Source organism: Salmo trutta, chromosome 3 (genome assembly GCF_901001165.1).
Source record: "Salmo trutta chromosome 3, fSalTru1.1, whole genome shotgun sequence".
NCBI lineage: Eukaryota > Metazoa > Chordata > Actinopteri > Salmoniformes > Salmonidae > Salmo > Salmo trutta.
In genome coordinates, this window is record NC_042959.1 from 56,928,405 (window position 1) to 57,069,444 (window position 141,040).

The 141,040-nt window shown below is 44.0% G+C and overlaps 3 protein-coding genes across 6 annotated transcripts in view; 1 reads left to right on the forward strand and 2 right to left on the reverse strand.

The window, feature by feature from the left end:
- Nucleotides 1–10,897, reverse strand: part of LOC115180323 (ubiquitin carboxyl-terminal hydrolase MINDY-3) — a 49,092-nt gene extending 38,195 nt beyond the window's left edge. The window contains exons 1-10 of the mRNA XM_029742334.1: nt 10,034–10,897; nt 9,815–9,894; nt 9,405–9,465; nt 7,332–7,517; nt 7,050–7,101; nt 6,392–6,506; nt 6,229–6,302; nt 6,058–6,137; nt 5,477–5,547; nt 4,881–4,961 (exon numbers count right to left, since the gene is read on the reverse strand). Coding sequence (XP_029598194.1) covers nt 4,881–4,961; nt 5,477–5,547; nt 6,058–6,137; nt 6,229–6,302; nt 6,392–6,506; nt 7,050–7,101; nt 7,332–7,517; nt 9,405–9,465; nt 9,815–9,894; nt 10,034–10,127 — 894 coding nt within the window. The 5' untranslated portion in view covers nt 10,128–10,897. The remainder of the gene's footprint in view (nt 1–4,880; nt 4,962–5,476; nt 5,548–6,057; nt 6,138–6,228; nt 6,303–6,391; nt 6,507–7,049; nt 7,102–7,331; nt 7,518–9,404; nt 9,466–9,814; nt 9,895–10,033) is intronic.
- A 122-nt stretch (nt 10,898–11,019) lies between these two features.
- LOC115180332 (probable assembly chaperone of rpl4) lies at nt 11,020–38,981 on the forward strand. Of its 4 annotated transcripts, XM_029742354.1 has the most exons (10): nt 11,027–11,487; nt 13,687–13,796; nt 13,931–14,285; nt 14,499–14,614; nt 14,705–14,828; nt 15,459–15,566; nt 15,626–15,694; nt 25,354–25,473; nt 33,264–33,454; nt 38,065–38,981. In XM_029742354.1, the coding sequence occupies exons 3-9, from the start codon at nt 14,259–14,261 to the stop codon at nt 33,411–33,413; spliced, it is 714 nt and encodes a 237-aa protein (XP_029598214.1). In that variant the 5' UTR covers nt 11,027–11,487; nt 13,687–13,796; nt 13,931–14,258; the 3' UTR covers nt 33,414–33,454; nt 38,065–38,981. The 4 variants fall into 4 exon arrangements, with proteins under 4 accessions (XP_029598230.1, XP_029598221.1, XP_029598214.1 ...); XM_029742370.1 differs by lacking the exons at nt 33,264–33,454; nt 38,065–38,981 and adding an exon at nt 32,100–32,264 and having other exon boundaries at nt 11,020–11,487; XM_029742361.1 differs by lacking the exon at nt 38,065–38,981 and having other exon boundaries at nt 11,026–11,487; nt 15,462–15,566; nt 33,264–35,082.
- Nucleotides 38,982–58,633: 19,652 nt separating this feature from the next.
- Nucleotides 58,634–121,294, reverse strand: LOC115165642 (G patch domain-containing protein 8-like). Its single transcript, XM_029718902.1, has 5 exons — nt 121,168–121,294; nt 71,918–72,055; nt 59,911–60,041; nt 59,185–59,614; nt 58,634–58,714 (listed from the first exon to the last, which is right to left on the reverse strand). Exons 1-5 carry the CDS (start codon nt 121,288–121,290, stop codon nt 58,634–58,636), a joined length of 903 nt encoding a protein of 300 aa, XP_029574762.1. The 5' UTR covers nt 121,291–121,294.
- Nucleotides 121,295–141,040: the final 19,746 nt, after the last annotated feature.

The following is a 141,040-nucleotide window of genomic DNA, read 5'->3' on the forward strand; positions in this document are numbered from 1 at the left end:
TTTGATGTAAACATTGCGTGCTAGGAATATGGGACCAAATACTAAACTGTTGACTACTTCAATACACATACAGTACCAGTCAAAAGTTTGAACACCTACTCATTCCATGGTTTTTCTTTATTTTTATATTATAGAATAATAGTGAATACATAAACTATGAAATAACACATATGGGATCATGTAGTAACCAAAAAAAGTGTTAAGTCAAAATACACTACTCAAAAAAATAAAGGGAACACTAAAATAACACATCCTAGATCTGAATGAATGAAATAATCTTATTAAATATTTGTTTATTTACATAGTTGAATGTGCTGACAACAACAACAACAAAAAATCACAAAAATAATCAATGGAAATCCAATTTATCAACCCATGGAGGTCTGGATTTGGAGTCACACTCAAAATTAAAGTGGAAAACCACACTACAGGCTGATCCAACTTTGATGTAATGTCCTTAAAACAAGTAAAAATGAGGCTCAGTAGTGTGTGTGGCCTCCACGTGCCTGTATGACCTCCCTACAATGCCTGGGCATGCTCCTGATGAGGTGGCGGATGGTCTCCTGAGGGATCTCCTCCCAGACTTGGACTAAAGCATCCGCCAACTCCTGGACAGTCTGTGGTGCAAATTCCTCATTGTACACTCCTGGACAGTCTGTGGCGTTGGTGGATGGAGCGAGACATGATGTCCCAGATGTGCTCAATTGGATTCAGGTCTGGGGAACAGGCGGGCCAGTCCATAGCATCAATGCCTTCCTCTTGCAGGAACTGCTGACACACTCCAGCCACATGAGGTCTAGCATTGTCTTGCATTAGGAGGAACCCAGGGCCAACCGCACCAGCATATGGTCTCACAAGGGGTCTGAGGATCTCATCTCGGTACCTAATGGCAGTCAGGCTACCTCTGGCGAGCACATGGAGGGCTGTGCGGCCCCCCAAAGAAATGCCACCCCACACCATGACTGACCCACCGCCAAACCGATCATGCTGGAGGATGTTGCAGGCAGCAGAACGTTCTCCACGGCGTCTCCAAACTCTGTCACGTCTGTCACATGTGCTCAGTGTGAACCTGCTTTCATCTGTGAAGAGCACAGGGCGCCAGTGGCGAATTTGCCAATCTTGGTGTCCTCTGGCAAATGCCAAACGTCCTGCACGGTGTTGGGCTGTAAGCACAACCCCCACCTGTGGATGTCGGCCCTCATACCACCCTCATGGAGTCTGTTTCTGACCGTTTGAGCAGACACATGCACATTTGTGGCCTGCTGGAGGTCATTTTGCAGGGCTCTGGCAGTGCTCCTCCTGCTCCTCCTTGCACAAAGGCGGAGGTAGCGGTCCTGCTGCTGGGTTGTTGCCCTCCTACGGCCTCCTCCACGTCTCCTGATGTACTGGCCTGTCTCCTGGTAGCGCCTCCATGCTCTGGACACTACGCTGACAGACACAGCAAACCTTCTTGCCACAGCTCGCATTGATGTGCCATCCTGGATGAGCTGCACTACCTGAGCCACTTGTGTGGGTTTTAGACTCCGTCTCATGCTACCACTAGAGTGAAAGCACCGCCAGCATTCAAAAGTGACCAAAACATCAGCCAGGAAGCATAGGAACTGAGAAGTGGTCTGTGGTCACCACCTGCAGAACTACTCCTTTATTTTATTGGGGGTGTCTTGCTAATTGCCTATAATTTCCACCTGTTGTCTATTCCATTTGCACAACAGCATGTGAAATGTATTGTCAATCAGTGTTGCTTCCTAAGTGGACAGTTTGATTTCACAGAAGTGTGATTGACTTAGAGTTACATTGTGTTGTTTAAGTGTTCCCTTTATTTTTTATATGAGATTCTTCAAAGTAGCCACCCTTTGCCTTGATGACCACTCGGGGAGCTCCCGACGAGTGGCACAGCGGTCTAAGGCACTGCATCGCCGTGCTAGAAGCGTCACTATAGACCCTGGTTCGATTCCAGGCTATATCCCAACCACAATTGGCCCAACGTCATCCGGGTTAGGGTTTGGCCGAGTTAGGCCATCATTGTAAATAAGAATTTGTTCATAACTGACTTGCCTAGTTAAATAAAAGGTTAAATAAACAGGTGTGCCTTGTTAAAAGTTAATTTGTGGAATTTCTTTCCTTCTTAATGCGCTTGAGCCAATCAGTTGTGTTGTGACAAGGTAAGGTTGGTAGCCCTATTTGGTAAAAGACCAAGTCCATTATATGGCAAGTACAGCTCAAATAAGCAAAGAAACGACAGTCCATCATTACTTTAAGACATGAAGGTCAGTCTCAAAAACCATCAAGCACTGATGAAGAAACTGGCTCATGAGGACCGCCACTGGAAAGGAAGACCCAGAGTAACCTCTGCTGCAGAGGATAAGTTCATTAGAGTTATCAGTCTCATAAATTCCAGGCCAAATAAACACTTCAGAGTTCAAGTAAAAGACACATCTCAATCAACTGTTCAGAGGAGACAGCGTGAATCAGGCCTTCACGGTCGCATCGCTGCAAAGAAACCACTACTAAAGGACACCAATGAGAAGAGACTTGCTTGGGCCAAGAAACACAAGCAATAAACATTAGACCGGTGGAAATCTGTCCTTTGGGCTGATGAGTCCAAATTTGAGATTTTTGGTTCCAACTGCCTTGTCTTTGTGAGATACAGAGTAGGTGAACGGATGATCTCTGCATGTGTAGTTCCCACCGTGAAGCATGGAGGAGTAGTGATGGTGCTTTGCTCGTGACACTGTCTGATTTATTTAGAAATAAAGCGATACGCCATCCCATCTGGTGTGCGCTTAGTGGGACCATCATTTGTTTTTCAACAGGTAAATGACCGAACACACCCCCAGGCCGTGTAAGGGCTATTTGACCAAGATGGAGAGTGGCGAGGTGCTGAATCAGATGACCTGGCCCCCACAATCACCTGACCTGAACCCAATTGAGTTTGTTTGGGATGAGTTGGACTGCAGAGTGAAAGGAAAAACAGCCAACAAGTGCTCAGCATATGTGGGAACTCCTTCAAGACTGTTGGAAAAGCATTCCAGGTGAAGCCAGGTGAGAGAACACCGAGTGTGCAAAGCTGTCAAGGCAAAGGATGACTACTTTGAAGAATCTCAAATATATATATATATTTTGATTTATTTAACACTTTTTTGGTTACTACATGATTCCATGTGTTATTTCATAGTTTTGATGTCTTCACTATTATTCTACAATGCAGAAAATAGTAAAAATAAAGAAAAACCCAAACTTTTGACTGGTACTGTAAGTGAATGTGGCAATACTTTTGGTCCCCTAAAATGGTGGGGTGGGGTACAAACAGTGCTGTAATTTCTGAACAGTTCACCCGAAAATACTCTCAAATGTAAGCAGACAGTGTGCACTTTAACCTCAGTCGTATCAAATCCAAAGTGCTGGAATAAAAAGAACTAAAACAAAAGAAATGTGTCACTGTCCCAATACTTTGAGCTCACTGTATATGGCTAGTTAACAAGCTAACTTTCAGGGGATAAACTAGATGGCTATATCCAAATAGTTTAATTTGCTTGCCATCTATTATAGTGGTGATTACAGTAGTGTGACTGACAACTTTACCAGGACGAGGACTTGCCAATGTCAAGCTCTTTCCAAAAGCCTAAATCTCTGATGAAGCAAGCTAAATGACACGTCTGCTTAGCTAGCCAGCTACATGCCAAATGGATAGGCTACCCTGAAGTACATGATCAATTGATGTTTACGGAAAGCATGCAGTAAAACTACCAGAGCTAAATGTGGAATAATCTGAACTGTGTAGTTCTGACTATGCTCTTCAAGGAGGTGATGATATTAAAACCTTGTCTTGCTAATTGCCTATAATTTCCACCTGTTGTCTATTCCATTTGCACAACAGCATGTGAAATGTATTGTCAATCAGTGTTGCTTCCTAAGTGGACAGTTTGATTTCACAGAAGTGTGATTGACTTGGAGTTACATTGTGTTGTTTAAGTGTTCCCTTTATTTTTTTGAGCAGTGTAGTTATATTGACTACGTCCGTCCGAGCTCGCTCATTAATGTCTTAATCGAAATTACAGATTGCCTCTTATCCGCTTGTCGTCCCCTTATGTCATAGTTTATATGCCTTGTAAATGAAGTTGAATGAACTGTTTCGCTGCCAGACAAGGCTCCACTGATAGCCAGTTGTATCAGTGGTAAGATGTTGGGACTGCTGTTGGGACAGCTTTATGTAGGCACTAACAGTTTGTGGGCACCGTTAGTGCAATTCATGTATTTGTTTAGTGTAGTGGCTTTGATGGCATGCATCCCACTTGTTTCTGCCCCACCAAGATTTACATGCTAAAATCGCCACTGCATATTGTGCACTGCTATCGTGCGTGCACCAACGACTGAGGGGGGGAAAAAAACGGTGTTTTTGTTGTTGTAATATTGCAAACAGACGGGGAAGTTTCACCATTAAGGAGTCCAGCTTTAAGAGTCCATTTGTAACAATTAATAAATGTTGTGAACATGCTGTCATTTCTCAACCCCCACATCAGCTGTGTTACACGAACACTGTTTCGCCCAAAACACTGGTGTGTGTGTGTTTTGTGCTGCTTGGCATGTCAGATATTTTACAAGCTGATTTTCCCAGTTGCAGCTGACCACAAGGTTTCAAGACAACGCCAAAAAAACAGCAGAAAATAGCCATATAAGACCATACTACTGCCGTCCTATCTTTTCTAATACCGCCTCTCACTCTTCCCGTCTCTCTCTCTCTGATGTGAACTGTGCAGTATTAAATCTGTAAAAGCACACATTCCTGTTTCTGCTTTTTCTGACCTACTGCTGAAAGAGAGACTGGCTTATATTACACACAGACACACAGGGCCCAGGTTGAGTGTGTGTGTGATTCTTACCTTGGCGAAGAACACTGAGAGATGAGTCTCACTGCCAAGGATCCATATAGGGAACTTAGGAGACTTCAGGAACGCACCCACCTGAAACACGCATACATACCAAAACTAGAGCAAAGCAGTTCTGATTCATATTCCAGACTGACTTAACTGTCTGGTCCCAGACCAAGTTAGCCTTTATTCTGTAAAACTTTCTGATGCCATTTCAACTAACAGAAGGAATGATCAGGGAATACAATCTGATGTTGTAATAGAATATGTACAGTAATAGAGAAGACTGTCATATTGTTGCTAATACAATGGTTGTTCAATGAGCAGGTTTATAGCATGAACATACCAATGTACCCAGACTTACTCAGCTATTCTAGTAATCTACTGTAGTTCCTAATATACTATAGTCAGTCACAGACAAGAAGTGGCAGTATGTGTGAGAGACGGAGTGTGTATGACAACGTGTTTATTTGTGGTGCTGATTCTCTCACAGAATGTTTGAATCTCTCCCCCCGCAATCATTCGTGACTGGTGAACAAGAACAAACTCACCACTATGCTTTGGACATAACAAGCCTGAAGGAATGTTGTCTGTGTGTGTTTTCGTACCTTGCAGTAGCGTAGTGACTCCATGAGAGTGAGGAAGCCCACTGATGCCTGGTTGTGGATTCCATGGAGCTCTGAGGGAGGGAGGGAGGGAAAGAGAGAGGAAACGAGAGAAAGAGGCCTAGCTTAGACCAACAAAAAAAAACTCTTAAATGAAACAGCTTCTTTGGTCTTTCTGCGTGTATGTTGACCCAGTGAAAGTGTGACTGATCACTGCCATCTAGTGTTCAGCTGTGAGATCACAGTCACCAGGAAACTGGACAACGTCTTCGAAACACCTTTAGTAAACTGAGCAATAAATAGTCGCCTAACGCTCATTGAAGAAAAGTTTCAAATTAAATCACGCTGACAGAAAATGAGGCTTATTGCACAACACCTTTCACTAAGATAATGTAATCCGCTGTGTGTGTGTGTATCCCGTTTGGGAGAGCATGGCGCTTGCAATGCCAGGGTTGTGGGTTCGATTCCCACAAGGGACCAGTATGAAAATAAAGTATAAAAATGTATGCACTCAATACTGTAAATCGCTCTGGATTAGATCGTCTGCTAAATGACCAAAAAAGTCTTAAAAAATGTGTACTTACTCATGCCAGAGCACTCCCTGTCTCCGTCCCACACATTAGAGACAGCATGGCCCGTCACTAACAGGTTAACCAGACTCTGACTGCAGAGAGAAAGAAAAGTAATGGCTTAAGCTTTTTAGAACATCACTTCGCTCAAGTCGTCAAAAGAAAGTGAGGGATCAGGGGTCATACCTGCCGTGGCCATAGACTGGATCTACGAGAGGCTCTGTAGTATCTTCAATCTCATTCCTGATGTTAACTATCCCCTGTAGAGATAGAAAGAGAAAAGTGGTTACATGCATGCACACAGAGTGCAGAGGAACACGCATGCATACAAACACACGCAGAGCCTTACCTTGGTGAGGATGACAGAGTAGAGGAAGAGCAGGACTCCACAGCGCCCTTTCCAGGTTTCGTAGAGAGACACCACTTCCTCTCTAAGCTCTGATAATGACTTCACAATACGCTTCCTGTAGAGATTAGAGGTCAAAGGTCAGGGGCTAGAAGTCAGTGAGAGCACCTCTAATGACATTGCACTCATTTGGGGGGGGGGGGGGGGGGGGGGGGGGGGGGGGGGAATTCAGGTTAATCTAGGTATAATAACCATACAACTACTGAACAGTTACTGAAACGTTAATGTATAGCAGTCATTTACCGTCACACTGCTATGACTGTGCAGTAGTTCATGCTGACAGTGCAGTAGTTCATGCTGACAGTGTTGTATTATTACGCAATGGGCCAGATGGCAATCTGATGCTCCTCTAGGCAGAAAATCAAAGATTGTGTGTGTGTGTGTGTCTCCTTAAGGAATCAGTGAGGAGTGTGTGTGCCGAGTCAGCAGGTTGTAAATCATTATCGAGAAACTCCAGTCACACACACAGGCTTAGCCAATCCCAGACAGACGGAGACACACACACTAGCGTTCCTGATTTTCCTGCAATGCAGTGTTCCTTTCATCTCCATGGAAGTCATGGCCAATAGAGAGACGAGTCACAGTCAGTAGAGTTACTTACTGGAGGATGCTGTGAAACCGCTCAAAGCCAAGATCCTCATCAGCCAAAGCCGCTACACACAATAGACACACAGAGATGCAAACACATACACGTTCTAGTGAAACAACTTAGGTAACGTTGACAGAACACAACACGTCATTATTCTAGATTAACAGTGACTGCAATACTACTCACTATGTGGTCTACCCACTATCATATGCGATGATTAATACCATCTCACTACAGCAATGCAGTTATTTATATTACATGGGTATTAGTGGATTGATGAGTAGTGGGACTCACTGGGTTGCTGGTCTTGCGGGGTCTGGCTGGTCTCTGGACCCCCTGTGAGGGGTGTATGAGTGGTAGTGTGGGGGCACCGTCCTTTGGCCCAGGTCACCAGGGAGTAGAAGGTAGTGGAGGAAGTAGAGCAGGCTTGTTCCAGGATCTCAGCCAGAGTAGAACACAGGGCCGCTTTCTGCTCCTCCTCTACAAGGAACACATACAATCAGAATAATTAATTGCCATGGTGCTGTCTGAAGATATAGGCTACGATTACATATAAATATATAAACTCAAGGACGTTTCTTTTTTTTGCTTTTTCAGGACCCTGTCTTTCAAAGATAATTCATAAAAATCCAAATAACTTCACAGATCTTCATTGTAAAGAGTTTAAACACGGTTTCCCATGCTTGTTCAATGAACCATAAACAATGAATGAACATGCACCTGTGGAACGGTCGTTAAGACACTTACAGCTTACAGACGGTAGGCAATTAAGGACACAGTTATGAACACTTAGGATACTAAAGAGGCCTTTCTACTGACTCTGAAAATCACCAAAAGAAAGATGCCCAGGGTCCCTGCTCATCTGCGTGAACGTGCCTCAGGCATGCTGCAAGGAGGCATGAGGACCGCAGATGTGGCCAGGGGAATAAATTGAAATGTCTGTACTGTGAGACGCCTAAGACAGGAGGGACAGCTGATCATCCTCGCAGTGGCAGACCATGTGTAACAACACCTGCACAGGATCGGTACATCCAAACATCACACCTGCAGGACAGGTACAGGATGGCAACAACAACTGCCCGAGTTACACCAGGAACGCACAATCCCTCCATCAGTGCTCAGACTGTCCGCAATAGGTTGAGAAAGGCTGGACTGAGGGTTTGTAGGCCTGTTGTAAGGCAGGTCCTCACCAGACATCACCGGCAACAACGTTGCCTATGGGCACACACCCACCATCGCTGGACAAGACAGGACTGGCAAAAAGTGCGCTTCACTGACGAGTTGCTGCTTTGTCTCACCAGGGGTGATGGTCGGATTCGCGTTTATCGTCGAAGGAATGAGCGTTACACCGAGGCCTGTACTCTGGAGCGGGATCGATTTGGAGGTGGAGGGTCCATCATGGTCTGGGGCGGTTTGTCACAGCATCATCAGACTGAGCTTGTTGTCATTTCAGGCAATCTCAATGCTGTGCGTTACAGGGAAGACATCCTCCTCCCTCATGTGGTACCCTTCCTGCAGGCTCATCCTGACATGACCCTCCAGCATGACAATGCCACCAGCCATACTGCTCGTTCTGTGAGTGATTTCCTGCAAGACAAGAATGTCAGTGTTTTGCCATGGCCAGCGAAGAGCCCGGATCTCAATCCCATTGAGCACGTCCGGGACCTGTTGGATCGGAGGGTGAGGTCTAGGGCCATTCCCCCCCAGAAATGTCCGGGAACATGCAGGCGCCTCGGTGGAAGAGTGGGGTAACATCTCACAGCAAGAACTGTTAAAACTGGTGCAGTCCATGAGGAGATGCACTGCAGTACTTAATGCAGCTGGTGGCCACACCAGATACTGACTTGCTTTTGACCCCCCCTTTGTTCAGGGACACATTATTATTATTATTCCATTTCAGTTAGCCACATGTCTGTGGAACTTGTTCAATTTATGTCTCAGTTGGTGAATCTTATGTTCATACAAATATTTACACATGTTAAGTTTGCTGAAAATAAACGCAGTTGACAGTGAGAGGACATTTATTTTTTTGCTGAGTTTATATATAAACCCAGTTATGATGCGTCTCCATTTGGAGCGCTCTCTGTTTAATGGGTCAGAAGTTAGGGTTACCTCCAGTTACAACTTTTTCAGTTAAACAGGGTCAGGGCTAGGTTTCCCAAACTCAGTCCTTGGTACCCCAAGGGGTGCATGTTCTGTTTTTTTTCCCGAACACTACACAGCCGATTCAAATAATCAACTAATCATCAAGCTTTAATCATTTGAATCAGCTGTGTAGTGTCAGACCAAAAAACAAAATGTACACCCCTTAGGGTCCCGAGGACTGAGTTCGGGAAACGCTGGGTTAGGGATAGAGGTCAGGGTTACCTGTGATGTGTCTCCAGTTAGAACTCTCTCTGTTAAACAAGATGTTCTTCAGAAGGAAGGCCTGCAGGAAACACACAATCAGGAAATATTCTACAAGCTGTAACCCATTTCTATAAGATCAAAAACGCAACCTGCCATCCTCATCAACCCTATCCACTGTCTAAGAACAGATGTTTACAAAAACACTCTGAAAGCACCATATAGTACTATCATAAACAGTAGTAGAGAAGGCTTCTCAGCTGAGTGCCAGTCAGGTGACTTCCGGAAAGTACTATCTAAGATGTGTGCCTGTCCTGATATCATCATTCTGGTAACAGACACCAACACCCTCTACCTGCTCATAGGCTGGGCCACCTAACTCATGTTTGTGTGTAAGGTTATGCACTGTCTGGTCTGGGACTGGTCCATACCTGTACAGGAGCAATGACAGCACAGGGTCCTCCTTCAAACTGCTCCAGTGCTGTGTGTTCTGTCTCACTGAAGACCAACCCTGAAACACAGCAATCACATCAGAGCCACTTATTTTGCCCCACCACTACCTGCTTCAACACTGACAATGTCTTGGATTGTGTTCAGGTTAGAGGGGGGTGCGCCAGAATGGCGCGAAGCATAGGTGAGAGGTAGCTTACCTTGGGTCCATCTCCTGAAGAGTGAAGCAGACACCCCGTTGCTGCCTGGTCTTTTCCAAACTAGGTCCACAACCTCTTTATTTAACTCCCCCATCCCTCTATAACACTGGTCCAACAGCCCTGGCAAACGGTTAGCTGGCTAGCTAACTACAATCAAATACAGAGCTGTCACTGCGCACACAGCCACGGTCCCGTTCGGGTTGGAGTAGGATAGCTAACCTTAGCTAGCGTTGTGGTTTACTCTTCGACTTTCCAGGAACTGGTGCCTTGCTTCCCTCTGCAAACGGGGCCGGTGGCATCGGCCACAACGAAGTTCCGTGACAGGTCAATCTCCCCGGTCTGACGAGCGGACAGGCAGGGATAGCTAACTAACGTTGATGCGCCTACCTAGCTAATGTTAAGTGGGCGCGTCTGCCCGGCTATCTTTGCGTGGGCCGACTTCTCCAGCAAAGCAGCGGGCGTAAACTAGTTAGCTGCCTGGTCAGCTGTCCAGATTGATAACAATAAGTTAGGGAGCGAGACTGTTAGCTAACTGCTCAATTCCCCTTGGTCCAAGTCGTAACGTTACCTTGCTACTAGTAGCCTGCTAACGTTAACTCGATAGTAACAATTTGCTACGTTAGCTAGCTAACGTTAAATGCATCACGTTTTGATGTTCCAAAGAGCGCTGGGGCGGTGGGAGTTTAAATTCAGGTCTGAATGCCGGTAACTTTCGCTTAGTCAATTGTTAGGAGGCAAACGCCTGTAATGGATATCGAAAGTAGTAAAATCTGGAAAAAAGATATGCTTGTTGCCGGTATCAAAGACTAGCTAGCAGTATGTCATTCGTGTATTTACAACAGCTGTTTGGAAATGTGTATTGAGTGACGAAAACGCTCGTAGCTGTGGATTGGTCCAAATCCAGAATGTTCTTGAGGTGTGGGCTCCAACTTGGTAGCCCATTGGTGAGTTCAGACTGTCAATTATCTACGTCATATCTTTCCCGCCTATTTTCTGTCTACGTTACCTCCGTGACGTTTGGTTCAATACTTTATCAATGGCATTTGATGAAAGACTCAACTAATTCAGGTTGTATATAATAAATGAGGCACAAGGAAACGTAACATCAAATATTTTGATCAAAGACTCAACTAATTAAGGTTGTATATAACAAATGAGACGCAACATCAAATCGATTGCCTTTGGCATTCTCAAACAGCGACTTCTTACTGTCATTCATTGGGACTGGAACTGTTTGTCCACTATCATGCTCCGTAGCTGCTGGGTTAACAGTACTGAGCATGAGCACTTACACCCTACGCGTGGACTCATTTATCTCCATATTATTTTTTTTTACAGTGATTCTAACATAAATGATAGAAGTTGATTACAAATCGTTCTTGTTGTAATGGGAGGCCAACCCAAGGGCAAAAAGAAGAGCAAAGCCAAGAGGAAAGAGCCGTACTCTAACGGAGGTATGTGACGTGTCTAACGCGTTAGCTAGATCGCTATAAAGGACAACTAGTGTTGTCCCTGTGTGATAGCTACAGTGCCTTCAGAAAGTATTCATACCGGTTGATATATTTCATATTTTGTTGTCTTACAGCCGGAATTCAAAATGGATAAAATATTTTATTTTTCCTTACCCATCTAAACACAATACCAAATCAAATGTATTTAAAGCCCATTTTACATCAGCAGATGTCTCTAAGTGCTTATACTAAAACCCCAAACAGCAAACAATGCAGATGTAGAAGCACGGTGGCTAGGAAAAACTCCCTAGAAAGGCAGGAACCTAGGAAGAAACCTGAGAGAGGAACCAGGCTCTGAGGGGTGGCCAGTCCTCTTCTGGCTGTGCCGGGTGGAGATTATTAGAGTACTTGGCCAGGTCAAATAATAATCACAGTGGTTGTAGACCACAGGTCAGTACCTCAGGAATAAATGTCAGTTGGCTTTTCGTAGCCGAACATTCAGAGGTTGAGACAGCAGGTGTGGTAGAGAGAGTCGAAAACAGCAGGTCCGGGACAAGGTAGAGTAGCACGTCCGGTGAACAGGTCAGGGCTCCATAGCCACAGGCAGAACAGTTGAAACTGGAGCAGCAGCACGACCATGTGGACTGGGGACAGCCAGGAGTCATCAGGCCAGGTAGTCCTGAGGCATGGTCCTAAGGCTCGGGTACTCTGGAGGGGAGGGAGAGAGAGCGAGAATTAGAGGGAGCATACTTAAATTCACACAGGACACCAGATAAGACAGGAGAATTACACCAGATATAACAGACTGACCCTAGCCCCCAGCACATAGACTATTGCAGCATAGATCCTGGAGGCTGAGACAGCGGGGGGGTCAGGGGACACTGTGGCCCCTTCCGACGATACCACCGGACAAGGCCAACCAGGCAGGATATAACTCCACCGACTTTGCCAAAGCACAGCCCCCACACCACTAGAGGGATGTCAACAGACCAACTTACTACCCAGAGATACCCCATATTGACAAAGTGAAAACATTTGTCAGTGATTACAGCTGTGAGTCTTTCTGGGTAAGTCTAAGTGCTTTCCACACCTGGATTGTGCAACATTTGCCCATTATTCTTTAAAAAAATATTAATGTTCTGCCGAAATGGTTGTTCATCTTTGCTAGACAACCATTTGCAGGTCTTGCCATAGATTTTCATGTAGATTTAAGTCAAAACTGTAACTTGGCCACTGTCTTCTTGGTAAGCAACCCCAGTGTAGATTTGTCCTTATGTTTTGGGTTATTGTCCTGCTGAAAGGGGAATTCATCTCCCGGTGTCTGGTGGATAGCATTCTGAACCAGGTTTTCCCCTAGGACTTTGCCTGTGCTTAGCTCCTTTGTTTCTTTTTTATCCTGAAAAACTCCCCAGTCCTTAACAACTACAAGCATACCCATAACATGATGCAGCCACCACTATTAAACCAAGTAAAACCGTTTTAAAGCCTCCATTGGCCTCAAGCGGTTTCCTTCCTCTACAGCAACTGAGTTAGGAAGGACGCCTGTATCGTTGTAGTGACTGGGTGTATCGATACACCATCCAAAGTGTAATTAATAACTTCACCATGCTCAAAGGGATATTCAATGTCTGCTTTTTGTTTTACCTTTCTTTGTGAGGCATTGGAAAACCTCCCTAGTCTTTGTGGTTGAATCTGTGTTTGATTTTCACTGCTCGACTAAATGACCTTACAGATAATTGTAGGTGTGGGGCACAGGGATGAGGTAGTCATTCAAAAATCATTTTAAACACTATTATTGGTCACAGAGTGAATCCATGCAACTATTTATGTGACTTGTTAAGGACATTTTTACTCCTGAACTTTAGGCCTGTCATAACAAAGGGGTTGAATACTTATTGACTCAAGACTTTTCAGATTTTCATTTTATATTTTGAAAAATATCATTCCACTTTGACATTATGGGGGTATTGTGTGTAGGCCAATGACCAAAAAATTGCAATTTAATCAATTTTCTATTCCGGCTGTAACACAACAAAATGTGGAAAAAGTCGAGGGGTGTGAATACTTTCTGAAGGCACTGTAGCTCTCTAGTCCGCTCTGGAAAGAACAACCTACCTAGCGATCTAACTTGCTAGCTAGCTACAGTAACTGTAGCCAGACTTATGTAGGCTATTGTTGACAATAGGGACTGTGTTGCAACAGGCTCTGGACTGGCAGGTCTGTCACCTCAAGACGGAATGAAGCTGAAGATGCAGGAGAAAGCTAAGAAAAAAACGGCTGAGAAATATACTGTAGAACAACTATTGGAGAAGGTAGAACACAGACACACAAACACTCCAGACATACTCTCTCTTTATCCTGTTTCAGATGGAGTAAGGAGTGTGCGGAAAGTTTGGAGTTTGCCACACACGCTTCCCACTAACATCTGTCCTGTGTTGTGTTTCAGACTGAGGAGTGTATGGACAGTTTGGAGTTTGAGATGGCGGGGAGGTTCTGTCAGCGAGCACTAGAGGTGGAGCCTGACAACCTCCTTACCCTGGACCTGCTAGGACACATCCACTCTGAACTGGGAGACACACAGAGGGCCAAGGAAATATCCTTCACTGTGTGCGTGCACATGCGTGTGTGTTCCTTAACCCCAGCTCTAAGTGTTTCTGCGTGCGGTGCAGTTGAGTCCTAATGAAGGTCATAGTAAATACATGTCTCTAGGGTAGATACACACTGGCCAGGAGGCTGTGCAATACTACACCAAAGGAATACAGATACTACTGTGTATGCTGGAGAAACACGCACAAGCCACAGTGAGTGTGTACACACACACACACACACACACACACACATATTATGGATCTTGTTGAATGCATGTCTAACACAGAGCACTAGGAGGAGCTGTTGCTTCAGTCTGAACACTTCTACTGACTGTCACAAACTGACTGTATCATAAACTGACAGTCACAAACTGGCAGCCACAGATGCTGACAACTTCTACCTCAACCATTCCCCTGTCACCCCAGGCAGGAGCTGAGGCAGGAGCCTCCCCACTCCAGGACTCGGGGTCAGAGATCCTGACAGCCAGAGACGTGTGTGTGGCCTACTGTTCTGTGGCAGAGATCTACTTCACTGACCTCAGGTAACACAAAAATCATATATACATTTTTGTTACCTGAAAGGCCTGTTGTGTATTGAATTCACAGATTTGTGTGTGTGCGTTTTTGTGTAGTATGGAGGACAGGGCAGGAGATCAGTGTCGAGAGGCCATAGAGAGAGTGTTGACCTATCACCCTGACAACCCAGAGGCTCTACAGCTGATGGCCAGCTACCTGTTCAATACAGAGAAGAACCAGGTCAGTATACACACACACACACTGTATGACTATAAATCAGAGGCCGGTACGTCTCCCGCTAAGTTATCATCTTGTTAAAGCAGTGATCAGAGTTAATTAATGTGAGAAAATGTAATCATATGCCATTAATCTGCTGAGCTAGACATACACACATTAATCAGCTTATGACAGATATTAATGCAGAATTAGTTATGAAGCAGATACATTTGGGCACAGGGATCACATCTGACAAAGAGGAGGAGGAAAGATGGGGAGAGAGCGAGCAAAAGAAAGTGATAAGGGGAGAGAGAAAAATGGTCTATAACTGAACAATCAGAGCATTTGCCATACAATTTTACGATAATCTGCTAGTCCTAGCACTGCAATGAGACAGGCCTCCAATTCTTTGGCAAGCCTTAATCTTTAGGGAGCAACAATAATAGCTAGCTAGGGACTTACTCCTAAATGACTAACATTTCAAAGAGGGGACGAGTTTTGGAATACTGCAGGTGTTCTCAAGGTTACTTTTGATATCTCCTCCAGCCACCAGATGGCACTGTGGGTCTAACCAGATGGAGTTGATTTGACAGTTCAGGGGAGCAGATGTCTGATTTTGTGTGTGTGTGTGTGTGTGTGTGTGTGTGTGTGTAGGAGGAGGAGAGGGAGTACCTGAGGAGGAGTGTGGATGCGTGGCTACCTGCCCTGAAACAGAGTGACGCTCCACCCAGCAGAGAGGACATAGAGGAGGAACACACACAGGTGAGAGACACACACACACTCACTCACAGAATCTCTAACTGGTGTTGTTCCCCTTCCAGAGTGACATCCCACCGTATGAATCCCGCATCACCACGGCCAAACTCCTCATAGAGGCAGAAGAGTACGAGGTAGGAGTATGTGTGTGTAGGATGAGCTTTCTCTGTGAAAAGGCCAGTGCTCTGTATTCTTTATCTTTGCCAGAGATCATCTTCAATAATAGAGGAGTGGTCTTTACCCAGAGAGCGAGGTAAACGGAGGGAGGAACGGAGATGAGAGGATAGAGGGCTTTAGAAATGATCTGGAGGGAGAGGGGTGGAAAGGTGTGTGTGTGTGTCTGACACATTGTTTGTCTTCATCATCCTGCATGTGTCAGCAAGCCACACACACACACTACAGGCTCAGTGCATCTATTGAAGAATCAGATACAATTGAGGAGATGAGGATGAAGATGGCTGTGAGCTTAGAAACATTCACCACGATAACAACAATATGGAAGCAGCAGATGACTGGAGATGCAGGACAAGATAACTCAGAGCTAGAATAACAGACTATTTTAGTCTTCTATTGTTAAAAAAAAGTTTCAACACAGCAGTGGTAAAACCCAGAGGCAAGTCATTAACATCGCAGTTTTCAAACAACAACAACACACATCAGAATCGAATAGGGAATCCGTTGTTAAACAACGGACAAGAAGCATTTGACCCAAGTAGAGCAGAGAGGGAACAAGGGAGAGGAAGACCGTGGTTACAACCAGGGTCAAATATAATTGGCTACGAATACGGATTTCTCACCCCTGTCCCATCCCTCTGTAAACTTCTTTCTCGTAACTATGTTCTGCACGTGTTATTTTACACATTCAAGTTTTTCTATTTACTCTATGCTTTACTCACCCTTTTCTGAACCCTCAACCAATTTGATATTTCTGAACAGCTGAAATAAAAACTCAGTTGTGATTTGAACGAACATTCCAAAAATACACTATATATACAAAGGTATGTGGACCTCAAATTAGTGGATTCGGCTTTTTCAGCCACACACGTTGCTGACAGGTGTATAAAATCGAACACACATCCATGCAATCTCCATAGACAAACATTGGCAGTACAATGGCCTTACTGAAGAGCTCAGTGACACGTGGCACCGTCATAGGATGCTACCTTTCCAACAAGTTCATAAAATGTCTGCCCTGCTAGAGCTGCCCTGGTCAACTGTAAGTCAATCAATCAAACAAATGTATTTATAAAGCCCTTCTTACATCAGCTGATGTCACAAAGTGCTGTACAGAAACCCAGCCTAAAACCCCAAACAGCAAGCAATGCAGGTGTAGAAGCACGTAAGTGCTGTTATTGTGAAGTAGAACGAACAACAACTGCTCAGCCGCAAAGTGGTAGGCCACACAAGCTCAAAGAACGGGACCATCGAGTGCTGAAGTGCATAGTGCATAAAAATTGCCTGTCCTCGGTTGCAACACTCACTACCGAGTTCCAAACCGCCTCTGGAAGCAACGTCAGCACAATAACTGTTCGTTGGGAGCTTCATGAAATGGGTTTCCATAAAGCTCGCTGCCATTCGGCTCTGGAGCAGTGGAAACGCGTTCTCTCACGCTCCACCATCTGGCAGTCCGTCTGACAAATCTGGGTTTGGCTGATGCCAAGAGAACGCTACCTGCCCGAATTCATAGTGCCAACTGTAAAGTTTGGAGGAGGAATAATGGTCTGGGGCTGTTTTTCATGGTTCGGGCTAGGCCCCTTAGTTCCATTGAAGGGAAATGTTAATGCTACAGCATACAATGACATTCTAGACGATTCTGTACTTCCAAATTTGTCTTCAGCACGACAGTGCCCCTGTGCAGAAAGCGAGGTCCATACAGAAATGGTTTGTCGAGATCGGTGTGAAAGAATTTGACTGGCCTGCACAGAGCCCTGACCTTGACTGGCCTGCACAGAGCCCGGACCTCAACCCCATCTAACACCATTGAGATGAATTGGAACTCAGACTGCGATCCAGGCCTAATCGCCAACATCAGTGCCCAACCTCAGTAATGCTCTTGTGGTTAAATGGAAGCAAGTCCCTGTAGCAATGTTCCAACATCTAGTGGTAAGCCTTCCCAGAAGAGTGGAGTTATCTGGAAATACCTCTGGTGGACATTCCTGCAGTCAGCATGACAATTGCAAGTTCTGTGGCATTGTGTTGCGTGACAAAACAGCACATTTTAGAGTGACCTTTTATTGTCCCCAGCACAAGGTGCACCTGTGTTATAATCATGCTGTTTAATCAGCTACTTGATATGCCACACCTGCCAGGTTGATGGATTATCTTGAGAAAGGAGAAAAGGCTCACAAGAAGGATGTAAACAAATTTGTGCACAAAATTTGAGAGAAATAAGCTTTTTGTGTTATTTCCATCACTACATGTTGCGCTGTTATTTTTGTTCAGTGTATATGAAGGCTAGGCCTGTTTGTTTTATTGTATATCACCATAGCACATGTTTATTGTATATCACCATTTGCATGTTTATGGCCCGCCTGTTAGCTTGCACGATTCTTGCCATTCTCGACCTCTCATCAATGAGCTGTTCGTACGTGAAAAGCCCAGGAGGCTGGCCGTTTCTGAGATCCTGGAACCGGTGCGCCTGGCGCTGACGATCAAACCACACTCAATCACTTACGTCACTCATTTTGCCCATTCTAACGTTCAATCGAACAGTATCTAAATGCCTCAATGCCTGTCTGCGTGCTTTATATAGCAAACCACAGCCACGTGACTCACTGTCTGTAGGAGTGAACCATTTTACAATTCTTTTGTGAACAGGGTGCACCTAATAATCTGTCCACTAAGTGTATTTCCACACTGAGGTTGGAATAATACCGTGAAAATTATCGTAATGCCCTTTTAGTGTAAGAGCTGTTTGAATAGGCCGCCTAAAACATCAGCCTGTTTTGGTGGGATGCAGTTTTGGCCTACCTGGTGACATCACCAGGAGGTAAATGAGTTAATAGACCAGTAAGAGTTCCAAACCTCACTGCCAATAACAGAGTTTTCAGTTTTCCCCTCCCCACTCAGACCAGTCCCAGACAGTCCTAGCTAAATTCTTGCTTGAAACTTTGCTATTTTCTAAGAAGCTATTTCAGTTTGTTTTCAATTAAAATGGTTAAAAATAATCACAGTAAGGTACTTAATTGTTACCCAGAAATGATTTGATATTGAGATTAAAAAAAATAAATTAAAATGCTACATTGGACCTTTTTAGGTAAATTCCAAGTGTCAAATTAATCACTTTGTTTTTCACTCATATGACAGGAGGTTACAAAGGTACGGGAGTCTGACTGAATAGACACTAATAAAGACACTACAAACACACACAAGCTTGCTCACGGCTACACATAGACACATAGAGTTATAAATGAGCTACTCCCAGGAGGGTGGTTTCTAACTGGTCCTGAAGCAAAGGGGACGACACGTTTCGTGTGTATATTTGTTGTTGCTGTTGAGTAATCTGCAGGCAACGTTGCTGAACAGCACCATTTTATGTGAGTGCAGCGCATGGATAGGGACAAGACAAATGACTACAATAGTCAGGAGAGCTGTCACACACACACACACACACACACACACACACACACACACACACACACACACACACACACACACACACACACACACACTGTTTCAGAGACAGAGATGCAGGAAAACCAAAGCAACTGTGAATGACAATCACTGTATTTCAACTAAGTGAATAATGCAGGAGGTACATCTATATAAAGACCATATAAACAGGTAAAGGTACTCAGCAGTTCACACAGGAATAATATTTTGTCCTTACAAGAGGTAGTGTCATGACAACCAATCTTAGAGTTGAGTTGTTGTTGTTGTCGTCATCATGGGTTGTTGTCAGGGGAATGTCTGTCTGTCGTGAGTTGATGTCTGTTTTCTAGTAAGCTGTTACTCAGTGGTTGGCTCCTTGGAGGTCTGGAACTAACACAGATAGTTCAGTGTTTAACTACATCGGCTAAATAGTTTATTGATCAACATCCGCTCTAATACAAAACATGTACTCTGTAGACCATCAGGAATGAGATGTTGATTTCCCTCTAATCAGAATGTGTTAATTAATCAAACTTAATAATATCCTCTTGGAATGCTCGTCCCGCATGCGGTATCAACATCCAGCAAAAAATCATATCGCCATATTCATAACAAAATGTAATAATTTTTTTCTTCTCAAATATAGGACTATTTTATATCGTTTTATAGATACACCTCTCCTGAATCGAACCACGTTGTCCGATTTCAAAAAGACTTTACAGCAAAAGCAAAACATTAGATTATGTTAGAGGAGTATATCGTAAAAGTAGCCACATAGCCATTTTCCGACCAACCACATGCATCACAAATAACCAAAAAACAGCTAAAAGCAGCACTAACCTTTGACAATCTTCATCAGATGACACTCCTAGGACATCATGTTACACAATACATGCATTCTGTTGTTCGATAAAGTTCATATTTATATATAAAAACGGCATTTTACATCGGCGCGTGACGTTGAGAAACTATTTTCCCTCAAATGCATCCGGTGAATCAGCACTACAATTTACTAAATTACTATTCGAAAACATTTTTAAAATTTAATATTGTCATTCAAAGAATTATAGATTAACATCTCGTGAAAGCATTGCCAGATTTAAAAATAACTTTACTGGGAAATCACACTTTGCAATAAAAGGGGATGCTATACTCAGAAAAATAGGCTAGGGATACAGGTCGGTGCCATCTTGGAACAATCAAATATCAAATCTAATCTTGTATACTATTGTAAATATTCCCTTACCTTTGATTATCTTCATCAGAAGGCACTTCCAGGAATCCCAGGTCCACAACAAATCTAGTTTTGTTCGAAAAAGTTAATAATTTATGTCCCAATAGCTTATTCTTGTTAGCGCATTCTGAAGGCTACTCCAAATGTACCGTCGTCCGCGGGACTTCTCATCACGAAAGTGCAAAAAAAATAATATTTAAGTTCGTTCAAACATGTCAAACGTTGTATAACATAAATCTTTAGGGCCTTTTTCAACCAGAGCTTCAATAATATTCAAGGGGGACGGTTGCATTGTCTTTCAAAACGTTTCGAAAGGGGAGGGTAGCCAGGGGTGCCCGCGTCATAATGGTAATGTGACCAAGATCAACAGCCTCTCTTTCGGTCAGTTTGTACTGTAGAAGACTCAAACCACTTTGTAAAGACTGGGGACATCTAGTGGAAGCCATAGGAAGTGCTCAATGAACCATAACTCACGGTGTGATTTATAGGCAAAGTGCTGAAGTTGAGTCCGCAAATCAGATTTCCACATCCTGTTAGAAACTGTCTCGGGGTTTTGACTGCCATATGAGTTCTGTTATACTCAGACACCATTCAAACAGTTTTAGAAACTTTCGGGTGTTTTCTATCCATATCTACTAATTATATGCATATCCTAGCTTCTGAGTTTGAGTAGGAGGCCGTTTAAAATGGGGACGTGTTTTTTTCAGAAATCGCTGTAGCGCCCCCTATCCTTGGCGTGCGTCAAGAGTTAATACCTCTCAGCAGGTAATCAGCGCCACAATTAATTAACACACACACGCACACACTTCGTCTCTCGCATACACAAGTGATGATAAAAAGTGCAAGAGGGAAGAAGAAAATGGGACAGGTAACTCTTTGAAGAGATGCGTGCGATCGTAGGAGGAGCAAGGTGAACTAGTCTGGAATCATCAGGACAGGAGGGCGTGGACTGGTGATCAGGTCCAGTGATAAGGACTATAACTATTGACCATGACCAGTTCTGTATTGGTTGTTGAGGTCAAGGAGTATTGGAAAGGAGCGATATTGACTGATTATTGATAGTAATCATGAGATTAGCTTCGTTGTGTATTGATGACTGTGTAAGCTGTCTTGTTGCTATTGACGACCGTGTCAACGGATCACTGGGTTCTGAGAGTCTAATCAGACTCGCTGATCACATCCGTTGATTAGGGCAGCAGAAAGAGCGAGATGTGTGTGTGACAGGAAACACCTCGCTCTCTCTGCCTCCACACACACAGCCACTCAGGCTAGGAGCAGGATGTGCTTGATGTATAATGAACAACAGAAATTATGGTTTGTGTGTGTTTTTTTTTTTAATGACAGCAGAAGATGTGTTGGAGGGTCTACTAGAGGAAGATGACGAGGTGGTGCAGGTGAGTCATGATGTCAGTTTTTTTATTTTTTACAATACAAAACATCCACATACAAATGACAGCATACAGACGCACACAAACATCAACAACATCACCCCTGCCCAGGCCCACCTGCTCACACCCCCATCTCCAGTACCCGCGTCACTCTCTCTGCCACATGGCCTCAACTGCACCATTTTGTTTCTCTCCGTCGCCCACATACTTTCAACATTTAGACAATAAAGCATTTTACCTTTTCCATTGTGTTAACGAGGGATTGGTTGATTTCCAGTTTTAAGTGTAAGTTTTTTCAAGATGATTGATGAGAAAAGTATTGTCCAACCCATTGGGTATCTCACTGCACCCTCATATGCCAAGTCTTGAAATACAGTATGCAGACAGACTGATTAAAAGTTAATTTACATGAATACTTCTGACAGCCAACTTTCTAACTCTCCCCATAACTTTTGGACTTCCCCATTCCCAGAAGGCATGGGTTATTGAGTCATTATTAGTTTTACTCTTAAGACATGACTCTGCCGTTGTGATGTAGAATTTATACATTTTGTCTCTTGTATAATACATTCTATACTTTAGTTTATACTGGGTTAAGCGTACATTTTCGTGCACTGTAATTCTGTTAGTTATGTTCCAACATTCCGGCCATCTTGTGCCAATATCAGTTATTTTTAAGTCTTCCAATAGTTTTTTTTTCTTTTTTCTAAGAGATTGTCAGTTGGATATGCTCTCTGCAAGGTTTTGTATACATTATTTTTTGTTTTTTTTGGTATACTTTACCTATCATATGAATTTTCTTTTTTGACTCAAATGGGATTCCCTCAAGATTGCTCTGATGTCCAAAATATTTTAAATAAACATTTCTTGATATAAAACTTTTAAGGTACATGCATTTGAAAATATCTACATTGGTCAGTTTAAAATTGCTTTTTAATTCTGTCGTGGAAATACATTTATTTCCTATTACCGTCATTTACAGTTTCTATGCCTTTAGTTTTCAATGTGGACCATTTTATCTGTGAATTCTGAAAAGCTATCCAAGGATTGTTCCATAGGGTTGTGTTTTTAGGGAGTGATATTGGTTCTTGTAGAATATGTTGCATTTTCTTCCATTGTTATAGTGTTCTTAACTATGAAGTTGTTCATGTTTTTACCTTTATCCTTTGAAAATAGACATGTGGAAAGATTCTGGGGCAGTTTTGTGTGTGTGAAGTGAGCAGGACCCACACCTGCAGAATCTGTTCAGTTCTCTCTGCTCCAGAGCCATATTGGTATTCCTGCAAGAGGTGTGTGTGACAACCTAACTGCAGTGTGCTCATTCTTTCTCACCCTTCCTCCTACACACCTCAGCTGACAGATTGAGAGCAGTCACTTGCTGAACCTTTGAACTCATTCAGGAGACACCTGCTCTAAGCAGAAACACTTACATATATATATACACACGCACACAGTTTGAACTCCTGTGAATATACAGTAAAGCGTATGTTTTGTCAGTAGTGTTCTCGAGCACCATCAGAATAACCTGTATAACACAACTCAACATGACGATGACACAACCTACTCTAAACCCTCTATCCACAGCTCAAACTGTATTTATGCTAACCATTCTTTTTGATAAGTCACTCACCTCGGTAACTCATGCATTGTTAATGGACGCAAACAGCTGCCAGGAGTCAAGGTGGTGGTACCTAACTCGCTGTACAAAGTAGTACTTTGGCAACATTTTTGGCAACAGTAGAATTCTGACTTAGACGTCTTTACATAGACCTTGTTAAAACTACAAATACTCTCTAGAACCAAATGGTATCCATGACTGTTGTTTCGTCCAAGAGGACTGATTGACACCTACCGTAAAATCCGGACTATAAGCCGCAACTTTTTTCCCAGGCTTTGAACCTCGCGGCTTAAATAATGACGCGGCTAATATATGGATTTTTCCCGCTTTCAAATTTTTTTTCTCCAAAAAAACACATTCTGTGACGTGCTCAGTTTTTTGGCGGCATGAAGCTTTCATTAGACCAATAAAATTGCCGAACGGGTTAAGGTCAAACAACTTTTTTGTTTACTGTTTAGATTAAATCGAGCGCTCTCAAACTTCCCATCATTCTGATTACGGTAGTTATTTTGTCACCATCATCATGGCAAAGACACGGAGAAATGCATATGATGCAGCTTTCAAGTTGAAGGCGATTGATCTGGCTGTTGGAAAAGGAAATAGAGCTGCTGCACAGGAGCTTGGTCTTAATGAGTCGATGATAAGACGTTGGAAACAGCAGAGTGAGGAATTGACTCAGTGCAAAAAGACAACTAAAGCTTACTGCTAATTTTTTATTTTTTGTTACAAGCCGTGTTTCGTTAAAGCCTGTGTAAAGTTAATTTGTTTCAATGTACCGGTAGGCACCTGCGGCTTATAGACATGTGCGGCTTATTTATGTTCAAAATAAAAAAATTTTTTTAATTCAGTGGGTGCGGCTTATATTCAGGTGCGCTTAATAGTCCGGAAATTACAGTACTTACTGTAGACTTATCATTAAGAGAGTAACGTGTGGGTGTTGAGTGGATTCTCTGATGTTCTTAATTAGCTGGCTCGTTCATTTGCTGAGACGAGTGGTGTGTGTGTGTGTGTGCTTAGTTTAATACAACCATAAATACAAGCAAAACAGACCATATTTCATAAACACTTTCAAAGAGACTTATTCTAATGAAGGTTCTTTGAGGAAGCAAAGACATTCTGATTGAAGTAATTACCCAGATCTAGACACACACACACAGGTCAGTATTCAAAAGTTCTGAAACCGCTATGCTCAACTTCAGTTACGGAGTTGTAGATCAGGTCATGAAGAGGATGCTTCTAATAATTGTATAATCATTCAAAAGGCATAAAGTTATGTTCAGCCTTCAAGCCTCTTGTCTTCATGAGTGCGTGCGTGCATGCATGTAATGGGTCTGCTGATAGAGGTGGAGGTCGCTGTTGTTTTCTGTTGTAAAATGAATAGTAAACGAGGGGAATGTTAATGTCCTGCTTCTGCAGGAAGTGTAGGTGGCTGATCCTTGTCCTCAGATGAGATACACACATGTTTCTGAAGTACAAGTGTGCTGTGTGTTGTAGGTGGAAGGGTGAGGGTAAACTATGTAGGGTGTGTTTAATGTGGGTGTGTACACTATTGGTATGAGGGAGAGAGAATACAACCGGTAGTGTAGGTGAGAAGGAATGCAATGTGTGTAGCTGTGTTTTGTCCTTTAGTCTGTTGGTGTGTGTGTGTGTGACAGCGCTGTCAGATTGACGGATGGAGACGAAAGTTCGAAGACAAACTGCAGCGGCACAGGCCCAGCTCGTTACCATAGTGGCAGCTCATGAGGATGCCGTGAGCATTTCAATAAGTGCCTCCGGTGTGTGTGTGTGTGTGTGTGTGTGTATGTGTGTGTGTGCGTGCGTGTGTAAAGCCTGTTTGTCACAGTTCCAGGTACAGATTTCATGCAGACTAGACCGTTAAATGTGTTTCCCCTGTCACAGCTGAGCTCACTTAATAAAATCCACCTTTCTTACTCACTCACTCACTCACTCACTCACTCACAGGTGTGGTATCTCTCAGGCTGGGTGTGTTACCTGCAGATGGAGAGAACAAGGGAGGAGAGCGATGAGGAGCGTGAAGCGTTGAAGGAGGCAGCCAGATCTTACCTGACCAAAGCCAAGAAGGTACACACACTGATGAGGCCATGTATTGATGTCAGTCTGTTTGGTCAATATTGTACTGTCAGCTTGTACAGTCAGTAATACACATGTATGATACAGAGCTTCACTGCTGGCAGTGATTCTGAAATGTTAACCCTACCTTAATTTAGAATTTTGTTACACTCTATATGGAGAGTCCTATGAAGTGTGTGTGTGTGTGTGTGTGTGTGTGTGTGTGTGTGTGTGTGTGTCGATGAATAGTAAACAAACAAAAGGTTTAGGGTTAAGGTTAGAATTACTTTTAGGAGCTAGGGTTAATCTTTAAGGTTAAGGTTCGGTTTTGGGGTTAAGGTTAGGGGAAATAGGATTTTGAATGGGACTGAATTGTGTGTCCCCACAAGGTTAGTTAGACAAGACTCCGTGTTTGTGTTTTAGTTATGCGCAGGTCAGCTGTTTGTTCAACCCCACCGCAATTGCTAATAAGCCATCCGCAACCACCAAACTATGTGATAAAGTGGAAATCTAAAGCTCGCATCTGACCGCTAATATAGAAAATGTCCTGTACAGTCAGAGATGCTGGAACCATTTTTTTAACTGGGGGTGCAGGATTTATTTTTAGATGGGCATATGTTTCTGCTTTCCAACATTTTGTTAAGCTATTTGTTACTCAACTTGTCTATAATTAGATACATGCAGCTTTTGTAATTTACTTGTTGCCTTAGAAAACAAAATAAACCCTTGCTCAACAGAAAATATGTATGTATACATCGATAGAATGAATGCTTCAATCTAGCTGACATCGGTAAAGTTCTCTTTCATCTCTGTTTCTCTGCGCAGAAATAACCCTAAAAAATGGGAACGATTTTCTGTGCAAAATGTCCAAATTACCAACATTTTACAGTGGGCCCACGGTTCGGTATGTATCACCGTTTGTGGGGTACGGTTTCGGCATCTTTATATTTAAGAAAAGTGTGCGCTTGTATGACTCATAAAGGGGACGAGTTGGCAACACGTAGCTCTTCATCTCCCAATCCAGTACATAGTGAACCGTCAGTGAGGTAGCTTCCAGTACATAGTGAACCGTCACAGTGAGGTAGCTTCCAGTACATAGTGAACCGTCACAGTGAGGTAGCTTCCAGTACATAGTGAACCGTCACAGTGAGGTAGCTTCCAGTACATAGTGAACCGTCACAGTGAGGTAGCTTCCAGTACATAGTGAACCGTCACAGTGAGGTAGCTTCCAGTACATAGTGAACCGTCACAGTGAGGTAGCTTCCAGTACATAGTGAACCGTCACAGTGAGGTAGCTTCCAGTACATAGTGAACCGTCACAGTGAGGTAGCTTCCAGTACATAGTGAACCGTCACAGTGAGGTAGCTTCCAGTACATAGTGAACCGTCACAGTGAGGTAGCTTCCAGTACATAGTGAACCGTCAGTGAGGTAGCTTCCAGTACATAGTGAACCGTCAGTGAGGTAGCTTCCAGTACATAGTGAACCGTCACAGTGAGGTAGCTTCCAGTACATAGTGAACCGTCACAGTGAGGTAGCTTCCAGTACATAGTGAACCGTCACAGTGAGGTAGCTTCCAGTACATAGTGAACCGTCACAGTGAGGTAGCTTCCAGTACATAGTGAACTGTCACAGTGAGGTAGCTTCCAGTACATAGTGAACCGTCACAGTGAGGTAGCTTCCAGTACCTAGTGAACCGTCACAGTGAGGTAGCTTCCAGTACATAGTGAACCGTCACAGTGAGGCAGCTTCCAGTACATAGTGAACCGTCACAGTGAGGTAGCTTCCAGTACATAGTGAACTGTCACAGTGAGGTAGCTTCCAGTACATAGTGAACCGTCACAGTGAGGTAGCTTCCAGTACATAGTGAACCGTCACAGTGAGGTAGCTTCCAGTACATAGTGAACCGTCACAGTGAGGTAGCTTTGAGTTGCTCTGGAGGTCCAACTATCAGTGGAGAGGGTGTCTGTGTCAATTCCTTTTCAATTTCTCTCTGTGATGTTTCATAGAGTTTGGGAATTACTTCGCTGCTGAAATGTGTACAGGAGGGGACATTGTAATGCGGTAAAAAAAATGTATCAGGTGACGAAATCCGGAGTCAGTAACCACCGACTAGGGCTGCAAATCTTTGGCTATGAATACTCCCACTGCTTTCGTTATTTCTTTGTGCTTTTTTGAATTTATCGCAAATTGTTGTTGGAAGGCAGCAGCGAGAGATTGTTGTGTTTTCGCTAACGAGTGGAAGCTCCTTGCTCCAGCTCCACCTGCAAGGGATACGGCCAGGTGATGGCCACGTAAATGACACATCATGTTAGAAGTGTTTCCACTCGAGTAGCCGACAGTGGCAAAGCAATGCTTGCAGACTGTACTTTGTTTGTTTACGGTCTTCTTACCCTCATCATCGTATTGAACGCTGAATCCAAAATGTTCCCACACAGCTGATTTGAAAGACTGCGTTGCTATTCTCTGTCTTGCCATTGTCACGTTGGAGCTGACACAATATTATTTTTAGTTTCCATTCTCTTCATGGGGCCCCATTAGGGAGGTTTCCTACTGAGATGCCATTGCAAATTGTCCATTGGTTGTTTGAGGGGAGGGGGTTGCTGTCACTGCGGTTGCCACATTTTGAGCCATTGCTGTGGAGTAAAGTTTGTCAGCCCTCAGGAGCCACCTAACGGCCACAAGCTGCCTGTCTGGTTTGGTGGATCTGAATGTACAATGTGCATGTAGTCTGCAGCCCAATAAGCAAGTTTTGGAAATTATAGGAAAATGACAGGTATACCGTAATTCCACGGTTCACGTGTGTGTATTGAGCCGTAGGGGGCGTACCAAACGGTTCGATAACGTACTGTGTACCCTTGCATCCCTAGTTTTAAGGGAGTTAAAAGCTGTGAAAACAACCCAACATGTTTCTGATGAGATTCAGTTTGGGCTTGGATGCATATTTTATGTGGTTGAAATACTATCAGCTTTTTTGATGCTGATAAAGATAGGACCTTTACAGACGGTCCCTAACCGCGCATTCATTCTTTCAAGATAAATAAATAATATTTCTCCACTGCTCTTTCCAAGTCAATTTACATTTGGTGTATAATTTTACTGCGAGAACTGCTTAATTCTTCAGGAGTTAATATTAAGACTATGCGAGAGGTTATAGACCCACAGTTAATGTCCAGATTTCAGTTCCTATTCCATTTAACCCATCTGAACAGTACAGGTCCCTTGACATATTTGAAGTCCCAGTCTTGTGACTGTCATTTGTATAGCTCCTCACAATCATCACACATCATCTTTCCCATGTATTACTTTTCTGGTCCTCCCTTCTCTTTATTTTAAACTCCATTTCGCAGCTTTTCTCTTATTGAATTATACTCCGACATTGTCCTTTTTGCCTCAGTGGCCCGACGTAAAATCTACTGCCGGTGTTCCCAAAAGCATTTGGCAATTGCTGTGTATTTGGTGCCTGTACAGTTAGGCCCTGAAGCTTAGGCTTACGCACTGACGTCAGATACAAATAATTAAAGGAAAACCCCAATGTAACCTATAGCTATGAATTGCACAATAATTATACATTTATGGATTTTTCTCTTTATTCAACCCGCCCGTCTGCCACCCACCCACCCTTAATCCACACAATATTTCATGACCATAAACCTGCCCACCCCACGGATATAACCACGGGGACTGTGGGTTAGTTTCAACCCGTGCATCACAAGTGTGTGTATGAGAGTCTTCCCTCATAACAGACCAGTGTTTGTGAGCGTGGTGTTAATTATTAAAGTGTTCAGTCTCAAAGTTAGTCAGAAACACTGAACATGTTAATGAGGCCTACTACATACTGGCTTGTTTAGACACAAGTCCACTTCTAGCATACTTAATTATGTTGTTAGCACTGTTTGTGTGAGTGTGCATATTTAATTACATTTGTGCATGTCTGTGCCTGTGTATGTGTCTGTGCACATTTGATTATGTTCGTTAGAAATATCTCCATTATTCATTTCCCCTCTGATGAATGTGCTTCGCCACGTTACTTCTAAAGAGACAGACCCTGTTTCTCTTCGGCTCCCTCTCATGGAAGTTTACAAGGGGGTTGGATGATGGTTGACCTTGACACCCCACCAACCATCCCTTAACCCCTCTTAGAGGAGAGAAGAGGAGCTGTAAACTCATAGCCCCTTATAAAGCCACAAATAGCTGTATGCAATTTGTATGTTTGTCACAGGACACAGGCATGAACACCATGCGCGCACACACACACACACACACACACACACACACACACAGGTAGTGGTGTGAACAGTACATGTCTTTGGCAATTTATCTCTCTCTAGGGGAGTCGTACACACATACGTGCACACACCAGTGTTTCTGTTAGCTGACAAAAGCCGGCTTTTGGCATAAAATATCTATTTTTAAGCCTTTAAATAAAACTGTCCAGGAGAAGAAAAAAAATCCCATGGCAAAATATTGCTTTTATGAAATACCAGTCGATGTAAACACATTTGACCACTCATGCTTAACGGTCTATAGGTTAATTTGCATAATGTAGTGGAATTAAATTGGCGCGCGTGTACTTTTGTTAGTCGTTATGTTTATCACATGCTCACAGCATACACAGAACCTATGAGAGGAAAATCTGTCAGACAGTGCGAGAGCTGCTGCTACAGCTTCTCAAACAGCTCATTCGTTGCTGCTGGAGTGAAACGTGCTTTTATAAGCCCAATCATTCTAAAACAATTCTAAATCCACAATTTTAAAAAGAGCTAGGACCACTATTTTTATTTCTCAACTGGTAGGCCTAATTGAAGCTTGCTTCCTATTCGCCATTCAAGTGCATGTAGGCAACTTTAGGCAGGCTTCAGCGCGTCACACATCACTTTGCAATGAGCTGGAAGCAGTATGCATTTTGAAAACATACTTCATTGTTTGAAACTCTGAACATTTTACTTCATATGATGAGGCATGTCTTACCACGCTTCAAAGTAAAAACCGACCGTAGAAACGTGGAGGCAATTATTTATTTCATTGTCATATTAGCAACTCGTGGTAGTTTTTGCATCTTTAGATCTCCCCTCTTTCTAAATTTCTAATTCATATTTTTCATCTCTTGTCACATGAAACCACTCACGTGCGGTGTGGTTTTGACAACAGCGTCTACCGCTAATTGCATTATGGAGCGTACATTCGCGAGTAGCCTTGTGCACATTGCTGTGCTTATAATGTAAAGAATTAATAGTTTATCAACGTTCTGATTTGTTGCATCAGCCTCATTGCTTATACATTTTTTTTTTTTTTTTATGTAGCCAAGGCCTACTGGTTGTATGAATTTGGGATATATTGTCCCACAACTGTCCCAGAGTCTGTTTGGAATAGGCTATTTCTTTCTCAACAAGCTGACCAATAGAAAAGGTAAACTTTTTCCACTATGGGGGATAGTAGATTGACATAGGCTAGTGATTTTTCTGTTTGTTACTCTTCTTGTTGGCTGAGGACAAGTATATGTGGCAGTTATTCTAACATCTTCAAATTGCTCATCGGAATTCGGTAAGATGGACGCACACCATTTGCATCCTTGACTTGCATGTTCTGAGTAACCATTATCTAAACGTGAGTTCTGTCACTCTGAGCACCGTGGGTTGACGCCCTAATCAGGTTGCGCACCCAATGCATATAGGTCAAGGTAAATCTCTCAAATGTCCGTTAAATTAAAATGCTGCCGGTTAAATGTCCGGCGCCACATTTTCCTAACAGAAACCCTGACACACACATTATTAACACTTCACCACTCCTGGAGTTCACTCACGCTTTTCAACCACAGCATTAAAATTACATCACACACATACCCTCCAAGCCATCCATACCCTAAGGGATCGCCTCTAGCTCATCAAAGAGTAAAACGCTTGACCTCCACTTGCTCCTTCCCACACACACTCATTTATATACACATACACACACACACACACACAATACTGCCTCTCTCTCTGATGATTTTACTATTGATTTCACCTCCTCTGCTGTTAACCATACCACACCATCCCTCAGCCCTCTACTCCCCTACACTCCACCTCTCACATCATTCCCTACCCTGCTCTCCTCATCTCCTGAGAGTGTGTGTGTGGGTGTGTGTTTCTAGGTTGGAGTTTGAGCAGTGATCTGTCACACAGACAGGAAGGTCACTTGTGGAGCAGAGAGAGAAGGCGGGGGGGAGAAAGAGAGGGGGTGAAGTGTGGGTCAGGAGGAAAAGAGAGGGGGTGAAGGATGGCGGGAGTGGAGACACAGCAGGAGAGATTTGTAGGAAGTTTGAGAGGAGCTGAGATAGGAAAGGGGGATTGTGATTTAGAGGGAGGTGAGGAGAAAGTCCTTGATCTCTATTAGATTCACCCAAAGAAAGAAGGAAAGTAAGTCTATCATTCATTTTGCCTCAAGGGCACATCGACTCTCACTTTCACAATTTCTGCTGCTCTTTTTATGAGATATGTGCCATTTATTGTATGTACACTTAATCAACCTGAACCTCAAGGAAAGCTGTAGGGATCTGGAGCGTGAGGAGAGGGGAGGAGGGGAGAGAAAGAGGAAGGAGAGAGAGAGAGAGAGAGGGTGAGATAATTAAAGGGTTAATTTCCCTCCTCTCTCTTCATAGGTCAACACCCTCACCCCCTGTCACAACGGCTTAAGAAAGACGTGTCATTGGGTGTGCGTACGTGTGGCAGTGGCCAGATGTGCCTCAGAGACGCCAGGCTTTGAGGGAAAGCTTCTTGGATTAGACCAGAGAACCTGCTGACCCGTGATGAACACACACAGACCAGCTGACCAGTGAAAGAGAGACACAAACACACTCTCACACATACACACCACACCACACAGAGCAGCCAACCTGTGAAAGAGAGAGACACAAACACACTCTCACATACACAGAGCAGCCAACCTGTGAAAGGAGGGAGGGAAACTTGCATTACTCTAAATGAGTAATGTGTTTAATTGATTGTGTGGCTTTGCTGAGCTCAGCACTCTTCTCTAATATATAACACTGTTCATTTAACTAACGGCTATCGCAGTGAAAAATCATACTATCCAGGCAGATACGTTCCTTTTTTAAATGAGCATTCCATAAACGTCACAGCTTTTGTTGAATAAGTACATTTTATCGATATGCCATGCTACTCAATTGATCAGCTTGAAAATGAAGGACATCAACTGTCTCCAAATGAGCTCCTAGGGGGCCAAGCATCTTCAGTCATGGCCTACTGCTTGGAGACTGTTCCTGGGGTGACACAAACGCATGCACGTACGCACACACAAACTATTTTGGCAGGGTTACACTGTAAGTGTGAAGGTGATCTGTTCCTGCTGCTGTTTGTACTTTGTGTGCACGTGCGTGCGTGCATGGATGAGACAGAATAATGCAGTTCAGCCCAGATTCTCAGACCTGCTTATCTCCCTCACTAGAGGAGAAGTTGTTTCGAACAAAAGGAATGAATCAGTGTGTGTATGTGTGCTGTAGTGTGTGTGGTGGTGAGTTCCGTTCTGTTATCAGTCCAGTGCTTCCACTCAGGCAGAGAGTTTTATACACCGGGAAATCTACTGGTCCCCTCTACAATAGGCTTTTGTAATGGTCCTGCTTCACAGCACATTTCACTGAGATAACAACAGCAATACTGTGTATGTGAGATAGGATTTCTCTCTGCTCTATCTGTTTTCCTTGTTCTGCTGAGCCCAATACACCAGGAAAGAGGCATTTTTCACAATAAGTCGTGGTGGAAATGTGCATGTATATAACAAACTGTGTCTCTCTCTCGCTCGCTAGCTATACGTGAAGTTGCGCTGTGACGACGGACCCATACTGGAGCACATGGAGCAGCTGCTGGGGGGTGAGACGGAGGAGGGGGACACAGACCCTGCCCTGGATGAAGACTTTGAGCTCTACAGTGAGGATGAGGGTGCCATGGAACATTGACCACACCCCTCTCTACCAGTGATGTAGTGGTAAAACAGTAGGTTGGTAACGCTGAGAGACGTTTGCGGTGAATAAAGTAATGCTCCCCACGTTTCCAATGTCTTTTTCTGTGATAGGTGCGTAAATAAAAAAAAAACAGGGTAAATGGTGTTTAGACTGCATTCAACTCTCTACTTTTATAGTGCACTATTAACACGGACATTAAATAAAGGTAAAGTTTATAGAAATGTAGTTTACTAAGACCTCTTACCTATCTCTGTACACCTCACAAACTAGACCAGATGCAACACTGTTTGAAAGCAGCAGTTGCGAGTGCGACAGTCGATGGGTCGTTGAGTTTTCTCTGACGCGCTCTCTCGCTAGATATTGTCGGTATTGTGTTCTCAGAAGTGCCTTTCTGCTGTTCAACCCTGAGTTTCCCAGAATCATATGACACCTCTCTCTGTCATATTAGTGCTGAATTGTTTTCTGTATTTGAAAGGTGTGATTGACATGTCGACTCAAGCTTTGTTTCCATTGTTCTGGAATGAACCAGATAAAAAAACAACTTCAATGTTGTCTTTTTTTCTCAATCTGCATATTTTTTTGATTCATGTTGTAATAATGAGGTGAATGTTTACTTCCCTTCATGACCCAGGCTCACTTTAGAAAAGATTCCATTCTGAATGTGACCTGCTAAAAGAAAGAACTAATACAGAATAGATTCTGTAGTGTTGCGGAGTTCTTGAGAGGAGTGAGCATTGAGAGATGGATGAAGTTTCAATGTCACATGCACAACTAGAGTGAAATGGCTTTCTTGCAACCTCTAAACCCAACAATGCAATTAACAAGAACAAAAACACAAGAAATACAAAATATATTATACAGGGCCAGTTCCAGTAACATATTTACAATGTGCAGAGAGACTGGATCGATAAAGGTAGATATGTATAGGGGTAAGGTAACTAGGCACAAGGATATAGGATAAACAGAGTAGCAGCCGTGTATATGATGATTGTATGTGAGAGGGTGTGTGTGTGTGTGTGTGTATAGAGTCAATATAAATATGCGAGCAAATTATGGAGTGGGTGTGTACTGTATGTGTGTTGGAGTGTAAGTGTGTAGGGCCATGTGAGTGTGCATAGATAAGAGGGTCAACTCTGATAGTCCATGTAGTCATTTTGTTAGCTATTTAGTTCACTAACAGGAGGGAGAGGAGAGGAATGACAGATGAAGAGCGAGGAGAGTGAGTGTTGTTTGTGTACAACACTCACCTCTCAACATTTCTCAAGGACCTTTAAGGCTTTATAGAAGCAGAATGTAGGATGAGAGGGTTGAGCCAGGTGAGTGTTTAAGAGTACACTCTGAAAAAAGGGTTATTCGGTTGTCCCCATAGGAGAACCCTTTTTGGTTCCAGGTAGAACACTTTTGGGGTCCGGGTAATTCATCTTAACAGAACATGCAACTCGTGAAGCAGCCAATAAAATTTCATTTTCAAACATTTGCTAAAATGTGATTTGTAGGAAAACACCATTCTAAACAGTGCAAATGATGCGTGTGGGTCCATATCAAATTAAAGTTTGTCGCCATATGCAGATTAGCAGATGTTAAAGCATGTGGAGCGAAGTTCTTATGTTTTTAGAGCCATAAGTGCGGTAAGTGTCCAATAGTACAATACTGAAACAAATAAGAAGCAACAAAAAATGAAGAAAGCTGACCTGACTGGAAATATCAGAATGAGCAATGTCAAAGTCCTCAATATAAATAAGTGGTGTGTGTGTGTATAGACAGCATGGCAATATATACGTAGGAAAAGGTATGTACAGCAGTAGTTATACAGGATGAGCTATGTCAAGAATACAGTATGTGTACTATATACCGTTGAGGTCAGAAGTTCACATATACCTTAGTCAAATACAAACTCAGTTTTTCACAATTCTTGACATTTAATCCTAGTAAAAACACCGTTTTAGGTTAGTTAGGATCACCACTTTATTTTAAGAATGTGAAATGTCAGAATAATAGTGTAGAGAATGAATTATTTCAGCTTATATTTCTTTCATCACATTCCCAGTGGGTCAGAAGTTTACATACACTAAATTAGTATTTGGTAGCATTGCCTTTAAATTGTTTAACTTGGGTCAAATGTTTCGGGTAGCCTTCCACAAGCTTCCCACAATAAGTTGGGTGAATTTTGGCCCATTCCTACTGACAGAGCTGGTGTAACTGAGTCAGGTTTGTTGGCCTCCTTGCTCGCACACACTTTTTCAGTTCTGCCCATACATTTTCTATAGGATTGAGGTCAGGGCTTTGTGATGGCCACTCCAATACCTTGACTTTGTTGTCCTTAAGCCATTTTGCCACAACTTTGGAAGTATGCTTGGGGTCATTGTCCATTTGGAAGACCCATTTGCGACCAAGCTTTAACTTCCTGACTGATGTCTTGAGATGTTGCTTCAATATATCCACATAATTTTCCATCCTCATGAGGCCATCTATTTTATGAAGTGCACCAGTCCCTCCTGCAGCAAAGCACCCCCACAACATGATGCTGCCACCCCTGTGCTTCAGGGTTGGGGTGGTGTTCTTCAGCTTGCAAGCCTCCCCCTTTTCCTCTAAACATAATGATGGTCATTATGGCCAAACAGTTCTATTTATGTTTCAGCAGACCAGAGGACATTTCTCCAAAAAGTACGATCTTTGTCCCCATGTGCAGTTGCAAACCGTAGTCTGCCTTTTTTATGGCGGTTTTGGAGCAGTGGCTTCTTCCTTGCTGAGCGGCCTTTCAGGTTATGTCGATATAGGACTCGTTTTACTGTGGATATAGATACTTTGTACCTATTTCCTCCAGCATCTTCACAAGGTCCTTTGCAGTTGTTCTGGGATTGATTTGCACTTTTCGCACCAAAGTACATTCATCTCTAGGAGACAGAACGCGTCTCCTTCCTGAGTGGTATGACGGCTGTGTGGTCCCATGGTGTTTATACTTGCGTACTATTGTTTGTACAGATGAACGTGGTACCTTCAGGCGTTTGTAAATTGCTCCCAAGGATGAACCAGACTTGTGAAGGTCTACAATTCTTTTTCTGAGGTCTTGGATTTCTTTTGATTTTCCCATGATGTCAAGCAAAGAGGCACTGAGTTTGAAGGTAGGCCTTGAAATACATCCACAGGTGCACCTCCAATTGACTCAAATGATGTCAATTAACCTATCAGAAGCTTCTAAAGCCATGAAAGAATATTCTGGAATTTTCCAAGCTGTTTAAAGGCATAGTCAACTTAGTGTATGTAAACTTCTGACCCACTGGAATTGTGATACAGTGAATTATAAGTGAAATCTGTCTGAAAACATTGTTGGAAAAATTACTTGTGTCATGCACAAAGTAGATGTCCTAACCGACTTGCCAAAACTATAGTTTGTTAACAATACATTTGTGGAGTGGTTGAAAACGAGTTTTAATGACACCAACCTAAGTGTATGTAAACTTCCGACTTCAACTGTATGTAAAGTGAGTATTCAATTAACTTAACTTCTCATGTGACAGATGAAAAGTTAGAAACGTAGAATGAGGGGGGATCTAAAGATGCAACAACTAGGAAGGCTTACTAATATGACTAGGATTGTGACTTTTGCTTCTGGACAACAAAAGAAAGTTGAAAACCAATGGAACAGGAAAGAAATGTTGGTTTCAATGGCATATGAGGAAGTCTTTATAAAATAATTGTCACCATGTTTCTATGGTCAGATTTTGCCTAGGCTACCTTGAAGCAAGGTAAGACATGCCTCATAATAGGAAGTAAAACGTTCAGGTTTCAAACAATTAAGTATATGTGTTCAAAATGCATTCTGCCTCCAGCTCACATTGCAAAGTGGTAGGTAATGATGGGCTGCTAGCCTGCCTACCATTGCCTATGCACTTGACGGGGAAATAGACTCTATATGCTGTGGGGCATGTTTGATAAATAAGATACACAAGGACTAATGAAAATACACACGGCCCAATTTAATTCCACACAATGTAGCAAATTAACCTATAGACCAATAAGCATGACGGTCAAATGTATTTCCATCTAATATTTCCATCAATGTATAAAAAGCATTATCTTGCAATGGGATTGTATATTCTCCCTGTCAATTTGGCCAGCAAATCATTTTTTTTTTATCGGCCAAAAGCCGGCAATTACGGATACAGAAACGCTGGTGTGTGTGCATGCGTGCGTGCGTGGATGAAGTAGACTAATGTAGTTCAGCCAAGATTCCCAGATCTGCTTATCTCCATCACTGTGGACTAGAGGAGAAGTTTCATATTGGAGCAAAAGGAATTAATCAGTGTGTGTGCCTGTCTGTTTCTGTGTTGTGATTGCTGTAGCGTATGTGTGTGATAGTGTGTTCTGTTATCAGTCCAGTGCTTCCACTCAGGCAGAGAGAATATTACACACAGGGAAATCTACCGGTCCCCTCTACAATAGGCTTTTATAAAGGTCCCGCTCACAGCGTATTTCACTGAGCCCAATACACCGGGAAAGAGGCATTTGGTAGAAGTCACATTAAGTCCTAGTGGAAACGTGTATGTATGTAACAAATGTTTATTTCTGTGTGTGTGTAACAAATGTTTATTTCTGTGTGTGTGTGTGTGTGTGTGTGTGTGTGTGTGTGTGTGTCTCTCTCCAGCTGTATGTGAAGTTGCGCTGTGATGACGGCCCCATTCTGGAGCAGATAGAGCAGCTCCTGGTGGAACTGGGGGATGAGACAGAGGGGGAGGAAGGGAAACAGACCCTGCCCTGGATGAAGACTTTGAGCCCAGTAGTGACGATGAGGAGGAGGAAGCCATCGAGCATTGACCACACCGTTTCTCTCTACAAGTGATCTAGTGGTAAAAAAGTTGGTTAGTGCACGCTGAGAGACGTTCGTGGTGAATAAAGTAGTGCTCCCTATATTTCCAATGCATTTTTCTGTGACAGGTGGGGAAATGCACGGGCAAAATAAAGTGTGTAAAAGACATTTAGACCGCATACCCCTGTCTACTTTTATAGTACACTATTAACTCGGACATTAAATAAAGGTAAAGTTTATAGAAATGTAGTTTATAAAGACCTCTTACCTATCTCTGTACACCTCACAAACTAGACCAGATGCAACACTTTGTTTGAAAGCAGCAGAGTTGCGACTGTTGATGGGCCCTTGAGAGAGGATGAATGGGCCCTTGAGTTTTCTCTGAGTTTCACTCTATCTAGATATTGTCTGTATTGTGTTCTCAGAAGTGCCTTTCTCCTGTTCAACCCTGAGTTTCCCAGAATCATATGACCTCTCTCTCTGTCATATTAGTGCTGAATTGTTTTCTGTATTAGAAAAGATTGATTGACATGTCGACTCAAGCTTTGTTTCCATTGTCCTGGAATGAACCAGATAAAAAACAACTTCAATGCTGTTAATTTTCTCTATTTTTCTCCTCTCAATCTCATACTTTTTGGGATACATGTTGTAATAATGAGGTGAATGTTTGCTTCCCTTCATGACCCAGGCTCACTTTAGAAAGAGATTCCATTCTGAATGTGACCTGCTAAAATAAAGAACTAATACAGAACAGATACTGTAGTGTTGTGGAGTTCATGAGAGGAGTGCTTTATCTTTTGTGGTCTAGTACTGTCTTTTTGCTAGCTAGGGCCATCTACTTTAAGTGCTGCCTGTCTTCCCACTGGCCCACTTGGTGTGTGAACTGCTGACTGCTCATCATTTGCAGATAGTTGTTGACACATCAACCAGGATCAACGGGCAGGGCAATTTGTGTCTTGTTTTGGTAATCAGTAGCTGTATTGGAGTGGGAGTGGTTTCACCTCTCCTAGCCAATCAGCAATTAGTACAGGGAGGTATGGTCTCCACCTCTGCTAGGCAATTAGAAATTAGTGTTAGTTCTTCAGTCTCCCCTGGCGTTTTGTGTAACTTATTTTTTTACTTATTGTGTACATAATGTTGCTGCTACCGTCTCTTATGACCGAAAATAACTTCTGGACATCAGAACTGTGATTACTCACCGCGGACTGGAAGAAACTTTTTCTTTTAACGAGTCAGACGAGTCAGTTTCACTGGAACCGGCCCAGATCTACGCCTTTTGCGTGAAGAAAAGACGCAGGAAAAGGGGCCGCAGATCGGGCAGCCTTCTGAGAATCCGTAGGCGAGCGAGTAAACTCCCACTGCCATCTGTTCTTCTTGCTAACGTGCAATCATTGGAAAATAAAATTGATGACCTACGATTAAGATGATCCTACCAACGGGACATCAAAAACTGTAACATCTTATGTTTCACCGAGAGGTGGCTGAATGACGATACGGACAATATAGAGCTAGCGGGATTTTCCATGCACCGGCAGAACAGAGATGCTACCTCTGGTAAGACGAGGCATGGGGGTATGTGTCTATTTGTCAATAACAGCTGGTGCGTGATGTCTAATATTAAAGAAGTCTCGAGGTTTTGCTCGCCTGAGGTAGAGTACTTTATGATAAGCTACTGTAGACCACACTATCTACCAAGAGAGTTCTCATCTATATTATTTGTAGCCATCTATTTCGCACCGCAGAACGAAGCTGGCACTAAGACCGCTCTCAACCAACTCTATAAGGTCATAAGCAAAGAAGACAATGCTCACCCAGAAGCGGTGCTCCTGGTGGCCGGGTACTTTAATGCAGGCAAACTTAGATCAGTTTTACCAAATTTTTACCAGCATATCAAATGTGCAACCAGAGATAAAAGAAATCCTAGACCATCTTTACCCCACACACAGAGATGCATACCGAGCTCTCCCCCGCCGTCCATTTGGCAAATCTGACCATAATTCTATCCTCCTGATTCCTGCTTACAAGCAAAAACTAAAGCAGGAAGTACCAGTGACTCGCTCAATATGGAAGCGATCAGATGACACGGATGCTACACTACAGGACTGTTTTGCTAGCACAGACTGGAATATGTTCCGAGATTCATCCAATGGCATTGAGGAGTACACCTCCTCAGTCATCGGCTCCATCAATAAGTTCATCAACGACGTCGTCCCCACAGTGACTGTACCAGAACCAGAAGCCATGGATTACAGGCAACATCTGCATCGAGCTAAAGGCTAGAGCTGCCGGTTTCAAGGAGCGAAAGACTAATCCGGACACATAAGAAATTCCGCTATGTCCTCAGCCGAACCATCAAACAAGCAAAGCGTCAGTACAGGATAAAGATTGAATCCTACTACACCGTCTCTGACGCTCGTCGGATGTGGCAGCGCTTGAAAACTATTACGGACTACAAAGGGACACCCAGACACGAGCTTCCCAGGGACGCGAGCCTACCAGACGAGCTAAATACCTTTTTATGCTTGCTTCGAGGCAAGCAACACTGAAGCATGCACGAGAGCACCAGCTGTTCTGGATGACTGTGTGATAACGCTCTCAGTAGCCGATGTGAACAAAACCTTTAAAAGGTCAACATTCACAAAGCCGCTGGGCCAGATGGATTACCAGGACGTGTACTCAAAGCATGCGCTGACCAACTGTCAAGTGTCTTCACTGACATTTTCAACCTCTCCCTGACCGAGTCTGTAATACCTACATGTTTTAAGCAGACCACCATAGTCCCTGTGCCCCAGGAAGCTAAGGTAACCTGCCTAAGTGGCACTCACGTCAATAGCCATGAAGTGCTTTGAAAGGCTGGTCATGGCTCACATCAACAGCATCCTCCCGGACACCCTAGACCCACTCCAATTCGCATACCGCCCCAGCAGATCCACAGATGATGCAATCTCAATCGCGCTTCACACTGCCCTTTCTTACCTGGACAAAAGGAACACCTATGTGAGAATGCTGTTCATTGACTACAGCTTAGCGTTCAACACCATAGTGCCCACGAAGCTCATCCCTAAGCTAAGGACTCTGGGACTAAACACCTCCCTCTGCAACTAGATCCTGGACTTCCTGACGGGCCGTCCCCAGGTGGTAAGAGTAGGCAACAACACGTCTGCCACACTGATCCTCAACACTGGGGCCCCTCAGGGTGTGTACTTAGTCCTCTCCTGTATTCCCTGTTCACCCACGACTGCATGGCCAAACATGACTCCAACACCATTAAGTTTGCTGACGACACAACAGTGGTAGGCCTGATTACCGACAATGATGAGATGGCTTATAGGGAGGAGGTCAGAGAACTGGCAGTGTGGTGCCAGGACAACAACATCTCCCTCAATGTGAGCAAGACAAAGTAGCTGATCATGGACTACTGGAAAAAGCGGAACGAACAGGCCCCCATTTACATTGACGGGGCTGTAGTGGAGCGGGTTGAGAGTTTCAAGTTCCTTGGTGTCCACATCACCAACGAACTATCATGGTCCAAACATACCAAGACAGTCGTGAAGAGGGTACGACAAAACCTATTCCCCCTCAGGAGACTGAAAAGATTTGACATGGGTCCCCAGATCCTCAAAAGGTTTTACAGCTGCACCATCGAGAGCATCCTGACTGGTTGCATCACCGCCTGGTATGGCAACTGCTCGGCATCTGACTGCAAGGCGCTACAGAGGGTAGTGCGAACGGACCAGTACATCACTGTGGCCAAGCTCCCTGCCATCCAGGTCTTAAACAATAGCCGTGTCAGAGGAAGGCCCATAAAATTGTCAGAGACTCCAGTCACCCAAGTTATAGACTGTTTTCTCTGCTACCGCATGGCAAGTGGTACCGGAGCACCAAGTCTAGGACCAAAAGGCTCCTCAACAGTTTCTACCCCCAAGCCATAAGACTGCTGAACAATTAATAAAATCGCCACCGGACAATTTACATTGACCCCCCTCCATTTTGTACACTGCTGATACTCGCTGTTTATTATCTATGCATAGTCACTTCACCCCCATCTACATGTACAAATTACCTCAACTAATCTGTACCCCTGCACACTGACTCGGTATCGGTGCCGCCTGTATATAGCCTCGTTATTGTTATTCTTATTGTGTTACTTTTTATTATTACTTTTTATTTTAGTCTACTTGGTAAATATTTTTTTAACTCTTCTTGAACTGCACTGTTCGATAAGGGCTTGTAAGTATGCATTTAACGGTAAAGTCTATACTTGTTGTATTCGGCACATGTAACAAATAAAGTTTGTTGCGGTCGTCGTGGTGGTGGCACAGGTCTACTCGTTTCTTCTAAGTGGAGATTTTCTCTCACCTGTTCATGTCATCGTTTGAATTCCATCCTGTCACTGTCACTTGTCCACTCAAGCTTAACATTGTCATTTATCGCCCATCAGGTGCCCTTGGAGAGTTTCTCAATGAGCTTGACACCTTGACAAGGTCATTTCCTGATGATGGCTCACCGCTCTTCGTACTTGGCGACTTCAGCCTCCCGACGTCTGCCTTCGATTCATTTCTTTCTAACTTTTTCTTACCTCTCCTTGCCTCTTTTGAACTCACCCAATCCCCTCCAACTCACAACCCCCCTCCAGGTTGCAGTGATCACTACTTTGTTTCCTTTTTTGTCTCCCTCTCCTCCAACCTTAACCTCTCAACCCCTACCCAGATGGTCATACGCCGTCGCAATCTTCACACTCTCTCCCACTACTCTCTCCTCTTCTATCCTATCATCTCTCCCTTCTGCTGAATCCTGCTGTCTCATGAATCTGCCTCTTCGACCCTACTCTCCTCCCTTTCCGCATCCTATGACCTGCACTGTCCCCTTTCCTCCCGGCCGGGTCGGCCCTCCCCTCCTGCTCTGTGTCTGAGTGACTCACTCTATCTTCTCTTCCTCTGTATCCACTGCTAAAGCTGCATTCTACCACTCTAACCCTAGGAATCTCTTTTCCACCTTCTCCTCCCTCCTTAATCCTCCACCCCCTCCCTCCTCCCTCTCTGCAAACGACTTTGTCAACCACTTTGAACAAAAGGTTGACATCCGCTACTCATTCACTCAGCCTATTGAGTCCACTGGTCTCATTCTCACAGAACTACCCTATGCCTTGACCTCTTTCTCCCCTCTCTCCAGATGACATCCTGTGACTAGTGAGGTCTGTCCGCCCAACAACCTGCCGGCTTGACCCCATCCCCTCCTTCCTTCTCCAGACCAACTCTGGAGACCTTCTCCCATTCCTGACTTCCCTCATCCTTGATCCTAACCAGTCAGGCTTCAAGATGGGTCACTCAACCGAGACTGCTCTTTTGTGCCACGGAGGCTCGCCGCACTGCCAAAGCTGACTCTCTCTCCTCTGTTCTCATCCTCCTAGATCTATCCAATGCCTTCGATACCATGAACCATCTGATCCTCCTCTCCACCCTCTCAGAGCTGGGCGTCTCAGGCGCTGCACTCTTGGATTGCATCCTACCTGGCAGGCAGCTCCTACCAGGTAATGTGGAGAGGATATGTGTCTGCACCACATACTTTCACTACTGGTATCCCCCAGGGCTCGGATCTAGGCCCTCTTCTCTCTATACACCAAGTCACTCGGCTCTGTCATATCGTCATGTCTCTCCTATCATTGCTATGCAGATTACACTCAACTACTTTTCTCCTTTCCCACTTCTGACACCCAGGTGGCGACATGCATCTCTGCGTGCCTGGCAGATATCTTAACTTGGATGTTGGCCCACCACCTCAAGCTCAATTGCAACAAGACGGAACTGCTTTTCCTCCCGGGGAAGGCCTGCCCGCTCAAAGATCTCTCCATCACCGTTGACAACTCGTGTCGCCCTCCCAGTGCAAAGAACCTAGGTGTTACCCTGGACAACACCCTGTCATTCTCTGCAAACATCAAAGCAGTGACACGCTCCTGCAGGTTCATGCTCTACAACATCCGAGTACGACCCTACCTCACACAGGAAGAGGCGCATGTCCTAATCCAGGCACTTGTACTCTCCCGTCTGGACTACTGCAACTTGCTGTTGGCTGGGGTCCCTGATTGTGCCCTCAAACCCCTGCAACTTATCCAGAACTCTGCAGCCTGCCTAGTTTTCAACCTTAATAAGTTCTCATGTCACCCCGCTCTTCCGCACACTCCACTGGCTTCCAGTCGAAGCTCGCATCCACTACAACACCATGGCACTTACCTACAGAACAGCAAGAGGAACTGCACCTCCCTACCTCCAAGCTATGCTCAAACCCTTCACCCCAACCCGAGCACTCCGTTATGCCACCTCAGGTCTCTTGGCCCTCCACCCCTACAGGAGGGAAGTTCCCACTCAGCCCAGTCCAAGCTCTTCTCTGTCCTGACACCCCAATAGTGGAACCAGCTTCCCCCTGAAGCTAGGACAGCAGAGTCCCTGCCCATCTTCCAAAAACATCTGAAACCCTAGCGTTAAACAGTATCTTAATAATCCTCCTCCTCACCTAATAAAAAACCCTATTACGCATTCTTGCGTTTGTCTCACGATCCTTCAAACCGACGTGACAGCAGTAGGGAGGACCAGGGATGTTCTCTTGATAAGTGCTCTGAAGTAGCTCCAGAGTTCCTCTGTGGAGATGGGAGAATATTCCAGAAGGACAACCATCTCTGCAGCACTCCACCAATCAAGCCTTCATGGTAGAGTGGCCAGACGGAAACCAGTCCTCAGTAAAAGGCGCATTACAGCTCGCTTGGAGTTTGCCAAAAGACACCTAAAGACCCTCAGACCATGAGAAACAAGAGTCTTTGGTCTGATGAAACCAAGATGGAACTCTTTGGCCTGAATGCCAAGCGTCACATCTGGAAGAAACCTGGCACCATCCCTACAGGGAAGCATGGTGGTGGGAGCATCATGATGTGAGGACAATGACACTAAGCACACAGCCAAGACAACGCAGGAGTGGCTTCGGGACAAATCTCTGAATGTCCTTGAGTGGCCCAACCTTTTCAAAGTGGTTGAACCCGATCGCACATCTCTGAAAATAGCTGTGCAGCGACGCTCCCCATCCAACCTGACAGAGCTTGAGAGGATCTGCAGAGAAGAATGGGAGAAACCCCCCAAATACATGTGCCAAGCTTGTAGAGTCATACCCAAGAAGACTTGAGGCTGTAATCGCTGCCAAAGGTGCTTCAACAAAGTACTGAGTAAAGAGTCTGAATACTTATGTAAATGTGATATTTCAGCTTTTTATTTTGAATAACTTTGCTAAAATATCTAAAAACCTGTTTTTACTTTGTCATTATGGGGTATTGTGTGTAGATTGAGAGAAAACAAATATTTAATCAGTTTTAGAATAAGGCTGTAAGGTAACACAATGTGGAAAAAGTCAAGGGGTCTGAATACCTTCCAAATGCACTGTATACTGAACACGAACAGTAAAGCATTAAAGCAACAGGAATAAAGCAGAAAGAGGAGATACAGTATCTAGGCTGTTGAATCATTTGCTTATTCTAGTCCACTCACACCACTCTAACCTACTTTACGCTTCACACACTATGAAACACCTCTTGGATCTGAGACAGATAAACAGACAATGTTAAATCAAATACACAAACACACACACACTGACCTAGGTGCCTCACCACGCCTGTTAGCTAACGCAACACAGCACAGCACCTCGTCTCTTTGAAGAATTCCCACACCGTTAAACAGGAATGTTATCTCTCCCGGTGGGAGAGATTGTTGCTTTGGGAACGCTGGGGTTTAGATGAGGAGAGCTGATTTTACATGTGTGTGCATGGGGGATACGTGTGTGTGCACGGGGGTGTGTGCATCTGTGTGGGTGTCTGCAGAGTACAGGTATACACTGAGTGTACAAAGCATTAGGAACATCTTCCTAATATTAAGCTGCACCCCCTTTTGCCCCCAGAACAGCCTTCATTTGTCAGGTCATGGACTCTACAAGGTGTCAAACTTTCCACAGGGATGCTGGCCCATGTTGAATCCAATGCTTCCCACAGTTATGTTAAATTGACTGGATGTCCTTTGGGTGGTGGACCATTCTTGATACACACAGGAAACTGTTGAGGGTGAAAAACCCACAGGATTGCACTTCTTGACACACTCAAACCTCTGCGCCTGGCACCTACTACTATAATATCCCATTCAAAGGCACTTCAATATTTTGTCTTGCCCATTCACGCTCTGAATGGCTACACAATACAATTGTCTCAAGGCTTAAAAATTATTCTTTAACCTCTCTCCTCTCCATCTACACTGATTGAAGTGGATTTAACATGTGACATCAATAAGGGATCATAGCTTTCACCTGCGTTCACCTGGTCAGTCTATGTCATGGAAAGAGCAGGTGTTCCTAATGTTTTGTACGCTTGGTGTATATGTGTGTGTGGTGTAGTTGTGAGTGTGTTTTATTAATCAGAACATTAGGCTTGTGGGAGAGAGATAATCCTGGATTAACAGATTAGAACACTTGCGTTGTCATAACAACACATTGATTGGAACTGAACATTGATCATTGTGTGTGTGTGTGTAGTTAATTACTGAGTTAATCAGGCCATCTTGCAGGGGATTAATGAATAAATCATCAAATCAGAATCCTACTAAATGAACACATCAGACCTGTGTCGGTGTGTATAACCTCCCTCTCCCACACACTCTCCCTTTCTCTCATTCTCTCTCTGTGTTTGTGTGTGTGTATGTGAGAGCGAGATAGAGAGAGAGAGATAGTTGTGTATCTAAGATAATATCCTTCCTGATGAGTATGATACATAATGCCCCCAAAGGGATAATACTTCCCAAAGACAGTAACATCCTGGTGTTTAGAGTGATGGATCCTCTGTAAGGTTAATGGATTAATGGATACACACATCCTGAGTTATCACATATTGTACACCGATGGTTTCCTGAATAGCTGAGATTTCAATGTGTGGTCACAGTCGGACAGTGTGTTTAAGTGTGTGTGTAAGGCTGAGTTTACACAGGCAGCCCAATTCTGATATTTTTTTCCACTAATTGATCTTTTGACTAATCACATCAGAACTTTTCACATCAGATCTTTTTCAGAGCTGACCTGATTGGTCAAAGGTCCAATTAGTGTAAAAATATCAGAATTGGGCTGCCTGTAAAAGCAGCATTACACACACACACACACACACACACACACACACACACACACACTGTGTAACAGCTGAGAGTATGGATTTAAAGTGGCCATAAAGAAACATTCTAATATACTGGCCCTTTTTATAGGACCTGTAGAGGGGGTGTGTTTTTATCATTGTGTTGGGGCGGTGTGTTCTGAAAGCCTATTAGCCGTGCTGTCTTAGAGCTACACCTCACTTCTGACTGCTGTACACTGAAGTTACAAACAGTGGTGTGTGTGAGACTGTCACCTCCCTTGTTTTCCGTATCATTAGGCCACAGAAAAAGCCTATTCCTGGTCGTAAATCACCACACACACAGGGTTTTGATTTTAGTGATAATGATTTAATCAGTCACTGACAGACAACAGGATTTTTTTTATTTAACCAGGCAAATCAGTTAAGAACAAATTCTTATTTACAATGACGGCCTAGGAACAGTGGGTTAACTGCCTTGTTCAGGGGCAGAACAACAGATTTTTTTACCTTGTCAGCTCGGGGATTCGATCCACCAACCTTTCGGTTACTGGCCCAACACTCTAACCTAGGCTACCTGCAGCTCCATCATAATGCTGTGACATCACGATTAATAATGGCCCTTTTCCCCTAATCCTGAGGTGTGTGGTTTGTGTGTGTGTGTGTGTGTGTGTGTGTTTTTGTTGTTACAGAGTCATGCTGGTGAGGTTCTTTCTCTCTTAGCAGTACACCTCCTACATCACTCCATCACATGCTATTGCTCACCCTCAGAGAAGTTCGACTGAACATTAACTCCAGTGAGTTTTGGGTTCAGCATCGCTGCTTCGCTTCAATAATAACCATTGTGTGTTTTGTGGTGTGTGTGTGTTTGTGTGGTGGTTCAGTCAGAATGGGTGTGTGTCTGATAGATGATAGGGGAGGATTGATGGCTGACTGGTGTAGCTTGATTTTGAAACATCCACTAATTATCAGTGCCTTCAATTTGAGTGTCTGTGTTTAAGATGAGAGGTTTGATGCTGTAACAGCTGCTAATTATTGCTGCTCTGGATTTCACTCAATCTGTTTGATCTGCTGTCCTGTGGAGATGGATCGAGAGCGTGGGTGCACTGGCACGCACACACACACACACAAACACACAATTAGGGGTCATAGGGAGGAGAGAGAAGGCTTGAGCTCCAATTATTGAGTCTTTAGTAGTATGCTTGGTTCCCCATCCTTACACACGTATGTGTGTATACAGTAAAAGTTAATTTGTGGAATTTCTTTCCTTCTTAATGCGTTTGAGCCAATCAGTTGTGTTGTGACAAGGTAGGGATGGTATACAGAAGTTAGCCCTATTTGGTAAACCACCAACTCCATATTATGGCAAGAACAGCTCATATAAGCAAAGAGAAACGACAGTTCATCATTACTTTAAGATCTTCATGTCAATGTTCATGTCAGTCAATACGGAACATTTTTCTTCAAGTACACTGGCAAAAACCATCAAGCGATGAAACTGGCTCTCATGAGAACCACCAATGGAAAGAAAGACCGAGAGTTAACTCTGCTGCAGAGGATAAGTTCATTAGAGTTAACTGCTCCTCAGATTGCATCCCAAATAAATGCTTCACAGAGTTCAAGTCACAGACACATCTCAACATCAACTGTTCAGAGGAGACTGCCTGAATCAGGCCTTTATGGTTGAATCAGGCCTTTATGGTTGAATTGCTGCAAAGAAATCACTACTAAAGGAAACCAATAAGAAAAATAGACTTGCTTGGGCCAAGAAACATGAGCAATGGACATTAGACTGGTGGAAATCTGTTCTTTGGTCTGATGAGTCCAAATTTGAGATTTTTGGTTCCAACCACCGTGTCATTGTAAGACGCAGAGTAGGTGAACGGATGATCCCCGCTTAAGTGGTTCCCACCGTGAAGCATGGAAGAGGAGGTGTGATGGTGTGGGGGTGCTTTGCTGGTGACACTGTCAGTGATTTATTTATAATTCAAGGCACAGTTAACCAGCATGGCTACCACAGCATTCTGCAGCAATACGCCATCCCATCTGGTTTGCGCTTAGTGGGACTATTATTTGTTTTTCAACAGGAAAATGACCCAAAACACACCTCCAGGCTGTGTAAGGGCTATTTGACCAAGATGGATAGTGATGGAGTGCTGTATCAGATGACCTGGCCTCCACAATCACCCGACCTCAACCCAATTGAGATGGTTTGGGATGAGTTGGACCATGGAGTAAAGGAAAAGAAGCCAACAAGTGCTCAGCATATGTAGGAACTCCTTCAAGACTGTTGGAAAAGCATTCCATGTGAAGCTGGTTGAGAGAATGCCAAGAGTGTGCAAAGATGTCATCAAGACAAGGAGTGGCTACTTTGAAGAATCCAAAATATAAAATATATTTTGATTTGTTTAACACTTTTTTGGTTACTACATGATTCCATATGTGTTATTTCAAAGTTTTGATGTCTTCACTATTATTCTACAATGTTGAACATTTTTAAAATAAAGAAAAACCCTTGAGTAGGTGTGTCCAAACTTTTGACTGGTACTGTAGGTGTGTGTGTGTGTGTGTGTGTGTGCGTCATCCCTAGCAGGAGTCTCCTGACTCCTCCCCTGGAGGTCTATAATCTCACAGAGGCCAAATCAATCAAATCTCTCAAAACACTCTGGGTAATCTACTCAATATATACGCCATCTGGATCTGAACTGAGATAGTGTGTGTGTATGTGTGCATGTTTATGTGTGCCCATGCGTGCATGTTTGTGTATGGTTGTGTGTGAGAGCAGACATTGAACAAAAAACAAAACAAAGAGCATAGCATGTGAAATAAGCAGACAGGGAAATTGTTTCTGTAAAGTAATTTTATTGTCCCATGGTTGTATAATGCAGTCAGTCTCTGTCTCTCTACCCCTCAGCAGGGCAGATATATTTACATTACATTGTACACCAGATATATGGAAACATGTTATTACATTTTCCTGCATTCCATTTTATGTGTGTGTGTTGTCCCAGGGATGATACAGTCTTTATGTTTTAAGTTACAGTATTTCCAGCTTTTAATGTGATTGATGCCTTTTTGTACAAATGCTTAACTAACCTGTATGAAACGGAGATGATGGCCCTTACTTTTTCTTGATCTCTACTCTCTATCTCTCTCTCCCTCTATTTCACACCTCCCTTTCTCTCCCTATATCCCTCGAGCGCTCTCTCTCTCCCTCGCGCTTTCTCTTCTTTCTCTCTGGCTCTGTTCTTTCTCTCTCTCTCTCTCTCTCTCTCTCTCTCTCTCAATTCAATTCAAAGGGGATTTATGGGCATGGGAAACACCATGTTTATATTGCCAAAGCCAGTGAAAAACAATAAACAAAAGTGATATATGCAATCAGAAATTAACAGTTAACATTACAAACACAAAAGTTTCAAAAGGATAAAGACATCTCAAATGTTATATTATTAGCTAGGTATAGTGTTGTAACAGTGTGCAAATAGTTGTAATATGAATGGTAAGGGAAAGTAAACAAATATTGGTTGTATTTACAAAGGGGTTTGTGCTACACTGATTGCCCTTTTCTTGTGACAATAGGTCACACATTTGGCCGCTGTGTTTGCACACTGTGGTATTTTGACAAATAAGGGAGTTTGTCAATATTGGATTGGTTTTCAAATTCTTTCTTAGTCTGTGTGATCTGAGGGAAATATGTGTCTCTAATATGTTCATACTTGGCAGGAGGTTAGGAAGTGCAGCTTAGTTTCCACCTCATTGGGTGGACAGTGGGCACATAGACTTTCTTCTCTCTCTCTGCCTATGGCGGCCTCTCTCAGCAACAAGGCTCATGGAGTATGTAAATAGTCAAGGCTTTTCTTAAGTTTGGGTTAGTCAATATGGCACTGGCGTACTGGATATCCCCACAGCCCCATGGGGGGCCATGCACCTGTCTGACATTGGTCTATTTTTATTTTATTTAATAAATCATTTTCACGGCAACCCTCCAAAAAGTAATTCATAAACCTTTTACATTTCCATATATACTAGGAAGCTAAGTATTTGTTTATTGGGCTTCAATAATGTGACTGATCAAAGTCCCTCAGGCCTTGAAAAATAAATCATTAAACTGATTGAAATTAAGGGGATATTGGTGAGCAAATGCCTGGTCAGAACTACGACGGCGCCAGTGCCATGAGTGGAGCTTACTTAGGTGTTCAAAAGTGCATGTCAGACCAAGAGCCTAACTCTTCTTAGTTAGGTCTTTATGAGTTTTAGTTTAGAAAATGATCTCTTCACAGAAGTGACATTTACAGGATGGTTATAAACAACTTGATTGCCGTAGCAACATCAGGGAAACTGGGAAGAAAGGAGTGGTGCTTCAAATATAGCAGTTCTGCAATGTCTTTAATTGAGTCTCTCGCAGTCTCCTTAATTGTAGGCCGAGGAAGCGCTGTGACATGTTGTCTGTATACTGGACAGCCAGTAAATTGGCAGATGCAAACCGATATCTTTAGTGGACAAACAGTTCTTGCGTTCTTGATTTTGTTCATTCTGGTGAACCGTCATTTGAGTTGTGTGTTTGCTTTTATTAACAGTCCCTTATCTCTGGTATATCTTGCTATGCACCATTGAAGACTACGTTTAAATTGTGTGCAGTGCAATGGACATAAAATGCACAATGTCGCAGAAAAAACTGTCTGGGTTATCAATACTCAGTAAAGAAAACAGTCGGGTCTGTAACCTGGACCTACAGGCCGTAGTGAGAACATTTGCACACAAAAATGCAAGCCGACGCAGCCGCATATTGTAGCTATTATAGGCCTCTACATAGAAAAAAAGAGAGATTGGCATTAATAAACAGGTTTTACACAAAACAACTTTCTATCCAAGCTGCGAGGGATGGCTCACGTCATGCACGTTCAGGTAGGATATACAGGTCAGTTGCAAACTCCGACCTTTGGGGGGGTCCAGAGAAATTGCATTACGCCAGTGCACAGTCATCAGGTATTCTGCCACTGTATATTTTTTTTTAGGGAAAGGTAGCATTCCAGTTTGCTCTGTTTTTTGGTTAATTACTTCCAATGTGTCCAATAGTTTTCTCATGATTTGGTTGGGTCTAATTGTGTTGCTGTCCTGGGGCTCTGTGGGGTCTGTTTTTGTTTGTGAACAGAGCCCCAGAACAAGCTGGCTGAGGGGACTCTTCTCTATGTTAATCTCTCTGTAGGTGATGGCTCTGTTATGGAAGGTTTGGGTGTTGCTTCCTTTTAGGTGGTTGTACAACATAACATAACATCTCTTTTCTGGATTTTGATAATTAGCGGGTATCGTCCTAATTCTGCTCTGAATGCATTAGTTTGGATTTTATGTTATACACAAATAATGTATTTGCAGAATTCTCCAAGCAGAGTTTCAATTTGATTTGGTGCGTGTCCCATTTTGTGACTTTCTTTGGTTGGTAAGTGGACCCCAGACCTCACAACCATAGAGGGCAATTGGTTCTATAACGGCTTCCAGTATTTTTAGCCAGATCCTAATTGGGATGTCGAATGTTATGTTCCTTTTGATGGCCTAGAAGGCCCTTCTTGCCTTGTCTCTCAGATCATTCACAGCTTTGTGGAAGGTACCTGTGGTGCTGATGTTTAGGCTGAGGTAGGTATAGTTCTTTGTGTGCTCGAGGGCAATGGTGTCTAGATAGAATTTGAATTTGTTGGAGACCATTATTTTTGTCTTACTGAGATTCACTGTCAAGGCCCAGGTCTGACAGAATCTGTGCAGAAGATCTTGGTGCTGCTGTAGTCCTGCCTTGGTTGGTGACAGAAGCACCAGATCATCTGCAAACAGTAGGCATTTGACTTCAGAGTATAGTAGGGTAATGCCGGGTGCTACAGACTGATCTAGTGCCCTCGGCAATTCATTGATATATATGTTGAAGAGAGTGGGGCTGTGTTGTCCCCAGAAGTGGTTTGATTCTATGTATTCTTCAATTACTTTGAGCTGACTGCTGATGTGCTGTCCCTTAGTATATTTCTGTAGTGTTTTAATGTTTCACCAAAGTGAAGACGTAGGCTCAGGTTTTCTGGGTCTCTGTTTTTGAACGGATAGGTTTCAAAATGTCTTTCTTAGGTTTTTACATTCTTCATCAAAACCATTTGTCATTGTTGTTAATTTTCTTAGGCTGTCTGCTTGGAATTGTTATATTTGATAGGGAAGCTGAAAGGTCAAATATACAGTTTAGGCTTTCTACTACAGGTTTACACCTTCGCTATTGCAGTGAAATGTTTTGTCCAGGAAGTTGTCTAAGAGGGATTACATTTTTGTTTGCCAATTATTTTTTGGTAGGTTTCGACACTACTTTCCTTCCATCTATAACATTTCGTAATGGCATGCAGATTGTTCGTCTTTGATGCCTCATGTTGAGTATTGCTCTGTTCAAGTAGACTGTAATTTTGCTATGATCTGATAGGGGTGTCAGTGGGCTGACTGTGAACGCTCTGAGACTCTGGGTTGTGTTCAGTAATAAAGTAGTCTACAGTACTATTGCCAAGGGATGAGCTGTAAGTGTACCTACCGAAGGAGTCCCCTCGAAACCTATCAGACCCAGCGTGCGATAGAGTTGCAGGATTTGTGACCCGTTTTTGTTGGTTGTTTTGTCGTAGTTGTGTCTAGGGGGGCATATTGGGGAGGGAATGCTGTCACTTTCAGGTAGGTGTTTGTCCCCCTGTGTGCTGAGAGTGTCAGGTCTCTGATTGGTTCTGGTGTTTGAGGTCATCACAGACTAGAACATGAAAATGGTTGATCTCCCCCTCTAGGATGGAGAAGCTGTTGTCATTAAAGCATGGGGATTCTAGTGGGGGTATACAAGTAGCACACTGGAGGACATTTTTCTGTTATTTCAAACCAGATGTAAAATGCTCCTGTTTTGATTAATTCAATAGAGTGGGCTAGGTCTGATTTACACCCAATTAGCATACTCCCTGAGTCTCTTCCCTTTTTTACTCCTGGTAGTTTGGTGGATGGGACTACCAGTTCTCTGTAACCTAGAGGGTAACCAGTGGGTCTGTCTCTATACCATGTTTCTTGTAGGATGACAATGTCTGTATTTCTGATGTCTTTGGTGAAGTCTGGGTTCCTGCTCTTTAGGCCAAAGGCAGATGACCTCAGACCTTGGATATTCTAGCATGATATAATAAAAGCTTTGTGTTCCATAGTGTCCAGTGTTGTGCTTTGTGTGGTTACGCCTCAGACTAATAGGTGTGAGCAGAACATACTGGGCACCTGATACATGCCTCTTTGGTCGCTGAATGGGGCTTGGGCGGGTGTAGGAGTGGGGGTTGGGCCTATTGCTCTGCTCACGGCCTGGGCATCTGTCTGTCGCTCTTTCTCTCTCTCAGGTGTTACGGTACTTCAAAAGACAGCCAGTATGACGGTACTTCAAAAGACAGCCAGTATGACGGTACTTCAAAAGACAGCCAGTATGACGGTACTTCAAAAGACAGCCAGTATGACAGTACTTCAAAAGACAGCCAGTATGACGGTACTTCTAAAGACAGCCAGCATGCCTAACATTCAGAGAGGAAGAAAGAGATGAGAGAAAGCCAGCTAGTCTTAGTAGGTGCACGTTTTCCCTTGATTCATACTTGAACAGGGAGGGATGGAAACATACAATTATGAAACTACAGAAGCTATGTTGTATACATTTTCTTGTTTCTAAAGTCATGAAATGTTCAGAGTACATTGAGGGGAGTTAATGCTTCCAACACATGTATAAACATGAAAATTGGCAAAAATAGAGTTCAAAGGTTTTCATCCGACAGTGACGACATGCACACACATGCGCACACACGCATGCACTCATACAAAAACATAATATACAGACACACGCACACATACACAAAAATTCTTAAAATTCTGTGGATTGTTATACTGTATGGGACATTATTGTCCAGGAGTTAACAATGCATTGTATTACTATGTGATGTCATCAGAGAGCATCATAATGCTTTCTGTTGAAACCTCAATGACCAAAGTCTTTCTGGATACGGCAGTCTCGGCGGTGGCAGTGTGAGGGTAGAGAGAGCGGTGAGGGGAGAGGGGTGGAAGGCAGGGGAGGGAGGGAGGAGATGTAGAGGAGGATGGGAGAGTAGGATGGAGGGAAAGATGGAGGAGATGGAGAATGGAGAGAGGTGGGGATTGGGGAGAGGGAGGTGTAGGAGGGGCAGGTGAAGAGGGGGTGAGGTGTGGGGGGCGAGAGAGGAAGAGGTAGAGGAGGGTGACGAGAGTGCCATACTGAACGCTGTGTGTTGTAGAATGTAATGATGTTGGGTGGGTGGAGGAGGGTGGGTCATTAGAGGCTGCGGTATGGGGACAGGAGGATGAGGAGGGGGGAGGCTGGGGGTAGAGTGTGTCTGTAAGAGCTGTGTTTGTACGGGGTGTGCGTCTAGCTTTAGAGAGGTATTTAGGAAAGTGGAGTGTGTGTTTTTCTCTTGAGTCTGTGCCACATGTGTATGAGTGAGTGTGGGGTGTGTGTATGGCTCTGGGGAGGGGGTATGGTGTGTGTGTGCCGGTGTGTGTGTCTCTGTCCCCTGTAGCAGTCTCTGCATGTGCTCTCGTGCCTGCTCCTGCAGACAGCGATACTTGCCCATCTCTTCAGCGCTGAAGCTGATTGGCTGTTGAGCCAGAGGAGGGGAGGGGCCTTGTGACCACTGACCCCTGTGAGGTAAAGTTATGGCAGGATATGAGGTCACAGCAGGATGTGATGTCAGGGAAGGACAGGACGTGTCCTCTGCAGTTTTCTCAGGGCTCTGAGACAAGAGGGGTTGAGGGCACGGTCGACCACTTTGGACCGCTCTGTTCTTCATACTCTCCTTCCCTTGGTTGTGGTCCTGGTCCTGTGTCTGGTCCTGGTCTTGATTGTGGTCCTGTTTCTCTGTTTGGTCAGGGCCCTCCCTCTCTCTTTCTGCCCCTCGTCTCCTAATTCCTCTCCTGATTGCTGGTAGTTTCCCGATAAGAGGCAGTAGCATAGTTCTGCTGGGGTTCCCCTCTCTGGGCTTTGGGGGGGCTTTGGGCTCTCTGTTTGAGAGACATGTAGGCTGTGTTGTGGGGTTGGGGCTCCTGTACTGTGGATGGGTGGTATCAGTGCTGGGCAGAGGTCTAGGAGGAGTAGGTTTGAGGCTGGGTGCTTGGTGTTTCTCCTTGGTGGGTGAGGGACATGGTGCTCGCCTGGGCACCCCTGTTGTTTTTCTCCCAGTCAGGTTGAGTCTTGAGTGGGTACTAAAGCTACTCCACCGCCCACTCAGGTCTGACACACTGGTGCTGCTGCTACAGAAGCCAGGGCTGGGCTGTCGGGGCAGCCAGTCAGGGCTAGAATCAGGCCAGGGGCTGGGGCTGGAGATGGGGCATTTGGTAACCTGCACACTGGGAACAGACTGGGAACCAGGACTGGGGCTGTGTCTATGGTCAGGGCATCTGGTTGCCCAGTCCCAGCTAAAACTATCAAGTCTGGGGCTGGGGCTAGGTCGTGATCCCTTCTCCCACCTGCTCCAGCTCTCTCTACCTTCAGTGGACCTCTGTCTCTCCCAGTTTTCACCCCAGCTGTATCTGTTCTCCCTGCAGTATGTCCCCCTGTCCTCCCAACTGTCACTGTTGCCCCAGGTACATCTGTCTGGGCTTGAGACCCCTGGTCCTCTGTTCCAGACTTCTCCCTCCCCAGGACTAGACCTCCATCCCCTGAAAACCTCCAGAGTTCTGTGACTGGGGGTCGAGAGATACCCCTGCCAGCCCCCTCCACTGACTCCTCCAGGGCTGGATAACCTGCTTACCCAACCCTGCCTCCTACTCCCCCAATCCCTGTTCCCTCTCTCCCTACCACTTTCCCGACAGCCTCTACTCCCTCCATCCCAGCTCTCCCTCCTTCCACTCTCTGTTCTTTCCCACTCCTCACTCTCTGACCACTTCCTACTCATGTATTTCCTGTTTCTGTGGATGTATTTACTCTTCCTCACTGGGCTACAGGAAATATTGCTACCAGGGATGTTGTCATGGCGACTGTAGACTGGGTAGCCCCCGCTGCAACCGTGGAGACCACCATATGCCACTGGGAGGTTGTGAGCCTTTTCCCAGGGCGACCCGGAAGTAGAACACAGAGAGGAGTCTGAACTCCAGTAGAAAGGCCATCCCTGCCTTTCTCCTCTCTCCACCTCTCCATATCTCTCTCTCTCTATCTCTCCATACAGCTGAGACTCTGTGCTGTAGTACTCTGTCCTCTCTGTGACTCTTGGTGCTGAGTTGAACTGGGAGGCAGCGTTATAGTGATGTTGGTCTCTACCTTGACTCCTGTGAGGCCTCTGTCTGTCAGAGCAGGGCACAGACTCAGAGTCACACTCCCCCACAAGGCACAGAGTCCCACCCCTCCTCCTCTTCCCCCTCCTCTTTCCCCCTGCCTTTCTTCTCCTCTTTCCACCTGTCTCTCCCTCCCGCTCTATTTCCCTGTCTCCTTCTCCCCCTCTGTATCCGTCACATCTCCTCTTTCCGCCCCACCAGGTGGAAACAGAGGTTATGACGCTCCTAAGACGCTGCCGCTCTCCTTCGCACTCGTTTGAAGTCCCATTATACCTTTCCCCTCTCCTCCTCTTCTTCTTTGTGCTGTCGTTTAAATTTCGGCATGACACATCTGTCGGAGTGCTTACTGAACCGCCCACGGAGTGTGTGCGTGAGCTGGCAGTGTGCGTACACACACATCTAACCTCGCTTGCACACACACAAACGGCAGCGCAAGGCTGGATGACAGCCTCTAATTTAGGCCTGGGGGTTCTGACGGCTCGATCTCTCTCCTGTTTCACATGTCGTCCTAATCTGCCTCTTTGGGGATTGTGGGGGTTTGTGTGAGTGTTGTCACCGCGAAGGGGGTTACCATTCCCGAAGAGGGGGTGGTGCCATCTGAACCCAGATTCACCTCCACTCTCTGGCACTGTTGCTTCTGCCTGGAAGGCTGCTGTCACTCCATGTGCTTCTGTCTTCTCTACAACGTGACAGGATGATGAGTGTGTGGCTCCCTCATCTGTCCCGCCTGTCTCTGTATATAGATCTGTATTGGATTCTACATTTTCTGTGTCCTGAGGAGGAGGCTGGGAGCTAGAGAACATGAGGGAGTCGGACTCCTCTGTGTGTGTCTCTGTCTCCTGCTGGCTTGCTGAGTGGTTACAGTGTGACTTGGTTTGACAGTGGTTGTGGTTGTGTTCAGGGTTACAGTGTAGTGGGTTGGTGTAGGGTTGCCAGTGTGTGGGCTTACAGCTGTAGGAGAGGTGGGGTTTGGCTGTGGTAAACTGCAGCAGTTCTACTGGCCATCTCAGACGGGTGGATCCGTCTCTGGCAACCACATGGAGATAGGAGTCAGACATAGGAGTCTGATTCACCTCATGGCCCTGTTGTCTGTGCTCTGTACCCCTGTTCCTCTCCTCCCTCTCTTCCACCTCCTCCCTCTTATCTGCTGTCCCGTGTTCAGGGCTCTGGTCTGTTACTCTCAGTCTGGCGTTGTGAGTAGGACAGCCTGGGTCATGGCTAGCAGAGAACCTGTCTCTCTCCTCCCCTCCTCTCTTCTCTCTTCTCTCCTCCCCCTCTTCCCCGCCTGAGGGTTCTGTCTTGTTTCCGGGGTGAAGGCTGTTGGTTGGTTGCCCTATTAACAGGTTGTCTGGGTGACGCAGCCATAGTTCATCTCCTCCCCTTCCCTTCATCTGCCCTCCTCCTCCTCTCCCCTCCTCCTCTTGCTGGTCTGAGAAGACAGAGGCAGATGGCTCTAGCCTCGGGCCCCTCCTGGAGAAACAGAAGGAGACCCCCACCCTTCCTCTGTCTCTGCCCCATGGAAAGGCAGGGTCCTGGGGAGAGCTGTTCAGGCGAGGCTGGGGATCCTCCAGAGAAGATCCACATCTGGAATGCAAGGCTAGGGGTGGGGAGGCTTGGAAGGGCCCTCCAGGGAAGATGGGTATGTGGGTAGGATCCTCTGGCTGCTGGGGCTGGGAGGGGGAGAGAGGCTTGGTCTGGAGATGGGGGGAGTCCTTTCCCTGGAGGCTGAGCGGGATGGTCTGGGGCTGGGTTAGAGGTAGGGTAACAGCGGGTCGCTGGGAGTTCCCTGTGGTTTGGATTAACCCTGTTTGGGTCAAGGGGACATAGTGGTCCCCTGGTCTGTAGTCTCTCTCTCCACAGGGTCTCTCTGAATGCTGGATCTCAGCTCTCACTGTCCCTTGAAACCTAACAACCTGGCCTGGTACCCTGGTGCAAAGGAGAGGAGAGGTGGAGACGAGAGGATAGCAGAGAACATAATAAATATTAAATTGTGAAAATGTGAAACACTGTCCATATTATGCAGTTTACTGTGAGTGTTCATGTTATATTAACTCAGCCTGTGCTTACAGTATCTAGGCCAGCTCTTACATCCATCACTCTGAGGAATAGAGAAACTGACAGAGTGTATGCACGTGAGCGTATGTGGACAGTATGTGTCTATCATAGAGATTTCCCTGCAGTGCGCTTGGAAAGCAGGTCTCTACACACACATACCGTCTTACCTGTGTGTCTGTTGTCGTAGCAGTGCTAGTTGGTGCAGGCGTCTCAGAGCTCTCTCCTGCTTGCGGTCGTCCTTCCACGACTTAGACGCAACGTTCCGAGCAAACTCCCTCTGCTTCAACTCCTTCAGTCTCTACAGGAAGGAGAGGAGAGGGTCAATGTGTGTGTGTGTGTGTGTGTGTGTGGGCGTTGTGTGGAAACTCTATTTCAGCTCCCTCTATCTGTGGGAAGAACCATCTCTGAGTGAGAATTGTCTATCAATCAAAAGTGTGTGTCTACAGACTCATTCAACTCTGATGGAGAGAAACATGTTGTTTCTACATGCTCTGCCATAGAAACTGTATGACAGGGAGAATGGTGATGATTGAGTACTGACAGTGTTATAAGCCTAATGATGATGAGTGTTGCAGTCTGTCAGATTGTCATCTCTCAGACGGTTGCAGTGTATCAACCCTTCAATCATCAGCCTAAATGCCAGCAACCATCTGTCACATTAATATGGACTTCATCATAAGACGATCATTTAGGAAACTTACTCCATTACGCAAATCTCAGTGACAAGTCTGCTTATTGAAATCTTACATTGAAGACATTGACTGGAGTATGGCAGGGAGATGATGTTACTAATAGAAACTACAGACCACTGATAGAATATAGCATAAACAGCACTACAGGAACTGCATTGGAAGAACCTAAAATCCCTCTAGCTTAGAATCATCTAGAACTGCTCTGGAACTCACCTCTAACTCCCTAGAACCCTCTAGAACTGAACCTGGAACTCCTAAGATCACAACAAGCACCATCTCTGTATCATCAGCACTGAGAAACAGATTACTGTGTGGGTCTCCTCTCCATCAGTCTGCTCCTTCAGGCGTGCCAGCTCTTTCAGGGAAATAGTGATTCATGTCTCTGTCACGGTTGTCGTAAGAACGGGACCAAGGCGCAGCGTGTGTAGAGTTCCACATCTTTATTTCAAAGTGAAACTTCAAGCAAAAACAAATAAATCAAATAAACAAACAGCTAAACGTGACTACGTGGTGCACAGGCACAAACACAAAACAATATCCCACAAACACAGGTGGGAAAAATAGCTACTTAAATATGATCCCCAATTAGAGACAACGATTACCAGCTGCCTCTAATTGGGAATCATACAAAACACCAACATAGAAAATATAAACTAGAACACAACATAGAAATATTAAACTAGACTACCCCCTAGTCATGCCCTGACCTACTACACCATAGAGAAACAAGGGCTCTCTATGGCCAGGGCGTGACAGTACCCCCCCCAAAGGTGTGGACTCCGGCCGCAAAACCGGAAACCAAATGGGGGGGTTAGGGGGGGACTAGTGTCGGTGGCGGCTCCGGTGCGGGTCGTAGCCCCCTCCCAGACCCCGGATCCGACCATGGCGCCGGGCTGAATGTCATGCCTGGACTGGGCACTGGCGCAGAGGAGGGCTCCGGCCCTGGAGCTGGGTTGGACGCCGTGCCTGGACTGGGCATCGGCACAGAAGAAGGCTCCGGCCATAGAGCTGGACCGGATGCCGTGCCTGGACTGGGCACTGGCGCAGAAGAAGGCTCCGGCCATAGAGCGAGACTGGACACCGTGCCTGGACTGGGCACCATCGCAGAGAAAGGCTCCGGCCTTGGAGCTGGACTGGACGCCATGCTCGGACTGGGCATCGGCGCAGGGGAAGGCTCCGGCCGTGGAGCTGGAGGTTCCGGACCATTGACCGCCGCTGGAGGTTCCAGACCATGGACCGTCGCACGAGGTTCCTCACTGTGGACCGTCGCACGAGGTTCCTCACTGTGGACCGTCGCACGAGGTTCCTCACTGTGGACCGTCGCACGAGGTTCCTCACTGTGGACCGTCGCACGAGGTTCCTCACTGTGGACCGTCGCACGAGGTTCCTCACTGTGGACCGTCGCACGAGGTTCCTCACTGTGGACCGTCGCACGAGGTTCCTCACTGTGGACCGTCGCACGAGGTTCCTCACTGTGGACCGTCGCACGAGGTTCCTCACTGTGGACCGTCGCACGAGGTTCCTCACTGTGGACCGTCGCACGAGGTTCCTCACTGTGGACCGTCGCAGGAGGTTCCTCACTGTGGACCGTCGCAGGAGGTCCCGGACTGTGGACCGTCGCAGGAGGTTCCGGATTGTGGACCGTCGCAGGAGGTTCCGGACTGTGGACCGTCGCCGGAAGCTCTGGACTGTGGACCGTCGCCGGAAGCTCTGGACTGGGGACCGTCGCCGGAAGCTCTGGACTGGGGTCCGTCGCCGGAAGCTCTGGACTGGGGACCGTCGCCGGAAGCTCTGGACTGGGGACCATCTCCAGAAGGCCTGATGCATGGAGCTGGCACAGGTAGCACCGGACTGGTGACACACACTTCAGGGCGAGTGCAAGGAGCAGGCACAGGACGTACCGGACTGGGAAGGCGCACTGGAGGTCTAATGCGTGGAGCCGGCACAGGTGGTACTGGACTGGTGACACGCTCTTCAGGGCAAGTGCGAGGAGCAGGCACAGGACGTACCGGACTGGGGACACGCACTTCAGGGCGAGTGCGAGGAGCAGGCACAGGACATACCGGACTGGGGAGGCGCACTGGAGGCCTGATGCATGGGGCCAGCGCAGGTTGCACCGGACTGGTGACACGCTCTTCAAGGCGAGTGCGAGGAGCAGGCACAGGACGTACCGGACTCTGGCACTCTCCTCGGCTCGACCGCCCACCCCTTGTGCCCCCCCCCCACATTTTTTTTATTGGGGTTGTCCTTGGGCTTTCTGTGGCCGCGAACCCCGGCGTCGTCGCCTTCCTCCATCATTACCTTCCGTCTGCCGCCAAGGAAGGGTCTCGCATCCACCCATCACTTCTTCCCATGTCCAAAACTCCTTCACCTGGTGAACACGCTGCTTGGTCCTGGTTTGGTGGGATATTCTGTCACGGTTGTCGTAAGCACGGGACCAAGGTGCAGCGTGTGTAGAGTTCCACATCTTTATTCCAAAGTGAAACTTCAAGCAAAAACAAATAAATCAAATAAACTAACAACTAAACGTGACTACGTGGTGCACAGGCACAAACACAAAACAATATCCCACAAACACAGGTGGGAAATATAGCTACTTAAATATGATCCCAAATTAGAGACAACATTTACCAGGTGCCTCTAATTGGGAATCATACAAAACACCAACATAAAAAATATAAACTAGAACACAACATAGAAATATTAAACTAGACTACGCCCTGACCTACTACACCATAGAGAAACAAGTGCTCTCTAGGGTTAGGGCGTGACAGTCTTTCTCTCTTTCTCTTCCTTCCTTTGTTAATCATTTTTCATCCTGCCTTTATCTGCGCTTGGCAGGTAGAGGTGTATATATATGTGTGTGTGGTGTGTGTGGTGTGTGTGTGTGTGTCAGTGTGTCTGTCTTAAGGCTGTAGAGGGATGTAAGGTGTCTGACAATAGCTGCATCACTCTCCTCTATTCTATCAGCCTCTCTCTCCTCTCCTGTCTCCCCTCCCTCTTTCCCTATCTCCCTTGCTCCCTCCCCCTCTCTCTCTCTCTCTCGCTCTCATTAGTTGATCATATTTACACCTAACTTACCATCTAGGAGTCTCCATTTGATCTAACAATAGATCTATCATTTTATCTAGCCGCTAACTATCTATCCCAACAGCTGATTATTTCCTGCATCTCTGCCTGACATGTAGTTCAGTCAAACCTTCCCTCCTGTCTTCCATCTTTCTCTCTCTCCTTCCCTCCTTACTCCTTCTACCCCTCCCCTCTCACTCTCCTCTCTTGCTATCATGAAATCACACACACACAGTAAACCCTAAGGGCACATCTTGATACACTCAAATGAACATGCATTTATTCATGCACACTCTCACTATCACACCTCCCGTGGCTGCTAATCAATGTCAGATAAGTTCATCCTGCTTATCCAGGAACACACACACACACACACACACACACACACATACGTTGACAGTTTTCAGGTTAATCTGTAGTGAGCAGAACACAAACGAGTGTTTCTGTGTGTTATCACTCACTACTTAACATCCCACTGTCCGCTCACTGTAGACGGCTTTGATGTGCTCTACCGCTGCTGTGTGTGTGTGTGTGTGTGTGTGTGTGTGTGTGGGGGGGGGGCTTTATGTGTGTTTGAGTGCATACGTGCATGTCTACATGTCTACACTGGTGTATTCATGTGTGTGTGCCTGCGTACGTGTGTGTGTAGGTAGCGTACAGTAAGGAGCTTTGAGTCTTTGATGCCAAATGCTGGTATGGGAGAAATATTAATCATATTCCTGCTCAGATGCATACATAATGCATAACTAACTCTCTATCCGTGTGTATGTGGACATGTTTAACTAGACATGTTTAACTAAATAGGTCAAATGCTATTTCTAGGCGGTTTAGGGTTAAGGTTAGAATTAGGGTTAGAATTAGGTTTAAGGATAGGGTTAGGAGCTAGGGTTAGTTTTAGGGTCAGGGTTAGGGGTTAGGGTTAAGGTCAGGGTTAAGGTTAGGGTTAGGGAAAATAGGACTTTGAATGGAACTGAATTTTGTCTCTCCACAAGGTTAGTTGTAGAAGAATGTGTGTGTGTGACAGGACTTATGTCAATCATAGAAGGAGCGGATCTGTCAGTGACTGGACCACCTGAGAGTAGAGGAGTGAAGAGGGAATAGAAGGAACATTTTTATTTGTCACATGCGCCGAATAGGTGTAGACATTACAGTGAAATGCTTCAGAGCCCTTTCCCAACAATGCATTGTTAATAAGAAAACATTTCTAAAAATAAAAACTAATTAAATGTATTAAAAACTTAAGCAGATATGTCTTCAGTTAATAAGTATTCAACCCCTTTGTTATGGCAAGCCTAAATAAGTCCAGGAGTAAAAATGTCCTTAACAAGTCACATAATAACTTGCATGGACTATAGTGTTTAACATGATTTTTGAATGACTCACACATTCAATTATCTGTAAGGTCCCTCTGTCGAGCAGTGAATTTCAAACACAGATTCAACCACAAAGACCAGGGAGGTTTTTCAATGCCTCGCAAAGAAGGGCATCTATTGGTAGATGGGTAAAAAAAACAATCAGACAATGAATATCCCTTTGAGCATGGTGAAGTTATTAATTACACTTTGGATGGTGTATCAATACACCCGGTCACTACAAAGATAGAGGTGTCCTTCCTAACTCAGTTGCTGGATAGGAAGGAAACCGCTCAGGGATTTCACCATGAGGCCAACGGTGACTTTAAAACAGTTAGTGTTTAATGGCTGTAAAAAGAGAGAACTGAGGATGGATCAACAACATTGTAGTTACTCCACAATACTAATCTAAATGACAGAGTGAGAAGAAGGAAGCCTGTACAGAATAAAAATATTCCAAAACATGCATCCTGTTTGCAATAAGGCACTAAAGTAAAACTGCAAGAAATCTGGCAAAGAAATTAACTAATTAACTATTAATTATGTCCTGAATACAAACCGTTATTTGCGGCAAATCCAACACAACACATTACTTTCCATATTTTTAAGCTGCATAATCTTATGAGTATACTTGTAATTGTTAAGGACTGGGATGTTTTTTAGGATAAAAAAGAAACAGAATGGAGCTAAGCACAGGTAAAATCCTAGAGAAAAACCTGGTTGTCACGTTTGTCATATGATGGAGACCAAGGCGCAGCGTGTGTATCGTTCCACATTTTATTAAAACTGTGAAACTATGCAAGACATACAAATAAACTAATAAACAAAACAACAAACCATGACGAAGAGGTGCAACATACACTTACTCAAAATAATCTCCCACAAAACCTAGTGGGAAAAACAACTACTTAAATATGATCCCCTATTAGAGACAGCGATGACCAGCTGCCTCTAATTGTAGATCATCCCAAAAAACAACAACATAGAAACTAGAACCCCACATAGAAATACATAAACTAGACAAAACCCCCAACATAGAAAAAAGAAACTAGAACCAACATAGAAATAAATAAACTAGACAAACCCCCCTGTCACGCCCTGACCTACTCTACCATAGAAAATAAAAGCTTTCTATGGTCAGGACGTGACACTGGTTCATTTTGCTTTCCACAAGACACTTGGAGATGAATGCAGCTTTCAGCAGGACAATAACTTAAAACACAAATCTACATTGGCGTTGCTTACCAGGAAGACAGTGAATGTTCCTGAGTGGCCTAGTTACAGTTTTGACTTAAATCTTCTTGAAAATCTATAACAAGGCTTGAAAATGAATTTGACAGAGCTTGAAGAATTTTGAAAAGAATAATGGGCAAATATTGTACAATCCAGGTGTGCTAAGCTCTTAGAGACTTACCCAGAAAGACTCACAGCTGTAATCGCTGCTAAAGGTGATTCAAACATGCATTGACTCAGGGGTGTGAATACTTATGTTAATGAGATATTTGCAAACACTTATAAAAACATGTTTCAATTTTGTCATATGGGGTATTGTGTGTAGATGGGGGAGACAAAAAATATTTTATCAATTCTAAATTCAGGCTGTGACACAAAAAAATGTGGAATAAGTCATGGGGTATGAATACTTTCTGAAGGCACTGTAGGTAGAGGTAAAAGTGACTAGGCAAGCAGGATAGATAATAAACAGAGTAGCAGCAGCATATGTGAAGAGCGTGAAAGTGTGTGTGTATGTGGCGTCAATATGCATGTGCTTGTGTATGTGTGTGTTGGAGTGTCAGTGTAGTATGTGGGTATAGTCCAGTCATTTACATTTTAGTCATTTAGCAGACGCTCTTATCCAGAGCGACTTACAGTAGTGAATGCATACATTTCATACTTTATTTCTTTATTTTTTGTACTGCCCCCTCGTGGGAATTGAACCCACAACCCTGGTGTTGCACACACCATGCTCTACCACTGAGCCACAGGGAAGACCCTGCATAGAGTATGCATAGAGCCGGTATGCATAGAGCCGGTGAAAGGTAGCCAATGCAAATAGTCCAAGTAGCATGTTCCGCAGTCTTATTGCTTGAGGGTTAGAAGCCTTTTGGTCCCAAACTTGGCGCTCCAGTACTGCTTGCCGTGCTGTAACAGAGAGAACAGTCTATGACTTGGGTGGCTGAATTCTTTGACAATTTGTATGGCCTTCCTCTGACACCGCCTGCTATAGAGGTCCTGGATGGCAGGCTCGGCCCCAGTAATGTACTAGGTCATATGCACTACACTCTGTTGCGCCTTACGGTTGGATGCCAAGCAGTTGCCGTACCAAGCGGTGATGCAGCTCGTCAAGACCCTCTCAATGGGGCAGCTGTATAATTGTTTGAGGATTTGAGGGCCCTTGCCACAATGTGTTCAGCCTCCTGAGGGAGAGATGGCGTAGTTGTGCCCTCTTTACAACTGTATTGGTGTGTTTGGACCATGATAGGTCCTTAGTGTGGTGGACACCGAGGAACTTGAAGCTCTCGACCCACTCCACTACAGCCCAGTCCATGTGAATGGGGGCGTGCTCGCCCCTCCGTTTCTTGTAGTCCACAATCAGCTCTTTTGTCTTGCTGACGTTGAGGGAGAGGTTGTTGTCTCGGCACCACACTACCAGGTCTCTGACCTCCTCCCTATAGGCTGTATCATCGTTGTCGGTGATCAGGCCTACCAGCGTCGTGCCGTCGGCAATCTTAATTATGATGTTGGTGTCGTGAGAGGCCCGTGTGGGGCCCCGTGTTGAGGGTCAACGTGGTGGATGTGTTGTTGCCTACCCTCACCATCTGGGGGCGGCCTGTCAGGAAGTCCAGGATCCAGTTGCAGAGGAAGGTGTTCAGTCCCAGGGTCCTTAGCTTAGTGATGAGCTTGAAGGCACTATGGCCTTCGACACTGAACTGTAGTCAATGAACAGCATTCTCACGTATTCTTAGCTCGTCTGGTAGGCTTGTGTCACTAGGCAGCTCATGGCTGGGTTTCCCTTTGTAATCCATGATAGTTTGAAAGCCCTGTCACATCCGACGAGCGTCAGAGCTAGTATAGTAGGATTTGATCTTAGTCCTGAATTGATGCTTTGCCTGTTTGATGGTTTGTCCGAGGGCGTAGCAGGATTTCTTATACGCATCTGGATTAGTGTCCCGCTCTAGCCTTTAGCTCAGTGTATTTTAGCTTGTAAGCAGGAATCAGGATGATATACTTATGGTCAGATTTGCCAAATGGAGGGTGAGCTTTGTATGTGTCTCTGTGTGTGGAGTAAAGGTGATCTAGAGTTTTTCTGACTCTAGTTGCACAGGTGACATGTTGGTAGAAATGAGGTAAGACGGATTTCATTTTTCCTGCATTAAAATCATTGGCCACTAGGAGCGCCGCCTCTGGGTGAGAATTTTCATGTTTGCTTATGGCCCTATTCAGCTCGTTGAGTGCGGTCTTAGTACCAGCATTGGTTTGTGGTGGTAAGTAGAGGGCTATGAAAATTATAGATGAAAACTCTCTCTGTAAATAGTATCGTCTACAGCTTATCATGAGATATTCTAACTAATGCGAGCAGAACCTCGAGACTTCCTTAATATTAGAGACCACGCACCAGCTCTTGTTAACAAAGACACCCCCCCCCCCCCCGAGATTATCCCACGCTGCAGTTCTGTCCTTCCGATGTATATAAAAAACAGCTAGATTTATATTTTCCATGTCCTTGTTCAGCCACAACTCAGAGAAACATAGGATATTACAGTTCTTCAGATCACGTTGATAAGAGTCTTGAAAGGAGCTCCTCCAGTTTATTCTCCAGTGATTGTATTTTCAAGGGAAGAGGTGGTTTACCCACTCACCGATGTAGTCTTGTCAGGTATCCCGCATGCTGGCCTTTATAACACCGCCTCTTCCATTTTTGAGTGTCAGGATTTGGGCCTGGTCCGGGATGAGCAGTATGTCATTCGACCCGACTCATTGAAGTAGAAATCCTCATCCAAATTGATGCTAGTGATCATTGTTCTGATATCCAAAAGCTCTTTTCAGTCATAGGAAATGATGGTGGAAACATTATGTACATAAAAAGTTAAGATCAGCGCAAAAAAATACACAAAATAGCACAATCGGTCAGGATCCCGTAAAACAGCTGCTATTCCCTCCAGCACCATAGACCTGGAAAAAAGCACTAGAAAATAAGAGGTAAGGAGTGGAGAGGAAGGGTAATGACTCAACTTCAACAGTGAAGAGGCGACTCCGGGATGCTGGCCTTCTTGGCAGAGTTCCTTTGTCCAGTGTCTGTGTTCTTTTGCCCATCTTAATCTTTTATTTTTATTGGCCAGTCTGAGATATGGATTTTCTTTACAACTCTGCTTAGAAGGCCAGCATCCCAGAGTTGCCTCTTCACTGTTGATGTTGAGACTGGTGTTTTGAGGGTGCTATTTAATAAAGCTGCCCGTTGAGGACTTGTGAGGCATCTGTTTCTCAAACTAGACACTCTAATGTACTTGTCCTCTTGCTCAGTTGTGCACTGGGGCATCCCACTCCTCTTTCTATTCTGGTTAGAGCCAGTTTGCGCTGTTCTGTGAAGGGAGTAGTACACAGTGTTGTTTCAGTTTCTTGGCAATTCCTCACATGAAATAGCCTTCATTTCTCAGAACAAGAATAGACTGACCAGTTCCAGAAGAAGGTACTTTGTTTCTGGCCATTTTGAGCCTGTAATTGAACCAACAAATGCTGATGCTATAAAAAAATATATATTTCCTTTATTTAACTAGGCAAGTCAGTTAAGAACAAATTCTTATTTTCAATAATGGCCTAGGAACAGTGTGTTAACTGCCTTGTTCAGGGGCAGAACGACAGATTTTTACCTTGTCAGCTCGGGGATTCGATGGGTGAAGAGACTATTGTCCTGCTAATAGCCCATCCTAGAAACGTTGTTTGCAGAACAGCCTGCTACGCTTGTTTTCTCTCCCTGTTTTTAGATGGAGAGAAACCAAAATCCCACTGCCCGGCCGGCCAAACCCTCCCCTGGTGGGCCAATTGTGCGTCGCCTCATGGGTCTCCCGGTCACGGCCGGCACGGGTATCGAACTAGCATCTGTAGCAACGCAGTTTGCACTGCGATGCAGTGTCTTAGACCGCTGCGTCACTCGGGTGGCCCATCCACAAAGTTTTTAATGCTGATCAATTGCCTTGCACAAAGTATCTAAATAACTACTTAAACAGGACTCTTAAATAATTTAATTTAAATGTTAATACATTTTTTGGATCACAGATACAATGAGAAAATATGGAAAAATAAATAAATAATTAAATGTTAATTATATCAATCATCTGCCTGAGAGTAGCCACAATCGGCCCGAGCACCAAGTAATACATTTGGGCCAGATAACTCCCACCGGAATCGGCCCGAGCCCGATCATCATCAAGAGATATGCTGGACCCTATGTCAGAGAGGTGTTTTTGGGACCACATTGTGTCTATTATCCTGCTAATAGCCCTTGTGAAAACATGTTTTCAAAAGGCCTCCAGGGCCAACAGAGAAGTTCCTTACATTTTCCCCCTTCCATCTACCTCTTCCATTTATTCCCATAGTAATTCGTTATGGTTTGCAATGCAAATGAGGGCATAAACTGGGTCAAGACGCCAGCACAGTAAGTAGACCTTTATGTAGTAAAATAAATGTAAATAAACAAGACCTACAACACTTTTAACAGCACAGTACTCAACACTAGTTAGGCTCATGTTGCCTACGCTAGCCCTACAGTATATCTACAAATATTGTTTTTAAATCTCTACATGTAGGTTTCCTGATTTAAACCCGATCAAACTTGTTGCAACTATAATGTAGTTGAAATAATCATCTGCATGTTTGCCTGACATGGATTGTGACTCCATCTCGTTCCTCGCCCTCTTCAACTCTGCCAATGCCGCCTGACTCTTCGCCAATGACGTGACTCTCCGCCAAGAATTACGTTTAGAGGATTGGAGGATTCTAAATTAATATCTAAGGGGCATTTTTCATTAGGGCAAATCTGGTCTGTGAGAATATCTAAGGGGCTTTTATATAATTATAATGCATGGTTAATAATAATAATAATAATTGCTTTGTTTTAAAAAAAATGATATTTTGGAGATTATTTAGTTTCAAATAACTGAAAGTGAGCAATTGTAATCTGAATAAATTGGAAAAAAATACATTCTTGAACATGGGGTGAGACATTCTTACTAATTTGTAAATAAAGCCAGTTTGTTATTTAGAATTATTTATTTCTGTTTTTAGAGGAAGAGAAACCAAAAGCCCACCATGCCTATTTTTGGGAAAATCTTCAGTCCACATGTCAAGTGAAATTCCCCCATTGTATTTACTCAAGTTCTCTCTTAACTCCAGGACCACCGACAGTTTTTGTTGTTGTTGCCTGATGCAGGACTCTAGTGCCAGAGGAGACTCTCAGACTGAAAACGCCTCCATTAATTGCCACAGTTTAGATTACCAATAGATCAGCATTCTAACCCTCCTTGTGATAGTGTGGTGCAATGACAGAATGCCACCATCTACCACAAACGGTCGCGGCATAAAAGAACAACAGTACGTAATCCGTGTGTAATGTGTTTCTGTAGTGTTATACAATCCCAACATGTTTATTTCACTACCCCTGACAGGAAGAACAGACGTGTCTTTATAGCGGCAGCCTCTGAATCACAAACAGAACAGCCAGCACAAATAGGCTACATTCACTAGTCTCTACATTACAGCTCGAAAACTGGTATGTGTCTGTATATGTGTGTGTGTGTGCGTGCATATGTGTGTGTGTATGTGTGGGTACAATGCCCATGGCTAAAGTCTCTCTGCTGCTCCTATAGCTTGTTTCATGTCTTTGCCGCTGGCAACAACAAAGCCTTAACTCTGGGCTGCTGTAATTCATGTTCAGAACAATGACAACTAAGCAACAGCTTTATGTTTATTTTACGTTTCTCTTTGTAGGACGAGACTGGAAGACTTGGTCTGCGTGTGTGTGAGGGGAGGTTTTGCGTGTTTGTGCTTTTGTGTGTGTTTGTTACCTGTCTGTGTGCGTGGTCGTAGGAGTTGATGTGGTTGTCATACTCCTGGTGTCTCAGGTACTGTTTCTCACACAGCTGACAGAAGAAACTCGACTTCCCATCATCCTCCACTGTACCTGCTGCACTCTCACCATGATCCTAGAGAGAGAGAGAGAGAGCGAAAGAGAGAGACAGAGGGACAGAGAGAGAACATTTGTGGAGAGAGATAGAGATGGAGAGAGAGAGAGAGAGATAAAGAGAGAAGGTGTAGAAAGAGGGAAAGAGATGTTAGTTATGCTGTCACAGATGTCAACTCCAGATGTCCTGTCCTTAGTGGGGTTCATGGAAAGCAGCAGGGTGGAGTGGGACAATTTCATCCTTCATAACACTATGTTAAACTTTCATAACGCTACATTAGATCTTCATGTCACTACGTTAAAACAGACTTCTGTTGGTGTGGTTGATTTTGATCTAAGAGAGGAGACATGGGCCAGCCTAGGATACAATCAAAACATTCTCACCCACCCACCCCTCACATACATACCCAGTCATGCGTCTAGAGTGACTTGACGTGAGTGGGTTTCCTCAGCGGGCACCCCTTAGGACACAAACAGCTGTCTATCTGTGTGTGTGTGTGTGTGTGTGTGTGGGTGGGTGGGTGGGGGTGTGTCAGTGTGTTCACGCTCTGCAGCAGAATGTAATTTCCCTGAGGCTAGGAGCTGCCAATAAACACTACTGAATCCTGCTCTACCCTGACATGATGGGAATTTAATTTGAGTCTCTCTCTCCCTCTCTCTTGCGTTTCCTCTCTCTCTGTGCCCCTTTCTCCATTTCTTCCCATTCTGTCCCTCTGTTTCCCGCTCCTCTTCCCATTACCCCCGCCTGTTTCCTCTACATTTCCGCACCCGTCTGTTTCCCTCCCCTCTTCCCCCTCTTTCTTACTCTCTCTCATTTTCTTCTGTAAGCTCTAGGTCATACAGTGACAGACTCCATCGGCCCCAATTTCCTCAGTAATATGCTTGAGCCAAGGAAAAGAGAAAGGAGGGAGGGAGGGAAGGAGGGGTGGTGATGGAGGACAACACAAAGGGAGGGAGGGAATAGTAGAGCAGGGGGTGTTTGTGTTCAGGTAATATTAGAGCAGTGAAAATGTCAAAGTGACACTAATCTTTAGATGCTGGAACATGCAGAGTTATAAAAAGGTGTGTGTGTACTGTATGTGGGTGTATGTGTGCATTTTTGTGCACTTGAGTTAGTGTGTACACTTGCATGTTTGTGTGTGTGTGAGTGAGTGTGTGCATATATACATTTGTGTGTGTGTTAGTGAGTGAGTGAGTGTGAAAGCCCTCAGAAGAGAGAAATTATTATGATATTTTTGAGTCCGGGTTTTGGAAAGTAATCACTTAGCATATGGCCACGCTTGGTAAAGTCAAATCACCTCTTTCTAGGCTGTTTTGACATTTCACCCTCTTCCTCTGAGCTAGGCATCTCTCCCAAGTGGAACATCAGCAGAAATGTGTCCATTGAAGTGATTGAGCAAATCTGACCACATAATAATATGGTGATAGAACTTGGACAGAAATAACTTCAAGGTGGTTTGGGGCTTTAACATCTGCTCATGGATTTCTTTGGACACTCAAGTTAGTATGCTAAGCTAATGAGAGGCTACTGAAAATACCTACATTGGTTGCTTGGCAACAGTTCAGGTACACTGTAAGTGGAAACATCATCAAACAACATAGTTTTGGGTGTAAATTCTCCTTTAATTAAGGCTAGGGGTCCCACTAGCGGGACAACTTCCGGTGAAACTGGAGGCCGCCCAATTCAAATAAATAATCATAAACATTATGGATATTAAATATTTAGGTACATACACGTGTTAATATCGGTTAACCTCTTACATCTAGACGTTCCGCTAGCGGAACACCACTCCAATATCCAATGATTGGGCGTGGCACGAAATACAAACTCCTCGAAAATCCGAAAACTTCAATTTTTCAAACATATTACTATTTTACAGCATTTTAAAGACAAGACTCTCCTTTATCTAACCACACTGTCCGATTTCAAAAAGGCTTTACAACGAAAGCAAAACATTAGATTATGTCAGGAGAGTACCCAGCCAGAAATAATCAGACACCCATTTTTCAAGCTAGCATATAATGTCACAAAAAACAAAACCACAGCTAAATGCAGCACTAACCTTTGATGATCTTCATCAGATGACACTCCTAGGACATTATGTTATACAATACATGCATGTTTTGTTCAATCAAGTTCATATTTATATCCAAAAACCAGCTTTTTACATTAGCATGTGACGTTCAGAACTAGCATTCCCACCGAACACTTCCGGTGAATTTACTAAATTACTCACGATAAACGTTCACAAAAAACATAACAATTATTTTAAGAATTATAGATACAGAACTCCTTTATGCAATCGCGGTGTCCGATTTTTAAAATAGCTTTTCGGTGAAAGCACATTTTGCAATATTCTGAGTAGATAGCTCGCCATCACGGGCTAGCTATTTTGACACCCACCAAGTTTGGTACTCACCAAACTCAGATTTACTATAAGAAAAATTGGATTACCTTTGCTGTTCTTCGTCAGAATGCACTCCCAGGACTTCTACTTCAATAACAAATGTTGGTTTGGTTCCAAATAATCCATAGTTATATCCAAATAGCGGCGTTTTGTTCGTGCGTTCAAGACACTATCCGAAGGGTAACGAAGGGTGACGCGCGGACGCGTATCGTGACAAAAAAATTCAAAATATTCCATTACCGTACTTCAAAGCATGTCAAACGCTGTTTAAAATCAATTTTTATGCGATTTTTCTCGTAAAAAAGCGATAATATTCCGACCGGAAGACGTCCTTTCCGTTCAAAGACTCAAAATCTAAAATGGACTCTTCACGTGCACGCACGCACCCGTCTCATTGTTCTCAGATCGACCACTTACCAAATGCGCTACTGTTTTTCAGCCATGGGCTGCAAAGTCATCATTCAACGTTCTGGCGCCTTCTTAGAGCCTATGGGAGCCTCAGAAAGTGTCACGTTACAGCAGAGATCCTTTGTTTTGGATAGAGATGACAAAGAAGGCCAAGAAATGGTCAGACAGGGTACTTCCTGTACAGAATCTTCTCAGGTTTTGGCCTGCCATTTGAGTTCTGTTATACTCACAGACACCATTCAAACAGTTTTTGAAACTTTGGAGTGTTTTCTATCCAAAGCTACTAATTATATGCATATTCTAGTTTCTGGGCAGGAGTAATAACCAGATTAAATCGGGTACGTTTTTTATCTGGCCGTTAAAATACTGCCCCCTATCCATAACAAGTTAAAAGCTTAAATTCTTGTTAATCTAACTGCACTGTCCGATTTACAGTAGGCTTTACCGCCAAAAGCATGCCATGTGATTTTTTGAGGATGGCGCCCCACATCAAAATATTTTTCCACCGGCACAGGTTTCATAAATTCACAAATAGCGATTAAATATTCACTTACTTTTTGAAAATCTTCCTCTGATTTATCATCCAAAGGGTCCCAGCTACAACATGTAGTATCGTTTTGTTAGATAAAATCCTTCTTTATATCCCAAAAAGTCAGTTAAGTTGGCGCCATCGATTTGAGTAATCCACTTGTTCAACATGCAGAGAAAGGAATCCAAAAAGCTACCGCTAAACTTTGTTAAAACAAGTCAAAATACGTTTCTATTTAATCCTCAGATACCCTAAAATGTAATTAAACTATAATATTTCATATGGAAAGAAGTATGTTCAATAGGAAAGCGATTTTAGCAGGTGCGCCTCCTCTTCGTCGCACGCGCATAGACAGATTTCCAAGTCTGAGTCCCTGTACTAAAACTCATTATTCTTCCTCGTTTTGGAAGAAACAAGCCTGAAACCTTGAACAAAGACTACTGACACCCAGTGGAAGCCATAGGAATTGCATACTGGGAGCTAGATTGGGGTCTCAAAAAAAGACATTCTGGTTGGTTTTTCTGTGGATTTTCTCCTACCATATCTATTGTGTTATAGTCTCCTACATTATTGTAACATTTCTACAAACTTCAGAGTGTTTTCTTTCCAATGGTACCAATTATATGCATATCCTGGTTTCAGGGCCTGAGCAACAGGCAGTTTACTTTGGGCACGTCAGTCAGGCGGAAATTGAGAAAAATAGACCCTAGCCTGAAGAAGTTTGTAAGCTGATCAGTCAGTCCAACAAGCAGGAGGCTTATCTCCCACTGAAAACTCTCCAAACAATGTGCGTGCTTGTTTGTTTGTTTGTTTGTTTGTATCTGTCTCCTAAGCACCTCCTCACACCTCTCTCGTCTGTCTGAGAAATTATACTGAACCAGGGTGGTGTGTGTGCGTGCGTGTGTGTGTGTGCCGTTTGTTCAAAATCAAATCCAAATGAAAGTTTATTGATCGCAGACACAGATTTGCAGATGTTATCACAGGTGCAGTGAAAGGCTTGTTTCTAGCTCAAACAGTGCAGTAATACCAAGCAATAAAAAATATACAAACACATAATAATCCCCCCCATGTCAAATATATAAATATACATGTATATACAAATAATGGTGTGTATAGTGCCAGAACACTGCTGACAGCTCCTGTATATGAATCACAATTTTTCTGCGATATACACTCAAATATGAGATGTTTCATTTTACATTATACAGTACACCTACAGTACACACACCTCAGTTTGCCTCTGCTCCCTGCTGTAAAGTCTGCTTCCAACTCTCACTCTCAAACACGTAGATCCCCTGAACGCAGCTCACTTTCCAGCCCACTTTCCAGCTTACACTCTCAAACACCTAGATCCCCTGAACGCAGCTCACTCTCCAGATCCCAATCACCTTAATTCTGATCACCTGTTCACACACCTGTATGTCATTATCACACACTATTTAGTTCAGTTCTTTGCCCCCCATCACTGTGAGGTATTGTTTGTTTTGTGACACACGTCTAGTCGGTGCTCTGTTTTTCCCTGTAATTTAATTCTCTTGTGCCTCACTAATGATGCCTTTTGCCTATTCCCTGTCTATACTTTAGCCTATCGGATTTCCTGTTATCAACCTATTGCCTGATCTCCCGCATGACGTTATTAGCCTTTTCCCTGCCTGTACTGTTGCCTTGTTGGACCCCCTGTGTATGACCTTCTGCCTGCCCCTGGACCCAGCTACCTGCCTCCTCCTGTGGTCCTTTACAATAAACACCTGCTGCGCCCTGCGCTTGAATCCAGCTCTCTGTCTCCCCTCGTGTTCATTACACCTGCGAGTAGCCATCCCCAGACACACACACACTGACAAGTTGACGTCTCGTCACTAAATTAATCCAGATGTCAATTTGCTGCTGCAGCGTAAACCTGTTTATAAATTATACATTATTTTCAGTCCCCACAAAAAACACAACAAACTACCAATGCAAGAAACTTATTCCAGTGTCTGCCTGCCAGCTGAAAACCTTTGTGTGTGTGTGTTGGTGTGTGCATGCATGTGTGTGTAGGCTTTCTGCCCCTCCCCCTCTGAAGCATAGGCTACTGTAGCCTACTGATGTTACAAGCGTGATTCAGAAATTAGAGAGAGATTTTTAATTACAGAAGAATGGATTAACTTTTCAATGCTAGTTAAGGATACTATAGTTATCAGTTTCCACATTGGATTTATTAACTACAAAAAGGTAAGACAAGTTGTTTTTTTATTCTGGTGCCCCTCTGCACACACAATTTTGTTAGCCACCTGGCTAGCTCTGGTCCAACGTTAAACCAAATATCTGAAGTTCAAAGACATTCAATGTTCCTCCATAGAAGCCACCCCTCCATAGGTATAATTCTATGGGCCTAATTCAGATAATGCATGTCATAACAACATGACCAGTGCTTTCAGTTGTACAACTGACTAGGTATCCCCCTTTCCCTTTCCTTTCAAGCTAAATCTCCTCCTTGGCTCCTCCACCCTCTCTCGCTCTCTCCCTCCCGCAAAATTTCTGTTGTATCTCGCACCCTGCACTTTCTGTCGATCGCGCATGTAAACAACCAAAGATTGCCCTTCTATATTCGCCCTGATTGGTGAAGTAATTTAAAAGCTAAATGAAAATGATTTCAGAGGTTTGTATTGTATTTTTTTATTTTTTATTATGGATTCCATTAGCTGCTGCCTTGCAGCTACTCTTCCTGGGGTTGAAGAAAATGAAGGCAGTTATATAATTTTAAACACATTTCACAATACATTAAGTGTGTGCCCTCTGGCCAATACTCTACTAACACATATTTACAGCCAAAATCCATGTGTGTGTAATGCGTATGTTATCATATGTGCATGCATGTGTCTGTGCCTATGTGTGTCTCTTCACAGTCCCCGCTGTTCCTTAAGGTGTATTGATATGTATATTATTAATGTTAGCTCTCCGTGTACATGTTCTGGGCCAGTTGTTAAGTCTCTCTTTGTGGCACATGACCACACGACTGGACAGTAGTCCAGGTGAGACAAAACTAGGGCCTGCCTTGTTGATAGAGATAAGAAGGCAGAGTAGTGCTTTATTATGGACAGACCTCTCCCCATCTTAGCTACTGTTGCATCAATATGTTTTGACCATGACAGTTTACAATCCAGGGTTTCTCCAAGCAGTTTAGTCTCCTCAACTTGCTCAATTTCCACATTATTCATTACAATATTTATTTCAGGTTTAGGGTTTAGTGAATGATTTGTCCCAAATACAATGCTTTTACTTTTTTTAAAAAATATTTAGGACTATGTTATTGCTGGCCACCCATTCTGAAACTGACTGCAGCTCTTTGTTAAGTGTTGCAGTGATTTCGCTTGCTGCAGTAGCTGAGGTGTATAGTATTGAGACATCAGCATATAGGTCATTAGGTCTGTTGAGACTTTTAGCTCACTCAGGAAAATAAAAATAAAATAATAAATATATTTTATATATATATATATATAGATATATATAGAGATAAATAGATAAAAGAGAATTAAATGGGAAACGAGTGATTTCCTTAAGTTTCTTAGATGCTCAGATATGTTATGTGCGCATGCGCAGCTTCACTAGAGACTTAAATTACAGCACCTGGTAATCACTTCACCGTAGACAATCATCAGGAGCACACAGCCTGTTGGTATGTAACTGTGAACTACTCAGTCTAGCATTAATGGTTTAAGTCACTTATATGTTTGTGCACTGAATGTTTACCTCACTGTGTCGGTGTTAGTTGGCCAGAAGTAACTTGTAGCTCGCTGGGTGCGGTAGCTCAGCGACCCAGATGCTATATAGCATTAGGCTATTATTATCAGCCATTTGCATTGTGCTGATTGTTCGGAGCACTCTGCTGGTTTCTGTTGGCGGTGGTGATAGCGGTGGTTTGGTTCGGTGATCCATGGCGGAGTGCCGCATTATGTTGCGTTTGTGCGTGTGTAACCGATGTGAAATGGCTAGTTAGTTAGGGGTGGTGCGCGCTAATAGCGTTTCAATCGGTGACGTCACTCTCTCTGAGACTTGAAGTAGGGTTTCCCCTTGCGTTGCAAGGGCCGCGGCTTTTGTGGCGCGATGGGTAACGTTGCTTCGTGGGGTGTCAGTTGTTGATGTGTGCAAGGGTCCCTGGTTCGAGCCCGGGTTGGGGCGAAGAGAGGGACGGAACCTACACTGTTACACGTGTGTAAATCCTTTGGACGAGGCATGCGGTGGCATGGGTTCTGTGTCCTGTGACAGCGTTCATAACAACCTGTAACGGCAGAGTCACTGTGCGCATTCTCCTCTGGCGCTGGGCATTCTGGGTGATGTAGTCGGTGCTGTTTTAAGCCAGATTTGCCACATCTTTGATGGTGTTGCAGGCTGTTTGATTTTCATAATTTACATTATTATTATATTACTTGAATAATATATTATATAATATATTGTCATTATTTGTTTGTTGTATTTCAGGGTTATGACCTGTGGTCATTTGATTTAAAATAAAATTAAGGACAAAACACGAGTCATGACATTGTGTGCTTCCTGGTGAGCCTTTTCGGAGGGCTAAATAACTAAAATCCGAACAGTCATAAACCACGGTTCTCCTTTACATGGATAATGCAAGTGCTAGAACATTCGTCACGAGACTAACTTCTGATAAGCAAACAGTCCACCCATAAAGCTGTCTGCTCATCTGTTGACTTACTAGGCAAATCATTAATGAGTGAAAGCCAAGAAGAGGATAAAGTCTACAATTAAAGGACTACTTAAAACCCAGTTGGCAGAAAACACTTGAGCTTGAGTTAAACGCTAGAAAAGTTGGCAAGATGGCAGCATCAGAGGAGGAGCTGGAGAGGCTAAAACAGAAGCGGTCAGCAGCCCAGACTGCATTCACTAGAAGAGCCAATTACCTCACCTCCAGAGCTAGTGCATTGGGGGAAAGTGAAATGAGAAGTGAGTGGAGGAACTTTAAAGTGGATCACTCCAGAGTCAGAGATGCAGGGTTTGAGTATGCCACAACCCTGAGAGAAGTGGAGAATGATGAAGCCAAAAAGAAGACGGAAAACATTGACGGAAAAACAGCAGAATGTGACTAAGTTTGATGAGACTGAACAAATCATCCTGATCAGCTTCTGGACAAGGTTCGCTGAGGCGGAAATTACCACCCTCACTGAAGAGGCTGGATCAGCCATGGACCAGGCCGAGGACACCGATCACCACCATATGACCAGGAGGGAATGAATTGATTCATAGGAACCTGGAACGGGAGGTCTACAACTTCGAACGAGGATTGGATGAGTGGAAAAATTTGATCCCTCAGTCCAAGGCAACAGAGTCAAAGGACCAGATCCAGAAGTTGAAGAAAAGGCGTGAAAAACTGTGGGATGAGTGGGCATGGAAAGGCGGTTCTCAATCCGACGACGAAGGGAAACTGGGAAAGTGAAATTTGTGGAGCAGGAGGAGCCAGTTGGGACTTACAACTACAGGCCCCAGATCAGCCTAGAACGTGCACGCTTGCCCATGTTTGCTGGTAATATGAGGGATTACTACCGCTGGAAAGCTGAATGGGAGGACTTGCAACGTCTGGGAAATCCTCATGGATTGGAAAATGTGAGAAAATTCCATCCCTTGGGAAGCCTAGATGAAAAAGTCAAGAGGGACCTCGTATTGTCCAGCTGTGGATCCGCCAACGACGTGTTCAGGCTCCTGGACAACAAGTACGGAAATAAGCCAAAAATAGTGCTGCTAATTGCACAAGAAGTGCAAGGACTTTGCCCCATCAAAGGAAACCATCCGAGGAAGACAATCGAACTGATTCAAGCCATGGAGAGAGCTCTTCGTGAGCTACAAGTCTTAGGGGAGGAAGATGCTGTAAAGAACCGAGTGGTTGTGCAGTCGATTGAAAGTAAGCTTCCTGACTCCCTGAAAGAAAAGTGGTTAACACGCAAAAATGACCCTGGAAGCGGGTTTTCACCACGCAACCACTTTGACTGTCTACTGCAATACTTGAAGAAGCAGGAGGACATTCTCGAGGAGCTAGACCAGCTACAGCCTAGCCCGGCGGACAATACTGAGAGGTCGAGCGAAAAGAAGGAAAGGAGGGCATTCACCAGAGCCACATCAGGAAACACCCTAAAGGGCGCTCAACCAAGCTCATGCATCACATGTGGAGACAACGAGCACGGAGGTAGGCTGTTCGCCTGCAAGGTCTTCAAGAAGCTCAATCTGACAGGCAAGAAGGCTCAGCTTAGGAGAGCAGGAGCATGCTTTAAGTGCTTGCGCCTTCATGGTGACGATGGCGGCTGCACACAAAAGTATCTATGCTCAAAGGATGACTGTCAGAAAGAGAGCTCTTCAGACCACAATTACTTGCTCTGTCCGAAGTCACAGATCAAGAGGAAAAGAGAGGAGAGCAGAGCGATGGAAAAGGGGGCTTGGACTAACCAACAAAAAGGAGGAGCTCCTTGCCAAACTTTCTCCAGAGCTGCGAGCAGAGTTCAAAGAAGCCTTTTCAAATAAGATCACGACAAAAGTGTGTGCTAGCACTGGTTGTGAGCCAAAAGATTGCCCTGTCATAATGATGCTGTTGGATGTGACGACAAACTCTGGCCAGCTAGTCGGTACGTTGATTGATCTCGCTTCAGATACTAATTATATCTCTAATAAAGCAGCAGAGCGTCTCAAGCTAAATGGTGAGAACATTAAGTTGATTGTCCAAGGTGTTGGAGGGATGGAGAAAACCATTACTACCATGAAGTATACCCTGAGGCTGAGAGTAAAAACTCCCAGAGGTACAATAGCAGAGCACAAACTCCTCTGTTACGGCTTGGAAGATGTTGCGAAGGTGAACCAAGCTGTCACGCCACAGCAACTTCAGAAGTTCTTTCCAAATGTTCAACTCAAGGACTTGGTCCGGCCCGAAAAGATCGACCTGTTGATTATCCACAGGGAGGGTCGCCTGGTCCCACAGCCAGTCAGAGTAGTTGGAGACCTCGTCCTCTGGGATGGTCCCCTTGGGAAGACTGTTGGTGGAACGCATCCTGACCTCTTTGAAGTGATAGACCTAGCAGTGCACAGGTCTGAAACACATTTCGCTAGGTCAATGAGAACAGCTTCAAGGGCATACAAAGAGATTCTCGTGAAGACGGGAGGACCCAGTGGAGTTTCGGTGGAAGAAGACGACGCAATCTTCCGAAACACTGCAACTACCAACAAAGACGTTTTTGAATGGTTCAAGTGAGACAGTATTGGCGCCGCCTGTGATCCTCAGTGTGGTGGCTGCAGATGCAGTAGGTGCCCCCCTGGAGGCAAGGAAATGACCCTAGGAGAGGAAAGAGACTTGGAGAAAATAAACAAATGTCTGACCTACGTGCAAGCTGACAAGCACAGCGAATCCCCTCACTGGGACGCAGCTTACCCGTGGAAAGGAGACCCCACAACGCTGCCTGACAATCGACGTGCAGTGGAAGCGAGTTTTTTAACCTGTTGGGGCTAGGGGGCAGTATTTGCACGGCCGGATAAAAAACGTAACCGATTTAATCTGGTTACTACTCCTGCCCAGTAACTAGAATATGCATATAATTGTTTGATTTGGATAGAAGACACCCTAAAGTTTCTAAAACTGTTTGAATGGTGTCTGTGAGTATAACAGAACTCATTTGGCAGGCCAAAACCTGAGAAGATTCCAAACAGGAAGCGCTCTCTCTGACCATTTCATGGCCTTCTTGATCATCTCTAACCAAAACAGGGGATCTCTGGCATGACGTGACATTTTCTAACGCTCCCATAGGCTCTCAGAAGGCGCCAGAAAGCTGAATGGTGGCTTTGCAGGCCCTGGCTGAAAAACAGTAGCGCATTTGGTAAGTGGTCGATCTGAGAACAATGAGACGGGTGCGCGGGTGCCCGAGCCGACACCATGTTTACTTTCTCTCTCTTTGAACGAAAACAACCACTCCCGGTCAGAATATTATCGCTTTTTTACGAGAAAAATAGCATAAAAATTGTTTTTAAACAGAGGTTGACATGCTTCGAAGTACGGTGATGGAATATTTTGAATTTTTTTGTCACGAAATGCGTCGGGCGCGTCACCCTTCTTTACCCATCGGATAGTGTCTTGAACGCACGAACAAAACGCCGCTATTTGGATATAACTTTGGATTATTTTGAACCAAACCAACATTTGTTATTGAAGTAGAAGTCCTGGGAGTGCATTCTGACGAAGACAGCAAAGGTAATCAAACTTTTCTAATAGTAAATTGGAGTTTGGTGAGTACCACACTTGGGTGTCAAAATAGCTAGCCTGTGATGGCCGGGCTATCTACTCAGAATTTTGCAAAATGTGCTTTCACCGAAAAGCTATTTTAAAATCGGACATAGCGAGTGCATAAAGGAGTTCTGTATCTATAATTCTTAAAATAATTGTTATGTTTTTTGTGAACGTTTATCGTGAGTAATTTAGTAAATTCACCGGAAGTGTTCGGTGGGAATGCTAGTCACATGCTAGTCACATGCTAGTCACATGCTAATGTAAAAAGCTGGTTTTTGGATATAAATATGAACTTGATTGAACAAAACATGCATGTATTGTATAACATAATGTCCTAGGATTGTCATCTGATGAAGATCATCAAAGGTTAGTGCTGCATTTAGCTGTGGTTTGGGTTTATGTGACATTATACGCTAGCTTGAAAAATGGGTGTCTGATTATTTCTGGCTGGGTACTCTGCTGACATAATCTAATGTTTTGCTTTCGTTGTAAAGCCTTTTTGAAATCGGACAGTGTGGTTAGATTAACGAGAGTCTTGTCTTTAAAATGGTGTAAAATAGTCATATGTTTGAGAAATTGAAGTAATAGCATTTCTAAGGTATTTGAATATCGCGCCACGGGATTACACTAGCTGTTGAGTAGGTGGGACGCTTCACCTAGCCCATAGAGGTTGAACACTGAGAAACGACTGGAGAGGGAGCCGGAATGGAAGGCTGCGTACAGAGAGCAAATCCACGATATGGTCTCAAGAGGGGCTGCCGTTAAAGTCACCCAGGAGGAAATCGATAGCTGGAAGGGACCTAAGTGGTATATCAGTCATTTAGTTGCTCCTAATCCTCACTCAACCACTACCCCTGTAAGAATTGTCTGGAACAGTAGCCAAGAATTCATGGGAATAAGTTTAAATGACCTACTGTACAAGGGTCCTCATGTCCTAAATCAAGATAAGGGGCGTGCTTCTGAGATTCAGGACTGGGTTGTACGCCGCCCTGGGCGATGTGAAAAAAATGTACAACTCTGTCTGGCTAGAAGACAAAGAAGTACACCTCCATCGATTCCTCTGGAGAGACAATCTTGAGGAGGTGATCGAAGTCTTTGCTGTCGTCAGGATCAACATTGGCGATAAACCTGCTGGTTGTATCGCCCAGGTGGCAATGAGAGAAACAGCCAACCTGCCCCAGTTTGCAGCCATGGTTGAGGAGCGCAGAGTTGTGGTAGAAGATAGTTATGTGGATGACATCTTGACGTCCCACAATGACTTGCAGATACTGGAGAAAATCACCAAAGGAGTGGAAAAGATCTTAAAGGCTGGAGGCTTCTCCCTTAAGCCATGGGTCTTATCAGGCCAAAGTGGGAGGTCTGCAACCACAACTGATGCCAGTATCAGTAAGACAACTGTGAGTGTGCCCAAAACGCTGGTGTTACCCAACCAGATGCGGGACGAAGAGAGCAAAGCACTTGGAGTCGGCTATGAACCAGAGACCGACAAACTTCGTGTGATGACCTCTGTAAATTTCTCAAAGAAGAGAGGAAAGATGAGAACAGGAGTTGATTTGCGCGAAGAGGAAGTCAGAGGTAAAACTCCAAACCCATTGACCCGTCGGATGCTGCTAAGCCAGATCGCTGGATTCTACGACCCCATTGGTCTTGCCACACCCGCAAAGCAGAAAGGGGTTATGCTTGTGAGAGAAGCTTACCAAGAAGCGAGTATAAGCAGTCCAGTTAAGGACACTTGGGATGACCCACTCTCACAAAAACTACGAGAGGCTTCTATAAGACTCCTCGAAGAATATGTGAGACTTGCCCAGATCAGGTTCGAAAGAAGCCTCACACCAACTGGAGCCATAGGCCATCCAATGGGAGTCACGTCAGATGGGAGTGAGGCTTCCTACGGCGTGGTGCTCTATCTCCGTTAGGAGACGCAGAATGGGGTCGTAGTGAGGCTGGTTGAGTCAAAATCAAAGCTTACCCCTCTCAACCAGAAAGGAGACGTGATTAAGGCAGAGGAATGTGGTGCTGTCTTTTCGATCCGCCTGAGAAAATACCTTGTAAAGCACTGCCGCATCAAGGTCGCACGCTGGATCCACTTCGTGGATAGCCAAACAATCCTGGGAGCAATTCACAAGGATAGCTATGGCTACCAAACTTTCTTCGCTAACCGCATCGGAGAGATCCAGAAGGCTGGACCAGTGGAAGACTGGAGGTGGATTGAGGGTAACCTGAACATAGCAGACATTGTCACAAGGGGAGCATCTCCTGAGGAACTCGATGAAGGGTCAAGAGTGGCAACAAGGCCCAGAGTTCCTGAGTTGGCCTGAGGCTGAGTGGCCTGTGAAGACGGCCAGTGAGATAGTGACCAGCGTGGCTGATGACGTTAAAAGGTTGCAGAGAAGAGCGTTCTCAGCTGTAGTCACCAGGTCTCAGGCAGAAAAGTTCTCAGGCCCCAGCAATACTGATGTTGGGGCAGACTTGCAAGACTCCGCACCACGACCGCAGATGAAAGACCAAGGTCCAACTCCAGCAGTAGAGAGGCCAAAGAGGAAGCCCTGGGTTGTAGCTCTAGTGCGCCTTGTCGGGCACGAACGATTCAGTAGCTTGTCTAAATTGTGTGGAACAATCGCCTGGGTTCGAAGAGCGGCAGAATCCTGGCTGAGGACAAGCTACCAAGCCTCGAGCTCAGCAAACTGGGAGGTGAGGGGGCCCAGGCTGTCTGTGGGAGAGAGAACAGCGGCTTTCCAAGACCTAGCCCTTGCAGCCCAAGACGGCGTGAACTTTCAGGATACGACCTTAAACCGCCTTGTTGTGATGAAAGATGACAACAATGGACTCTTACTTTGTGGTGGTAGAGTCCAGTCTTGGAATGAAGACGGAACCGCTGTACCTTTAACCTCTCTGGCGCATGTGGGACGAACTCGTCCCACCTACGTAACAGCCACTGAAATCCAGTGGCGCGATTTTTGAATCGTTAGAAATACTATTACTTCAATTTCTCAAACATATGACTATTTTACAGCTATTTAAAGACAAGAATCTCGTTAATCTAACCCCACTGTCCGATTTCAAAAAGGCTTTACAACGAAAGCAAAACATTAGATTATGTCAGCAGAGTGCCCAGCCAGAAATAATCAGACACCCATTTTTCAAGCTAGCATATCATGTCACATAAACCCAAACCACAGCTAAATGCAGCACTAACCTTTTATGATCTTCATCAGATGACACACCTAGGACATTGTGTTATACAATACATGCATGTCTGTTCAATCAAGTTCATATTTATATCAAAAAACAGCTTTTTACATTAGCATGTGACGTTCAGAAAAAGCATAACCCCCGCAAACTTCCGGGGAATGTACTAACAGTTTGCTAAATTACTCACGATAAACGTTCACAAAAAGCATAACAATTATTTTAAGAATTATAGATACATTACTCCTCTATGCACTCTATGTAACCTGTTCGGGCTAGGGGGCAGTATTGAGAATTTTGGAAAAAATATGTGCCCATTTTTAACTGCCTCCTACACCAACTCAGAAGCTAGAATATGCATATTATTGTTCAGGTTTGGATAGACAACACCCTAAAGTTTCTAAAACTGTTTGAATGGTGTCTGTGAGTATAACAGAACTCCTATGGCAGGCAAAAACCTGAAAAGGTTTCATGCAGGAAGTGGCCTGTCTGACAAGGAGTCGTGCGTCTTGCATCTGTTTATTGAAAAGTAAGGATCTTAGCTGTAACGTGACAATTTCTAGGGCTCCAATAGGCTCTCAGAACCCGGGAAATACCTGAAGGATGACGAGGCGGCCTCTGGCTGAAACAGATTATCGCCTTTGGTAAGTGGCCGATCAGAGGACCATTGAATGAGGCGCGTGCACGATTCGCCCCCGTGGAGAAATTTAATTCGGCTGTTTAGGCTCATTGCAGATTCCCGGTCGGAATATTATCGCTTTTCTACGAGATAAATGGCATAAAAATTGGTTTTAAACAGCGGTTGACATGCTTCGAAGTACGGTAATGGAATATTTAGACATTTTTTGTCACGCCATGCGCGAGACCGTGATGTAGCATTCTGATAGTGTCTAGAACTCACGAACAAAACGTTGCTGTTTGGATATAACGATGGATTATTTGGGACCAAACCTACATTTGTTATTGAAGTAGAAGTCCTGGCACTGTATTCTGACGAAGAACAAGCAAGGTAAGAACATTTTTCTTATAGGAAATGTGATTTTGGTGAAGGCTGAACTGGGTGGGTGTCTAAATAGCTAGCCCTGTGATGCCGGGCTATGTACTTAGATTATTGCAAAATGTGCTTCATCCGAAAAGCTATTTTAAAATCGGACATATCGAGTGCATAGAGGAGTTCTGTATCTATAATTCTTAAAATAATTGTTATGCTTTTTGTGAACGTTTATCGTGAGTAATTTAGCAAACTGTTAGTAAATTCCCCGGAAGTTTGCGGGGGGTATGCTTTTTCTGAACGTCACATGCTAATGTAAAAAGCTGGTTTTTGATATAAATATGAACTTGATTGAACAGACATGCATGTATTGTATAACATAATGTCCTAGGTGTGTCATCTGATGAAGATCATAAAAGGTTAGTGCTGCATTTAGCTGTGGTTTGGGTTTATGTGACATGATATGCTAGCTTGAAAAATGGGTGTCTGATTATTTCTGGCTGGGCACTCTCCTGACATAATCTAATGTTTTGCTTTCGTTGTAAAGCCTTTTTGAAATCGGACAGTGTGGTTAGATTAAGGAGATTCTTGTCTTTAAATAGCTGTAAAATAGTAATATGTTTGAGAAATTGAAGTAATAGTATTTCAAACGATTCAAAAATCGCGCCACTGGATTGAAGTGGCTGTTACGTAGGTGGGACGAATTCGTCCCACATGCGCCAGAGAGGTTAACAGTCTTAGCGGAACAACTGGCTGCTACACCTGGGGGGAGTTCCAGACCCTTCTCTGCTCTGCAGCCAACTTGACTAATGAGCGACCCATCGACGCCAGGGCACAGGAACAAGAGGACTCAGTGGAGTATTGACTCCCTTATCCTGGGGCGCACCGGACAGGGAGGTGACATACACGGAATCAACATGGAAACCCGCTCTTGGCACAGGCTGAGGGCTGTCCAGGCTGGAGTCGACAGGTTCTGGAAGAAATGGAGCGAACTCGCAGGACCAAACTTGTTCATACGACACAAGTGGCACCGAGCAGAGAGAAGTATCAAGGTTGGAGACATAGTCTGGATTGCGGACCAGAACGCTCTGGGGGGGCAGTTCCGGCTCGGACGGGTTGCTACAACATATCCAGACGAGAAGGGGGTTGTCCGGGATGCGGACATAACAACCTGCATGGGTCTTCCTGCACCCATGGTTCCCAGGGCCCGGAGAAAGGACTCTACCATGCACATGAAAATCGTCATTCGCAGGGATGTGCGGAGGTTGGTGATCTTGATTCCTGCTGAAGACCAAGAGGAGGTAAGGTAAGTCCTCGCCATGGGTACCCAAAGACTGTGACTCTGTGTTCTTTGCTTAGCTAGCGGGTAACCCTGGGAGGCAACTGAGTGCTTCGAGGGCAAACCTACACTCAGTAGGAGGAAAGGTGGTGGAGCCTACCTCCTTAGTTAACACAGGTTTGTTTGTAAATGCCTAGAAAGACTGGACTTTAGTTTGAAATTCTCACTGAGAGACTCAAGACTGTGCCCTCTTTGGATCTTCGATCAGTCGGCCAAGTGGGAGGTGTTGAGACTTTTAGCTCACTCAGGAAAATAAATATAAAAAAATAAAATTTTATATATATATATATATATATATATATATATATATAATTAGATAAAATAATTAAATGGGAAACGAGTGATTTCCTTAAGTTTCTTAGATGCTCAGATATGTTATGTGCGCACGCGCAGCTTCACTAGAGACTTAAATTACAGCACCTGGTAATCACTTCACCGTAGACAATCATCAGGAGCACACAGCCTGTTGGTATGTAACTGTGAACTACTCAGTCTAGCATTAATGGTTTAAGTCACTTATATGTTTGTGCACTGAATGTTTACCTCACTGTGTCGGTGTTAGTTGGCCAGAAGTAACTTGTAGCTCGCTGGGTGCGGTAGCTCAGCGACCCAGATGCTATATAGCATTAGGCTATTATTATCAGCCATTTGCATTGTGCTGATTGTTCGGAGCACTCTGCTGGTTTCTGTTGGCGGTGGTGATAGCGGTGGTTTGGTTCGGTGATCCATGGTGGAGTGCCGCATTATGTTGCGTTTATGCGTGTGTAAATCATTTGGACGAGGCATGTGGTGGCATGGGTTCTGTGTCCTGTGACAGCGTCCATAACAACCTGTAACGGCAGAGTCACTGTGCGCATGCTCCTCTGGCGCTGGGCATTCTGGGTGATGTAGTCGGTGCTGTTTTAAGCCAGATTTGCCACGTCTTTGATGGTGTTGCAGGCTGTTTGATTTTCATTATTTACATTATTATTATATTACTTGAATAATATATTATATAATATATTGTCATTATTTGTTTGTTGTATTTCAGGGTTATGACCTGTGGTCATTTGATTTAAAATAAAATTAAGGACAAAACACGAGTCATGACATTGTGTGCTTCCTGGTGAGCCTTTTTGGAGGGCTAAATAACGAAAATTCGAACAAGGTCATTAGTAGATCATTAGTAAAGATTGAAAAAAGTAAGGGGCCTAGACAGCTGCCCTGGGTAATACCTAACTAACTAGATTATGTTGGAGAGGCTTCCATTAAAGAACACCCTCTGTGTTCTGTTAGAAAGGTAACTCTCAATCCACAATATAGCAGGGGATGTAAAGTCATAACACAAGTTTTTCCAACAGCAGATTATGATCAATAATGTCAAAAGCTGCACTGAAACCTAACAAACAGCTCCCACAAACTTTTTATTATCAATTTCTCTCAGCCAATCATCAGTCATTTGCGTAAGTTGAATGCCCTTCCCTATAAGCGTGCTGAACATCTTTTGTTAATTTTTATTGCTTCACTGGGAGGCTTATCAAAGGTTGACATGATATTTATGTTTGAGCTGATAGTGCAGGGTGAGCTACAGTGGACTTCCTACTAGGGCAAACCGCCTCAGTTCGAACGGTAGATCTCAGGTTCATAGGCACATGATAACTGCATACAATAGGATTGTAGGAAGCATTCAGAGGCATTCAGGGGAGTAAGAGTAGAATTGACAGAGGCATTCAGGGGACTGACAGAGGCATTCAGGGGAGTAAGAGGTACATAAATTAGGTTACTTACATTATGACTGCCAACGGCCCTAAGGACAATGTACATTTGCAGCAGCGCTACGCTGTTGGTAGGGATTATCTGAGCAGGGCTTGGGTCACAATTATGACACAGACACATTTTTGTTCCCGCCTGTCATTTCTTTTAGACATGTTGGTCACGCTTTGAGTGGTTTACATGCATGCTATGCGTGATTATGTCTGTGCTATAGACTGAGGTGACAGCTTCATGTTCTACTCCTCTGCTGTTCTCTCCTCTCCTCTCTCCCCCTATCCTCTCCTCTTCTCTCATCTCCTAACCTCTCCTTTCATTGTCCCTGGTCACACAGAGTTTATCATATGATACAACTTTTAAAACAAATCCGTTTTGGCTAGCCACAGCAGTCAACTAGCTACCTAAGTAGCTGTTTAGCTTTCCAGCACATTCACTAATTCGTTTGTAAACAATAACAAGCTAGTTAGCTACCACATGTTCTTGTCAAACTGTCAACATAATAGCGAACTGGCAACAATAATAATCTAAAAACCACTTGAGTGCAAAAAAATCAGATTTGACCATTCAGATACGAATTGCATGGCCAGAAATCAGATTTGTATGTTGCTTGAAATATCAGATTCCATGTGCTTTTTGGCTGTTCAGACTGCAGGAAAAAGAACAGATTCGAATCTGTATTTTTGTATTTATTTGAGTCACTTCAAACTGTCAATGTGAACAAGGCTTTAGTGAAGAAGGCTCACAGATAGACATCTGTACTACTGCTACAGTAGGTAGGGTAGGCTAATATATTCAGAGACTCTTAATTGCATCTGTGTGAAGGGTATATTCATAATTTTGTAGATCAACTCCTATAATTGCTATCCTGCCTTAATGACGGGAAATACTGTACACACACACTGTCACGTCCTGACCATAGAAAGCTGTTATTTTCTATGGTAGAGTAGGTCAGGGTGTGACGGGGGTTTTCTAGTTTAGATTTTCTATGTTGTTGTTTTTTGGGATGATCTCCAATTAGAGGCAGCTGGTCATCGTTGTCTCTAATTGGAGATCATACTTAAGTAGTTGTTTTTCCCACCTGGGTTTGTGGGAGATTGATTTTGAGTATGTTAACTCTTCGTCACGGTTTGTTTTTGTTCATTCAGTTTATGTTGTATGTATTGCATAGTTTCACAGTTCAATAAAATACGTGGAACGATAATCACGCTGCACTTTGGTCCGCTTCATCCTACGACAACCGTGACAGAATCTCCCACTACAATAAGACCAAGCAGCGTGGAATGGACCAGTGGACTTGGGAGGAGATACTGGATGGGAAAGGACCTTGGAGGCAGGCTGGGGAGTATCGCCGTCCTAAAGAGGAGATTGAGGCAGCGAAAGCGGAGCGGCGATATTACGAGGCACTATACCAACTACGAGGCAAGTGCGAGAGGCAGTCTTGGGGGGGGCACACGGGGAGTGGGCAGAGTCAGGGTGGAGACCTGAGCCAACTCCCCGTGCTTACCGTGGGGAGCGAGTGACTAAGCAAGCACCGCGTTATGCGGTGATGCACACTGTGTCGCCAGTGCGTATTCAAAGCCCAGTGCGTCCAGTGCCAGCGCCCCGCATTTGCCGGGCGAAAGTAAGCATCCAGCCAGGACGGGTTGTGCCAGCTCTACGCTCGAGACCTCCAGTGCACCTCCACGGTCCAGTATATCCTGTCCTGGCTCCTCGCACTCACCCTGAAGTGCGTGTCACCAGTCTGGCGCCACGTGTGCCAGCCCCACGCATCAGGCCTCCTGTGTGCCTGCCCAGTCTGGGGTGTCCTGTTCCTGCTCCCCGCACTCGCCCTGAGGTGCGTTACCAGTCTGGTACCACCTGTGCCAGCCCCACGCATCAGGCCTCCAGTGCGCCTGCCCATTCCAAGGTGTCCTGTTCCTGCTACCCGCACTCGCCCCGAGGTGCGTGTTACCAGTCTGGCGCCACCTGTGCCAGTCCCACGCATCATGCCTCCAGTGCGCATTCCGAGTCCAGAGCTTCCGGCGACAGTTCCCAGTCCGGAGCTTCCGGCGACAGTTCCCAGTCCGGAGCTTCCGGCGACAGTTCCCAGTCCGGAGCTTCCGGCGACAGTTCCCAGTCCGGAGCTTCCGGGGACGTTTTACAGTCCGGAACCCCCTGAGACGGCCCACAGTCCGGAACCCCCTGAGACGGCCCACAGTCCGGAGCCCCCTGAGACGGCCCACAGTCCGGAGCCTCCTGAGAGGGCCCACAGTTGACTGTGCCTTTTAAACAGCTTGGAAAATTCCAGGAAATTATGTCATGGCTTTAGAAGCTTTTGATAGGCTAATTGACATCATCTGAGTCAATTGGAGGTGTACCTGTGGACGTATTTCAAGGCCTACTAGTACAAAAAAAATGCATGGTATGAAATGTATGCACTCACTACTGTAAGTCGCTCTGGATAAGAGCGTCTGCTAAATGACTAAAATGTAAATGTAAAATGTCTACCTTCAAACTCAGTGCCTCTTTGCTTGACATCATGGGAAAATCAAAATAAATCAGCCAAGACCACAGAAAAAAAATTGTAGACCTCCACAAGTCTGGTTCATCCTTGGGAGTAATTTCCAAATGCCTGAAGTTACCACGTTTATCTATACAAACAATAGTACGCAAGTATAAACACCATGGGACCACACAGCCGTCATTCCGCTCATGAAGGAGACGCGTTCTGTCTCCTAGAGATGAATGTGCTTTGGTGCGAAAAGTGCAAATCAATCCCAGAACAATGTGGCGGATGAATCAGAATTAGTTTGGTAACATAGATAATTAAGATGTTTTATTAGCATAATATGCTTATGTGAGATACTTGTCATTAGAAAGTATCCCTTTGGACTCTGGTGTCTTTTAGTTGCACTTTTCCCTTAGCTGGGGCCCAGGGAGGGGAGAGGTCAGACTTGTCTTTGACATATCTCTGTTGCTATGCAGAATATCAGACAAAAAGGACAAAATTGAACATTGTCTTCATATGTGAATGTGTCTTTACCTATTCTTAAACCATGTGAAGAGATGGCGTGATTAATGGGTAACCAATTATTTGTCTCCACAATGTCTGTGCGCAAGTCACTCCCCTCAGTGAGCTTGTCCAGGAGTGGAGTCAAGAGGGGGTTTACATGAGATGGGAGTGTCTAGAGTTGTCAATTGATTTATGTATTGGATGAGCTAATGGTTCTGTTCTATACCATACCAGGGAGAGACGGTTCCAGTTTGGGGTAGGAGGACCAGATACTGGTCTATACAATGGACACTTGATACAGCAGTTCCTGTCTGCTATGTTTTATAGATATCTTTCATACAAAACTTAACCTTTGTGAACTGTTCCTAAGATCTGTTGTTCGTCATGTACGTTGAGAGGGGTGGATCTTGGGTATAAAAGATCTTTACACAAAAGTACAATCACTTTTCAGTGGTTCATTAGAGATAGCGCATCATTGAAGGTCAAGTGCTTTTGCAAAAGCATCTTATTTATTAAAGATGTAGTTTTAAGAATAACTCTGACTGGTGTGTGAAGTTTAACTCTCCTCATTTGGTAATGCAGAAATTAGCCATCACAACAACAGCAAAGGACCTTGTGAAGATGCTGGCGGAAACAGGTACAAAAGTGTATATATATCCACAGTAAAACGAGTCCTATATCGATGTAACCTGAAAGGCCCCTCAGCAAGGAAGAAGCCACTGCTCCAAAACTGCCATAAAAAAGCCAGACTACGGTTTGCAACTGCACATGGGGACAAAGATCATACTTTTTGGAGAAATGTCCTCTGGTCTGATGAAACAAAAATAGAACTCTTTGGCCATAATGACCATTGTTATGTTTGGAATAAAAAGGGGGAGGCTTGCAAACCAAAGAACACCATCCCAACCGTGAAGCACGGGGGTGGCAGCATCATGTTGTGGGGGTGGTTTGCTGCAGGAGGGACTGGTGCACCTCACAAAATAGATGCCATCATGAGGGAGGAAAATGATGTGGATATTTTGAAGCAACATCTCAAGACATCAGTCAGGAAGTTAAAGCTTGGTCGCAAATGGGTCTTCCAAATGGACAATGACCCCAAGCATACTTCCAAAGTTGTGGCAAAATGGCTTAAGGACAACAAAGTCAAGATATTGGAGTGGCCATCACAAAGCCCTGACCTCAATCCTACTGAAAAAGCGTGTGCGAGCAAGGAGGCCTACAAACCTAACTCCGTTACACCAGCTCTGTCAGGAGGAATGGGACACAATTCACCCAACGTATTGTGGGAAGCTTGTGGAAGGCTACCCAAAACGTTTGACCCAAGTTAAGCAATTTAAAGGCAATGCTACCAAATACTAATTGAGTGTATGTAAACTTCTGACCCACTGGGAATGTGATGAAAGAAATAAAGCTGAAATAAATCATTCTTCCTAAATAGATCATGTATCTACTGTATGAACGATGCAGGATGGAGACGTACCTACCATAACACCAATAGCCAAAAAGTTTTTAAACTAGATACTGTAGCTCTGGCCAAAAACACAGATCTGTTAAAACTAGATACTGATGTTTTGCCATCATAGTAAAGGCTGAAAGTACAGATCTGAGAATACTGCAGCCCTGGCAACGAACATAGATCTGTGAAAAGATTATTGGATGCTGGAGCATTTCCAGATGGAACAATTGTGTAGCTCTGGACCCTGGACTGTGTATAGCAGGAGAGACAGAGAGAGAGGCATCTGATTCAGTGTGACCTATCACATCCAGATTGGATGGGAATGAAAAGGAGATGCGTAACACACACACACACTGCATCGGCAAGAAGAAAACAACATGTTCCTCTCATCTAAGAGTCATAAATCAATGATCAATCCAATCAAATAATCAATTAACCATGGATCAATAATTAATTACCTGTCCATCACCCAGCTCAGTCCTTTATACCCTGGCCAGAGAATCAGTCAACAGATTCCTCTCTCTCTCTCTTTCTATCCATCTGCATCTCGGTTCCATTCTCCTTTTTTTATCATCGTTCATCAAACATTCTTTCTTCCTCCTCTTTCCCTCCATCTATAGGATTCTTGTACTGAGTGAACTATAGCGTCTTACATAAGGCCTTTCTTGTTGAACAGAGTCACAGACATGTAGCAGCTACACAGAGAGGACATAAAGGACAGTTCCAGACAGACAAAGAACAGTACAACTGCTACAGTCATATCCCAAAGAGAGATGAAGTGAGCAGATGGGTAGATGACGGGAGGACTGTCTGCACTGACCCTTTTGACTCATCACATACGCTGCTGCTACTGTTTATTTTCTATCCTGTTGCCTAGTCACTTTATCCCTACCTACAGTATATGTATAGTACCAGTCAAAAGTTTGGACACACATGCTCATTCAAGGGTTTTTCGTTATTTTTACTATTTTCTACATTGTAGAATAATAGTGAAGACATCAACACTTGGAAATAACACATTTGGAATCATGTAGTAACCAAAAAAGTGTTAAAGAAATCAAAATATATTTGAGATTTGAGATTCTTCAAAGTAGCCACCCTTTGCCTTGATGAAAGCTTTGCACACTCTTGGCATTCTCTCAACTTTTTGGTGAAATGTCCTCTGGTCTGATGAAACAAAAATGGAACTGTTTGGCCATAATGACCATCATTATGTTTGGAGGAAAAAGGGGGAGGCTTGCAAGCTGAAGAACACCATCCCAACCGTGAAGCACGGGGGTGGCAGCATCATGTTGTGGGAGTGCTTTGCTGCAGGAGGGACTGGTGCACTTCACAAAATAGATGGCATCATGAAGATGGAAAATTATGTGGATATATTGAAGCAACATCTCAAGACATCAGTCAGGAATTTAAAGCTTGGTCGCAAATGGGTCTTCCAAATGGACAATGACCCCAAGCATACTTCCAAAGTTGTGGCAAAATGGCTTAAGGACAACAAAGTTAAGGTATTGGAGTGGCCATCACAAAGCCCTGACCTCAATCATATAGAAAATGTATGGGCAGAACTGAAAAACTGTGTGCGTGCAAGGCGGCCTACAAACCTGACTCAGTTACACCAGCTCTGTCAGGAGGAATGGGCCAAAATTCACCCAACTTATTGTGGGAAGCTTGTGGAAGGCTACCCGAAACATTTGACCCAAGTTAAACAATTTAAAGCCAGTGCTACCAAATGCTAATTGAGTGTATGTAAACTTCTGACCCACTGGGAATGTGATGAAAGAAATAAAGCTGAAATAAATAATTCTCTCTGCTATTATTCTGCCATTTCACATTCTTAAAATAAAGTGGTGATCCTAACTGACCTAAGACAGGGAATTTTTACTAGGATTAAATGTCAGGGATTGTTAAAAACTGAGTTTAAATGTATTTGGCTAACTGTATAGCCAAGTTATTCATTGTGTGTTTTTTATATAATTAAAAAAAAAATGTTCTCTCCATTGTTGGGAACGGCACGTAAGTAAGCATTTCAGCATTAATCTACACCTGTTTACACCTGTTGTTTACGAAGCATGTGACAAATAACTGTTTTCTCTTTGGACTCATAATTTACTGTTTTGATCCCGCTGCTCTGCTCTTTCTGTGCTCTTTAGGGCTTTGAAATATGTGTGTGTTGGGGGGAGGGTACTTCTGCAGCTGCAATTAATGCTCTGAATTTAGAGATGTTCCCTTTCTCTGCTTTAAGAACACACCCCAAACTAATTAGATAGAGAGAAAGATGTTCATGTATCCACTTCTTTAAACTCCCACACAGACTGTCCCCCAAGGCTAGCCACAGCCACTTTCCTTTTTTATCCTCCCTCTCTCTCTCTCTCTCTCTCTCTCTCTCTCTCTTTAACGCCATCCTAATCTCCCTCCCTCCATTTCCATCCTCACCCCTTCTCTCATTTTCTCCTGCTCTCTCCCCTCATTTTCTCTTATTTCACTCTTTCCCTCTCTTTCACCATCCTGTCTTTCAGCTCATCCCACTGTACAATAACATCATACTTTAACTCTCTGCTTCTCAATCTGACTGGTCTCTATCTGACCCTCTCTCTACTCACATCGCCTCATATACTCTAACCCCTACACTTCGCCACAGGCTGGATCACACTAATGCCTTTCTACCTCCATCCCTTCGTCCTCTCTCTCTGTCTCTCCCTCTCTCAATTCTCTCTCTCCCTCTCTCAATTCTCTCTCTCTCTTTCTCTCTCTCTCTCTCTCTCTCTCTCTCTCTCTCTCTCTCTCTCTCCCCCCCATCTGCCTCTCTGTTCCATTCTTCTGTATTTTATCATTGTTAATCAAACATTATTTTTGTCTCCTCTTTCCACCATTTATAGCAGGGCTCTCCAACTCTGTTTGTGGAGACCTACCCTCCTGTAGGATTTCACTCTAACCCCAGTTGTAACTGACATGATTCAGTTTATCAACCAGCTAATTATTGAAATCAGGTGCTCTGGATTAGGGTTGGCGTGAAAACCTACAGGACGGGAGCTCTCCAGGAACAGGGTTGTAGAGCCCTGATCTATAGCACTATTGTACTGAGTGAACTATAGCGTCTTACATAAGGCCTTTCTAGTTGAACAGAGTCACAGACATATAGCAGCTACACAGAGAGGACATAAAGGACAGTTTCAGACAGACGAAGAACAGTACAGCTGCTACAGTCAGATCCTAAAGAGAGATGGAGGGAGCGGATGGGTAGATGAAGGGAGGAACTGATGAATAAACGAGTGACATGAATACCTGAACAGCAGTCTCTCTCTCTCTCTCTCTGAAGTCACACACAGCAAGTCCATGGGACATGTCTTATATTCTTCTATTTGATCATATATCATACTCATCTCTCTCTCCTTTCTCTTTCCCTCTCTTTGTATGCTTTTTATCTCATACGAAAGACCACGCAAAGCGCAGGACAAGACAGAAGTTCCAAGAAGACCATCATACCATCACACACACACACACACACACACACACACACACACACACACACACACACACACACACACACACACACACACACACACACACACACACACACACAGAACACTCACTACCATTTAAACAACTGTGTGCTCTCTCCTGTGACTCAATGTACTGTTTTGATCAGCTGCTTGGCTCTTTCTATGCTCTTTAGGGCTTTGCATGATGTGTGTATTGGAGGGAGGGTACCTCTGCAGCTGCAACTAATGCTCTGAATTAGAGATTTTCTCTCCCTCTGCTTTAAGAAAACATCACAAACCAATTAAAGAGAGAGAGAAAGGGTGATGTTTGTGTATCCACTTCTTTAAACTCCCACACAGCCTGTGTCCCTAAGGGTAGCCATAGCCACTTTCCCTCTTTATCCCTATTCTCTCCCTCCCTCCACCCTCACCCCTTTCACTCCCTCCCTCCTCACCCCCTCCACTTCCATCCTCACCCCTTCTCTTCTTTTCTCCTGCTTCTCCCCTCATTTGATCTTATTTCACTCTTCCCCTCTCTTTCACCATCCAGTCTTTCAGCTCATCCCTCTGTACAATAATATAATACTTTAACTCTCTGCTTCTCAAACTGACTGGTCTCCTTTTGACCGTCTCTACACACATCGCCTCATACACTCTATCCCCTACACTTCTCCACAGGCTGGCTCAACTAACACCTTTATACCTCCATCTCTTCATCCTCTCTATCTCCCTCTCTCTCTCACTCTGTTTTTCTTGTTCATTACATCTCTCCACTTTATGCCTAAATGCCATCTCCGGCATCAAACATCCTCATTTTACAGGAAAGTAACACGATTATGTGGAACATATTTCAATGCACGCACACAGGCAGGAACGCAGGCACATTCTCACACTCTCACACTCCTGTTCTCTTTTCTCTGTGTCTGTAGTTGTGCATTAGTATGTATAGTGTGGAGTATAAGGTGAAGGGGTGATGTTTCTTAATAGGCCCAGATTTGTTCTGTCACATCAACACCCACATACAGCTTGGAGAGAGAGAGGGAGGGAGGGGGGATAGGAGCGGGAGAAGGAGTGAGAGAGGGGGAGGAGGAAGGAGAAAGAGGGAGAGGGGAGAGGGAGGGAGAGGAGAGGGAGAAGGAGTGAGAGAGGGGGAGGAGGAAGGAGAAAGAGGGAGAGGGGAGAGGGAGGGAGGGAGAGGAGAGGGAGAAGGAGTGAGAGAGGGGAACTGGGGAAGGAAAAAGAGAGAGGGGGAGAGGGGAAAGGGGGAGAGAGAGAGTGAGGGGTGGGGGGTTGGGGTGGCGTTTGAGATCTTTGAGTGTGTCTCAGAAGGGAAAGGTCCAGCAGTTCTCCCTCTCCCCCTTGACTCCATCTCTTCTCCCTCCCTTTCTCTCCCTATCTCTCCTTCTCACTTTTCTCCCTCTTTCTTTCTGTGATGAACTAACTGTAAAGAATCAGATTTCAAAGTGAAGGGATGATTGTATGGAAGGAAAGGTAGTCATGAGGCTTGCGTGTGTGTGTGTGTGTCTAAGGTGAGATGAATGGAGCTGAGATGGATTAGCTGTGAAGGGGAAGTTAAGCGGTGTGTGAGTGTGTGTGTTTGTGTGTAGAGGTGTGTTTTTAACCCTGCAGGAAGAGGAAAAGAGAGGAAGTGAGGCGTTTAGCTATGAAGTGGGGCACTTTTAATCACAGGGCGCGGAATCCTGTATGACCTGCTATGCCATCCATTATTGATGCCTGCCGCAGCCAGACTGATGAATCATTCAGCCACTAGTTAGGCCTGGGAATTCTCCTCCTCTAAGGACGACGACACTCATCTACATAAATCACACGCTTCTGTTACACGCACACACACACACACACATTCTCACATTACCTGAGAAGGAAGTTAACTTGAGCTGCTAAACTGAAGTGAACTTAAGACATGCATACTGTGGGTCTTTGTGTGTGTGTGTGTGTGTGTGTGTGTGTGTGTGTGTGTGTGTGTGTGTGTGTGTGTGTGTGTGTGTGTGTGTGTGTGGACGTGTTTAACTATTCTTGTGGGGACTTCTGGTTGTAAGTAAACTAATAGTAAACAAACAGAAATTTGACCAGCTGGGGACATTCTGTTAGTCCCCACAAGGGAAAATGCTATTTTTTAGGGGGTTTAGGGTTAAGGTTAGAATTAGTGTAAGGGTTAGAATTATGGTTAGGAGCTAGGGTTAGGGTTAAAGTCAGGTTTTTGGGTTAAGGTTAGGGTTAGGGTAAGAAAATGGGTTAGGGAAAATAGGATGTTGAATGGGACTGAATTGTGTGTCCCCTCAAGGTTAGCTGTGCAAGACTCTCTCTGTGTGTGTGTGTGTGTGTGTGTGTGTGTGTGTGTGTGTGTGTGTGTGTGTGTGTGTGTGTGTGTGTGTGTGTGTGTGTGTGTGTGTGTGTGTGTGTGTGTGTGTGTGTGTGTGTGTGTGTGTGTGTGAGAGAGAGCGAGAGATCAGTGCACAGACGGAACCTGTAAAAGCATTAAGCCACGTTGATTACCTGTTGTACTGGACAGCTACACAAACTGCATAATTAGACATAGACACCTACACACATATATATATATACACACACACACACATAAGCTTCCTACTTCTACAACAGTGAATGGGCACTAATAAGGTTTGAGTAACAGAGACGTTTGTCTTTCTGTATTTTTTTCATGTGTTTTGGATTTTCCTAAACTATTTGACAGCGTTCTCTTCTCAGTAAACTTCTAATACAGCACAGATTCAGTACGCCATGGACTGACTAGAAAATCAATGTGTTACAAAGCAGAGACGTAGACAGAAAGAGAGATAGTGAGTCATAGAAAGGAAAAATAGGAAAGTAGAACTATGTTGATGCTACTTGCTCCTGGCCTCTGGGCTTGGAGACAATGGCCGACTGTGAAATGTTTAACGGGATACTTTTGGAGTTTGGCAACTAGGCCCTTTATCTACTTCCCAAGAGTCAGATGGGAAATGTATAAATACTCAAAATACGCATACACGACACACACACCGCCTCCATACTTTTCATCTTTGGAGGGTTTCCCTTCCTCTCCTCCCTCCGTTCTTCTCTATTTAATGAGTAATCCAGCACCGCAGGACATGGATATACCTCACAGCCAGAGAAGACACACATACACACATTCACAACGTGGGCAATGGGCCTGCATACAAAACAACAAAACAACCCAGAGGCTCTTTGCAGTGGTGTGGGAAATACAGAGCTGTGTCCAAACTCTCTCTTCATTGTTAATGTACCCCATATCGTCGGTTTATCTCTATTGTCTATCTCTGCTTTTACTTGTCTACAGTATCTCTACTGTCTATCTCTACTGTTCATCTCTACTGTCTATCTCTACTGTCCATCTCTATGTGTAACATCTATCTCTAATATACTGAACAAAAATAATAACTCAACATGTTTCATGAGGTGAAATAAAAGATCCCAGAAATTGTTCATACGCACAAAAAGCTTATTTCTCTCAAATTTGTACACTAATTTGTTTACACCCCTCTTAGTATTTCTCCTTTGCCAAGATAATCCATCCACCTGACAGGTGTGGCATATCAAGAAGCTGATCAAACCGCATGATCATTACACAGGTGCACCTTGTGCTGGGGACAATAAAAGGCCACTCTAAAATGTGCAGTTTTGTCACACAACACAATGCTACAGGTGACTCAGGTTTTGAGGGAGCGTGCAATTGGCATACTGACTGCAAGAATGTCCACAAGAGCTTAATTTCTCTACCATAAGCAGCCTCTAACGTCGTTTTAGAGAATTTGGCAGTACGTCCATCCGGCCTCACAACCGCAGATCAGGTGTAACCAGGCCAGCCCAGGACCTCCACATCCGATTTCTTCACCTCCGGGATCGTCTGAGACCAGCCACCTGGACAGCTGATGAAACAGATGAGTATTTATGTCTGTAATAAAGAACTTTGGTGAGGAAAAACTCATTCTGATTTGCTGGGCCTGGCACCCCAGTGGGTGGGCCTTGCTCCCAAGTGGCTGAGCCCCTGCCCAATCATGTGAAATCCATAGATTAGACTGATTTCCTTATATGAACTGTAACTCAGTAAAATCGTTGAAATTGTTGCATGTTGCGTTTATATTTTTGTTCAGTATATATCTATGTCAGACCAATGGCCCGTGTGTGTGTCTCTGAGTTGTTGATATTGATGCATGGTGCTCTTTCAGGGTTCTCTCTGACCTGGTCTCATACATAAATATGGAAATACAAACGGTAATTAAATCAAAACACTTTGATTTAATATAAACTACACACATACACACATGCGCGTGCACACACACACCCAAAGCAAACACAAACACGGCAGGTAGCCTAGTGGTTAGAGCGTTGGACTAGTAACTGGAAGGTTGCAAGATCAAATCCCTGAGCTGACAAGGTAAAAATCTGTAGTTCTGCCCCTGAACAAGGCACTTAACCCACTGTTCCTAGGCTGTCATTGAAAATAAGAATTTGTTCCTAACTGACTTGCCTGGTTAAATAAAAACAGAGGATGGTCCAACCACTGATCAGTTGACCTGACAAAAAATGTATGAGGCAGAGAGATGAAAGGAGAAATGCAATATGGAGTGAGAGATGAGAGAACAGCTAGTGGCTGAAGAAAGAAAATTAGGAAAATAAAACGTTGCGCTGGGGAAAAGGATGGAAAGGGGTAATGTACAAAGGAAACAAAGAGAGGTGAAAGAAGAATGTGGTATGTGAAGCTGAAAGGTATTTTCTTCTTGGAGAAAAGGGCAGGTTGACTTTTATTGTCATGAGTCTTGTCCTGGATAGGTCAGCTGCAAAGTCAAAATTGACTTTTAGGTCTTAATTGAAGGTTAAAGTTAAGCATTAGGGTTAGCAGTGTGGTTAAGGTAAGGGTTAGGTTTAAAATCAGATTTTATGACTTTGTGGCTGTGCCAACTAGTGACTACTGTGCAAAGATGCCTCCAGAACAAGATTCATGGCGAAAAATAGAGAAGTTAGTAACAACACAAAACATGTTTTTAGAGATGAACCAGGGAAAAGCTCCCAAATGAGAGAAACCTTGAAGAATGTTTTTGTCACGCCCTGACCTTTTAGAGATCCGTTTTATTTCTCTATTTGGTTAGATCAGGGTGTGATGTGGGGTGGGCATTCTATGTTGTTTATTTCTTTGTTTTTGGCAGAGTATGGTTCCCAATCAAAGGCAGCTGTCTATCGTTGTCTCTGATTGGGAATCATACATAGGCAGCCCTTTTTCCACCTGTGATTGTGGGATCTTGTTTTTGTGTAGCTGCCTGTGAGCAGCCCCAGAACGTCACGTTTCGTTTTTCTCCTGTTTTGGTGAGTTTCCTTAACCTGTTGGGGCTAGGGGGCAGTATTTGCACGGCCAGATAAAAAACATACCCGATTTAAACTGGTTACTACTCTTGCCCAGAAACGAGAATATGCATATAATTAGTAGATTTGGAAAGAAAACATTCTAACGTTTCTAAAACTGTTTGAATGGTGTCTGTGAGTATAACAGAACTCATATGGCAGGCCAAAACCTCAGACGATTCCATAAAGGAAGTGCCCTGTCTGACAATTTGTTGGAGAGTCCGGAGATGCTCGTTCACGAGACTTTGCCATTTTTTTCTTTCACTCTTTGAATGAATACAACGTTGCCCGGTTGGAATATTATCGCTATTTTACGAGAAAAATAGCATAAAAATTGATTTTAAACAGCGTTTTACATGCTTCTAAGTACGGTAATGGAATATTTTGAATTTCTTTGTCACGAAATGTGCTCACGCGTTACCCTTCGGATAGTGACCTGAACGCACGAACAAAACGGAGGTATTTGGATATAACTATGGATTATTTGGAACCAAAACAACATTTGTTGTTGAAGTAGAAGTCCTGGGAGTGCATTCTGACGAAGAACAGCAAAGGTGATCCAATTTTTCTAATAGTAATTCTGAGTTTGGTGAGGGCCAAACTTGGTGGGTGTCAAAATAGCTAGCCGTGATGGCCGGGCTATGTACTCAGAATATTGCAAAATGTGCTTTCGCCGAAAAGCTATTTTAAAATCTGACACCGCGATTGCATAAAGGAGTTCTGTATCTATAATTCTTAAAATAATTGTTATGTATTTTGTGAACGTTAATCATGAGTAATTTAGTAAATTCACCGGAAGTTTGCAGTGGGTATGCTAGTTCTGAACATTACATGCTAATGTAAAAAGCTGGTTTTTGATATAAATATGAACTTGATTGAACAAAACATGCATGTATTGTATAACATAATGTCCTAGGAGTGTCATCTGATGAAGATCATCAAAGGTTAGTGCTGCATTTAGCTGTGGTTTTGGTTTTTGTGACATATTTGCTTGCTTTGAAAATGGCTGTGTGATTATTTTTTGCAGGGTACTCTCCTGACATAATCTAATGTTTTGCTTTCGCTGTAAAGCCTTTTTGAAATCGGACAGTGTGGTTAGATTAACGAGAGTCTTGTCTTTAAAATACAAGGATAGATTGGCGGAGTCAGGGTTGAGACCTGAGCCAACTCCCCGTGCTTACCGTGGGGAGCGTGTGACCAGTCAGGCACCGTGTTATGCGGTGATGCCCACCGTACCTCCGGTGCGCATTCACAGCCCGGTGCGCTCGTTGCCTGCGCCCCGCATTTGCCGAGCTAAAGTGAGCATTCAGCCAGGACGGGTTGTGCCGGCTCAACGCTCCTGGTCTCCAGTACGCCTCCTCGGTCCAGGATATCCTGCGCCAGCTCTACGCACTGTGTCGCCAGTGCGCCTGCACAGCCCAGTTCATCCTGTGCCAGCGCCCCGCACTTGTCGGGCTAAAGTGAGCATCCAGCCAGGACGGGTTGTGCCGGCCCTACGCTCCAGACCTCCAGTGAGCCTCCACGGCCCAGTATATCCTGTGCCAGCCCCACGCACCCGGTCTCCAGTGCATCCAGAGTCTCCAGCGACGGTCCGCAGTCCAGAGTCTCCAGCGACGGTCCGCAGTCCAGAGCCTCCAGCGACGGTCGGCAGTCCAGAGCCTCCAGCGACGGTCGGCAGTTTGGAGCCTCCAGCGGGAGGTTCCCAGTTCGGAGCTTCCGGCGATGATCCACGGTCCGGTTCCTCCAGCGACGATCCACGGTCCGGTTACACAAAAGCGGAGGGATCAGCGGGCGGAGCAGGGGCTACACCCTGACCTTAGAGAGCCGTTTTATTTCTCTATTTGCTTAGATCAGGGTGTGATGTGGGGTGGGCATTCTATGTTTATTTCTTTGTTGTTGGTTCCTAATGGTTTCTATGAGTATGGTTCCTAATCAGAGGCAGCTGTCTATCGTTGTCTCTGATTGGGAATCATACTTAGGCAGCCCTTTTTCCATCTGTGATTGTGGGATCATGTTTTTGTGTAGCTGCCTGTGAACAGACCCAGAACATCACATTTCGTTTTTCTCCTGTTTCGTTGTTTTGGTGAGTTTCATTTTCATTAAAAGATGTGGAATTCCATACACGCTGCGCCTTGGTTTATTTATGATCGGGAGTTTGAAGATAGAAGTTAAAACTGTCACGTTCGCTATCTGTACACCAATTATGTTCCTTCCATATTCATTTGTGGTTTTGAGTGCATTTTCTTAAAGGGAAATTTCACTGCTGCTCTATTTCACTATATATGTCCATTAATATGTTCTTAACATATCACGTGTAGTAAATTTTTTTAATTTCATCATTACACACCAATACAAGTATTTCTGCATCTCACCGGTAAAAACGGCCAGCTACATTTCCGTGCTGTAAGTAAACCACAATGTCCAGAATTCATAGCGATTTGGAGGTGTATCCAGTTGATGTGAGAAATATCAACATTTCTGTGTTTGTAGCCAGCACTTTCAGCCAGAGGATTTCGAAACGGAACTGAAGTCTCAACTGACGGGGTTGCAATGTTGTTGAGCGTTGAAAAGTGATGATATTCCATCGATTTTCCCTTTCACTTCAAAGAGGAAGGCATCCGATCAGCCAACATCAGCACAGCAGAAAATAAGTTGAGCTGAGGTAACATAGCTAACTAGCTAGATAGCTAGTGAACTACATGTTTATCTAAACCAAAATCTAGCTAGCTAGCGTTCATAATATGCTGGCTAGACATTTCAAAGCATAACAATGTAATTAGCCAGATGCTATCTGGTGATGTGATTTGTAACTTTGCAAGCTAACGTTAACCTAACCAAGCTATGTTAGCTAACCATTAGCTAGCTAACTAAGTATCACAGAGGCTAACATGGCTATCTGTTCTATTTAGAGTCGGATCCCATCAACATCTGCAGCGGCATCAAAATCATGCTCAGCACCAGTGGCCGGATTTACAAAACATTACTTACGGGAAAAAAAGGTTTCTTAAGGAAAAAACTAGGAAGTTCACGAGATAGTTCATAAATGCAATTCCTCAAAATGTTCTTAGGAATTCGTAGTATCTTCTTATGTGGCATTGACATTAGTGATGTGCTTGAAACCAATAAATAAGCCTATGTGACAGGGATGATTGGATTTGGTTATTTCGTCATTTTTCACACATTATAGCCATCAGACTAGCTATATCAAAATCTAAAATGCATAACCAAGAAAAGAGATTGAAGTGATGGTGGATTGAATAGCAGCCAGGAAAAGGTTGCTGTTGGGGAGACTTGATAACTGCGGAGTCACTGCAGAGACCAAAAATAAAGGAGGAGCTAGAGTGGCCGAGTCTGTCTCTGCCGTTGGGGGTATGGCAAGGGACAGTGACGCCGGAAAAAAAGAAGTCGTCCGACATCAAGTCGGCTGTTAAGAAGAAGGGAGCTGAGAGACCATTCATGTGGACCAGCTGGAGGAGAAGGTGTCATCCATCATAGAGATGGTGGTAGAGGGACTGCGCAACCGGTAAGTTAGTTAGCTACGTTAGCTAGCTAACGTGTAAAGACATTATAGCCAAAATAGCTAACGACGTTAACGTTAGCTAAATTAGCCAAGTTCTACTTTGCAAATTAACGAGATAGCGCTAGCTATTTAACACTTCTAGAATATTGTAATATATTGTTAATTACTAGCTAGCTAGATAATGCATGTTTACTTTGTATTCTTGCTGTATTTAAATATCCGGTAGCCAACTGTGTCAGTGGCGCAAGAAAATGTTCATGGTTTTAAAAGTATCCATTCGTCTCAAGAGAAGGGTTTACCTGTCCTAAAGTTAAGTACATTTCCAAGAAGAAATCCTAAAGCATTATTTTCAAGAATACCATTTCTTCTAACTTCTTTCTTAGGAAGAAACTTAGGAAGAACCTTAAGAACATTTCCAATAACTTTACTGAGGAATAGCAACTTTGCTGAACTTTCTTCTTAAGTCTATAGTTAAGGAAAAAATGGCAGTTAAGAATACATTTCTTCTTAAGAAGATTTTGTGAATCCGGCCCCAGGAACCTTCGAAAATCTACTAAATCTTTCCATGACTCCATGATGAGCAAATGAATAAACTGGAGCTAGGCACAAACATGGTCCATGTCTTGTTGTCATAGTTGGTGTGTTTACAAGTAGGCTACAACTTCTCTGTATTATGGAGGCATAGTTGATTGTTCATGCAAGGTTTGAAGTCTAAATTGGAAAAAATAGGTATTAGTAAAGAGGGGATGGTGTGGGTGACTGACTTGTGTCTGTTCGGGTGGGTATTGTGTGAAGGTTAGTATGCATGATCTATTGACATGAACAGTGTGGGTGGATATAGTATCTTGTTTGAGTGTGTATTGATGGGGACAAAGTAGTAAAATGTTGCCTAATCACTGACTACTGTGTGTCCTACACACTAATCCTGTTGCTGCTGCTAATGATGGCCTTGACATCAGCTTTAGTAGTACAGAGCCTGAAGACCCATTGGATAAAAGCTTTCAGCCTGGAATAAGCTCAAGCTCAACATCATCTTACTTTGAAACAAGTCAGGACAGCCAAAGGTATTTATGAAAGCACAATACCCTCTTCAGAAAACAAAATCACCAATACACTAAGCTGTCTACAAGACAAGTGCATATAGTGTGTTTACGTGGTGCAGTGAGGTGTTCTGAGTAACTTTGATACAAGGGGAGATTGTCGTTATGAGACCTTTCACATCTCTAAACTTCGGGATCGGTGTCCCTTCCACAGGACGGTTGAGCTAATGCAGGCTAATGTGATTAGCATGGGGTTGTAAGTAACAAGAAAATTTCCCAGGACATAGACATATCTGATATTGGCAGAAAGCTTAAATTCTTGTTAATCTTACTGCACTGTCCAATTTACAGTAGCTATTACAGTGAAAGAATACCATGCCATTGTTTGAGGAGAGTGCACAATTTTGAACATAAAAAGTTATTAATAAACAAATTAGTTATATTTGGGCAGGCTTGATACAACATTTTGAACAGAAATGCAATGGTTCATTGGATCATTCGAAAACGTTGCACATACACTGCTGCCATCTGGTGGCCAAAATGTATATTGCACCTGGGATGGAATAATACATTATGGCCTTTCTCTTGCATTTCAAACCTACAAAAAAACGTTTTTTTTCTTTGTATTATCTTTTACCAGATCTATTGTGGGTTATTCTCCTACATTAATTTCACATTTCCACAAACTGCAAAGTGTTTCCTTTCAAATGGTACCAAGAATATGCATATCCTTGCTTCAGGGCCTGAGCTAAAGGCAGTTCGATTTGGGTATGTCATTTCAGGCGAAAATTGAAAAAAAGGGACTGATCCTTTTAATGGTCATTAACTTTTTTGTATCCAAGCGGTATTGTCTGTGAGAGGAAGACGTAAACACTATTAGACAAGCATGGGCAATCGTTGTGTACTGTCTGTATTCCTACTGTAGCAGCATGGTGTAGAATACGAGAAATCTCACAGACACACGTCAGCCAGCTACAACACACAGGTATAGTTACTCTAAGACTAATAGTCATAAAGTCATAAAGCCTGTATGTTCCTATGTAAAATAACAACAAAAAGTGTTCTCCAGCTCTTCTTGGAAAAAGGAATCATCAGAAGCAGCCATTGTAGCTAATTATTTAGCAATCTCGGATAGGCAGTGCACGGTAACATACCTCCCATGAACCTGTACAGAGGGTGGGAACAAGGAAGTAGGGCTGTAACCTTTAAAAAGCAAGGTAAAATTTGTCAACCTAGATATCCAGCAATGTCCTGGCAGATAGGAACATAGTTAAGACAAGTCCAATGGCACTATTTAACAAGGACAAACATATCTACTCGCAGCTAGCGCGATCGTGCAGTCGGCAAAACACAAAGTCCACAAAAATTGCTACTCATTTTTAGATCAGACAGCAGGCTCAATCAACCAAGGACGTCATTGTTTGAACTCTCCCGGTGCAAAAATAAAAAAATTCCGCTATAGTGCATAATTATGTCTGAAACACCCTCATCACTCATAATTATGTAGGGAGACTGAAAAAACACCCCAGCGGTGACATTTCCCTTTAAGATCTCTCCCTCCCTCTACACATATCTCTCTCTCGCTCTTTCTTTCTAGGTGATTAGCTAGAATGGGGCTCCAGATGGTTAGTAATTATCAAATTCTCCAATCACTTCGGTGTGTATGTTAATAATTATCAAACGTGCAGATCAGTCATGACCATTAAGGCAAACAGCTGCCTCTAATCCGCAGGGAGAGAGGTGGGCAACCTGAGAGAGAGTTAGTGTGTGTGTGTTCACGACTTCATTACTACAACTCCATATAGGCACTCAATCACCAGAGTAGCCTGAATGTGCGTCTGGATCAGACTGTCCTTTAGTCTGAGTTTAGATTTCAGTGCCCAGACTGTATTTGTCTCCCTGTGTGTGTGTGTGTGTGTGTGTGTGTGTGTGTGTGTCTGCCTGCCTGCCTGCCTGCCTGCCTGCCTGCCTGCCTGCCTGCCTGCCTGCCTGCCTGCTTGCCTGTGTGGTCCTGTTGCATGGGCACAGTGTTGATATTACACTTGCATGTATCAACCAAAGGCGATGCAATTAACCGTAATGAATTCATTAGTCTGCCCAAATCAAATATTAACAATGACTGAACTGAATGTCAAACTCTGTAAAATGTAATTATCTGAGTCAGAGAATCACACATTCATACCTCTTTCTCTCTCTCTCTCTCTCTCTCTCTCTCTCTCTCTCTCTCTCTCTCTCTCTCTCTCTCTCTCTCTCTCTCTCTCTCTCTCTCTCAGACACACACACACACACACACACACACACACACACACCATTAGGTCCCACCGAAAGCATTTCAGACTGGCACCTCCTGGCACGTATTGTGCTGAATACCAAACTGCCGCTGCTAAACTTTCAGACACAGTCACAGTTCTGCTGCCCCTAACCCCTTATTTTGCTGCCCCTACCCATTTCTCTCTATCTTTGCAGTAGTATGATTGACAGCTGAAGAGGGAAGTGTTTAGAGCTCTGTTTATTCCGCACACTTGGATCAGAGGTGTGTGCATTTGTGCGCTCTTGTCTGTATGTGTTTCAAATCAAATCAAATTTCATTAGTTACATGTGTCGAAAACAACAGGTTTCATTACGGTTTTAATTGCATCGCCTTTGGTAGGCCTTACAGTGAAATGCTTACTTACGAGCCCCTAACCAACAATGCAGTTAAAAAAATATACATACAAATACGAATAAGAAATAAAAGTAACAAGTAATTAAAGAGCAGCAGTAAAATAACAATAGCGAGACTATATACAGGGGGGTACCGGTACAGAGTCAATGTGTGGGGGCACCGGTTAGTTGAGGTAATATGTACATGTAGGTAGAGTTATTAAAGTGACTATGCATAGATAATAAACAGAGAGGAGCAGCGGTGTAAAAGAGAGGGGGGGGGCAATGCAAATAGTCTGGGTACCCATTTAATTAGATGCTCAGGAGTCTTATGGCTTGGGGGTAGAAGCTGTTTAGAAGCCTCTTGGACCTAGACTTGACGCTTCGGTACCGCTTGCCATGCGGTAGCAGAGATAACAGTCTATGACTAGGGTGGCTGGAGTCTTTAACAATTTTTATGGCCTTCCTCTGACAGCACCTAGTATAGAGGTCCTGGATGGCAGGAAGCTTTGCCCCAGTGATGTACTGGGCCATACGCACTACCCTCTGTAGTGCCTTGCGGTCGGAGGCCAAGCAGTTTCCATATCAGGCAGTGATGCAACCAGTCAGGATGCTCTCGATGGTGCAGCTGTAAAACCTTTTGAGGATCTGTGGACCCATGCCAAATCTTTTCACTCTCTTGAGGGGGAATAGGTTTTGTCATCCCCTCTTCATGATTGTCTTGGTGTGCTTGGACCATGTTAGTTTGTTGGTGATGTGGACACCAAGGAACTTGAAGCTCTCAACCTGCTCCACTACAGCCCCATTGATGAGAATGGGGGTGTGTTCGGTCCAATTTTTCATGTACTCCACAATCATCTCCTTTGTCTTGATCACGTTGAGGTGGAGGTTGTTGTCCTGGCACCACACGGCCAGGACTCTGACCTCCTCCCTATAGGCTGTCTCGTCATTGTCAGTGATCAGGCCTACACTTGTTGGCCTACCACTGTTGTGTAATGAGGGTGTTGGAGTCGTGCCTGGCCGTGCAGTCATGAGTGAACAGGAGTACAGGAGGGGACTGAGCACACACCCCTGAGGGGCTCCGGTGTTGAGGATCAGCTTGGTGGATGTGTTACCTACCTTTACCACCTGGGGGCGGCCAGTCAGGAAGTCCAGGATCCAGTTGCAGACGGAGGTGTTTAGTCCCAGTGTCCTTAGCTTATTGATGAGCTTTGAGGGCACTATGGTGTTGAACACTGAGCTGTAGTCAATGAATAGCATTCTCACATAGGTGTTATTTTTGTCCAGCTGGGAAAGGGCAGTGTGGAGTGCAATAGAGAATGCGTCATCTGTGGATCTGTTAGGGCGGTATGCAAATTGGAGTGGGTCTAGGGATTCTGGGATAATGGTGTTGATGTGAGCCATGACCAGCCTTTCAAAGCACTTCATGGCTACAGACGTGAGTGCTATGGGTTGGTAGTCATTTAGGCATGCTACCTTAGTGTTCTAGGGCACAGGGACTATGATGGTCTGCCTAAAACATGTTGACATTACAGACTCGGACAGGGAGAGGTTGAAAATGTCAGTGAAGACACTTGCCAGTTGGTCAGTGCATGCTCGCAGTACACGTCCTGATAATCCATCTTGCCCTGCGACCTTGTGAATGTTGACCTGATCACACAGTCTTCCGGAACAGCTGGTGCTCTCATGCATGTTTCAAGGGTATTTGCCTCGAAGCGAGCATAGAAGTAGTTTAGCTTGTCTGGTAGGCTCGTGTCACTGGGCAGCTCTCGGCTGTGCTTTCCTTTGTAGCCTGTAATGGTTTGCAAGCGCTGCCACATCCAACGAGCGTCAGAGCCGGTGTAGTATGATTCAATCTTAGTCCTGTATTGATCCTTTGCCTGTTTCATGGTTTGTTGGAGGGCATAGTGGGATTTCTTATAAACTTCCGTTAGAGTCCCACTCCTTGAAATCGGTAGCTCTAGCCTTTAGCTCAGTGCGAATGTTGCCTGTAATCCATGGCTTCTGGTTGGGGTATGTACGTACGGCCACTGTGGGGACAACGTCATCAATGCACTTATTGATGAAGCCAATGACTGATGTGGTGTGTTCCTCAATGCCATCGGAGGAATCCCAGAACATGTTCCAGTCTGTGCTAGCAAAACAGTCCTGTAGCTTAGCATCTGCTTCATCGGACCACTTTTTTATTGATCGAGTCACTGGTGCTTCCTGCTTTAATTTTAGCTTGTAAGCAGGAATCAGGAGGATATAATTCTGGTCAGATTTGCCAAATGGAGGGCAAGGGTGGGCTTTGTATGCATCTCTGTGTGTGGAATAAACGTGGTCCAGAGTTTTTTTCCCTCTGGTTGCACATTTAACATGCTGATAGAAATATGGAAAGACCGATTTAAGTTTCCCTGCATTAAAGTCCCCGGCCACTAGGAGTGCTGCCGCTGGGTGAGCGTTTTCCTGTTTGCTTATGGCGGAATACAGCTCATTGAGTGCGGTCTTAGTGCCAGCATCAGTCTGTGGTGGTATGTAGACAGCTACGAAAATACAGATGAAAACTCTCTAGGTAGATAGTGTGTTCTACAGCTTATCATGAGAAACTCTACCTCAGGTGAGCAAAACCTCAAGACTTCCTTAGATATCGTGCACCAGCTGTTATTACAAAAATACATAGTCCACCGCCCATTGTCTTACCAGACGCCGCTGTTCTATCCTGCTGATATAGCGTATAACCAGCCAGCTGTATGTTGATAATGTCGTTGTTCAGCCACGACTCCGTGAAGCATAAGATAATACAGTTTTGAATGTCCTGTTGGTAGTTTAATCTTCCGCGTAGGTCATCGATTTAATTTTCCAAAGATTGCACGTTTGTTAGCAGAATGGAAGGCAGTGAGGGTTTATTCGATCACCTACGAATTGTCAGAAGGAAGCCCGCCCTCCGGCCACTTTTTCTCCGCCTTCTCTTCACGTAAATGACGGGGATCTGGGCCTGTTCCCGGGAAAGCAGTATGTCATTCACGTCGGGCTCTTCGGCCTCGTTAAAGGAAAAAAAAAGATTCCACCAGTCCGAGGTGAGTAATCGCAGTTCTGATGTCCAGAAGTTATTTTCGATCATAAGAGATGGTAGCAGCAGCATTAAGTTAAGAAATAAGTTAAAAACAACGCAAAGACACGAACAAAAAAACACAGATGGATAGGAACACGTAAAATGTCAACCTTCTTCTCCGGCGCCATCTTAAAACTGTTTGTGTGTGTGTCTGTGTTTGTGTGTGATTTCTAGTTACAGTATCTATTCCACTGGTTTGCTTTGATGTACAGGTATATTTCACTGCTATGTTAGACATCAGATGAAACACCAGTAATGATATAGCACAGTATAACACACACACACACATATTTTCTGCATACCAGTAATAGGCTGAAACAGCAGAACTGTGACTGTCTGAAAGTTTAGCAGCGGCAGTTTGGTATTCAGCACAATACGTGCCAGGACGTGCCAGTCTGAAATGCTTTCGGTGGGACCTAATGGTGTGTGTGTGTGTGTGAGACCCTGCTCCACCACATCAGTGCTAGACTGGTTCAGTGCTGACCACCACAAAGTGTTCTACTGATCACCACTAATGTCCTCCTACAGCACTGTTCGGACCCCTGGTGACTAACTGGCTATAAGCAACTCAATATTGGACACTTGCCATATAAGTGACGGCAGCCGATATGGCGGTGTGCTGCTATAGTAATCCAATAGTGCACCGGTTCCAATTGGCTCATTCATCCTCCCTCCTCTCCCCTGTAACTATTCCCCAGGTTGTAGATATATTACTGAAATCTCACCTGGTAAAATAAATAGTCTAAATGCTGAAATGCAGTCGAAATAACCACATCAGGCCACTTTAAGGCAATGAACAAAATGGGTACTGCGTTGTGCTGACAAACCTCTCTCTCTCTCTCTCTCTCTCTCTCTCTCTCTCTCTCTCTCTCTCTCTCAGAGAGAGAGAGCGCAGAGCTGCAGGGGTAAGGACTCCCTTGCCTTGAGAGGTATAGAGAATTCCTCTCTCCCCTCTCTAATTCCCCCTCTTCTTTCTCCAACTCTCTTTACTTCCTTTCTCCTCACTCCCCCTCTTCCCCCGCTGCTCTTAAACCCTCAGGCCTCAGATAACTATAGGAAAGTAAGCTTTATAGTGGTAATGAAGGTTGGAACAATGACACACCAGTGATGATGCTACAGGAGCTCTGAAGTAATGATGATAATAATGTATATATGGAAACACAACTTAGATACGGCCTCAGGACTCCACTTCACAAGTTGGTTCAACTGTTAAAGACTTTGTTAAAGACTTGTTCAAGAACGACAAGACTCCACGCACTGCATAGTTTGTTAACTAAACTTTACATCACACACATACACACACATTATTAAAATAATTCAAATAACCAACTCATCATCAAGCTTGGATTATTTGAATCAGCTGTATAGTGCTAGGACAGGACCCAAAACATGCAGGATCGAGTTTGGGAGACCCTGCTGTAGAAGACAGTGGTTCTGTTCTCTCATGACACCCTCTTATCAGACCGAACATGTCAGCCTGGTAATAGGAACAGTAAACACACACTCACACGGCAGCTGCTCCTCTCTTCCATCAGCTCTGCCAGTTCGTCTCATCTCACATTAACAACTCATAAATAATGTGTGAATTGCTTGAGACCCTTGGAGCATGCCCAAATACCCCCCCCCCCCCAGTCTAATCCAGAGACCAAGGCTACATTGGCATTAAGGAAAGGTTAGGAGGATACTCTGAAAGGTTAGGGATTGAACGTTATTGAAATTGAGGATACCTGGAGGTAATCGGACCTCTTTGAAATGAAAATGGATGGCTCTCTCCCTTAGGAAATATTTTTACCTGGCCCTGCCAGAGCTTTTGAATAAAATACATGAAAGTTTATCATTCTACAGTAGCCTACACCTGTCAATCAACTGATCAATTGTTTAAAGCTGTAAATGACTATTGTAGCTGGATACGGCTGATTTTTTTATGGAATATCTGTCACGTCCTGACCATAGTAAGCTTTTATTTTCTATGGTAGAGTAGGTCAGGGCGTGACAGGGGTTTTTTGTAGTTGTTATTTTCTATGTGGGGTTCTAGTTTAGTTTTTCTATGTTTAGGTGATTGGTGTGATTCCCAATTAGAGGGAGCTGGTAATCGTTGTCTCTAATTGGGGATCATACTTAAGTAGCTTGTTTTTTACTGGGGGGTTATTGGATATTGTTTATGTATAGTTGTATTGTAGTCACGGTTCGTCTATTCTTCATTTGTTTTGTATTTGCATTACGTTTCACTTTGTAATAAATTATGTGGAACGCTACTCACGCTGCGCCTTGGTCCGATCATTCTAACGAACGTGACAGAATATCCCATCCGACCAGGACCAAGCAGCGTGACCAGGAGTGTGGAACATACTGGACTTGGGAGGAGATATTGGATGGGAAGGGATCCTGGACTTGGGAGGAAATTCAGGCAGGACAGGATCGCCTTCCATGGCGGGAGATGCAAGCGGTGAAGGAAGGACAGCGACGACGACAGGGTTCGCGGCCACGACACAAGCCCAAGAAGCAACCTCAAAATATTTTAGGGGGGGCACATGGGTTGGTCGGCAAGGCCAAGGGGCGAGTCAGAGAGCAAAGAGGAATATTGGGGTGAGTTAGAGTCCGTTGAGGAGATATTGGAGGAAAGTGAACGGAGGGGAGATTTAGAGACGTTTGAGGAATTGTTGGATAAATTGGAGGAGAGTGAAGAGAGAGAGCTGTTGGTTTGGCATAGTATGCACGGCATTCGCCCTGAGGAGCGTGTTAGTCATCCAATGCCACCTGTGTCAGCGCCCCGTACTCGTCCTGAGAAGTGTGTTAAAGTTCCGGTACAATTGAGGCCGGCTATACGCACCAGGTCTCCAGTGCGTCTTCACAGTCCAGTACGTCCTGTGTCTCCTCCTCGTACTCTCCCTGAAGTTCGTGTCCCTAGTCCGGTGCGTCCTGTGCCTGTTCCTCGCACTCGTCCTGAGGTGCGTGTCACTAGTCCGGTGCCACCTGTACCGGTCCCACACATCAGGCCTCCAGTGCGCCTCCCCAGTCTAGTACGTCCTGTGCCTGCTCCTCGCACTCGCCCTGAAGTGCGTGTTCCCAGTCCGGTATGTCCTGTGCCTCCTCCTCGCACTCTCCCTGAGGTGCATGTCACTAGTCTGATGCCACCTGTACCGGTCTCACGCATCAGGCCTCTAGTGCACCTCCCCAGTCTAGTACGTCCTGTGCCTGCTCCTCGCACTCGCCCTGAAGTGCGTGTCACCAGTCTGGTGCCACCTGTCCCGGCTCCACGCACTAGGCCTCCAGTGCGCCTGCCCAGTCCGGTGACAGTCTCCAGTCCAGAGCTTCCGGCGACAGTCCCCAGTCCAGAGCTTCCGGCGACAGTCCCCAGTCCAGAGCTTCCGGCGACAGTCCCCAGTCCAGAGCTTCCGGCGACAGTCCCCAGTCCAGAGCTTCCGGCGACAGTCCCCAGTCCAGAGCTTCCGGCGACAGTCCCCAGTCCAGAGCTTCCGGCGACAGTCCCCAGTCCAGAGCTTCCGGCGACAGTTCCCAGTCCAGAGCTTCCGGCGACGTTTCACAGTCCGGAACCTCCAACGATGGCCCACAGTCCGGAACCTCCTGAGAAGGCCCACAGTCCGGAACCTCCTGAGAAGGCCCAGAGTCCGGAGCCTCCTGAGAGGGCCCAGAGTCCGGAGCCTCCTGAGAGGGCGCACAGTCCGGAGCCTCCTGAGAGGGCCCGCGGACCGGAGTCTCCAGCGACGGTCTGCGGTCCAGAGTCTCCAGCGACGGTCTGAGCAGGATGAGAGGGTTCGTCGTCCTGTACCAGAGCCGCCTCCTATGCTGGCGGATAAGCAGGATGAGAGGGTTCTTCTTCCCACACCAGAACCGCCTCCAATGCAGGAGGATCCGCGGGATGAGAGGGTTCTTCATCCTGCACCAGAGCTGCCATCGACACTAGACACCCACCTTAACCCTCCCTTTTTTGTTGTTGTTTCAGGTTTTGCGTTTGGAGTCCACACCTTTGGGGGGGGGGGTACTGTCACGTCCTGACCATAGTAAGCTTTTATTTTCTATGGTAGAGTGGGTCAGGGCGTGACAGGGGGTTATTCTAGTTGTTATTTTCTATGTGGGGTTCTAGTTTAGTTTTTCTATGTTTAGGTGATTGGTGTGATTCCCAATTAGAGGCAGCTGGTAATCGTTGTCTCTAATTGGGGATCATACTTAAGTAGCTTGTTTTTCACTGGGGGGTTATTGGATATTGTTTATGTATAGTTGTATTGTAGTCACGGTTCGTCTATTCTTCATTTGTTTTGTATTTGCATTACGTTTCACTTTGTAATAAATTATGTGGAACGCTACTCACGCTGCGCCTTGGTCCGATCATTCTAACGAACGTGACAATATCTACATAGGCTTACAGAGGCCCATTATCAGCAACCATCACTCCTGTGTTCTAATGGCACGTTGTGTTAGCTAATCCAAGTTTATCATTTTAAAAGGGTAATTGAGCATTAGAAAACTATTTTTCAATTATGTTAGCACAGCTGAAAACTGTCGTCCTGATTAAATAAGCAATAAAACTGGCCTTCTTTAGACTAGTTGAGTATCTGGAGCATCAGCATTTGTGGGTTCGATTACTGTCTCAAAATGGCCAGAAACAAAGAATTTTCTTCTAAAACTCGTCAGTCTATTATTGTTCTGAGAAATGAAGGCTATTCCATGCGAGAACTTTCCAAGAAACTGAAGATCTTGTACACCGCTGTGCACTACTCCCTTCACAGAACAGCGCAAACTGGTTCTAACCAGAATAGAAAGAGGAGTGGGATGCCCCAGTGCACAACTGAGCAAGAGGACAAGTACATTAGTGTCTAGTTTGAGAAACAGATGCCTCACAAGTCCTCAACGGGCAGCTTCATTAAATAGTACCCGCAAAACACCCGTTCAACGTCAACGGTGAAGAGGCGACTCCAGGATGCTGGCCTTCTAGGCAGAGTTGCGAAGAAAATCCAGATCTCAGACTGGCCAATAAAAATAAAAGATTAAGATGGGCAAAAGAACACAGACACTGGACAGAGGAACTCTGCCTAGAAGGCCAGCATCCCGGAGTCGCCTCTTCACTGTTGACAAGAATGGAGATATTTACAGGGAGTACCATACAGCCCAGTCCGGATTATCCAACCATTTGGATCAGTTATGGGTCTATTCTCACTGAGTACAAGATCCAGAAAGGTACATTAGCAGGTTACTCATATGGTGTATTTTGATCACACCATCGCACGCTCTCTCTCTCATTCCCCAGCCAGGGGCGCATTCATTACAGAAACGGTTTGCCGTTTATAACCAAACAGAAGCAAACAAAGCAAAGCAAGAGTTTCTATTGAACAAATTCAGGTAGGTCCCTTCTCGTTTCGTTAACTTCCATTTAAGAAATATTTTGAATAATGAATGCAGAATAATGAATGCACCCCAGTTCTTTTGGCTTCTGTATTTTACATTCAGCAAGCTGTAGTAGTAAATAAAATGCTTGAAATAAGTGTACAGCAACTTATTGTAGGCCTAGTCTAGCTTTTCCTGGGACTCCAAGAGCTAAAGAGGAATTCTTCTGAATAGTAATGCAAGCCTACAGGCTTACCCAAGGAATTTACACAGTGAAATAGTTTTTTACTAATCAGATTTATATGAATTAACAGGCAGCCTAGGATAAACATATCGCTCAAAAAGAAAAGGAGAACAACTCGTAAGCATCCAGATAATCCAGCCATCCACATGGATGGATATCCTCTCCATTCTGTAGCATCTCCTCCAACACCAGATTTCATCTATTGACTTTTTTTCCGCACTGAGGAACCATCTATCAACTCCAAAATTCCATTTAACTTTTCCAGGCTCTCTTCCACGGACAGAGACTGCAAGAAACCTATATATTAGTGTGAAGATCCTTTGCTTAATTGTGTCCCTTGCTTAATTGTGCGGCACCATGCTTGTTTTTTGGTGGTTTGAAAACAACTGGGAACTCATGTAAAAAAAGGTAAAATCATGACGTCAGTAATCTTTAGGTCGGAAAGTCTAAGCTTTAGAAAGATGCCATCATTTCCGACTTTGAATTCAGAGTTTGATGACCATTCTTAATCTGAAGTCGGAAGAGATCGCATTGAAGTTGGAAGTCAGAGATTTCAGAGTTTCCAGTTGTTTTGAACACATTTCTGTTGCGCGCTAGTTCCCTACGTCGTCACTACACACACTATTTTATTCGCCAGATACACCACACGCCCAAGTTCTGGATACGCCAAACAGAAAGAGGGACTGATCAAACAGCCAATGGAAAGGCAAACGCTAAATGCCCACACAGGTGGGCTAAGCGTGGAGAATGAGAGAGAGAGCAGGGTTGTACACTAAAGTTACACATAGTCGTATATACATTCCACAATTCTGACAAATGCTTACATTTAATCGTTTACAAATTACATGACCCTCCCCTGGATAAAAAAAATAAATACTAAACACTCCAGCTGACTGAAACTGAAAAAGCATGGCCCTCCCCCATTTTCCTCCAGGTAACAATTGCCTAAATTTCGATTGATCCCTTAGAAGGATAATCTGCCAGCACCACCATGTGTAGAGAAATACGGTTCCACCTGAGCACCAAAGTCTCTTAGCAGGCTTGGCATTTTACACATAAACACACACACAGGTACATTACCGGTGATTGGCTGGAGGCCGTGCGACAGAGCGGTCCCCTGAAGACACCCTTTACACGCCGGAAGTGGCCATTGCTCAGGTGTGTGGAGCTGATGACCAGGTAATAGCACGTGCTGCACGACATCCGACCTCGTGGGGCCGTAATCCCCCATGCGCAGGGGTCTTGAGTGTGTGCGGACGTCGGTCCGGTTTACCGGACTCTTCACCAGGTGAAGCAGAGTCAACTGTCCCTTCTCACAGTCCGAGTCCGACCTAGGTCGAGGGGAGGATATTCAGGTACTCCTCAAGGAAAATGGAACTTCAATAAAAAGTGTTTCTTCTTTATTATTACATTAATTATTCAGGCTGCTTACAGAAGGAAGCATGAGTAATGCACTGAGGGTCGCTTAAATAGTCAGGGTGGTAGGATATGTAGCCTGTTGATGCCCGTGGTTGCCATGCCAATGTTCTAGTAAAATGAGAAATCTAGCTCCTGGTACAGAATAGTTAATATTTCTATCACTCTTTCCTTCTTCCCTTTCCCCTCTCTCAACTATCCCTCTCTCCTTTCTCTCTCCTTTCAGTTCTGGGGAGAGGCGAGGGTGTTTAGTGTGGCGGTATCTGATGGCACTAAGAATGGCTCGAGCAGAGTTAGATGCTGTTGATAGGTGCCTTGCGCCCTTGGAGTCTCTCTTGAAGAAGAAAAAAATGTTATTTTCCTGATAGATTGATAGATTCCAGACGGTTTAGTTCGTGGATGTATAACTGTAAATCCAGTCACCGAGTTGATAGTTCTCTTTAGTGCATGCAGACACAGACAGACACAGGCGTAGCAGAAGCTGTGTCCGTTCTCTGAAGAAAGAGCCAGTGAGTTTTTGGTGTTTTGTTTTTGCAGCACCTAGTGTTCAACAAAGCTACAGAGTCCGTTCCCCAGATAATCTGGCTCGTCTCTTTCGTTGGTGGAGCTGTCACTGTGACGCGCGCTCCAGTCACCCGGGTTCCGGCGCAGAGAAAGAGAGGAGGAGGGGGTATCGCTCGTGCCTCTGTTCAGTCTGAATAATCAGAGATGAAGAGGTGCCTTTTCACTCTCTCTCTTTCCTCCGCACACTGTGAGAGGGAACGAGGTCGATGAGGAGAGCGAGTCCCGTCTGTGTAATCAGCGCTGCACTACAGCTAAAGACCGGTTCTGTTGTGTCTGATAATCAGTCAGATGTGTGTGTGTGTGTGTGTGTGTGTGTGTGTGTGTGTGTGTGTGTGTGTGTGTGTGTGTGGCACACTCATGTCTGTTGGGGGACGCTGAACTGACGAGTCTTGTCTTCCAGGAACTTTCTATCTGCCCTCCCTCTTTCCTTCTCTTTTCCCTTCCTCATCATTTCATAGCAACCATCAAATTAAAAGCGCCAATTCAATAAAGACCCCAGTGGCTCTTTTCACAGAGCTGATAGGCTACTAGTCAAGCATTGGTAGTCAACTCATATCAGTTTTAGGATCCATGACCATTGTGGAAATGGGACAACAAATGACAGCAATGGCAACGTGTCCACATGTAGGGCACATTTGGGTGATAAATATGTCTACCAATCAGTATTCAGTAATGAGGGAATGGTGTTGTCAGATTTACTGAGTGAGTTTCATTGTCGTTACATTCCAGAGAATGGCTGCAGTAAACTGTTCCCGGCGCTTTAACCCATGTAGCTTAAGCACTGGTGCTGTCCACTGAACTGGTGCTGAAATGGAACAGCGACGCACGTACGCACAGACGTGCGCGCGCACACACACACACACACCTGAGAGCAATAGAACTGACTGTCCAGGAAAGTAGTGCTGAAATGGCGACTTCTTTGCTTGCATGCCCACAGTTATGTAAAGGCTGTGCATCTCAATAATCTAAAGTCCTCTACTGTCTCCTCTCCTTCAACTGCTCTGACCTGTCAGTGGTCTCAGTAGACAGACGCACAGTATCACAGTGTTTTCAGATGAAGAACAGGAAATAAGAAGTGAGAAAGCCACTTAACACTATGACAATTGCCTCGGTGTTGCAATCTACTGCAGAGATAGCCTGCAGAGTTCTGTCCTACTATCCAGGTCTGTACCCAAACAATTTGAACTTCTACTTTTAAAAATCCAACACTCTAAAAACAAGTCTCTCACCGTTGCCGCCTGCTATAGACCACCCTCTGCCCCCAGCTGTGCTCTGGACACCATATGTGAACTGATTGCCCCCCATCTATCTTCAGAGCTCGTGCTGCTAGGTGACCTAAACTGGGACATGCTTAACACCCCAGCCATCCTACAATCTAAGCTTGATGCCCTCAATCTCACACAAATTATCAATGAACCTACCAGGTACCACCCCAAAGCCGTAAACACGGGCACCCTCATAGATATCATCCTAACCAACTTGCCCTCTAAATACACATCTGCTGTTTTCAACCAAGATCTCAGCGATCACTGCCTCATTGCCTGCAACTGTAATGGGTCAGCGGTCAAACAACCTCCACTCATCACTGTCAAACGCTCCCTGAAACATTTCAGCGAGCAAGCCTTTCTAATCGACCTGGCCCAGGTATCCTGGAAGGATATTGACCTCATCCCTTCAGTAGAGGATGCCTGGTTATTTAAAAAAATGCCTTTCTCACCATCTTAAATAAGCATGCCCCATTCAAGAAATTTAGAACCAGGAACAGATATAGCCCTTGGTTCTCTCCAGACCTGACTGCCCTTAATCAACACAAAAACATCCTGTGGCGTTCTGCATTAGCATCGATATGCAACTTTTCAGGGAAGTTAGAAACCAATATACACAGGCAGTTAGAAAAACCAAGGCTAGCTTTTTCAAGCAGAAATTTGCTTCCTGCAACACAAACTCAAAAAAGTTCTGGGACACTGTAAAGTCCATGGAGAATAAGAACACCTCCTCCCAGCTGCCCACTGCACTGAGGATAGGAAACTCTGTCACCTCCGATAAATCCACTATAATTGAGAATTTCAATAAGCATTTTTCTACGGCTGGCCATGCTTTACACCTGGCTACCCCTACCGCGGTCAACAGCACTGCACCCCCCACAGCTACTCATTCAAGCCTTCCCCATTTCTCCTTCTCCCAAATCCAGTCAGCTGATGTTCTGAAAGAGCTGCAAAATCTGGACCCCCACAAATCAGCCGGGCTAGACAATCTGGACCCTTTCTTTCTAAAATGATCTGCTGAAATTGTTGCAACCCCTATTACTAGCCTGTTCAACCTCTCTTTCGTGTCGTCTGAGATTCCAAAAGATTGGAAAGCAGCTGCTGTTATCCCCCTCTTCAAAGGAGGGGACACTCTTGACCCAAACTGCTACAGACCTATATCTATCCTACCCTGCCTTTCTAAGGTCTTCGAAAGCCAAGTCAACAAGCAAATTAGCGACCATTTCGAATCCCACCGCACCTATGCAATCTGGTTTCAGAGCTGGTCATGGGTGCACCTCAGCCACGCTCAAGGTCCTAAATGATATCGTAACTGCCATCAATAAGAAACAATACTGTGCTGCCGTATTCATTGACCTGGCCAAGGCTTTCGACTCTGTCAATCACCACATCCTCATCGGCAGACTCAATAGCCTTGGTTTCTCAAATGATTGCATCGCCTGGTTCACCAACCAATTCTTGGGCCAACTCTTTTCTCTGTATACATCAATGATGTCGCTCTTGCTGCTGGTGAGTCTCTGATCCACCTCTACGCAGACAACACCATTCTGTATACTCTGGCCCTTCTTTGGACACTGTGTTAACTACCCTCCAGACAAGCTTCAATGCCATACAACTCTCCTTCCGTGGCCTCCAACCGCTCTTAAATACAAGTAAAACTAAATGCATTCTCTTCAACCGATCGCTGCCCGCACCTGCCCGCCCGTCCAGCATCACTACTCTGGACGTTCTTACTTAGAATATGTGGACAACTACAAATACCTAGGTGTCTGGTTAGACTGTAAGCTCTCCTTCCAGACTCACATCAAACATCTCCAATCCAAAGTTAAATCTAGAATTGGCTTCCTATTTTGCAACAAAGCATCCTTCATTCATGCTGCCAAACATACCTTCGTAAAACTGACCATCCTACCGATCCTCGACTTCGGCGATGTCATTTACAAAATAGCCTCCAATACCCTACTCAATAAACTGGATGCAGTCTATCACAGTGCCATCCGTTTTGTCACCAAAGTCCCATATACTACCCACCACTGCGACCTGTATGCTCTCGTTGGCTGGTCCTCGCTTCATACTCGTCCCCAAACCCACTGGCTCCAGGTCATCTACAAGACCCTGCTAGGTAAAGTCCCCCCTTATCTCAGCTCACTGGTCACCATAGCAGCACCCACCTGTAGCATGCGCTCCAGCAGGTATATCTCTCTGGTCACCCCCAAAGCCAATTCCTCCTTTGGCTGTCTCTCCTTCCAGTTCTCCGCTGCCAATGACTGGAACGAACTACAAAAATCTCTGAAACTGGAAACACTTATCTCCCTCACTAGCTTTAAGCACCAGCTGTCAGAGCAGCTCACAGATCACTGCACCTGTACACAGCCCATCTATAATTTAGCCCTAACAACTACCTCTTCCCCAACTGTATTTATTTATTTATTTTGCTCCTTTGCACACCATTATTTCTATTTCTGCTTTGCACTTTCTTCCACTACAAATCTACCATTCCAGTGTTTTACTTGCTATATTGTATTTACTTTGCCACCATGGCCTTTTTTGCCTTTACCTCCCTTATCTCACCGCATTTGCTCACATTGTATATAGACTTATTTTTCTACTGTATTATTTTCTACTGTATTATCTACTGTATGTTTGTTTTACTCCATGTGTAACTCTGTGTTGTTGTATGTGTCGAACTGCTTTGCTTTATCTTGGCCAGGTCGCAATTGTAAATGAGAACTTGTTCTCAACTAGCCTACCTGGTTAAATAAAGGTGAAATAAAACAAATAAAAAAAATATTTCTGCAAGCCTTCACTTCGGTGCTGAGAACAGACGGTGACATATCTCTGCTTTGCCATATGTATAGGTGTGTGTGTGTGTGTGTGTGTGTGTGTGTGTGTGTGTGAGAGAGAGAGAGAGCTGGCCCTTACTCTAACAACTAAAATGCTTAAAAAAGACTAAAATGCTTAAAAGCTGTTCAAAGGTTATTTATTTAGTTTAAACTGCAGTAGCAGAGCAAGTTAAAACCACACAAAATTGGCAGCAAAGATGGATGTGGCTCACCATAGTTAAAAGACATTCTTGCAACAGGTGGTCTAGTTACTTGCTAAAAGCCTGTGTCAACTAAACACTTACAAATGCAGTCCGGGATCTTAAGCGCTTACAAATTTGTAACATATTGTACAAAATACAATTCGTAGCATATCATAAGAAATGGATGATGTTAAACACAGTTGTTCACAGTTTTCAGCGACCCATTTTGGCTCGTGAGCACTACAGATCTTAATTTGAGCCAATTTGCTATAGCAGGAAAATAATCATGTAGCAACAGGAAATTTGAATTATTATGTTGTTTATAATGAATGGATATTTTTTTGTAGGAGTTGATACATTTTACGTTAGGGTAAATCAAGTCAAAGTTAAAAGTGGAAATTACAAACTTTAAAAGCCTTTTTAAATCTTGAATATACTGCAAGTTTGCATTTCCTGCCGTGCAGGTAAATTCTCATCAACAACAAAAGAGTGATCAAATTAAGATCCCACATCTGTACGTTCAAAACTACTGTCTGAAATGATACAAAACCCTTGGATCATCACTTTAATTAGCTGGACAAATAGAAAACAAAAACCACTTGACAATGAACACCTGACTGCAATTGTTTGAAAAGTATGGGACATCTCTAGAAACTGGAATGTTTGGTAATTGACTGAATGAACTAAGCACATACGCAAACACAACTTGCTCTATAAATACTTTCAAAAAATACTTTTAATAAATACATGAAAAAATGAATGTCTTCAGTGAAGGCCATGCCTTCACAGTGTGTGATGTAACTGATGTAACTGTCTGTATCAGGACGTCCTGAAATATCACATCACATCCCCAGGGAATTTCTACTGTCCATAAATATAAATATACAATACAGGAGAGATATGAACCTAGTCCATCAAAAATATCTCTTCCTATATAGGCCTCCTCTTTCTTTCCCCCATCTTCTCTCTCTCTCTCTTCTCCCCCCCACCCCACCCCACACACAGACACTGTACTCTCTCTCTCTCTCTCTCTCTCTCTCTCTCTCTCTCTCTCTCTCTCTCTCTCTCTCTCTCTCTCTCTCCCTCTCTCTCTCTCACCATGCCCTTCTCTCTCTCTCTCTCTCTCCACACAGACACTGTACTATCGTTCTCTCTCTCTCTCTCTCTCTCTCTACCAGGCACTTCTCTTCCCTGGAGACAGTGAAACACTGACAAGCCTTCCTGCACTGCTGCTGTGTGATAGATGTCCCCTTCTGGAAGAATATGTGTGTGCACATATACAGTAGCTTTGGCATACTTGTAGCTGTAGCATAGGTTGATCTGTGTGAGGGCTTGGTGGTTCAAGCCCTGATCACGTCGATTCCTCAAACTCACTGCTGTTTCTCAGAAGGTTATCTTTCTCTCTGGTAATCCTTTCACCACTGTGTGTGTGTGTGTGTGTGTGTGTGTGTGCTCTAATCACCCAGGCGGTTTCAATTTCCTCATAGCTATCTCAAGCTTCTGCCTCACGAGATCGTATCACACAAACTCTCTCTCACTCTCTCTGTGTCTCTCTGTCTCTGTGTGAGAGAGAGACAGAGAGAGCTTCTGCCCCATGAGATCGTATCACACAAACTCTGTCTGTCTCTCTCTCTCTCTCTCTCACACACACACACACACACACACACACACACACACACAAAGAGAGAGAAATAAAAAGACACAGAAATCGAGGCCCACATAAAAATAAATAAAAATCTCACAATGACCGAAATACTGTCTGTGAGACTTTGAACAGTTGCTCACCCAATTGGGAATGTCCTTGCAGCACACGGTGAAAAACACAGAAATTACCTCTGGAATTACTTCTGGAAGACCAAACACACACATGTACAGCTGTTTTGTCTCATAACCATACACACCGAGACACGCATGCACACTGGAACATTCTGGATAAGACCACGCAAGAGATGGTGTTCCAAAACTCCATACTCTAGCCACTAAGTGTGGAGACCCAGGAGAGTTGTTCTGTACACTTAACCCAACAAACCGGAAACATTCCCAGGAGATTAGCTAAGATTCCCATTAAGTTCCAGTTAGGGTTTTATCTAACATTAGGATGATAACATCCCAAAAACGAATGTTTTTTAATAAAATCTAGTTATTTATGAAAAAATATTTTAGATGAAATATCCTTGGAATGTTCTCCTAACATTCACTAAAATGTGTGCAAAACCTCTGTAACATCCTCCACAGAACATTCCTAAAACATTTTTACGTTTGTATAAAACACTTACAAGAACGTTCCTAGAACACATTTCGCCCGCTCGTTAATTTTTCACTGAACGTTTTATTAGGTTGTGGGAACAGTCTGGTGGGAACATTGTTTGGAAATCACAAAAGATATGTTCCCAAAACACAAAAACTGTTCAGTTGTGCGGCTGATTCTACAATGTTTATTTTAGTGTGCAAAAAACATTCACCGGATGTTACAAGAACATTCCCAGAACACATTTAGTCTGTTCTTTAATGGTTCGCAGAATGTTTTATTAGGTTGTGGGTTACAGTCTGTTGGGAATATTGTGGGGACATCACAAAAGATATGTTCCCAAAACGCAAAACAAATGGTCAGATAATGTTTGTATCAGGGTGCCAAAACATTACTAGATGTTGCAAGAATGTTAACAAAACAGCCTTTCTGAGTTCTTTAAAGGTTCCCATAATATGTAATTAGGTTGTGGAAACTATGTGGGTACATTACAAGATATAGGTTCCCAAAACATAAAATATGCTCAGTTGTAATGACGCTCATACAATGTTTAAGTTAGGTTGCACAAGATATTCTCTTAATGCTGTAAGAAATAAATACGTCTGTTTTTATGACATTCATAGCATATTTGTTTTAGGTTTAAAATAATATTCCATTGATGTTCACGCAATATACATTTGACCTTGTCTTGGAGGTCCTCAGAAACATAGCATTTTAGTTTAATTCATAGGTCATTTGAACAGCATTTAATCATACAAGTGCAAACATGTTTTTCACACATTGACAAGCTGCACATTGTCATAGGACTTTTGAACAACATTTCATCATACAAACACACCCATATATTTTTTTACACTTCATATGTTGATAATCTGCACATGTGGGTTTTGAACCTGCAATGTTTGCTTCCAAAACCAGATATTTTATCCTCTGTACCACCATGGAAGCACTCTTTAATTGTCTTTTTTCAGTATATATAGCCATGGCAGTATGGTCAATCAGGAATTCCATGCTCCTTTATAGCCTTTTTACCCATGGAAATAATGTTAACTGGGCTATTCACCATCACTTCACCCATCCTCTTTATATGCTGCATACTTCTGGGTTCATATTTACAAAGTATCCAACACTATGATTGCTGATCTAGGATCACTTTTACTTTTCAGATCATGAAAAATAAGCCAGGAGGGACCATATCGAGCACCACTAGTTAGGAATTATATCAGGTGCGTTTTTAAAAATTGAACAGTACATTTTACACATTTTATTATTTACAGTTAGTCTACAGTTAGTCTAAATTCTGCATTTCTGACTGGATTTATACATCTGGATGAAATAAAGACATCCTCTCTTTTAGTAGAGTATATCTGAGCCTCACTTTCACCTTTTTTTCTAAGGAAACATGGTTATAGAACATGTGAGATTGAACCTGCACTATTCAAAACCGCAGCCAGATAATTAACTGTGGCCTTGTGAGGTTTTTTTCAGTCAAATATTGTCAATCAAGACATGGAACACAATTTCTGAGTTAGTAAAATGTTCCCATTCTCTTCATATGCTGTGTACTTTTGTAACATCTTATGAAATGTGATTATAGTGGGGTAGAGCTGCCTTTAAATACATTTTATAATTTTGTATGCTTCCTGATTGACCATAGCTTTGCATGCTCTTGGATAGCTGTGGCCTTGTTTTTTTCTTCAGTCAAATTAATATTTGACTGAAGAAAAAAAAACAAGGCCACAGCTATCCCCTAGTTGTGGAGAGGGTTAATGATCTGGTTAAGGAACCAAAAATTGTACGTTCAAACCCTGCATGTGCATATAAGGAGAGGGAGCGAGAGTGAGGGAGAAGCAGAGAGAGAGAGAGGGAGAAGCAGAAGTAGAGGGAAGAGACAGTAGCTCTCTCTGGTATCTTTTCTTTCCAGTTCCTCCCTCAGGCTTGTCCCTCTCTCCTCTCCTTATAAAATCTGTGAAATATTACACTTATGGTTTGGCCTCATATTTTCATTCTTATTTCTCACTTTTATGCTCTGCAGCGACGACTGCTATCACATGTATTATTATCTGGGGGGAGGGTGTGTGTTTTGTGTGAGTCTGTGGGTGGAGCAAAGGCAAAAAAAGGGCTGCACTCCTAAACACTGGGAGAGGGAGAGAGGGAGAGGGAGAGAGGGAGAGGGAGAGAGGGAGAGGGAGAGAGAGACTCTCTCTCTCTGGTATATTTTCTTTCCAGCTACTGCCTCTGGCTATTCCCTCTCTCTTCTCCTTATCAAAACAGTGAAATATCACAGTTATGGTTTGGTGTCATAATTTCACTATTATTTCTCACTTTTATGCTCTGTGGCGAAGATTGCTTCTGAACGTATAATAATCTGGTGTGTGTTTTGTGTGGGGGTGGGGTGGAGGGATAGCAATAAAGGGCTACACACCTTAACAGTGGATATCAGCACTGTGCAAAGATTAAGAGTGAGAGAGAGAGAGAGCAATTAGTAGCCAAAAAATGCAATCTCTCCTGGACAACATTTTAGCCTTAACATTCTCCTACAGCAAGATGTACATTTGGCAGTTTGGAACATAAACTTATATTTGACAAATTAGCCTCCTTGGCTAATCTAAAGATAATGAAAAATGGTTTGATTGTCACGGCTGTCTGAAGAATGGGACCAAAGCGCAGCGTGTGTATCGTTCCACATTTTATTTTCACTGTGAAACTATGCAAGATATACAAATAAACTAAAGAACAAAAACAACAAACCGTGACGAAGCGGTGCAACATACACTAACTCAAAAACAATCTCCCACAAAACCAGGTGGGAAAAACAACTACTTATAAGTATGATCTCCGATTAGAGACAACGATGACCAGCTGTCTCTAATTGGAGATCATCCCCCCAAAAAAACATAGAAATACAAAAACTAGAACATAACAACATAGAAAATCTAAACTAGATCTACTCTACCATAGAAAATAACAGCTTTCTATGGTCAGGACGTGACATTGATAATGATTGCAAAAATCTATGGAAGTTATTGATAAATACAGTATCAGTCAAAAGTTTGGACACACCTAATCATTCAAGGGTCTTCTTTATTTTGACTATTTTATGGAATCATGTATGGAATCATGTAGTAACCAAAGAAGTGTTAAACAAATCAAAATGTCTTTAATATTTTAGTTTCTTCATAGCAGGCACCCTATTCCTTGATGACAGCTTTGCACAATGTTGGCATTCTCTCAACCAGCTCCATGAGGAATGCTTTTCCAACAGTCTTGAAGAAGTTCCCACATACAGTATGCTGAGAACTTGTTGGCTGCTTTTCCTTCACTCTGCAGTCCAACTCATCCCAAACCATCTCAGTTGGGCTGAGGTCGGGTGATTGTGGAGGCCAGGTCATCTGATGCAGCACTCCATCACACAGCCCTTACACAGACTGGAAGTGTGTTTTGGGTCATTGTCTTGTTGAAAAACAAATGATAGTCCCACTAAGCGCAAACCAGATGGGATGGCGTATCACTGCACAATGCTGTGGTAGCCATGCTGGTTAACTGTGCCTTGAATTCTAAGTAGATCACAGAGAGTGTCACCAGCAAAACACCCCTACACCATCACAGGTCCTCCTCCATGCTTCACAGTGGGAACCACACATGCAGAGATCATCCATTCACCTACTCTGCGTCTCACAAAGACACAATCGGTTGGAACCAAAAATCTCAAATTTGGACTCATCAGACCAAAGGACAGATTTCCACCGGTCTATTGTCCATTGCTCGTGTTTCTTGGCCCAAGCAAGTCTTTTCTTCTTATTGGTGTCCTTTAGTAGTGGTTTCTTTGCAGCAATTCGACCATGAAGGCTTGATTCAGGCAGTCTCCTCTGAACAGTTGATGTTGAGATGTGTCTGTTACTTGAACTCTGTGAAGCATTTATTTGGACAGCAATCTGAGGTGCAGTTAACTCTAATGAACTTATCCTCTGCTGCAGAGGTAACTCTGGGTCCTCCTTTCCCGTGGTGGTCCTCATGAGAGCCAGTTTCATCATAGTGCTTGATGGTTTTTGCGACTGCACTTGAAGAAACTTCCAAAGTTATTGACATTTTCCAGATTGACTGGCCTCCATGTCTCAAAGTAAAGATGGACTGTCATTTCTCTTTGCTTATTTGGACTTGATCATTTACCAAATAGGGCTATATTCTGTTTACCACCCCTACCTTGTCACAGCACAACTGATTGACTCAAATGCATTAAAAAGGAAAGAAATTCCATAAATGAACTCTTACCAAGGCACACCTGTTAATTGAAAAGTATTCCAGGTGACTACCTCATGAAGCTGGTTGAGAGAATGCCAAGACTGTGCAAAGCTGTCATCAAGGCAAAAGGTGGCTACTTTGAAGAATCTCAAATATAAAATATATTTTGAATTGTTTAACACTTTTTTGGTTACTACATGATTCCATATGTGTTATTTCATAGTGTTGATATCTTCACTATTATTCTACAAAACCTTTGAATGAGTAGGTGTGTCCAACCTTTTGACTGGTACTGCATATCTAGTGAACCAGACAACAAAAATGTACGACTTCAATATGGGGAAAACACTGAAGCAATACAAACACACCCTAAGAACAAAAAATGAACAGCACATTAGAAATCAGTTGGATGTAATTGATGAATCCATAGAATCAAACCACTTCTGGGAGAATTGTAATATATTAAACAAACCTTATCATGAGGATTTGGCTATCCAAATGGTGATATGTGAAGAAATCCCTTTGCAAACCTGTACAGCAATATAACAGAGTCCAGGACAAAAACATACGCAAGAAAAATGTCTAATCCTTGAATCAGCAGTCAAAGACTATCAAAATCCTGTGCATACCCCATTTATAGAACAATAATTTTTGGAAAAAGTATACACTCTACAACGCAAAAAGGTTGTGGTACTGATGTTATTTTAAATGAAATGATCAATTATACAGACCACAAATTCAAATTGCCTTTACTCAAACTGTTTAACATTCTCCTCACTGCAGGTATTTTCCTAGATATTTGGAACCAAGGCTTGATCACACCAATCTATAAAAATTGAGACAAATTTGACCCGAATAATTACAGAGGAATTGGCTTTAACAGCAGCTTGGAGAAAATTCTCTGCAGTATCATCAATAGCAGACTACGTAATTTCCTTGATGAACACAACGTCCTGAGCAGAAGCCAGATTGGATATTTACCAAATTACCATACAACAGACCTTCCACATTCTAATTGACAAACAAGTAAACCAAAACAAAGGCAAAATGTACTCATGTTTTGTAGACTTCAAGAAAGCGTTTGATTCAATTTGTCACAAAGGTATTTTTTTAATAAACGAATACAAAATTCAAAAAGGCACTCGCACATCTGAGCAATCTTGTTGCAGGTGCATGGCAACAGTTGAAACAGGATGAAGGAAAAAAAAAATAATAATAATAAACGAATACAAAGTGGTATTGGAGGGAAAAAAATATGATGTTATTAAATCAATGTACACAAAAAAGAAATGTCTGGTTGAAATTGGCTTCTCCACTCAGGTACGTGGAGTGAATCAGTACTGCTCAAAAAGTCCAACACTATTTAACATCTACATTAATGAATTGCCAAAAACATTAGAAGAATCTGCAGCACCTGGTCACACACTACACAACACTGAAATCAAGTGTCTGCTGTACGCAGATGCCCTGGTGCTGCTGTCTCCCATTAAGGAGGGATTACAGCAGCATCTAGATCATCTGCACAGGTTCTGTCAGACATGGGCTCTGACAGTTAACCTTAAAAAAATGAATGTAATGATATTCCAAAAGAGGTCCGGAAATCAGGATCACAAATATCAGTTATATTTAAATGAAAATCAAATTGTACTGGTCATATACACATGGTTAGCAGATGTTATTGTGAGTGTAGTGAAATGCTTGTGCTTCTAGATCCGACAGTGCAGCAGTATCTAACAGGTAATATCTAACAATTCTGTGATTGGCTGTTATAGACCCCCCTCTGCTCTCGGTGATGCATTTTCTTCTTTGACGCACCTCATGTCTAAACTTCTTTACAGTGAAATTATTTTGATTGGTGATCTCAACTGGTGTTGGTTAATGCCGGTGTCTGATGATATAAAAATGTTTTGTAATTCTATGAATCTTACCCAGTTGATTAACTCACCCACTTGCCCTAATCTAAAATGCCCAGATAAATCTACCCTGATTGATTTGATATTGACAAATGTTCCACATAAATATTCTGCGGTTGGTGTTTTTTGTAATGATTTAAGTGACCATTGTGCTGTTGTTGCTATTAGAAATACTAAGATTTCTAAGTCTAACCCGCGTTTTATTCGTAAGAGAAATCTGAAGTGTTTCATTGAGCAGGCTTTCTTTCATGATTTGTTTTATTTTGACTGGAGCAAGATTGAGCTTATCCCTGATGTGGAAACTGCCTGGAAATTCTTTCATGATGGTTTTCTCCAAATAGTAAACAGACATGCTCTATTCCACAGGTTCAGGGTTAAAGGGAGGGATAATCCATGGTTTTCGTCTGAGCTTTCTTGCATTGTTCACGACCGTAATCTAGCCTGGGCTAAAGCAAGGAAAAAGTGTTCTGATGCTGATTGGCTTGTTTTTAGGCAGTTACGAAACAAGTGTTCTTCTCTTCTCAGGAAGGCCAAGTCTGAATATTTTATGTCTGTTACCACTGATAACCTGAATGAACCTAGAAAGTTTTGGAAGGCTATTAAGTCTATGTCTGGTAACAGTAATGTTAATGAATTACCATCATGTGTATTGAAGGACTCTGTTGCTATATATGACAAAACTGAAATGCTGAATTGTTTCAATGAGCACTTTGTATCATCTGGTAGACTGTTTGATTCAGTGTCCTCTGTCTCTGTACAACCTTGTGTTGATGAACCAGTGAGAGCTGGTCAAACTTTTAGCTTTTTGCCATTCTCAGTGCAGGTGGTACATAAGGCCCTGAAATCCTTAGATCAGAGAAAGCCTGCAGGTCCTGATCTTTTGGATCCCTGCTTTTTAAATCTGGCAGCTGATTTCATAGCTAAACCACTTGCATATCTGTTTAATCTAACCCTGGAATGTAATGAAATTCCAAAGATCTGGAAATCAGCATTTGTCCTGCCACTTTTAAAAGGGGGAGATCCAACTCTTTTAAATAATTATAGGCCGATCTCAAAGCTGTCACCCCTGGTGAAAATACTTGAAACCCTTGTGAGTGAACAGCTAAAAGAGTTTTTATATACTAACTCTATTTTATCAATGTACCAATCGGGTTTCAGGAAGAAGCATGGCACAATTACAGCAGCCATGAAGGTTTTAAATGATATCACTGAAGGTCTTGACAAAAAACAGCATTGTGTCTCACTTTTTATTGATCTCTCTAAGGCTTTTGATACAGTTGATCATGCTATACTAAGGCAGAGATTGTCGAGTGTAGGTCTTTCAGAGCATGCAGTTGCATGGTTTGTTAACTATCTATCTGATAGCACTCAGTGCACTCAATTTGATGAGCTTAGGTCTGTTAAATTGTCTGTCTTAAATGGTGTGCCCCAAGGCTCTGTACTTGGTCCTCTCTTATTCACTATTTATATAAATAATTTAGACAAAAATGTCCAAAATGCACAACTTCATTTTTATGCTGATGATACTGTTATTTACTGTTGTGCTTCATCTCTTACAAAAGCTTTCCAGAACTTGCAAACTGCTTTTAATACTGTTCAACATACCTTGTCTCAATTGAAGCTTATCCTCAATACTGACAAAACTAAACTACTGGTGTTTTCTAAAGCAAGAAATAGACCTCTGAACCTTTCACCTATTACTACCTGTCAGGGCAAGGAGATTGAGGTTGTAACCTCATATAAATATCTTGGAATTTTGATTGATGATGGCCTCTCTTTTAAAATGCATATTCAACAACTTACAAAAAAATTGAAGGTGAAATTAGGATTTTATTTTGAAGCCAGAATTAGGCTTGTTTTTCTTTTGAAGCCAGGAGGCTAGTATCAGCTACATTTATGCCTTTACTAGACTATGGGGATATTTTATATATGAATGCTTCCGCTCAGTATTTGAGATCAATTGACACCCTTTACCATGGCACTTTGAGATTTATTTTAAATTGCAAAACCCTTACGCACCACTGCACTTTATATACCAGGGTTGGCTGGCCTTCTCTAGTCACTCGTAGGCTCAGTCACTCGTATACTTTTATTTACAAAGCCATTTTGGGTTTACTACCTTTTTATTTGGGCATTTTTATTGTTCAGAAATGTGGTGGGTACTCTCTTCGTTCGCGGGACTTTATCTTGCTAACTGTTCCAAATGTCCGAACTGAATTTGGTAAAAGGGCTTTTATGTACTCTGCGCCATCGTCTTGGAATGCCTTACAAAATACTTTTAAACTGGAAGAACTTGTCCCGATTGGTATTTTTAAATCACTGATGAATGATCTTGAGACTGATTCCCTGACATGCCAATGTTTTTAATATGCTGTTTTTGATTTTGTTATATTCTTTGTTAATTCTATGGTTTTTACTAGATTACTTGTAGTTTTTCATGTTGTTTGTCTGTAATTTTTGTAATGACTTGGCGCTGCCTATCTTGGCCAGGACGCTCTTGAAAAAGAGATTTTAAATCTCAATGAGCCCTTCCTGGTTAAATAAAGGTTAAATAAAAAAATAAAAAAATAAAAAATTCCACAACAAAACCTAATATCTAACAAATTCCACAACAAAACCTAATACACACAATCTAGTAAAGGAATGGGGTAAGAATATATAAATATAAAATATATGGATGAGCAGTGACAGAGCAGCTAAGATGCAATAGATAGTATAGAAAGATAGTGTAGTATACAGTATATACATATGAGTTAAGTAATGCGAGATATGTAAACATTCTTGAAGGGGTATTATTAAAGTGACTAGTGTTCCATTTATTAAAGTGGCCAATAATATCAAGTCTGTAGGTTGGCAGCTGCCTCTCTGTGCTAGTGATGGCTGTTAAACAATCTGATGGCCTTGAGATAGAAGCTGTTTTTCAATCTCTCTGTCCCAGCTTTGATTCACCTGTACTGACCTCGTCTCTGGATGGAAGGGGGGTGAACAGGCAGTGGCTCGGTTGGTTATTGTCCTTGATTATATTTTGTTGCCTTCCTGTGACATTGGGTGTTGTAGGTGTCCTGGAGGGCAGGTAGTTTGCCCCCGGTGATGCGTTGTGCAGACCTCACCACCCTCTGGAGAGCCCTGCGGTTGTGGGCGGTGCAGTTGCTGTACTAGGCGTTGATGCAGCCCGACAGGATGCTCTCGATTGGGCACCTGCAAAAGTTAGTGAGGGTTTTTGGTAACAAGCCACATTTTTTCAGCCTCCTGTGGTTGAAGAGGCGCTGTTGGGTGGACCATTTCAGTTTGTCGGTGATATGTACACAGAGGAACATAAAACTTTCCACCTTCTCCACTGCTGTCCCGTCGATGTGGATGGGGGGTGCTCCAAATGGATGTTTCCTGAAGTCCACGATCATCTCTTTTGTTTTGCTGACATTGAGTGAGAGGTTATTTTCCTGACACCACACTCTGAGGACCCTCACATCCTCCCTGTAGGCTGTCTCGTCGTTGTTGGTAATCAAGCCTACCACTGTTGTGTCGTCTGCAAATTGGACACAGTTCTATTAGAACACAACACAAACTACACATATCTAGGACTAAATATCAGCAACACATGTAGCTTTCACATAGCTGTGAACGAGCTAAGAGACAAAGCAAGAAGAGCATTCTATGCCATTAAAAGGAACATTAAAATTCCAATTAGAATCTGGCTCAACATTTTCCAATAAGTTATAGAACCAATTGCTCTACATAGCAGCGAAGTATGGGGTCCACTATCTAATAATGAATTTACCAAATGGGACAAACATCCAATTGAAATACTGCATGCAGAGTTTTGCAAGACTGTATTGCAAGTGCAAAGAAAAACTCCAAATAACGCATGTAGAGCAGAATTGGGCCAATACCCACTCCTTATTCTAATAGAAAAAATAGCTATCAAATTTTCCAAACATCTAAAAAGAATTGACCCCAAAACATTTCATCACACAGCCCTAAAATATCAAGAGACGAAACAAGAGAATAGTCCCCTCAGTCAGCTGGTTCTGAGGCTCAGTTCACTAACCCAAACCAACCCCATAGAGCCTCAGGACAGCACTCAGAAAATCTGGCCCAACCAAATTATCACAAAACAAAATGAAAATATATAACCTATTGGAAAGACACCTTAGTTAACTTCAATGCTATTTGGCTCTAAACAGACAGTACATGGTGGCAGGCTATCTGACCACTGTGACCGAAAACTGAGAAAAACACTGACTAGGTACAGACTCAGTGAGCACAGTCTGGCTATAGAGACTGGTCGTCACAGGCAAACCTGGCTGCCCAGAGAGGGCAGGTTGTGCTCACTCTTCTCCAGGGGAGAGGTAGAGACAGAGCTGCATTTCCTAATACACTGTGACAAATACTCAGATGTAAGAGAATCTTTCTTTCCCAAAATTATCATTCAGTACAAAGTACTATAAAGATGAAGAAAAAATTCTATATGTATTGGGTGAAAAGCCTAAATGTTTCCTCCTGCCACATCCTGAGGGACAATAATAATAATATTTCCATTTAGGTTTTGATTTGGCTTTCGTACCATGTCATGTGGCTTCTCAGTCATATTGAGACCGGTCTACTACTATTGTTTTAATGTATTGTTATTCTCATGAATATTGTTGTTGTAATTGCTGTTAATGGTAATCCCATTTCCACTACTACTATTAGTATTGATGCCTTACTGCTGTTGGTCCCAATGTGTGTGTAGAGAGAGAGAGCGATCAAGGGTGAGGGTTAATGTTATCAGCATATATACGGATCACACAGTTCAAGGTAAACAGCAGATTACACACACACACACACACACACACACACACACACACACACACACACACACACACACACACACACACACACACACACACACACACACACACACACACTATAAGGTAGCGACTACATAGGTATTTACACCATTAGACACAATTTATGTGCAGTCATCACACCCACGTACTCAAGTATCCACCGTGTGTTTTTTCGTGTGTGCGTGCACTGTACACACACGCGTCGAGGCTGGCCCAGCAGTGGGAATACTGCAATTTACTGCCGTATGTGTATGTGACTTTCGTGTGTTTTTGTTTGTGTGTGTGTGTGTGTGTGTGTGTGTGTGTGTGTGTGTGTGTGTGTGTGTGTGTGTGTGTGTGTGTGTGTGTGTGTGTGTGTGTGTGGGGATGTAAAGCAGACAGAATATACAAATGCTATGAACAACAGAGTAGTTTGTGCATGGATATACAATCAGGCATCTGTCTTCTGTGTTCAAATTGATAGGAATGAAATATTCTGTAATCTAAATGTAAATGGAGGTGAAATTTACTGTTGGCTGCTATGTAATTACCTACACTAATATTTATTACTGTTGTGTTTGTATGAGAGGGAGAGAGAGTGAGGGAGAGGATGGAGAGAATAGAAGAGAATGGAAAGAAGAGATAAAGATGATGATGTTGGAGAGCAGGTGTGTAGATGGAGGGATGCTGGTTAGAGAGGGGGGTAGAAAGAGAGGGGGTAGAGAGAGAGGGGGTAGAGAAAGAGAGGGGGTAGAGAGAGAGGGGGGTAGAGAGGGGGGGTAGAGAGAGAGGAGGTAGAGAGTGAGGGCAGGTAGAGAGAGAGGGGGGTAGAGAGAGAGGGGGTAGAGAGAGAGGGGGTAGAGAGGGGGGGTAGAGAGAGAGGAGGTAGAGAGTGAGTGAGGGAGGGTAGAGAGAGAGGGGGGGTAGTGAGCGAGGGGGGGGTAGAGAGGGAGGGGGTAGAGAGAGATGGAGGTAGAGAGAGGGGGTAGAGAGAGAGGGGGTAGAGAGGGGGGTAGAGAGAGAGGGGAGTAGAGAGAGAGAGGTGAGTAGAGAGAGAGAGGGGGGTAGAGAGAGAGAGGGGGGTAGAGAGAGAGAGGGGTAGAGAGAGATGGGGTAGAGAGAGGGGCGGAGAGAAAGAGAGTGGGGTGAGGGGGGAGAGAGGGGGGATAGAGAGAGAGGAGGGAGAGAGCGATAGAGAGGGGGTAGAGGGGTGGGGGCGGTGGGAGAGAAATGGTTTAGTCAGTTGTGTCGTCTCTTTCAGGGTGTGACCTACAGGCCAAAGCTCTCACTTGGAGATTGAAAAACATTGTTTTCTGACATCCTGGAATGAGCTCCACACACACACACACACACATACACACACTGACATTTTAGCTGGGTTAACTGTTTATTGATTGACATTTCTGACTTCACAGTAACTGTATCACTGCTAGCAACCATGATAGCAACTTAAAGGCATGAGAAAACAATAT

What these genes read in the sequence shown, in the direction of transcription:
- LOC115180332 (XM_029742354.1), top strand. Translation starts at nt 14,259, where the DNA reads ATGCTGGAGAAACACGCACAAGCCACA. An exon ending in TCAATACAGAGAAGAACCAG is followed by an intron (nt 14,829 to 15,458) that starts GTCAGTATACAC and finishes GTGTGTGTGTAG; the next exon opens with GAGGAGGAGAGGGAGTACCT. An exon ending in TAGAGGAGGAACACACACAG is followed by an intron (nt 15,567 to 15,625) that starts GTGAGAGACACA and finishes TTCCCCTTCCAG; the next exon opens with AGTGACATCCCACCGTATGA.
- LOC115165642 (XM_029718902.1), bottom strand. Translation starts at nt 121,290, where the DNA reads ATGTCGTGCAGCACGTGCTATTACCTGGTCATCAGCTCCACACACCTG. An exon ending in CTACGACAACAGACACACAG is followed by an intron (nt 59,615 to 59,910) that starts GTAAGACGGTAT and finishes CCTTTGCACCAG; the next exon opens with GGTACCAGGCCAGGTTGTTA. An exon ending in GGGGCAGAGACAGAGGAAGG is followed by an intron (nt 58,715 to 59,184) that starts GTGGGGGTCTCC and finishes TGTGGTTGCCAG; the next exon opens with AGACGGATCCACCCGTCTGA.